General features: G+C 35.8%; 2 protein-coding genes and 1 pseudogene across 2 annotated transcripts; 1 reads left to right on the forward strand and 2 right to left on the reverse strand.

Annotated features, from left to right (window-relative positions):
* Positions 1-20839: 20839 nt before the first annotated feature.
* LOC131949832 (peptidase M20 domain-containing protein 2-like) lies at positions 20840-54913 on the reverse strand (annotated as a pseudogene).
* Positions 54914-55803: 890 nt separating this feature from the next.
* On the forward strand, positions 55804-90748 carry LOC131949833 (uncharacterized). The gene is made up of 6 exons (XM_059311838.1): positions 55804-55838; positions 63221-63285; positions 84120-84205; positions 85636-85702; positions 86523-86600; positions 88470-90748. Exons 3-6 carry the CDS (start codon positions 84203-84205, stop codon positions 88985-88987), a joined length of 666 nt encoding a protein of 221 aa, XP_059167821.1. The 5' UTR covers positions 55804-55838; positions 63221-63285; positions 84120-84202; the 3' UTR covers positions 88988-90748.
* A 36180-nt stretch (positions 90749-126928) lies between these two features.
* On the reverse strand, positions 126929-134743 carry LOC131949843 (peptidase M20 domain-containing protein 2-like). The gene is made up of 9 exons (XM_059311855.1): positions 134501-134743; positions 131703-131863; positions 130978-131126; positions 129658-129800; positions 129303-129457; positions 128591-128774; positions 128399-128403; positions 127787-127901; positions 126929-127062 (listed from the first exon to the last, which is right to left on the reverse strand). The coding sequence occupies exons 1-9, from the start codon at positions 134724-134726 to the stop codon at positions 126929-126931; spliced, it is 1272 nt and encodes a 423-aa protein (XP_059167838.1). The 5' UTR covers positions 134727-134743.
* Positions 134744-144179: the final 9436 nt, after the last annotated feature.

A 144179-nucleotide genomic window follows, 5' to 3' on the forward strand; every position in this document is an offset into this window, starting at 1 on the left:
TTGTATTTCAAACTGAAAAAAACAGTTCTCCCCATTTTCGTCAATAAATTAATTAGTTCTATTATAAGTTTAAACTGTTGTTCTTTGATGCCAATAATAATCAATTTTAAATTATTACCGTTCCTCTATATCTGACGCAAGATTTGCTATTTATTTAATCGATTCGGGGGGGGGGGGGGAGGGAGGACAACATTTTATAATGCAATGTAGTACCGTCATTGATTGGTCAACAACAGTCAGCAGTGTTTGTAATTCAATATAGGCAATTCTCCACAAGGGGGTGCTGTATAAATGTGCAGCAACCGCAAGCGGATCTGCAATCCTGGGGGTAATTTTAATTCATATTCTACAACTCACGACGCTTTTGTAAAGTATAACAAAACGTTTTTCTTCTTGATTAATTGGTAAGGTTTATTAAAACGTTATTTTTTAACAAAGTTTGTGATTTTAGGCTTAAACATATAATACATAGTGATTTTCTAAACATTTATCACAATGAAACTCTGATCAATCTTTATTATATAGCAAATAAAAACGCACTTAAAATATATTGAAAACGCATCAGTATATAGATCAAACACAAAATCAGTATTTACGTTCAAGTGAGATATATATTTCTTGTTATATACAAGATAACTGTCGTGGAGCCAATCTTTAAATAAATTATGTATATATTAATTGTTTTCATTCTTCGAGTAAAACTTTTCGTCAACCATTCTCGTCAATGAGAAAATATAGTGTCTTATTTTCTGCAATTAAAATAGAAAATTGCGCATACTAGTATCCAGAAAAACTAAAACTAAAAAAATACATCTACAATAACAACGTCGGTCAACATAACGGCGTAGTTGGCATAACTTAAGACCTATGCGTTTCAATGTACGCTTGGTTGTCTACCTACCTCGGGGGAGGAGTAGGGGCGGACACTGGTAAACTTTTTTTCTATTTCATCGGGAGGAGGGGGTAAATAAGAGAGTGGGGGTGGGGGTGGGCGTTGCGAAAGTACTTCGAAAAGGGGGGGGGGGACAATTTACTCCTCCCCGAAGTAATTCCTGAAAGAAACTGCGCGCAGAGGTATAAGAACCATGATTTCTTTTATATTATTATGGCGGTTTATTGCTATCAGCCTTGTAGACCCTTTCTACGTTTGGTTGTGAGGCTGGGGCGGAACTACAGTGCCGCCAGACCCCGCAGGCCCACTCCGTTTAGGGGGCCCACACCCGACCATAATCAATTTTTTATACTTAAAAAAATAATTTTCTTTCAATTTTTACTTGATGGTTGTTTTGTAAAAAGAATACGGTGGCTGCCATTGGGTTAGCTTTATTCTATAGACACCATCCCACGCTCTTGTATAATATTTTTCCTTTTGTTTTTAAACCATTGTGAATGGTTGACAAACGTTTCAACTAGTTACATTACTTATTTCCTTTTTTTAAAGAGTCAAAACACGTGCTCTTAAGTACCTTTTAATAGATTTATACTAAACAAAATAAAAAGCAATTCGTCAGCCATCTTTCAACAGTGTACTTCGCTTCGGTGAGGTTATGTGACGTGGAGCAGTATATTTTTATTTGCGAGGTACATATTTTCCAGAAGATTATATCTTGTAATACCCGTTTATCAGCTAATTTGTCAGACTTTAGAATTTGTCTTTTTTTTTTTCAAGGTTTTGCATTAATTGTTAGAAACTGTATTAGTGTTCACACAATTGTAAGACAACAATAACTGCATTTACATCTCTTTTCGTTTACAAGATTAGTATACTCAAATGCTGTTTAGATTTTATTTAACTTTAGCACATGGAAAATTAATTGCATTTATTTCTTGTTTTGTTTAGTTAAATCAACTACGCTTTAAAAATTTTAAAACCATTAACTCCACTGTAAGAAATGAGATATTTTTCTTATTTGGACTAATATACGCATTCATAAGGAATTTCTTTTTATAAATAATAGTTCTACAGCTTTTTCAATTATGTCTGAGAAAATTGTCTTTTTTATCAATATCATTTAAAAAAGTCATGCAATATTTAACACTATCACACACCACACTTATTTTGTATACCAACAATAACTGCAGCAACAAACAATTTTCAACAGACCAATCAGTACAGCCTCGCACTTAAAGTGCAGAAATTTTACACTGCCACTACCAACCACCGCATTGTTGAAATATTGTTGTAAAAACGTCATTTATATTGCAGAATGAACGTAAATAAATGTTGTAAGGATGATCTTTTTAAAAGTTGTTAACTTAAGGCGGATGTAAATCATCACTACAAACATTAGTTTTATTTTAGTTGGAAAGACAAACTTCACTAGGATATTGTATCTCACGAACAAAACATATCGCAAGCATTTACTTGTGTGAATTGAATTATAAAAATATCTTGATGTTATTGTTTTGTTATCCTATATGTGTAGTTAAATTATCATTTGGTTTGAATTTAAAACTAAAATAGAGATATAATATGGACTATGTAAAAAATATAAACAATCCAAGCTCATTAGGTCTACAAAATAAGATCAGCGAAGATTAATCACACAAAAAGGTCATTGAGGTCACTTCAGATAGTGTAAATGCCATAAATTTTAACATAAATTTAACGAATATTGTTTTCCACACATAAGAGGTATAATATAGAAGCAACTGCCTGCATCTGTATTATTGCAGATTAACATTAAAATTTAAAAATAAACATTGCCTATCATTTGCTACTCATTTAAATAGCTGAGAGCAACTATCTTTTTGAAAATTGTATGTGTTTTTAATCATTAATGTGGTGTAGTTTAGTTGATGCATATTATCTGAAACGAGCCGACCCGCGGCATATCATACGCCGCTATTTAGTTGTTTATTTTCTACTTTTCAGTAATTCATAATTTGTGAATTCGACAGTACCAATGCTGCCACTGAAAACGCTACCAGTAGGTCGTTAAGAACGATACTACCCCCACCCTCCTTTCCCCCAACCCCTACCCTACACCCCTCCCCCCCCCCCCCCCCGTGAAGGCAGTCTCTTCTTAGTTACCTCCCCTAAATTTAAGACCCTTATAATCCAGCAGGGAAGTAATCAGACACATTAATACTGACGTTCAACCCTCATGATGGCTGCCCCCACCTGTATCTAGCCCACAATAAAACCAAAGAGGAGTCTGCCCTGCCCTCCCCTGAAAATGTCTCACCTCCGTGATACCCAGCCCCACAGAGATAGTATTTCTTATATAATTTTGACCCTCAGGGCCCAGCAGGGAGAACAAAGGGGAAAGTCCCACTGCTCTCCCCTCAACACTTCTCACCTCGGTGTCATGTTATGTCATTTATAGCACACACGGCTTATCAGGGGAAAGCATTAAGAATCTTAACTCTGGACAGCTACACACTAGTATACTAGCTACACACTAGGTGCCTACTGTAAACTACTAGACTGTAGGCCCTATGTAGACCTGCAATTGTATCAATTGTAGACTGGGTCCATTGTTATTATTCTAAACCATCTCACTTATAATGTTTCTAGCTTGATTTGTTTCTTTTATAAACAGTGGATTTAAAAAAAAAAATTTAGCCTAATCATTAACCTAATAATAATAATGTGGTTATTTGTTGTTGGCTGGTATGATCTAGATTGTACTACTAGGCTACAAAAACTTAGTAGACCAATTACTAGATATGAATTTGAATTTAATTAAACTCAGTCCAGTATCAGATACATATTGCTGTAAAAAGACAACAAAGTAGGTAGGCCTTAGTAATTTATTAAAGCCTTCTACTACAATAATATCAACTACATGCTTGTATAAAGTTTTTACAATTTAATTTAAGTAGCAGATTCTAGATCTAAGTCTAGTCATATAATCTATTTCAATTTCAGAAAATTTCGTTTGCTAAAAAAATGATTAGATAATAGAGCGAGATTTTAGATCTTAGAGACAATTAAATGCTTTATTAGGCCTATTATGACTACTTTTGATTTATTATGGGTGTATTTTGAATCGAATGTAGATCTAAAGTAATTAAATTTAAGTAAAGAAGTAGATTCTAGATTCTATGTCTACCCAGCGGAGCCAGGTATAAGCCTACTATTAGATCTTATTATTCTTATTAGCCTATAATATTACTTTTGACTTTGTCTTTTACTATTAGTATTTGTGAAGGTCGAGCATATTTGTTTTATTAATAGTTATCTTTTATAATTAAAATGAAGTTTATTATTTTACTGTCCTTACATGAAACAAAGTATCGAGAACTGCATTTGATCAGATTCGGCTACTTTAACTCTAAACGCAAACAGTATTACTAACAGTGTTTTTATTTAGAAATTTTGTCCACATATTTATTTATACGAAACTGTCAATAACAGTATAAGGATCTTCAATTCCTAAGAGTTCAAGTTTTTTAACGTATTTTTCCTTTTCCGCGGGTGCGGTTCTTTACATACAGTGAACGCGTCCAGCGCTGGTGAACACGTCCAGCGCTGGCGAACAGCTGATTGTGTTTACGTCTTGTGTACACCACTGTGGCGGCGGGCGTAGGTATCACGAACGGACGTGACGTCATATGAAAGGACTCTATTCTCTACCTTCTGTTAAATTTTGAGTAATTTCCGTTGAACGGAAGTAGTAATTTACGCTACTTCCGATTTCTCAAAAAACTAATGTAACTTTTTAAAGTACTAATAATATTGCGCACTATCATGCACTTTTTTATTTGGCGTTCACTTGGTGTGCAATTCTTTTGTCTACGATATTTTATTCTATTTTTAAAACTTTAAGTATTTAAAATGGATTAAAAATCATGTCTATAGCCCGAGTTCCCATCCCCTGTTATTTTGTATAAGAATATTCGAGAACGTTTTGGGGAGATCACTCCCGGTTTATTTTAATGTAATATAGGAGAAAGTTTAGGGGATATTAATCCCGCTTTATTTACTACGCGAAAAATGGCCCGTTGAGGAAGGATACAACGGGCGCTAAGTTGATAGTGCTGTCTCTTTTCTCTAAACTAAAACCAAAACCAAAATCATCACCTTAATTAAATTTAACCGGAAAGGAAAAATGACATTGAAAACGGAGTTTTATCCAGAATCGGTACTTTAATGTATACAAAATATAGTCATAGGCATATCCCTAAACCATGCACCTAATCTCATTCATGAGAAAAGTCGCATTTAGAGCTTCTTTCAGGCAACTCTACTTGGGAGGAGGGGGCTCCGCCCCCCCCCCCACACACACACCCACCCGAAAACATGTCTACCGTCCCATTCAACGAAATATAATTATATACTTTTTCCAGTGTCCGCCCCCTCCCAGAAAATTCAAATCCCGCCCCCCAAAAAATTCAAGTAAACCCACCCCTCTCCGGAGAGGAAAAAGTCTGAAAGAAACACTGTCGCATTTGTAGATCATACAAACTAAAGGAAGAACCTGGGCGGGGCTTCGCCTACCGGAAGAGATACATGAAAAAAACTGCACGCTGAACACTTTTTTTTAAAACACTGGTGTCGCGCTTAGCCACTGCCCGAAGAATTGCATGAAAGAAACTGCAAGCAAACCACTTTTAAGATTAGACACATTAATTAGGCGGTAATTTTTATTATATATTTTTATTCATATTGATTATTTATTTTTCTGTATCCGTTTTGCTTCTAAGATCTGTGCCTTGATTGTTTTATCACACGAAAACTATTTAATTTAACCTCACATACATATTTTTAGAACCTTTTATATAAAAAGTATATTTCCATCTACAGCTTAACTTTCAACATGTGACTCCCATTCGTACATGGAGATATTCGTTTGATCTTCTATTCGTTTTACAAAGCTGAATGAGGTATTAAAACATAAGAAACACAAAAATGGTAATATATATATATATATATATAAATATATATTTTTTATTGTAATCTAGATCGATAATGTATGCGATTATTCCGGGATCTAGATGCCTTACTTAATTGTGTGTGTGTGTGAAACTGATTCATTTATTTTCTCAAATATATATTTTTCACTCTGAATTCTGTAGTGTGTAACTCTTGCGTAAGTTAAATTCTATTTTAGACTATTTTATTCTTACATTTGATTAATGCAAAAAAAAAAAATATAAATCTTCGGCGACTGTTAATACTGTTGCAGAACTATTCATTTAACCTTTGAAATAAATGAAACATCTAATTTTTTTTATATAATTGAAAAACAAACAACAGCTACGTTACACGTTGTTTAATGTAGTTTCTGTATAGACATATTGATATTTCATGTTCTAGCAAAAAATATTTGAGGTTTAAATTTTGAATAGTATTGCTGCAAAGAAACACACATTTTTGTTTAAGTATTTGTAATTTTAAAATGTAAATGTGTTAGTACCCATGTAAACCTCCGACATGGGATGTGTGTGCGGTTAAAGGATATCAATATTTTGGATATTTATTCCTACATACGTATTCCTGTTTTGCGTATGTGTGGTTGTGTGAGCAAAAAAAGCAGAATTAATAATTGTTTAATACATTAAGAAAAAGAACCCGTGCAAATTGTATATGGACATTTTTAATTTTTTAAATCAAAGTTTTTACTACGAATCATACTTTTGATATCTTGAAACTTATTTTTTTATAAACACTCAATTACAAAAAAAAAATACGACGAGGCGCAATATGTCAACATGACAATGAGTCAAATGTTAAAGATAGCTATTACTGCTAAAAGACTTAAACAATAATTCACAACTAATTCGCTACTAAAATTTTCATAATTTTAAACTTCAATAACTACGCAGACTACCTTGGAATCAGAGAATAAAGAAAAGAAGAAGAACATTAAAGTAGATGAAAGTCTTACAGGTGTGTAAAATGATTTAATAAATGACTATTTATCTAAATGTACTATCGCATAAGTAAACCTGAATGCCTGAAATGACAGATCAAGTACGATTCATCTGTTCTTTAGTTATGAAGAGCAACGTAGATTGCAGAAACCTATCTGAAGACTTAAGGCTTAGAAATAATGTACTTTATCATGTCGTCTCATTATTCGATAAATAAATCAGATGAAAGCAATAAAACATGATCAGTAGTTTAATTATTCAGGGTAAAATACACAATAGGGGCTTGTTTAGATGATAACATTTTAATTCTTCTATTCAAATTTAAACCATTTCTAGCTTGTTTGTTTGCTAAAATACTACTTGTTATGAAGTGCGGATCTGGTCAGGGTCGATGCTTGAACGTTTACGTACAAATACGACGACGATCCAGTAGAAAATAAGACAAGACGGCGTTTATACATTTCATATTTTAATACGATAAGAGACGAAGACATCCACACACTAACACCAAAAGACGAAAACTACCATACCCTAACGCGCCAGGAAAAAGACGAAGGCTAACTTCAACTATTCGTCTAGCAGCAAATCTATACTCTCCCACGTCATATCATTCCTTGCATCGTCACATTCAACATCTTTTATTAAAACCTATTTCACTACACACATACTCTCAAACCCTCAACATCTTTTATTAATACATATTCCACTACACACAAACTATCGTACCCATTCAATACACCATAGTACATTCACAACCAGAGTTTCTTCCAGGCATCTCTTTGGGAAAAATCTGAAAAAATTCTACCGCCCCCCCCCCCCCCTAACGAAATGAAATTTATATAATTTATATAGAAAATATATACTTTTAACAGTGTCCACCCCCCCCCAAGAAAGTCTACCGCCACCCCCACCCCCCCACCCACCCCCCCCCCCCCCCCCGAAAATTTCAAGTGCCCCCCCCCCCCCCGGAGAAAAAAGACTGGAAGAAACACTGTTCACAACAATACTTATAAAATTTACTTCTACAAAGTCAGAAGAATTCAAGTAGTGTATCCACTATATGTTCCAGCGCTATAGATAACTTACTAGAACGTGCATGCTAATTTAAAGAAAACACGGGTTGGAAACAAGGCAAGAGATGTGTATGTGTTAGCCGTTGACTATTAAAAACATCTAACATATTTATTCTTTAATACGATTTTTTATTTCCGCAAAACGTGTAGAAGAAAAACCAGGAACAAGTAAAGAACTGCTAAAGGTGTCACTCAAGTGTGACAAGTGTGATAAAGGTAGGTTTGCTTTAAAGTTAAAATAAATAAAGTGTGATTTTTAGTGGGTTTTCAAACATTTATTTTATATTATAATTATACAGTGTCATAGTTTTTTACTTAACAAGCATTAATGTTTGTTTGAAATATTTCATGTTTTATAAAAATAATAACTTTTGACCTTGAGAACAAATAAGCAACCTTCAAAGATTTATATAAAATATTTAGGGCTGAAATAGTTTAGTATAGAAATAATTATTAGCATAGATTGTAGATCTTGATAGAGTTAGATCTAGATGTAGAATACGGCTTGCTTGCTTAAGTATAGTTTTTTCTCTATCTAGAACCTAGATAGATAAATCCCATGTATTTTCGTATTAGATGATTCTTGAAGCTAAAATCAAGTATTTCAAAGGACTATCATAGTTTTATAAAGAAACGTAATAATTTATTGTGATTTTATAATGGTTTTTATTTTTAACTAATCGATTTCGGTACGCCCTAGATTCTAGATTTTAGATCTAGGATTGACTTTCTCATCGTCTGACAGCTGATCTCTAGATCTAGATCTAGATAAATTTATTGTATATATATATATATATATATATATATATATATATATATATATATATATATAAAGCAATGTATGTCTTTGTGTGTGTTTGTGTGTATGTGTATCTGTTTGTCTGTCTTTTGTGCATTAATACACCTCTTATCACATCGTTGTGAAACTTTAGGAAGTTGTTGAGAATATTCCTGCGGTTTCTGCGATTTGTTTTTTTCTATATACGGTATATCAAAATAAACGTCGATTGCGGTTTCGCACCGTTCACCTGATCGCCGTTGAACTGTGTGTAGTTGATATGAACTGTCCAGGGAAGGTTTCTGCAAAAAAGTCAATTTTATTTTCGCGAGGGCGGCGCCCCGGGATGGTACAAATTTTCTCAATATACGGTATTTAAAAAATAAAAGTCGATTGCAATTTCACACCGTTCATCTGATAAATATCAGACTTTGGGGAGTTGATTAGAACATTCCAGGGAAGGGTTTTGCAAAATCAATCTTTTTTTTTTAATTTCACAAGGGTGGAGCCCTGGGAGGGTGCGATTCTTCTCATTATACGGTATATAAAAAATAAAAGTCGTGTGCGTTTCGACACCGTTCATCCATGTGCCATGAAACTGAAGAGTTGATGAGAATAAAATAATGAACAAAATAATGAAAATTTGATATCGGCGGCGCCTGCGAGGGTGCAATTTTCGTAAACACACAATGTGTCGCCCAGAGTTCCAGAGCGGCTATGTTAGCAGTTGGCATCCAATAATCGTGCGCCCTGCATAGCGGGTAAGGGGTACTACTGTAGTCAGCGTTAAAACTTCAACCGTCGGCGCCCCGTGGATTGCACGACCTGAAGCTCCCCGGGCTCACTGCGAGCACTATGGCGCCTACATTCATTAAAAAAGGCTATACACTAAAGACACGATGGGCAACAATAATCATTGACTATATCAAACCAGGCGCGCCCCTGCATGATTCAATTAGGCGCAATGGCACATATGTTCGTTCTAAACAGTGCGGTAGACAAAGGATAAGATGGGCCCTTACAGTTGCTCAATAAATTGAATCAGGCATGTCAGCCGGCACCCTGGTAGGGTGCAATCTGACTGCAAACAAAAATTTCAGTTTCGGACCTCAAAGGCTCACGTGGGCTGCTGAGGACCCTGTAAAACATTTTTATAATAATCAGGAAAATTAACCAAGGTTAGATTATTATTACTGGGTTGTTTCCTTCTGTCCGTAAAAAATCCAAACAATTCCTTAGCCTACAGTTCTCAAAATAATGAAAGTTTAGAAGGGCAACTCAAATAAAAAACAAAAGTCACACTTCTAAAAATAACTTTGTATCGCGAGGAAATCCTTCTGTACAGTTTCGCCACTTTGCGAATGAGCAATTAGCATCTATTTTCAAACTATCCAATTATAAATTGAGATTGAGCTTCTAATAATACACCATTAGTAACGCCAACAAATTACATCAGTCACACTGATGTTTATAACACGTCAAATTTTTTTCTACGTGTTAAAGAAAAAATCCTGTTCATTTGTGTCACTTTAGCGAGTGACGCAATCTGCATCATTGTATCAGGATGCTATTTTGGCGCTCAGTGTTATTCTGTGAGCAATATGGCGTCTATGATACTTTTAAGTAGCCAGGGGCCGTAAGCGGCGCCTCTGCGGTAGTGTAATCGGGGGCTCCCGTGAGAAACCCTCTACGTCCCTGACACATGGACGGTCACCGAAGTGTGTTCTACCTCATTATTTCGGTGAGTGATTAACGTACACTTAAGATTTTCATGCGGTAGTGTAAGTAAACCCGTGTCCCGATATTTATGATCCAAGCGCAGGCATTGTTTACGTTTTAAAAACTCAGTTTTAGAAAACAAAGTCACGAGTCTTAGAACATAGGATTGGTAACGCATTGATGAAACCCTTCCTATATATTTCATCGGACTTTCTTCTATCCCCGCAGCAACGCGCGGGGACGGTTACGCTAGTGAATTTATAAAGTACTAATAATATTCCGCACAATTATAGACAAATCGTTTGCCGTTCACTTTGTATTCAATTCTTTTTTTCTACGACATTCGATTCTATTTTAAAATGTTTAAGTAATTAAAAATGGATTAAAAATAATGTCTTTATCCCGAGCCAGCGTAGTGTTATATAAGTTTTATACGAGAAAGGTTACGGGAGATCAATCCCGGTTTTTTAATTACGTAAATGTGTTGTTTTTTTGTTACTTTTTGCTATAATAATATGCTTATATTTCTGCGTTTAAAAATTACAGGTTTAGTCGAAAGCCTAATTCACTGTCTAGAAAATTGTGCTAAGGAATCGTCAGCAGCGGAAACGGTTTTGGAAACAGCTTATGAAATCGGCTCATCCGAAGTTTCTAAACGCTATCAAAATAGAATAGCAGCTTTGCTTCAAGAGAATATTGCTGTAATATATGACTGCATCTCTCACTACGGCATTGCATTTGATTACGATGATATTCCATATTACTTTATTTTGAGATCTGGAATCCAGTTTTTGATTGATAACTACAGTGCATGTAAAATTAACTCTCAGAAAACATTGAAATCAGTGTGTGATAATTCGAAAATACGAGATATTTTACAGGAATTCGATGAATCGTTAAAACGTTGGAAAAAAAACCCATACAGAAGCTGGGAAAATGTTACACATGATGATGTTGAGCTTATCCGTCCAGTACACATACCCGAAACACATTGGTGGTGGCTAAATGCAGATTCAAAAATCACTGCGGGCAGTAAATGTGAAGTTAAACAAAAAATGTAAGATGCAATAACATTAACAATTGCATAACCTTAACACGTGGATACCGATCTGAGTGATTGCCTAATAGTTTTATTATCTTAAAAATGGCGACCCAAAATCCAATGAATAATACATGTTTTATTCTACATTTTACAATTAATAACAGCAATGCCAACCAAGAAATTTTGTGGGAACAATTAGCATATTCTTTATATGGTCATAGTAAAACGTGCTACACTATAGAAGAGGAACGTACAATTGAAGAAATATTAAATTTGATTTTAAACGACATCACAAAGAATGTTTCAATTTTTGTTTGGAGTACAAGAGCTTTGTCGTTAATCAGATACAAAACATTAACAGACAAAGTATGCCATTTCATAGACGGTGTTGGTAAACAGTACACAAGTTTAGAGGCAGTAATCTTCGATCACAGTTTTTTAAATAATGTACCTTTAGAAGAATTCAACCCAATTGTTACCTCTCAAGACATTGAAAGAAAATTGAACGAGGTTATATCTCTCTTTGACACAATTGTAACAAATCTAACAGATGAGGCTTGTCATACTCTGAAGTTGAAAATTATAGAATTATTTCACACACACAAAATTAATTCAGATTTTGTAAACGATTTAATAGAATATATGAGAAATAAAGTAGATGATAAAGATGTTTTTAATAATTTGCTGGATGGTTATAGAAATGTGACTGGGAAAAGTCGAATAAATCTGGGTAATACTCAGTTTTTAACAAATTTAATTAGTATTTTTAAGACTAGCGATAAATTTAAAAAGCTCCAGTTTGTAAATGGTCAATTTTGCTTGCAGCATTACCTCACTTTACATCCAAAAGTACTTATATCAATAAATGAACGTGACAGAAAATCACTTTTTGAAATCACACCCAAGACAGATTTTGAGAAAGAAGAGACATTTGTGAAATTAAAAAAAGATTTTCGGCTTATATTTAACCCACGCCTGAGAACAGCACTATTTGAAGCCTGCTGGTACTTACGTGTTCCGAGCCTGGTTGTATTTTATTTGAGTGGAAAAAATATATTTTCAGGAATAAAGCCATTCGAGGTTGAACGAGTTTTCGAAGTGATAAAAATGTTTGGTGATTATAATGCCCAGGCTTTCCTTAATCTTGGAATACAATGTGCAAATGGACTTAAGTGCAATGATGTAAACGAATTTTGTTCGGTGTTAGAGTATGTTAATCAAGTAATGATTGAAGACTATACAGCTTCAAAAATTGAAAATGTGAGAAAAGACCTTAAAAAGTCACTAATATTACATTCATATTTGTTTGACAATAAAAAAGTAAACAAATTGATATCAGATTTTAAAACTTTGATGGAAAACTGTAATGCCAGCATGCAAAAAGTTGGAATTAGGTTTTGCAATGTAATGTCTGCAGCGTATCATTATAAAAAGCATCGTAGCCATAATGGCCGTAAATGCGTACTTAGCTTAACAGTGGAACAATATTTTGAATTAGCTAAAGTTGCTGCTTCGACGACAGGTGTACAGTTTACTTGGACATCAGATGGATCTGCAAAACGTTATGTGATTACGAGCTATCACAACGGTGTAAAAGTAAAAACTATTCGCATAGATAAAGATGGAATTTCCATAATAGCTTCAATGCACTTTGTTAAAACTCCAAATTAAAAAAGTCACAATGTAAATTGATTTTAAACTATCTATAGACACACAGAATTTTTTTTTTCTTTGCATGATACCCACCCGCCCAAACATACACACATTTGACATTTTTGGCTGCCTTGATTCGCAAGACAATTTATTCTCCTATTCACTTGTAAATCTTTTATGTTCAATAATTTACTTTAAGCATATATTTATATCAGTTATCTTTGCTGGAGAAAATTGTCTTTTTCTCTTAGAAATCGTATCCTTTTTCCGAAAAAAGTTGTACGTTTTTGTGCACATGACGTTGTGGCCGAATTTTTTTCCAAGGAAAAACAAATTCAAATATTGTTTCGCATATTTTTTTTTTATTTCTGGAATATTTTTCCTACATTTGAAAATCAAATTATGGTTTTTAATGCCTTACATTTTGAAATTCAAAATGGAGTTGAATCATATTCAGGAGTGTGTGTATTTTAGTTAAAATATAAAACAAGCGCTAACACTGGCATAGAGGCTTGTTATAGTGGATAAATAACAAAATAATTGTGCTGTAGAAATTTAAGTTATTAAAAAATATGAGTTAGTGGAAATTCAAAAGGTTGAGTGAATGTACAAACACATATATGTCGATACAACTGATTGTCAAAAACTAGAATTTAATTAGTAAACTTTAACTACTCCCTTTTACATTGGTGTATATTTAACAAAGACCTGTGGCAAATTTTAAAACAACAGCCAATAGAGAAAGATATTAAGGCCCGTAAATGGGGATGGATCGGACACACGTTAAGAAAAGAAAAAGAAAACATCGCAAGACATGCATTGGACTGGAATCCCCAGGGGAAAAGGAGGGTGGGTCGGCCAAGGAAAAATGGAAGAGAACGGTTGAGGAGGAGGCGAAAACATCTGGGCTCTCATGGGCACAGATTGGAGGAGCAGCCCAAAACCGAGTCCGATGGAGATGTGTGGTTGCAGCCCTTTGCTCCCCAGGGGCCATAAAGGAGTGATGATGATGAAAAAAACATAGTTAACTTTATTTGGAAATTGAAACGTAGAACTGAAATTGTATTTTTTTTAACATATAACATTTTAAGCTTTTCACTGCACTTCTTTTGCGTGGATCATTATTTAACTCATTGTCACAGACACCGCTAGTGCCAGAAAAAGATAACACACTCAATGCCCTAATTTAAACGATGTACCTCGTAGAAAAACATATATATATTAACTTTTGAAGTCGGCCGATATCCCACTCTTGTTATGCTCTAACCACAGGTAATTTTTTTTTATTACGGCTTGCTGTTGTTAAAACAGATTCCGTTGTATTAATTACATTTGTTTTAAATATGACACATTATTTTTTGTGTGGGAATTTCATGAGGAGCACTATTACCTATCTGATTTATTGTTCTATTTTAGTAGTTACACGCATATGACTATAATGTTAAATTGTTTAATATATTGATTTCCATTAATAAACTATGTATTTATTACTTACAATCATCTTTATGTTAAGATTCTGTTGTCTCAATTATTTATGTTTTATAGGTGACAGAACAAATTATCTCACAGACGAAAGATACCAGGACAAAATATATCAGGACAAATGATACCATGGACTATCTCACTGCAAAATTTTAATAGTGTATTCGCTGATTTTAGTTGATCTGAAAAAAATGTTGTTGACTGTCATATGTGTTTGTTTACTATGTTTAATATTGTCTATAGGGCTATATAATAATTGTAAGAAATGATTGCCGTATAAATTTGTCATATTGCATTTAACGCTTTAAAATTAAGATTACTAATATAGTATACGAAGATTAAAGAATTTTTTTATAGACAGCGTAGGTGGGCTTGAAAAACATGAGACAATCCTACCATGTCAGGTGGACGAAACTAGATGAAAGGGAATTAAATAACAATAAAGACACACTTCGTATCAAGGTGGCCGCCTGCTTTGATGGCAGAGATATATCTTATGGGAATGACATCCACCCTCCATGGATAATACAACTAACATCTAAAGTCAATAGTTTTGCGTCTGTCACACATTAGTGATCTGGTGACAAATGCTTATTTAAATAACAGCGGTCATCGCGGAGCTAAGACTGTCGCAGTGTGCATGCAAACAATGCAGTATTAGTGGGGATTATTCAGCTATGGCCTCTTTGTTACCTCGCAGAAAGGTTTTAGGACATTCGTTTCTGGTTAATTTATGTTTATAAAAGCAACAGGCAAATAGATTTGGAAATGTGAAGTTAGAACATGTCGAGCAAGAGTTCACACAAGACATGATCACATAGTATTGGAGATGTGTGATCATAACGATGTACCTGAAAGAAAAGAAGCATAAGCGTTATGTTTGTGTTAATCATGCAATAAAAACAATAGTTTTACGTTACGAACCTGGAGACCCATTCACATTGTTAAAAAATATGTCTCGTGTTTTGAACATTAATGTTATATAAATACCTTTACTTTATTTGTTTTATGCATTATCATTTATTATACCTTTGAGGCTAAATGAGTAAGCTTGTTTTAATTTTTACTTTTTGCAAATCAAATTATTACAAAGATTAAGTTCAATAAATCTTTTCATGCTTTGTTAAGTTTCACAATTATTATGCGTGAAAAAGTAAACAAAACCATATTGACAGTCAATAAAAAAGTTCAAATCAACTAAATTCGTACATAATATTTAAATTTTGCTGTTAGATATTTTGTCTCAGATCATTTGACCATGATATAATTTGTCCAGATATATTTTGTCCTGGTATCTTTTGTCCGTGAGATCATTTGTCCAGAAATTAGTTGTCCGTGAGATTTTTTGTCTGAGATATTTTGTCTGAGATCATTTGTCCTGATATCACTTGTCATGGAACCATTTTATATAATGTTTTACTGACATTTTACTCTATTGTTACATCTCTTCGTTTCTGTAAAGCTGTCATAATTTACGTAATATTTGACTGATGAAGAAAAACTTGGTCCAGTCAAAAACCTTACAACATCAAAATTCATTACATGGGGAAAAGAAGTTAGACAAAAATTCTATCAAAGTGGAGATAATTTAAAAGAAAATAACGCTAATGTTTTTGTTGTGATACCTCTACTACAATTCCTTGTTCTAGCACTAATACTGATTATTTTTTATTGATGTATAGTTTAGACAGATAAAATGTAAAATTAAATACAAAATTTTCCCAAGACAGAAAGAAATTATTGTAAAAAAAAGACAACTAATCAAACCTCTATTACAATAGAAACGTTTACAAAAAGCATCTAAAGCTTACTATTATGGTTTTTAATACCTGTTTTATTTTTACAGCATATTTAATTCACAATGTTTCCAGAAATTTAATATTCTGTTCTGTAGTGTCTATAAAATATTTCTTACCTTTTTAAATTATTTGTTTTGATGAAGTACATTTTAATAGGCCTACATATTAGGTTTGGGCAAAATAGACAATGATTAATATTAATCTAAGCATTGCTCTTTGGTGAACAAAAATAGCTGAATTAGACGTGGGTTAAAATTGAGTTACAAGAATTGCCACAAATCCACAAACAAACAGATTTTATGCACCAAATAAAAGCTTATAATATAATTACCCATGAGTACCCGCTTCACGTGAATTATACTTATAAATAATTTATAAAATAGTTATTGGTTAAAACGCAATGTGCTTTACTATACGATGAACGATATTAGTGACAAAGCAAATAAATAACTAAATAGTTGAAAATCCGACACATTTAAAATAACATAAGCTACCAATACTTGTTAGAAAAATAAAACCGAATTATATGCATTATTAGTCAACACAACACCATAATAAATTCACACACTGATTAGGAGACTTAAATGATTCCGTTAAAAACCCGGCTGTTGTTTTTTTAAGTAATTTGTATTAGTTTTGACCGAGAAAAATTTATACATTTTATAGCGTACGTCTTGATAAGTAGAAAAGTTCAATGATAAAGAATACAAGAAAAACTTAATTTCCGAACTGAAGACTTTAATTGAAAAGTGCACTGCCAACATGAAAGGGAAGATAAATATTAGTAAGCTATCTGCGGCGAAACACGTTTTCAAACACTCTATTAACATTGAAACGTTTTTACGACCAGAAAAAGAATACTTTAAAGTAGCATCGGAAATGACATCAAGAAAAATATACCCTTTGATTGGACCCAAGATGGGTCTTCTAAATGTTACCGCATTGAAGATACTGGTGACACGTATAACATATTTGCTGTTAGATATGACACGGAAAATGGAAAATCTGTTATTGCGACTATGTTTGCAAAAAAGTAAAAAATAAGTGGAGAGATGTCGGTAATTTATTAGAGCTCTTTTAATTACCAACATAATTTAAAAATAAAAAATATAGACCAACATGTTAGAATAATTACTAGTTTCTATATATATATATATATATATATATATATATATATATATATATATATATATATATATATATATATATATATATATATATATATATATATATATATATATATATATATATATATATATATATATATATAGAGTATAATACACACATGTCTTTAAATTATTGTATTTTTTTTCAAATTTGTAACTAGCCTATATTTTTATATGTTTATTAATTATTAGATGTAGTGCTATTTAAACTTAATCTAGGACAGTTAAATTGAGGTAACCACTAAGATGAGTTACCGCGATTTTTGTTTTTATCTTTTATTTACATTTTTATTTTATTTTTATGTTAATAAGGCTACTATTAAAATTATTTTGGATTTTAAATATCACAATTATTTCATGAAAACAACACAATGTGACAGTTGTAAAAAGAAAAAAGATTGAAATTATTATTATTTAAGCCATGCCTGTCGTCTGAAAGGTTTTAGAAAATGTCCTACATTGATATGGTTAAACAGGGTAAAGAACTCTTTTGATTCTGACAATCCATGGGTAGTTGAAGTAAAGTGCATCCTACATTTAAGGGTTAAAGCTTATAGATTTAAGGGTCTAACGCTGTGGTGGTATTAGAATGCAACATTGCGTAACCCATGTGTTACCAGTTTTCTTCTTTTATTAATACTAATTTAACTGTCAACATCTTATAAATTCGAAAACAGCAGAATTGTAATACTTTTAACAATATGTGTTAATAGACGAGTGTTATTTAGAGTTGGTAGTCGAGAGATCGTGCGTGAAGAAGGGATGGAATAGTGTTGGGGGCGGGCAAGGTGAGAGAGTGGTTTATGTGGCATAGTGCAGCTAGAATAATAATTGGCTTAGTTGGTCTGTCTCTATGAAACTGGTCATAAATATGTTATTAAGATTGATCGCCTCTTTTGCAATAATACCATTGAATCAAGTGTACTCAATTTGGATAACATATAAGTTGTTATGTCCTATTGTTTCAATGAAAGCATATCTTTATGAGCAAACCTAGACAACTGAAAATTTAATACAATAACATGAATTTTTTTTTAAACATTTTTTTTGTCTTTCGACAGGCTTTGTAAATAGTATATAATATTGATAATCGAACATGTAACTCTTTAGAGTGGGTAATTGTAGTTTTTTTTTAATTTGTATTATCTTCTTCTTTACAAATTTCTTTTATGAAATACAATCCATTTGTAAATTCAATTTTAATGTTTTATTACTTTTCTACGTAGTTATACTTTATTTTAAATGCACTTAAATTATGTAACCATATATTCTATATTCCAAAAGAAAATTTAATCTTAGTCAAATATAAGTCCATATTTTCGTAAATTTAATTTCTGCTGTATGTCATTGAATTTTTTTTTTACTTAAGCTTTCCGTGCTTATTTCAGAATTTGTTGATGGTATTAAGATTTTTTAAAATCTATTTTACGGTTGAAACATTATTGAATGATGATTAATAATAAATGCATATGTTATGGACTTTTGGAAATGTACAATTTTATTATACCGAATAAATGCAAAAAAGTAGCTGTGTCTATTTTGTTGTTTATAAACATAATCCTTACAGTCTCTTTAGATCGTAATACTTGATCAAGTCATCTCTTACGAGCATCGGTGCGGAGGTGGAGGGGGAGTTAAGTGTACGTCCTGTGGCCACTGAGACCAAGTTTATGGTCCAAATGGGTCCCTAATTAACTTGATTGTTACTGAAAACTATTGAATCTTAGTTTTATAATCGTGTTTGCCTTATCCAGAAACGTATGTTTTGTAGGAGAAGAATTCAATTGTGAGCAAGGCTCAATCTGGTCCCACAGAATCAAATTTTAGTAATTTTGATTAAATAGTATTATACAAATATAGATTTTGCTTTTTTTTCAGACACACGTGTTTACTTAAAATATATCTTATTAGTTTGTTACCTGATAAGATTGCTATTAGATTACACATTTCTCAAACAACATAGACTTTAATCCATTTTTAGTTAATTAAGACAATTTAATAACAAATAAACTACATTTACATTTCTTCTTTCAATATCAGGTTTTTTAAATCCTCACACTTGAACTGTATCCGATAATATTTAATTAAATTAAACATAATACCTTCAAAACATTCACAAGTAGCAATAACATTAATCGAATTACTTAGTGTAGGCTAAACTTCAAGGTAAAGTTAGAAGAATTTGTTTTAAATTAAAATGGTACAGCTTTATTCTTGTCTAGATTGCCGCTATAAAAAATAGTGGACCGTTGTTTCCAAAAGCTGAGTACGCATTTTCATTATTTGTAACCAGAATCTTTCATACTTTCCTGGACATTTTTCGTCTTTTTGCTTACAAAAGGCTTACACATTTTTTGTTTGTGAGAGCCTTGATGTAAGTCAGGCCTAAATGTAAGGAAAAATAACGCGATCGCATAACATAATCCTTGTTTTGGATTTATAGAAATCAATAAACTTACTTTTAAATGAAACGTATTTTTAAAAGCATGTATCTATTTAAATTTCAAGACTCATAACTTTATCGGAAATGTTTTTTTTTTTAAATCGTATATTTGCAAAAGGAATTAAAATATTTCACATAATCGTATTACTAAAAACAAGCAATGGCGCCACTAGTTTGTTAACACTCTCTCTCTTCCTCCCTCTCCCTCTCTCTCTCTCTCTTTCTCTCTCTCTCTCTCTCTCTCTCATCCTCTTTCTCTTTCATAAACGTCTCAGGCTATTGCTCATTAGCCATGAAAACTGAAACAGGGTTAAGAGAATAGTTTCTTCCAGGCATCTCTTCGGATGGGGCTTCGCCCAATCCCCCCCCCCCCCCCAACCCCGAAGAAAGTCTACCCCCCCCCCCAGAACGAAATGGAATTTATATAGATAATATATACTTTTACCAGTGTCCACCCCCCGGAAATTGTTGGTTCCCCCCCCCCCGAAAATATCAAGTGCCCCCCCCCCCCCCGGAGAAAAATGTCTGTAAGAAACATTGGTTAAGAGTCGAACATAATTTCTTTTCCCCAAGTTACCAGTCGCTAGACACGTGAGTTACCGCCAGGTTTTTACTTCCTCCCCCAGTTTGGACATGAGGGGCAGTTCCGTCAGGTGACGACCTACAACCTCAAGCCCGGGATTCGAACTCTGGATCACGCCGTCCCCATAATGTGTTAACAATAACAGTGAATAGCTTATTTAAAAAATTCTAACAGATTAATAATTAGCTTGTTGGTTTATTTGGTATCAATATAATATTTTATTTAAATTGAAAACCCTGTTATCATAATTCCCCCCCCCCCCCCCCAAAAAAACGGATGATGAAAGTGAAGAAAAACTTCAGAAACATTTTTAAAGTCAGTTATTTTCGTCCAGTTTTCTCCCTGAACTCTGCAGTAATCTCCCCCAACAGTCCCAGATCCGACATGATTTCTATAGCTGTCAGTGCCAGAGCTTTTCCTTGGTTCTGTGACAACAGGAAGGCTGACCTGGTTCCTGAAAGAAGAAAATATAATGTAATTCTCTAAGGTGTTCATGTGTGTCTATGATATGCGTCTATGAAGTGAATGTATAAGTGACTTTTTTTGTGTGAATGACATGTGTGTGTATCTTTAGTCTAAAAGAAACAACTAAATACAATTATTTTAAAACAAACTAAAAAGCTCTACAAAGCAATATCATAACTTAAATATTATAGTTAAAAAGCTTTAAAGAACTAGTATCCCTTGTCTAGGCCAGAAATATTTTTTTTCGAAACATCGTTATCACAAGTATCGTTATTTAGATCTATTAAATTTTAATAAGTATGTGTCCAACTAATTGGATTAAAAACTAGATATTGTCGCATTGTAAATAAAGAAGGTATCTGGAACAATTGAATGAAATCAATGCATTAGAAATGGGTCAAAATAAAGTTACGAGATTTTCCACAGATACACTAACAAACTACCTTGTGAGCTAAGTAAATGCTTGTAAAACGGACATAACTGAAAAGTGTTGGTAATTAATTTGGTTGTCGCCCTTGTCATTTATCTACCTGATGTTTTGATCTTTATCTTCCACAAAGTACACTCATTTATTAAATCTTAATTAAAAAGTTTAAGTAATTAATTAAAACGTATTATCAACTATCCAAATAGTAAAATATTATTTTAAAAAGAGACAAAGCTCTTGCTATTAGTCGGACACCTGTAATATACTCGCCCAGTTGCTGTGATGTTGTCCTTTACAATTCCGGAGCTATAAAGAATTCATAAACTAGTGCTTAAGAAATAAGAGTAAACTATACTATATGTACAGGAAAAAGAAAATGCTATTATTCTACTAAGAATTATCAAAAGGTTGATAGAAGTTTGGGTATAAATCAGTTATTTGACTTTTAAATACAAATACTTCTCATTAAGGTAAATTAATTTTACTGTTTTTCTTGCGAATTCAAAATAATTTATATGTTTATAAACCTTATTTATTTTATTTTATTTTAAAGTTATAATTATTCACCATAATGTGTGAATAACATAAAGGATTATTGAAAGTAAATAAAAACATCGTATGACCTGATTCCTTGGTAAAGTCTTTGCTGTGGTTAAGTGCAGCCCCTATCCTGTACATAGGGTGGATACTGGGACATACATAGCTGACATTTCCAATATCTGTAGATCCTACTGGACACTAAATGTTTACAAAGAAAAGATGTTTACAGTACATGAATATTTGGTACATAGGGTGGATACTGGGACATACATAGCTGACATTTCCCATATCTGTAGATCCCACTGGACACTAAATGTTTACAAAGAAAAGATGTTTACACGAATATTTGGTATATAGGGAGAGTACTAGGACACATGTGAAGTACATGCGTGTAGAACGTACTGGACACTACACAAACACATGGTCATATGGATGTTTACAGTACACACAAACGAGGTACATAGGATGAATTACGTGCGGCGTCAAAACGGCCAATGACAAAACGGCTCCGTCAAAACGACCCCGACAAATCGGCCCCGACAAATAGGCCCCGTCAAAATGACCCCGTCAAAAGGGCCAGCGACATATGGACCCCGTCATATAGGCTCTCGACAAATAGGCTCCCGTCATTTAGGCTACCGACAAATAGGCTCCCGTTATATAGGCTCCCGACAAAAGGGCTCCAGTCAATAAGGCTCCTGACAAATAGGCTCCCGTCATTTTGGCTCCCGACATGTAGGCTCCCGTCATTTAGTTTCTCCACAAAACGGCCCGCGTCATTACGACTCCCGACAAATAGGCTAGCTTCATTTTGGCTCACGACAAAAAGGCTCCAGTCAATTTGGCTCCAGACAAAAGGACCACCGACACAATGGCGTAGCTACCGTAAAGCTAGCGTAAGCAAGGCATAAAAAATTAAAACTTTTACAATGGATTTTTACATATTTGCTACATATAAATAATTTAAAAAAAGAAAAAGGTTAAAACTTCCAAAAAGCCCCCCCCCCCCCCCACCGTTTCGGCACCGTTTCGGCAGTGGGATTCAGTGTGTGTGTGGGTCAAACAGAGCCCAATCGTTATAATAACACTACAGACGATATCACTTTGTCGTGCAAGACATTGAGAGAATCAGCCTATAAATAAACTTTTTAGCAGTAGTAGGCAAACATAATAATATAGTATAAATACATAATCAGGACATATAAAATACAAAATGTTGCCTTCAGAATATTTATATATTAAAAAATATCCATCGTTGAAGTTGATCTCTTCGTTTAACTCCTCTGTAGCCTAACGCAGAGGCGTAGCGAAGGCGGGGCGGGTGATGCGGACCGCAACGGGTGACACTATTTAGGGGGGGGGGGTGACACCAAAGGAAAAAAAAATTGCATAATTTATAGAATGAAATGCCATTTTTCCAGATCCATTAGTTAAAGTTAAATAGTCTTCTAAGTACAAATCGAAAATTATATCAAGAGAGGGGGGGGGGGGGTGACACCACGACGTAAACGTAAACTATAAAGAAAACAATGCTACATCCAACTGTATTATAAACAGACTGTAGATAAACATCGTTACTATTAAGTCTGCAGTGATTAAAGCTTAAACACGTACGTGTACCAGTATGTGGCATATATATAAATTTTAGGCCTATGTAGGCCGACACACGCACACACCACACACACACACACACAAACACACACACATATATATATATATATATATATATATATATATATATATATATATATATATATATATATATATATATATATATATATATATATATATGCTTTGTTTCCTGGGAGGGGGTGACAATACGAAGTGCCGCACCGGGTGACACCCGACCTAGCGACGCCACTGGCCTAACGGCTGACGAAGGTGCCCACTGATAATTTTTGCATAGGGGCCCACAAATTCTTGCTACGCCACTGCACTGACAATACCGTTTCTGTAGAGACTAAGTCTCCCGGCAAAGCGGTCTCATTGAATATGACACCTGCCAGTGGGACCCTTCATCAATATTCTTTAGAGTTAGCTTATCCAACACTCTTATGTAATATAACGTATGCATCTCTTGTTCGGCAGGCCTTATTTTTATATTAGTTTATCTATTATAAAATATAGTACGTTTTAATTTAAGGGTCATCTATCTATGACATCCATAATTGAGTCGGTTATAGGCTGTTCCAACTCAGTGTGTGGGGAGAAGGGTCCACGCTGTACCTTCCTACCTGCAGTATGCTTGTAGGTTATCAAAACAAAATGCTGTTATCATGTAAACATCATGTATATCATACATTTATACTTCTGTGCTCGCTTTTAAGCAACAGATCTTTTCTGTTGTAAATTAAACATTATCAAAACTTTAGAATTGGTTGAATTTAGCTGTTAAGGGCTCGATTTGTTTGTGAATTAATGTTGGTTCATGAAAAACAATTTCATTCGGGCATTTAAAAGAGGTTATAGTGGTATTGGAGGTAAGACACAATGGTTACTTTTATGCCAGTTGTGGTCATGCCATTCATTGGTCTGGAGCCAATATGTCGGGAGTCATTTTGTCAAAAGCCAATATGTCGGGAGCCCAATTGCCGGGAGCCAATATGTCGGGAGCCCATTTGTCGGTAGCTAATATGTCGTGAGCCCATTTGCCGGGAGCCCATTTGTCTTGAGCCCTTATGTCGGGAGCCAATATGTCGGGAGCCGCTTTGTAGGGAGCCAATATGTCCTGAGCCTATTTGTCAGGGGTTAATATGTCGGGAGCCCATTTGTCTGGAGCCTATGTTTCGCAAGTCAATATGACAGAAGCCCATTTGACGGGAGCCAATAAGTCGGGGCCCTTTTGACGGGGCTATTTTGACTGGGTCATTTTGTCGGGGGTCGATTGGACGGGGTCAAATTAACGGGACCGTTTTGACGGGGCCGATTTGTCCCGGGCCGTTCTGACAGGGCACAGATGAATTATTTGACACTTGTTACTTTAAATGGGGTAATTTAATTTAACCTATATATTATTCTGACAGTGTGTGTACAGCACCTGTAGCCTAATGTACAATTTACCTCTAAGTTAAAACCAGATAATTTATCATGTGTGAAATTGTTACCGTCTCTGTGAATGTTATCTCCAGATAAAACCAGATAATTTATCATGTGTGAAATTGTTACCGTCTCTGTGAATGTTATCTCCAGATAAAACCAGATAATTTATCATGTGTGAAATTGTTACCGTCTCTGTGAATGTTATCTCCAGATAAAACCAGATAATTTATCATGTGTGAAATTGTTACCGTCTCTGTGAATGTTATCTCCAGATAAAACCAGATAATTTATCATAAGATGTGAAAGTGTTACCGTTTCTGTGAATCTTATCTCCAGATAAAACCAGATAAATTATCATAAGATGTGAAAGTGTTACCGTCTCTGTGAAAGTTATCTCCAGATAAAACCAGATAATTTATCATGAGATGTGAAAGTGTTACCTTCTCTGTGAAAGTTATCTCCAGATAAAACCAGATAATTTATCATAAGATGTGAAAGTGTTACCGTTTCTGTGAATGTTATCTCCAGATAAAACCAGATAAATTATCATAAGATGTGAAAACGTTACCGTCTCTGTGAAATTGTTACCGTCTCTGTGATCGTTATCTCTGGATAAAACCAGATAATTTATCATAAGATGTGAAAGTGTTGCCGTCTCTGTGAAAGTTATCTCCAGATAAAACCAGATAATTTATCATGAGATGTGAAAGTGTTGCCGTCTCTGTGAAAGTTATCTCCAGATAAAACTAGATAATTTATCATGAGATGTGAAAGTGTTACCGTCTCTGTGAAAGTTATCTCCAGATAAAACCAGATAAATTATCATGAGATGTGAAAGTGGTACCGTCTCTGTAAAATTTCTCCTGTCTGGCTCCACCATGTTGATGTGTTTTTCGTAAACTTTGGCCAAGGTCCGGTTGTTGTTTATATCAGAATAGCCAATTTGGCTGTGATCTATGTCAACCTGCAATGTTAAATCAAGGAAAATTGCTTATTGGTGTTCTACAAGTAATTTTGTTAGTAGCTAACATAAAAAATAATTAAATTTAATTTATGATAAAAATACTTTACACTTCACATGACAAGCCTTAAGGGCTTTGCACTTATGATATTTTAATGAACATAAAAAACATCTGTTACATATGTATCTAGGTGTTGACATCAATGGGGATGGAGGTAAAGCTTTCATTATTAAAAACATTGCACTACAACAAGTTATATTTTAACGGGTAAACAGTTTGCAAAGTTTCGTCTTGGGTCATCTATTTCTTGTGACAAAAAAAAGTGCTTTTATTAACTTTACAAAACAAAGCACTTTATCTTCATTGTGCAATGTTTTCTAGATGTCACAAATACCTTGTCACTTGTCTGCTACAATTGTCACTACCATATAGTTCTATTGGTCTAAGTACCAAAAAATGTCTGTTGATGCCATATAGGAAATAAATGTTAATCAAACTTAAAAGAATATTACACAAAATGTTGTTCAAACTTGCCGTGCAACCCGTTGCTATGGCAGCGCCCTCCCAACATTTGGTGACCTTCTGGGCGACAACTTCCAGTTCACGTCTGTCCTTGGCCCTGATGCAATACTCTAACTGGGTCAAGTCTGGGATTACGTTGGCCTTGGTACCTCCTTTTGTGAAGATCCCTGTAGGAGGTCTTATCTTTAAAGTTATTAATCTTCAAGAAAACATATAAACATCATATTCTCTCATCAAATAACACCACCAAGAACCTGCTATGAAGGTAATCCCCCCCCCCCCCCCACCATGAAAACATCATGACCTCACCATTACCCAGCCCCGGAACCCAACTCACCATGAACCCTATGAACCCCACACTGAACCCACCATGAACCCGTGTTGTTGGTTTCAGCTGTTGTCTTAACGCTGAGATGCTGTTGTAAGCTTGTATAGCGGCGTCCAGGGCGTTGACCCCGTCCCATGGCGAGGCAGAGGCGTGGCAAGCCTTCCCGTGGTAGGTGATCGTTTACCTGTTTTTAGACATTAATTGTCTACAACAGTCCGGTTAAGTCACTTAACTATCAAATATACATTGCTACAACGATCTATTTAAGTTCCCTATCGTATGTTTAGTGTTACGGGCCTTTTGTCCACTTTCTGTGGATATGTTAACGGTTTAGTTAATTAAGTAAATTAAGTATCCAAAGTAAGTTGCTGCATCCATTTTAGTTACCTATCGAATATCCGATGTATGTCATATGTAATATATATTTAAATATTTTTCATTCAACCGAAATAAAATTGCGATATACTTTATAGGCACATATTTCTAGCCGATATCATAATTTTTAGTAAACGACTAGGATTATATTTTCAACTTTGAATTAACAGGACGCACAAGCCATGACATATTTGAATTGCCTCTACCCTATCAAACAAATGAGAAAAACCGACTCAACCATTGACATAAAAAACTTACTGTTGCATGGCCAGAGTTTCAGGCATGGCAATGTTCTCTGAACATGGGTGACACATCATGGCCACATGGACGTCATCAAAAGCCCCGGCCTCCATCAGAACGATCTTTCCTCCCCCTCCCTCTTCTGCAGGGGTCCCCAGCACCGTCAACTGGGCAGAGAAAATATTAGGTGGTTGTCAAAAGGACAGAGAAATTTGGGGTGGTTGTCAAAAGGACAGAGAAATTTGGGGTGATTGTCAAAAGGACAGAGAAAATATTGGGTGGTTGTCAAAAGGGCAGAGAAATTTGGGGTGGTTGTCAAAAGGACAGAGAAATTTGGGGTGATTGTCAAAAGAGAGAAAATATTGGGTGATTGTCAAAAGGGCAGAGAAAATATCGGGTGGTTGTCAAAAGGACAGAGAAATTTGGGGTGATTGTCAAAAGGACAGAGAAATTTTGGGTGATTGTCAAAAGGACAGAGAAAATATTGGATGGTTGTCAAAAGGGCAGAGAAAATATCGGGTGGTTGTCAAAAGGACAGAGAAATTTTGGGTGATTGTCAAAAGGACAGAGAAAATATTGGATGGTTGTCAAAAGGGCAGAGAAAATATCGGGTGGTTGTCAAAAGGACAGAGAAATTTGGGGTGATTGTCAAAAGGACAGAGAAATTTTGGGTGATTGTCAAAAGGACAGAGAAAATATTGGATGGTTGTCAAAAGGGCAGAGAAAATATCGGGTGGTTGTAAAAAGGACAGAGAAAATATCGGGTGGTTGTCAAAAGGACAGAGAAAATATTGGGTGGTTGTCAAAAGGACAGAGAAAATATCGGGTGGTTGTCAAAAGGACAGAGAAAATATTGGGTGGTTGTCAAAAGGACAGAGAAAATATCGGGTGGTTGTCAAAAGGACGGAGAAAATATTGAGTGGTTTTCAAAAGGACAAAATATCGGGTGGTTGTCAAAAAGGAAAAGAGAATGATGGTTGCCGATAGGGCAGAGAAAGTAGCAATGCACAGAAAATATCGAGTTTATAAACAAATTGGACCAACCTCGTTAAAATCGTCTTGCACTGAACCATTTGTCCTACAGTTTAGATGAATGGACAAAACAACAAGAATTTCAAACAATTTAACAATTTTTTTCAACATTTCTTGAGGTGGAGGTTTAATCGATAACAACAGTTTCAACCAACCTTTCCTATGGGCCGTCCATGTTTTTCCATAACGGCCTTGACCCCAAGAGCAGCTGCCACCCCGAGCTGTGCTATCAGGTTGTGACCACAGGCATGTCCGATCTCAGGCAGGGCGTCGTACTCACACAGGACAGCGATGTTAGGGGTCTTGTACTCACTTTCTGTGGATATGTTTAATGTTAGGGACCTTGTGTCCACTCTCTGTGGATATGTTTAATGTTAGGGGCCGTGTGCTCACTTTCTGTGGATATGTTTAATGTTAGGGACCTTGTGTCCACTCTCTGTGGATATGTTTAATGTTAGGGACCTAGAGTCCACTCTCTGTGGATATGTTTAATGTTAGGGCCGTGTGTCCACTCTCTGTGGATATGTTTAATGTTAGGGGCCGTGTGCTCACTTTCTGTGGATATGTTTAATGTTAGGGACCTTGTGTCCACTCTCTGTGGATATGTTTAATGTTAGGGGCCGTGTGCTCACTTTCTGTGGATATGTTTAATGTTAGGGACCTTGTGTCCACTCTCTGTGGATATGTTTAATGTTAGGGGCCGTGTGCTCACTTTCTGTGGATATGTTTAATGTTAGGGGCCTTGTGTCCACTCTCTGTGGATATGTTTAATGTTAGGGGCCGTGTGCTCACTTTCTGTGGATATGTTTAATGTTAGGGACCTTGTGTCCACTCTCTGTGGATATGTTTAATGTTAGGGGCCGTGTGCTCACTTTCTGTGGATATGTTTAATGTTAGGGCCGTGTGCTCACTCTCTGTGGATATGTTTAATGTTAGGGGCCTTGTGTCCACTTTCTGTGGATATGTTTAATGTTATGGGCCGTGTGCTCACTTTCTGTGGATAATGTTAAGGGCTTTATGTCCACTCTCTGTGGATATGTTTAATGTTAGGGGCCGTGAGTCCACTCTCTGTGGATAATGTTATGGGCCTAGTGTCCACACTCTGTGGATATGTTTAATGTTAGGGGCCTTGTGTCCACTCTCTGTGGATATGTTTAATATTAGGGGCCTTGTGTCCACTCTCAGTGGATATGTTTAATGTTAAGGGCCTTGTGTCCTCTCTCTGTGGATATGTTTAATGTTAAGGGCCTAGTGTCCATTCTCTGTGGATATGTTTAATGTTAAGGGCCTAGTGTCCACTCTCTGTGGATAATGTTAGGGGCCTAGTGTCCACTCTCTGTGGATAATGTTAGGGTCCTTGTTTCCACTCTCTGTGGATATGTTTGTTTAATTAACCCAAAACACCACTGGGATAATAGATATCATTAAATTACTGCAACAAATACCAGATATCACATTTTACACCATCTGTAGATTGATATTTTTCTACGCATGATTTTTTCATGTAAATAATAAATATAACTATACTGCTGACGACAACCTTAAGCTGTATTCAGCACAATTAATACATTTATTAATTAATTAGACGCTAGAATTAACTAGAATTAACTAGCCTATTGTGTTAACTAATTAACTAGATATTAACTTGTTTTAATTAAGTACACTATAAGCCCTCATTATGTACAGTATTCTCATTCATTAAATCAGCAGACAAACCAATCATAAATGGCGACTGCTACCACTCCTTCCCCTCCCTAGCTTCATTACGACTACAACATTACAAAATGTATTCAAAAGATCTATAAAGCAAATTTTCGCTTTTTCTATTACAGGCTGTCGTTTTACTAAGTGGGGCTAATTTGTTTTAAGTGCTCGCTATTACTTTAGTTATGTCCCTTTTCCTACTAAATCTAATCCTCGTTAAAGACTACATTTCATATTTAATTCTTTTGAAAATGACATATTCTTACATTTAATGAAATTGCTCCATTAGAAATGTGGTGAAACTGAGACTGACAGACAGAATGGCGGATAGACGGACAGACGGACAAACAGACGTTGTGACCAAAGAAAATGCTTGTAAAATTAAAAAGGGAAAGAACGCGCTTTTATAGCCTCTATAAAATACAATAAAAGTTAAAAAAAAACATTAAATTTTCAAGGAATTAGATATTAAAGTGTTTATAGATGTTTTCCATGCCACGCGAATATATTGTGATTACCAGGAACATGGCAAGTTAGCACAATTAGAAGTCGTTACAGTCACATATGGAATACGGTTAGTTTATAATTAAAAATGTATATGGTGTTATTTTGTACCGAAACATTATTCAATTTAAGAAAGTTAGGAGGGCAATCTCTCACGCTAAATCTCTACACGCTTTCACTTTTCTGACTACTCACAATACTAAAATGAGCATAAAAAATGCAATATAATAAAAAACAACTCACCCCAGTAGCCTGACACCCCCACTATAAAACCAACTCACCCCCAGTAGCCTGACACTCCCATATGAAACGAACTCACTCCAGAAGCCCGACACCCGCACTAAAAACCAACTCACCCCCAGTATAAAACCAACTCACCCCCAGTAGCCTGACACTCCCAACACCCCCAGTATAAAACCAACTCACCCCCAGTAGCCTGACACTCCCAGGTTGCCCTGAAAGCAGTCTCCACGTTTTTGTAGCCTCTCTCCACAGCGAACCCTCGTTCTTCTAGAAAGTTCGTCAGTACATTGTGGGCAATTCTCTCTTGAAACAAAAGTTCTGGATTCCTCCATATGGTTAGGCTCAACTGTTCTAAGGCATCAGCCTCCTGGTCAATGGCTAGGCAGGCTGTAGCAAACAGTTGCTCCATCTCTCGTCTGCTGATCTCACGACACACTCCTGTTTATATCACGTGCGACATCTGTTTAGTGTAGTGGTTCTCAAGTCTTGATAGAAGAACAGACACATTAGAAAACTAAACAGGCCTGCCGTAATAAACTCTAATACAGTTTTAATAATTCCTAAAAGATTTTACAACATGTTTACACCACTACTAAGCTACAACAAAGAACAATTTTAAAACAGGAACTTTTTGTGTGTAAGGGCGTGGTCGAGGAATAGATCAACATGAACGTTCCAGTTCAGCTTACGTGCTCGTGTCCGAAAGACCTATTGAATCTACCCTGCCCAGATGGGTGTGGATCAACTGACTGGAGTTGGTAAGTAATGGCGTCTTGGCTTAGTCTTACCACATGTTCCTTTCAACGTGCGGCGTCAAAACGGCCAATGACAAAACGGCCACGTCAAAACGACACCGACTAATCGGCCCCGACAAATCGGCCCCGTCAAATTGACCCCGTCAAAAGGGCCTGCGACATATGGACCCCGGCATATAGGCTCCCGACATATAGGCTCCCGTCATTTAGGCTACCGACAAATAGGCTCCCGTTATATAGGCTCCCGACAAAAAGGGCTCCAGTTAATAAGGCTCCTGACAAATAGGCTCCCGTCATTTTGGCTCCCGACATATAGGCTCCCGTCATTTAGTTTTTTCCACAAAACGGCCCCCGTCATTACGACTCCCGACAAATAGGCTAGCGTCATTTTGGCTCACGACAAAAAGGCTCCTATCAATTTGGCTCCAGACAAAAGGACCACTGACAATACCGTTTCTGTAGAGACTGTCTCCCGGCAAAGCGGTCTCATTGAATATGACACCTGCAAGTTGGACCCCTTCATTAATATTCTTTAGAGTTAGCTTATCCAACACTCTTATGTAATACAACGTATGCATCTCTTGTTCTGCAGGCCTTATTTTTATATTAGTTTATCTATTATAAAAAAATAGTATGTTTTAATTTAATGGGTCATCTATCTATGGGTTCCATGACAAATGATCTCAGGACAAATGATCTTAGACAAAATATCTCAGACAAAATATCTCACGGACAAATGATCTCAGGACAAATGATCTCAGGACAAATGATCTCAAGGACAAATGATCTCACGGACAAAAGATACCAGGACAAAATATATCAGGACAAATGATACCATGGACAAATGATCTCAGACAAAATATCTCAGACAAAATATCTCACGGCTAAATTTTAATAGTATGTACGATGAATTTAGTTGACTGTAACTGTTTTTTTATTGTCTGTCAATATGGTTTTGTTTACTTTTCTACGCTTAATGATTGTGAATAAAGTGAATTTGTTAAACTTAACAAAGCATCAAAAATTGTATTAAACTTAATCTTTCTAATAGCATTTCATTTAAAAAATTAAAATTAAAAGAAACTTACTCCTGAAATGTATAATAAATGATAATGTATAAAACAAATAAAGTAACAGTAGCTATACAACATTAATGTTCAAAACACGCGAAATATCTTTCAAAAATGTGAATGGGTCTTTAGGTTTGTATCGTAAGGTCATCATTGGCCGTGTGGAGACGGTGTGGTCGGTCAAGAGACCACAGGTCATCAATGGCCGTGTGGGGACGGACAAATCGGCCCCGTCAAAACGGCCCCGTTAATTTGACCCCGTCAAATCGACCCCCGACAAAACGACCCAGTCAAAATAGCCCCGACTTATTGGCTCCCGTCAAATGGGCTCCCGATATTTAGGCTCCCGACAAATGGACTCCCGACATATTAACCCCTGACAAATAGGCGCAGGACATATTGGCTCCCGACAAAGCGGCTCCCAACATATTGGCTCCAGACATAAGGACTCAAGACAAATGGGCTCCCGACAAATGGGCTCACGACATATTGGCTCCCGGCGATTGGGCTCCCGACAAATTGGCTTTTGACAAAATGACTCCCGGCATATTGGCTCCAGACCAATGAATGGCATGACCACTATTGGCATAAAAGTAACCATTTTGTCCTACCTCCAATACCACTATAAACTCTTTTAAATGCCCGAATGAAATTGTTTTTCATGAACCAACATTAATTCACAAACAAATCGAGCCCTTAACAGCTAAATTCCACCAATTCTAAAGTTTTGATAATGTTTAATTTACAACAGAAAAGATCTGTTTTTTAAAAGCGAGCACAGAAGTGTAAATGTATGATATACATGATGTTTACATGATAACAGCATTTTGTTTTGATAACCTACAAGCATACTGCAGGTAGGAAGGTACAGCGTGGACCTTTCTCCCCACACAGTGAGTTGGAACAGCCTATAACCGACTCAATTATGGATGTCCAAACTGCTGCATGTTGTTAAGGGGAAAACACTTGTGCTATAGAGAAAGAACTGTATACCTGTACAAGCGCGACTTAGCTGTTTCTAGAATTCTTTCGCCGGTCGACAACAGCTAAACACAAATAACAAAAGTAACGTTAACACACTTAACTTTTGCAGTCCGTGGAACTGGTGGAATTTTTTGTTTTAAGTACAAACCAGGATTTTTTGTTAAAATGTTATGGGCTTATGAATAAGTCACAGATCTCTATATTTTCAAACATGTTTCTCAGATTGCATGGGTTGCATGAAGAACTTTATAGTGCAACGTTCGCCTTAATTAGTTTGCCTTTGATTAAAACATGTAACTTGTCGAGTTTGGTCTAAGACATCTTGTAGCAGAGCCCGTTCTAGTATTTTTGTAAACATTACAGAAATTAAGCAGTAGAATAGTGGTGAAGGCTTAGGTCAACTTGGCCCAGTGTTAAGTCATGCGGCACAAGCTACATATGCCCGACGGCTAACAACATCGTTATCAGGCAATCTAAAATGCCTCTATAAATTATATATATATATATATATATATATATATATATATATATATATATATATATATATATATATATATATATATATATATATTTCACTGACAAAATGTATGGTTTCTCTTTTGAATCTTCGTCAATTATTCCACTCACGTTTACAAATTTTATCAGCACGAGAATATACTAGGATAATGACTGCATCATCAACTCGTTGATAAACTATGGTACGGACTGTATCAACGTGTTGATAGCAGTGGCGGACCGAGAAAAAAAGGGCCTCCCCGCAAAAAAAAATTCTGCCCCCCCCCCCTTATATATATATATATATATATATATATATATATATATATATATATATATATATATACATACATATATGCAAACACAGAGTATAAAATGTCTTTATTTGTTCAATTTAAACAAATTACAACATGTTATGTGTGTGAGTGCATTAGTCTGTTTTGCTGTAATACTGCCTACCCTCAATAATTAGCCGGTCAAAAGAATATAAACATGAAAGCTATGTATTTGTAATGGTTTCTCGTATTATGTTTATTTTTATGTTTTTTTGTATTTATATTATTTGTTTTAAATATATTTCCAATTTATGCTATGTCATTCTTTAGAATGTAGTTTATAAAAATAATAAACAAGAGAAGTAATTGCTTTTTCATTTGTTTAGTACACATATATTAAAATGAGCTTATGTGCACCCTTATTTTATTATTTTAAAAAGGGAAATAAGTCTTGGAAGTGTTTTGAACGTTTGCCTATTTTTCACACTACAGCTCAGGCATATAGTTTTTTAACGCAACATGTGTTAGCTACTGTATAACATCACTACTGTAATATATATCGATGGTCTCGGTCGCAAACCGTCTAACTCCGAAAATGTAAATTTTACAGGAGAGACAAAAAACTGATTATTTCCTTCTCGATCGCTCTAATACACATTTTTTTTAAAGATATCTCCGAAGAAACTCTCTACCGACTATACTGTAGCGTTTTAAAATGTGTTTTGTTAATATTTACAAAATTATAGCAGGTTTAAAAAGATAGACGGTTTGCTCGGTCTAAAATTCTCGGTGCAAACCGTCTATCTGTGCGCGCGCAGACTTAGCTGTTTTGAGCCGAGAATTTCGGTCTCAGCCGCGTTCGTTCGTTTTGTCCAATGAACGTGATTTAGTTATGTTTATGTTTTTAAGTTATAATTAACACTTCATAATATTTAGATTATAGTTTTGGGGTCATATTTTAATTATTTGAATTTATTCTACATTATGGGGTCAGTTTCATTTTTAGTAGAGATGTTTTAGTATGGCTTTATCGCTTTCGACTGTTTTCATTATGTCTGTATTAGCACTAGACTTGTTAACTGTTGAAGGTTATGCTTTATTTATTACATCTTTCTATTCTCACAGTTTATTTTACTAAATCTGGTGGGTGCTGGGTTTGTAGAATGATAAAAGTAAAAACAGAAACTGTATTGTCAGATATATTATGAATGAGACATAACACACTAATCACATTAATACTGACTTAATGTTTACTTATTTTACAAAAATGTAACACAAAAAATGTGTTTATTTTTAAAATTTATTCTTTGAATAAACGTCACATAAACGTCACATAAACGTCACATAAAGAAAAATTAAAATGGCAACATATTTTTAAAATCAGGGAAATCATCATAAAAAGGTGTGTTTATTACTTGCTTTTAGGTGCTCAAATATGACAGCTTTTATCTTTTTTTCTGCTCTTGTACAACTTGACAGGGGTACAGATGAGATCATAATCTTACGACCCTAGCTTAGCAATTGCCATCTATCTGCTAATTCACTTTTAAGTAGACAGTAGCATCATGCTTGTACTGCAGTGCACGAATATCCGTCGCTTTGAATTCTTGATAGGTCTGACTTGTCTTTTGAGATCGGCTGGTTTCTTGTATGGTAAGGCTGGTCTTTTTGAGAGGTTGGTGTCTAATGTCTGTTATGTGAGGCTGGTCTATTGTATGTTACGACTGGTCTGTTAAGAAAGGCTGGTGTCTTGTATGGTAAGACTGGTGTGTTGAGAGAGGCGTGTCTACTGTAGGATAAGACTAATGTTTTGAGAGAGGCCGGTCTCTTGTATGGTAAGAATGGTCTGTTGAGAGAGGCTGGTCTCTTGTGAGTTACTGGTGCCTTAATGTTACGACTGGTCTGTTTCGAAAGGCTGGTGCCTTTACGATTTGTCAGTTGACAGATGCTGGTGTCTTGTATGGTAAGACTGGTCTGTTGAGAGAGGTTGGTCTGTTGAGAGAGGCTGGTCTGTTGAGAGAGGCTGGTCTGTTGAGAGAGGCTGGTCTGTTAATAGAGACTGGTCTGTTGAGAGAGGCTGATCTGTTGAGAGAGGCTGGTCTGTTGATAGAGACTGGTCTGTTGAGAGAGACTAGTATGTTGAGAGAGGCTGATCTGTTAAGAGAGGCTGATCTGTTAAGAGAGGCTGATCGGTTGAGAGAGACTAGTATGTTGAGAGAGGCTGGTCTGTTGAGAGAGGCTGGTATGTCGAGAGGCTGGTCTGTTGAGAGAGGCTGATCTGTTAAGCGAGGCTGATCTGTTGAGAGAGTCTGGTCTGTTATGTGGTAAGACTGGTATGCTGAGAGAGGCTGATCTGTTGAGAGAGGCTGGTCTGTTGAGAGAGGCTGATATGTTGAGAAAGGCTGGTCTGTTGAGAGAGGCTGGTCTGTTGAGAGAGGCTGGTATGTCAAGAGGCTGGTCTGTTGAGAGAGCCTACTCTGTTAAGAGAGGCTGGTCTGTTGAGAGAAGCTGGTCTGTTGATAGAGACTGGTCTGTTGAGAGAGGCTGATCTGTTGAGAGAGGCTGGTCTGTTAAGAGAGGCTGATCTGTTAAGAGAGGCTGATCGGTTGAGAGAGACTAGTATGTTGAGAGAGGCTGATCTGTTCAGAGAGGCTGGTCTGTTGAGAGAGGCTGGTCTGTTGAGAGAGGCTGGTATGTTGAGAGAGGCTGGTCTGTTGAGAGAGGCTAATCTGTTGAGAGAGGCTAATCTGTTGAGAGAGGCTAATCTGTTGAGAGAGGCTGGTATGTCGAGAGGCTGGTCTGTTGATAGAGGCTGCTCTGTTAAGAGAGGCTGGTCTGTTGAGAGAGGCTGTTCTGTTGAGAGAGACTGGTCTGTTGAGAGAGACTGATCTGTTAAGAGAGGCTGTTCTGTTTATAGAGACTGGTCTGTTGAGAGAGGCTGATCTTTTAAGCGAGGCTGTTCTGTTGATAGAGACTGGTCTGTTGAGAGAGGCTGGTATGTTGAGAGAGGCTGGTCTGTTGAGAGAATCTGGTATGTTGAGATAGGCTTGTCTGTTGAAAAATTAATCATAAAAGCATTTACTAAAGACAACTTACCATGTCGTTGAACATGTACGCCAAACATTTTGTAACCTACCATATAAACATTTCTTAACACGTATCTAAACCCTCAATTTAAAGCTAGTAGTGAATTAACAATTATTAAATTCATTGCACATTCTTGTGGAAATATAATTTGAATTATATTGTTTTGATTGATATTTAGATTCTAGAATGAAGATCTAGTTTCAAAGCATTGTGTTAGCCCAAAAAATTGTAAACAAATCAGTTTGATTATTGACAATCTGGAAATAGGCTATATTAAACAAATACTATTTGTTTATTATTCTTTAAAATGATAAAACGATATAGAATAGCTGAACATAATTAATCAAATATCCTTACCTATAAGTACTGTGACTGCTGTGCTCTAAAATTGTGTGATTACGGCGTGCGACTGCGTTCCCGATCAAAAGTGTACTGACAAATATAGCGATATTCGTTTTTCGCCGAGATTTTCAGCGCTAGAAATAATAGGCGGTTTGTTCAAATGATTATATCTCAATAATCATTCTACAGATTTCTCTAATATTTTCAGGCATTATGGGGAATCATATTGGCTTTTGATTTATGTAAAAAGAGAAAATCGAATTTTTTTGAGTTAGACGGTTTGCGACCGAGACCATCGATATGTTTGTTATTTACAAAAAAAATGCAAGAAAATTATTTTTTTAACTATAAAGAATTTATTAGCGTCGGCTATGGGCCCCTAAATGGCGTGGGCCACCCCGCATTGCGGGGTCTGGCGGCACTGTAGTTCCGCCCCTGGTTGATAGACTGGGGTAACTACTGCATCAAGATGTTGATATACTGATTGGGCCTTTAGGGTGAACCAGTCATGCGTATCACCCGGTATCTATAAAAGGGTGCCTTAAATTAAGTTGCGTGTATAAATCTTAATCATCTTTTTTAGGGAGACCGCGGCATATGAGGTGATAGTGTGGTCAGTACTATGTCCATTCCATTTTATTTTCCCTAACGTGTATTATGTGCCCATCAGAGCTGGGTGGGCTCAGGGACATTCTACTGCCTTGAACTCGGATTCAAACTCGCGAATTTCGGGTTTAACAGTGTCGCGATCTACCGTCCCGTATTGTGCATTAATAAAGGGAATTAACCATTGCATTTTGATATTGTCAAAAATATATTTCTAGTTACCGGTGATGAATCTCACCGTACTAACTTCTACAATGCAAGCTGCTTATTGTTACGTCGTTACTTTTAGTTTACCCATATTGGTTGTAGCCAGTGGCAGATTAAGCTTGAGCGGGATCCCCGGCTGAAATAGTTTGGGGGCCGTATATATATATATATATATATATATATATATATATATATATATATATATATATATATATATATATATATATATATATATATTGTATATTTATATATAATGTGTGTGTTAAGTGAAAAACAATAAAATGCTAGTGGAAATACGCAAACACTACAACATAGAAAAAAGGAAGTCAACTGATGGGATTTCAGCAAAATGATTGATATCAGATGTAAACAATATTAAAAGCTGTAGAAAATCAGAACATGGTCACAACTGCTAACTATTATACAGGAGCATGACGCATTTGGTAAAGGTATCACGACAAAGAATGGAAACAAATGAGCTCTTTATGGTAAGAGAACCGCATGTAGCTTTAATTATAAATTGTTCGTTGTTCAAAGTCGACGCATTAAAGAGCAATCCTAAAATTGCGCATTCAACCCAGCCACTGACTTTTGCTCATCCTAGCTCCTAAAAAGAATGAAACAATAATGATATAAAAAATAATCTAAAAGGGAACCTGTACAAAAATTCAGAATTGAATGAAAGGCCAGATAGCAACATATCTATGTTAGAATGCGTTATGTGATTTAAATATTTTAATAAGCCTTATACATACATATATATATATATATATATATATATATATATATATATATATATATATATATATATATGTATATGGTTGAGAGAGGCTGGTCTGTTATGTGGTGAGACTGGTCTGTTGAGCAGAGTTTCTTCCAGGCATCTCTTCGGGGGGGGGGGGGGCAAAGCCCCCCCCGAAAATTTTTTACCGCCCCCCCCCCGAACGAAATGAAATTTATATAATTTATATAGAAAATATATACTTTTAACAGTGTCCGCCCCCCCGAAGAAAGTTTACCGCCCCCCCCCCCCCCCGAAGATTTCAAGTGCCCCCCCGGAGAAAAAAGTCTGGAAGAAACACTGCTGCTGAGAGAGGCTCGTCTGTTGAGAGAGGCTGGTCTGTTGAGAGAGGCAGGTCTGTTATGTGGTGAGACTGGTCTGTTGAGAGAGGCTGGTCTGTTGAGAGAGGCTGGTCTGTTGAGAGAGGCTGGTCTCTTATGTGGTAAGACTTGTAACGGGCTATTTATCTCGGGTATTTATATATATATATATATATATATATATATATATATATATATATATATATACCCGAGAAAAATAGCCCGTTGAGGAAGGATACAACGGGCGCTAGGTTGATAGTGCTGTCTATTTTTTCTAAACTAAAACCAAAACCAAAATCACCACCTTAATTCAATTTAACCGGAAACGAAAAATGATATTGAAAACGGATTTTTATCCAGAATCGGTACTTTAATTTATACAAAATATAGTCATAGGCATATCCCTAAACCATGCACCTAATCTCAATCATGACAAAAGTCGTATTTAGAGTTTCTTTCATGCTCCCCCCCCCCCCCCACACACACACCCCAAAACATGTCTATCGTCCCATTCAACGAAATATAATTTTATACTTTTTCCAGTACCCCCACCCCTCTCCGGGTAGGAAAAAGTCTGAAAGAAACACTGGTCGCATTTGTAGATCATACAAACTAAAGAAAGAACCTGGGCGGGGCTTCGCCCTACCGGAAGAGATGCATGAAAAAAACTGTGCACGCTAAACACTTTTTAGATTAGAAAAAGTCCCCCCCCCCCCTCCTGAGAGGAAAAAGTCTGAAAGAAACACTGGTGTCGCGATTAGCCACTACTCGAAGAATTGCATGAAAGAAACTCTACATGCAAACCACTTTTTATATTAGACACATGAATTAGGCTGTAATTTTATTATAGAATATCGATGTCGACATTTTTTTTAGTTGGGGGGGGGGGGGGGTTGGCTTAGACGTTCTTACGCGGGGGATGGGCTTCCCCCCTACCCGAAGAATTGTATGAACGCAAACCAATTTCAAAATTAGACAAAATTGGCTTTTTAATTCAATGTTTACTCGAGAATCAATGACGTCATATTATTGTGTGCACTCCCCCGGCTTTAGGAATATTTTCTACTCTTTACTGTATGTGACGTCATATTTCGTTTTTGTTTTACTATGAAAGTTTTTATTTTGCTTGTGTTTTCTCTATAGCGTTCTTGTCAGACAGATAGATACACAGACAGCGAAACTATTAGTATTGATAATATATATAATATATATATATATATATATATATATATATATATATATATATATATATATATATATATATATATATATATATGCCTTGCTTGCGCATTGATGATTTCGTCCTATACTAACACATTTCAGAATTTAGCTGCTAAAAAAGCGTGATATAAATTTACAATTTTGTGCCATGGTCAGACTAATTTCGTCTGTACAACCTTACCACATTCAATCAATAACAGTATTTATCTTACTTGTAGCGCTGATTTAAGTATCACCATAAAAAACAGATCCAGTACAGGTGTTCTTATTATTAATTAAGAACGATTATTTTGGTAAATGTGGAAACTATACAAGGCTATTTTATCTAATTACTGATTGTCATAATTGCCTGCTTTAGATATAATTGACAAATACATTAATTAATTAGTAACCGATATTGGAACATTATCAGTATTCATTATTTATTTTCTAATTAACAAAAAAAGCATTACATGTAATAAATGACACATTCTCCCGTATTTGTATTATTATTGTTTTGTATAGCTAAGATGCTGTGTTTTGAACAAGTCAAGAATGTTTAGATACTGCTAATACTAAGTTGTTTTTACGGTAAACAATATTCAATGTTAAGATTTTAAAGATTTGTACACATGGCAAAACTTTCTAGATATCTCAAAATTATAATCTACAAATGTAAAAAAAGCAAGGCATGAGTTAGGTTTGAGTTCTTCACTTGTACTAAGTACCTACTATCTAAAATACATTTGAAAATAATTACATTTTACCACCTATTTTTATTAAAACAAAGAGTATCTGTGCATAAGCTAAGCGTGAATATATTATAGATCATAACGATATGACTTAAACACATTTTACAACTTTTCAAACATAGTATATCACTGGTTCAAAGGGATAAAATTCAGACTTTTAAATGTATAGACTTTTATATAGCCTGGTCACTAGCGATCAGATCTCAGTCGAGTGTATTAAGACTAAACAATAGTTATCATTGTGGGAAATTACGCTCGTAGATTTGTCACTGTTGCTTTTAAGGGGTCGTCCAAAAAATGACGTCACACTCGGAGGGGGGGAGAGGGGTTGGTAATTTTGTGACGATGTGTGATGAGGGGGAGGGTTCAGATGGTGCGACGTCACACTTTTTTCATTTTAAAAAAGAAATGTTAGAAAACGAATTTTAAACGTTATTTCGCGTTTTAGAAAACTGTTTTAATAAATTTTAATAGGAATTGATTAAAGTACTCTATTTTGACAGATTTCAGACAAGAGTTTGGAAAAATATCGATGTTTTAAAAAAAATTCAACTGCAATTTTGAGGGGGGGGGGTTGTAGGCTGAGGTGTGACGTCATTTTAGAGGGGGTGTCTGGCTTTTTGTGACGACGTGTGACGGAGGGGAGGGGGGTAGGTAAACATCGTCCAAAAAAGCATGACGTCATTTATGGATGACCCCTAATAAATTGTACATGTTAAATAAAGAAACATGGTAAGCCTACTTTTGATAGTTTTGCCCTATAAGGATTTTCTCCCATTATTTCTTCAAGTGTTTCTTCAAGTAATCAGCGACTCCTAGAAGTTTCGTGGGATGTCCTATATATGTTCTTATCGCGTAATCTTTGTCGGTACAAACGTCTGCCACTCTCGCGACTAGCCCGAGTGTCCTGGGGAAACTCAGCTTCTAAGAGACGGAAAATATAACATACAGCTTTTTAAAAAAAAGTAAAAATTATATCTAGCTCAATTCAACGAATTGCGATGTATTAATTTCCTAATATCTTGATCAATCTTTTAGACGTTCCATTTTTGAAGCCAAATCTGAAACTAAAATCCTGCAGAGGATTTGGAATTAACCGAAAATTTTCAGTTTGCGTCGACTATTTGCAGCTTCACCACATTCCATGAATATGTTAACTTTAAAAAAAAAATTATAACATTATGAAAAAATAATAGTTATAGAATCAATCATTTATTAAATATTCAAACATTAAAGAAAAGAAAACGTTTAATGGATTGATGGCTTTACAGAGTAACAGCTTGCTTTTAGAAAAGAAGCTTCTAAAGATTTGACACTTTCTTTGAAATATAAAATACGCCTAGCAAATAAAAAGGTAAATATGTTGCAGTCAAAGGTAAATAACACTGTACTGTAAGAATTCTGATGGATCAAAACAACAGCTGCGAGCAAATCCCGGTAAGAATGCAAATGCTTTCAGAAAATCTTAAACACTCTTTTCATATATAAAATGCGCTTTAGTAAACTTAACTCTGTGTCTCGAGTGTGACTCATACTACTTTACGAAAGTTCGTGGGTTTTCATTGCTAATATGTCGGTGGGCGTTTTACAAGTCACTGTATTCTAATAGTTTTGTTGGCACACAAAGAAAGTAGTTAAAAGTGATAATCATAAATTGTGATGGTGTTTCATATACCGACGTCTCTCCCCCGGCTTTTCTGTATTAGTAAGTGATAAGAATCAAATATTAATCAATAACAGATTCAAGTGTTATAACAGAAAACATTCTTTAAAAAATGTAACAACCCTGTAAAAAAATTGTTGAATTCAAGTAAAGGTATTTAATACATATTATAGCGACCCATGCTTTTAGTTTTAGTTATTTAAAGAAAATAATTTATTTTCTTATTTTTAGTGCTCTATAACATACAAGTTTGTTATTTTAAAGTTTTTAATGATCCAAAATGAGTCAAATTTTATGTCAGATTGCATTGTGATTTGGTCTTCACCAACTTGCTAAGTTTAAGAGAAATTGGTCGATTAGAAGTGGTCGAAATTTTGCTCGCCAGTTTAGATCAATACAAAGAAAAGATACAAGCACGTCGATGCAAGCTCAATAAGAGCTTGTAAAAATGTCCTGTTGGTAGAATGGTTGCATGGTATATTAATACATGGTGCATGGTCCTTAAGTAGCAAAAATGTTCAATATTCGACACAGGCTTTCATTGTCTTCCGTTATCTGCCCAACAGCCGTTGTTTGTTCCACTTACCTCAATATTTAGCTATCAACGTTTGAATAGTTGCTCCTTGCATCTCAAATGAGATTTTATGTTAACTCTATTTATAAACTTGTATTCAGTTCTTAATGTCTGTTTGTTGTTGGTTTCAGTTTTTTTTATGGCAGAACTCGCAACTCAATTCCAACGCATTTTTATAATGCTGTTTCTTTCTAACTTTACAGAAAGATTCATCTTTGAAGACAACGCAATAATGTTGTATTTTTAATTTAATTTTATTTTCAGATATCAAATCGTCATTATGGCAATATTTTGTTATGAGATATATAGCACACATATGTTGCCGCAGCTACAGAGTTAGTAAAGTGGATAGGGTGTGTCTCGTTGGACGAGAAGTCCCCAAATATTTTTATTAAATTGTTAAACAGAATTTATGGCAATACTTAACCAAATCTATGGTAGAGAATAACAATAATGGTTTAATACATTAATGATTACAGTAAGTACCAATATAGAAGAGTTAATGATTTTGGGTCTATTATTTTTTAAATAAAGTTTAGGGGAATGATCTCCCATAAACTTTTGCGAATATTCTTATATATCATTTAGGGAGATTGAACTTCCAGTGCAATCGGGTTATAGAAATATTTTTAATTTAAAAAAAAAATTATTTTGTACTTAAAAAAGAATTGCACACCAACTACCAAATGAACGCATACAATATATGTCTAACAGCGCGTAAAATTAGTATTTCACAAAGAAACATCGATTCATTTTTTAAATGTAAATCAAACATCTAATTAAGTCACACTTTATGTCACAGTTCATTGTCATTGAGTCTTTACCGACATGAAAAATGTGAACGAAATCGGAGCATACAGAAATAATGTAAAGCATCCTGTCTCTGGAAGTTACTAAAATGGGACGGATTCAAGATAATAATATAGTATACCTATGTATAAAATGTAATCAACTAAATTAAATGGTACTTTCGTTATCGGTAGTTAAAAAACCGAAACTGCACTCAAATGATCGTGTTCACAGACATAATGACAAAATGTAAAGTATCAAAATTTGTCAAAATCTCTGTTTAATTTTTTGACTATTACAATGTGCTTTATGTACAGTATATGATAAAGTAGGGAGGTGTAAAACGGCGAATACTGTCAAAATATTTAATAACTAGTTTGCAATGGCGTCCTGCTGTATGAAAGCCTTGAGTGTACGTAATCACTCACGGTATTAGTGAGGTAGAACACACTTCGGTGACAGCCCAGATGTCAAGATGTTAAGGACGTAGATGGGTGCTCTTGGGATTACAGTACCGCAGGGGCGCCGCGTATGTCCCTGTATCGGTTTAATCATCGAATGTTGTGTGCCACCGTGTCAATATTGTAGGGTGCTACTTAAAACTAACGAGGAGCTATAGTGCTAAATGGATAACCCGGGGCGCCAAAATTGTTCCATGCCGGCGAACGCACCTGATTCAATTTGGTAAACGAGAATAACACCCCATCTTATCTATAGTTTATCGAACAGTTTAAAACGAACGTAGACGCCATAGAGCTCACGGGAAAGTTCTGGGCCCCAAATCGGCGCCCGTGCGCAATTGAAATTCTCAACAGCTTCCCAAAGTTTCATGGCGATCAAAGGGTGTAATAATGCATACAAAAACAAATACATTCATAAACACACACAATTACTTTCATATATATATATATATATATATATATATATATATATATATATATATATATATAGTATATAAAGTTCAATTCTGTATGTACATATGTAACAGACCTGTTATTACAAAGGAATATAAGAAAATAATAGACTTAGTGTTATACATCTAAAGTGCTCATCGTCTCAATTAATTATTTAAAAAATTAATATTGAAGAAATTTCATTTTTCAAACTTATAGTGATAATTTTTTAGGTTACTATAGTCTTTAACTGAATGGAATCCGGGCGTCCTCTGGCGCCCCGACAGAGTGCTATTCGGCGCTCCGGGATTTTTACTGTTAGTTATGGCGCCTAACTTTTTTTTTAAGTGATTGCAAAAGACTATTAATAAGTAGAAATAATTTAATCGTTTACTAAGTTGAATCAGGCGGTTTCGCCGGCATCCCAGCATGGTGCGATTTGCCCCCCCCCCCCCCCCCCGTGGCTAGACTGTGAGCGCTTTGATTTAAAGTTTGTGTTTGTGTTTGGATTAGGGTTTTGGATTTGGGTTTGTTTTCGTTCGATTTTTCGTTTGCGGTTGTGTTTGTGTTTTTTTTTTGTGTTTTGGTTTTGGTCGGTTGTGGCTATGGTGGGCAATGCCGGGTATACGCTGGTTATTAAACACACATGTCATGGTCCTTTACAGATAGGTTTTTTCACTTAGGCCATATATATATATATAGACTATATATATATATATATATATATATATATATATATATATATATATATATATATATATATATATATATATATAAAGCAAAAATGCATCATTACTAATAAGTAGAAAATTAAACATGCCAGATTTCATGAGTGACTAATGCTTTTATTAAAGAAAGGCAGTTTGTTCCATTTTTTCAAAATCTTGTCAGTGCATTTTAAAAACTTATTATGATTGCTTTTTGTAATCATTTTATTCTAGTTGATCTTTGACCCTTTTAGCGCTTCTTCAAAGTTTTATTAGCTTGGACTGTGCATGCTGTCAGAGTAGGATGATGTCATCGTCAAAGTAGAGGGCGTCATGACTTCAATAAATACTTGGATATCCCGTGTTCTCTCCATCTCTCTTGTTCTCTATTTTTCGATCGATTTTCCAATATGACTAAGCGCTCTGAATTTGTGCGGATTATTACTTGCTCTGTCATGCGCACTTGTGACTTACCACAGATGTGCTTTGTGTGTTTGCGAGTGCTATGGTTTGCCCTGGTATGTGCCTCTGTGTGTGTTTGTCTCTGTGTGTGTGTGTGTCTGCGTGTGTGTCTGCGTGTGTGTATTTACCTATATTGTACTTGCTCATGGATCCGTGAATGTTAATACTTGAAATACGCACGTAGCGGGAAAACGAACCTGACGCAAAACAAAGAATGTAAAAACATCCTAGGCGGGGCGAGGAATAAAATCGCTGAAGCATTTCATTTTGGTGTGTCATCATTTTTAGCCTAAAGGAAAACAAGTCAAGCAGAACGTTAACGTGTCACTTGGGCATATAGATGCTTTTAGAAAGCGCTAAATTTAAAGCTAATCTAAGGCGTAGCGAGGGGGGTGGGGTGGACAAATTGAAAGTTTGAGGGGGGGGGGGGTGGGGTGCAAATAAAAATTTCGAGGGGGGTGCAAATCGAAAATCTGTCCCCGGGCGCCGGAAGGGTTCGCTACGCCTCTGTTAGTGCATGAAAGGATTGTAAACAGACGATCAAAATACATTGAAATTGGCTGAGATTTGTTAACCGGCCTAATGTTGAAGTTGTTATTCATGAAAATTAAATTAAAAAAAAAACCTACTATATATGGAAATGGAACAGAAATAGCACAATCATTTTTTTAATAAGAATATAAAATAGTGTAGAAATAATTAAATTAAAATTTAACAACGAAGGTGTTTTTCCTATTAGATATGTCGTCTTTTTTTTGTCTATGAAAAGATTTGTCCTCTGAGAAAATTTAGTGTGTTGGATATATTGACGTGATTTTATTTTTCTGTCTGCGATGAATTGTTCAGGGCTACCTTATCATATAATACCTTGTCTGAGATTTATGTCATGAGAAGTTTGGCCTGAGATAATTGTCTGTATGTCACGGGTTCCCAACCTGGGGGTCGCGACCCCCCTGGGGGTCGCGAAGGTCTTTCTGGGGGGTCGCCAACTGGTATACTAAACCATAATAATTTGAAACAAAACATACCTATTTAGAAGAATTTTTGAAATTCGACTTCATTAACATCACTGGAAATGTAATAGCGAAGAAACAAAGCGCACTGTACAAAGTTGTTCTCAGTCACGAATCTAAGAAATCTTCAAAACTAAAACGTCATTTGAGACGAGTCATTCGGAACACACCAAAAAATATATGGAGTTCTTTCGTCGGTAAGCATCAAATGAAGTCGCGATAGAATATGCCAAGAAAAAAAAAAACAATAGTAGAAAATCTTATCAAACGCTGCATGTACGTATATGTTAAATAACACATTTTATTGAAATTAAGCTTTCCCCATTGTTTGCTTTTCAAGTTGATAAATCAACAGACGTGAGTTCGTGTTCGCAGTTGCTGCTCTGTGTCTATATTCATGCGGATGATAACAAAGAAGAGTTGCTATTTTGTTAAGATAGCATGGAGAAAATAAATACATTTTTAAAAAAAAACGGGATGATTACAATGGGTTAAAACGGCTGTGGGGGTTTGTACGGATGGTGCGCCATCTATGTTTAGCTCAAAATCGGGCTTTCAGCAAAACAGAAAAGATTTAGCTCCCTATCCACTGCCCTAACCAATCGACATCAAGAGTCCATTGCTAGTAAAGTCGTAATTTATATAAAATCTGGAGCCTTCATAGAACTGAACTGAGGTTCTGCTCTTCTACACTACAGTACGCTGGCTGTCAAACGAAATGTTGTAAATTATGTTTTTGAATTGAAATCTGAAATCAAATTGTTCTTGGAAGTGCAAAGAAAACAAGACTTTTTGGTATACTTAAAACGACATAGAGTGGTTGGTGAGAGTAGATGTGTTCGAACATCAAGATAAGCTTAACCTGAAGCTTCAGGGAAAATGAACGAATATTATAACTTTCCATGATAATCTCGGGGCATTTTTATCAAAGCTGCAAAATCGGTAAAGAAAATAAATCTTTGAAATATTGTAAATTTAAGAAACTCTGCGGTGTGGTAGATGAATCTGATTGTGAGATAATTAAAATTTTGAAAGAAGCGATTTCTGGGCATTTTGAACCTCTTGAAAACGAACTGCATATTTCTCTGAGCTGAAAAAAGAAGAATCTGCATTTACGCATTACCCATTCTCTTCTTCCCTTGATGTTGCCAGCATTCCCGATGAATTACAAGATGAATTCTTTGATTTCCGAGTAAGATGAACAACTGCAGACACACTTTTGGTGTAGTATTCACCATTCATACTCAAACGTAAAATTGATTGACTTTTCGAGAATATATTTTCAACACTATCAACACTATTCTTCGATTAAAAACAAAATTAAGATAATTATAATGACATAGGTTGGCGATAACAAAAAAATGTTTACATTAAAAACTTAACCACGAAGGTTTAGTGAATAGTATGCAATTTTACTCATGCTATTAAAACATTTATCAAGAGTAGTTCACATTGAAAGTCTACTAGAAAATCTTATTTTAATAGTGCTTATTACTTTCCATACTAATTTCGGCTTTTTAACTATATGGGGGTCGCGGGTCACTTACTTTTTATAAAAGGGGGTCGCCACTCGAAAAAGGTTGGGAACCACTGCTGTATGTATTTTATATGAGAATTGTGCCCTAAGATAATTTGTTATGTAACCGTTCATCAAGCTAACGACAATTTATTTTTGTATAAAATATAGTCGAACTGTCTGTATAATAAACACGTTACATAAAGTTCGTTATCTTCATACATGTTTTGTATTAAAACGACACGCTGTGTGCACACTTAGGACCAGATCTATTTATACCCGCCAATGGCGAAGCAGGGTGTAGCAAACACACATTTTTATATCCCGCACAACATCTGTGTAGCTCAGTGGTCCTCAGATTTCATATAGTTACAATTATGGATTTTTTTTCCTTATTTCTACAAATATTCCTTCTAAGATATTGATAACGCACACTGTATTTAAACTACCTCTAAACTTGCAGTAAATCTTATTTCGAACGCGTACGTTTTTTTTTAAAATTATTTTCAAACGTGGCTTCTCGTTTTGTTGTGCTAATGATGACATAGTTGCACTGCTTTAGTAATCAAAGGCGCCCCTAACAGAATATTCTACTTCCCCCTTATGGTAAAAGCGCTTCTAACAGAATATTCTAGTTATCCCTAATAAGGGTTGAATCAATGTAAGATAATACCCTTTATTCCTAAAAACTCCCTGACATCTTTCGTATGAATTTCACCACGCAAACCATTTGAACCCTAACTTAAAAAATTAAATGAAATCGCAAAATACGACAGAAAGATTGTGGGAATGCCAAACACTCATGTCTATTTTAAGTTAGTCCTGAAATTCAATCCCAAATGTTTAGCGATCTTGAATATTTTAAAAGACTGACACTAAAAGTGGCTCGGATATTTTTTTTTTAAATTCATAGCTATGTCATTACATTCTAGACATTCTAGATATAGTCCAAGATTTACGTTTTTTTTTTAAATTTTGGTTACAAGCTTTAAATTAATCTAATATTTAAAGGATTATGCATACTATAAAAATAGTTCGACATTTCAGACCTAGATGCCAAACAAACAGGTCTTTTTTAAGCTAGTCCTGAAATTCAATCCCAAATGTTTGGCGATCCTGAGTTTTTTAAAAGACTGAAACTAAAAGTCACTCGGATAATTTTTTTTTTAAATTCATAGCTATTTCATTACATTTTAGATACAATCCAAGATAAAAGTGTTTTTTATCTTTGTTACAAGCTTTAAATTAAATCTAATATTTAAAGGATTATGCATACTATAAAAATAGTTTAACATTTCAGACCGATCTTGACCCCATTACGTAATATTACAGAATATTCTAGTTACATCTAATAATATAACCGCCACCAATAGAGTATTCTAGTCAACTCTAATGTAAGTGACGCTTTAAACAGACTATTTTAGTTACCCCTAATGTAAGAGGCGCTTTTAGAATGGATTTTTTAGTTACTCCAAACTTTAATTAAAACATACAAGAACAATCTGTTCCAGCTAAGAAAAATAGTAACAATTTAAGGGGATTTACATTGACTCCTATGGTATCTTAATTAACAATAAAGACAGGAAATAAAAAAACAAGTTAATAAAAAGTCTAGTGACAATTTAAGCGCAATTTCCTTAATTAATTTTTTGTGACCGAACGAATCACCCGTAGATGTTTGCCCCCCCATTTTCGTTTTCGTTTCTCTCCACACGAGCAGATCTGCGCGAGTCTGGCCAATGGCAGCGTGACGTTACCTGGGAAATACAGGAAGGAAACCCGGGAATTTTTTTGGCCCACAATCATCCTCGGAACTTGCTTAACATATTTGCTTTGGAACTAGTCCTCGATATTGCTTCGTTGAGGAGGAGATACGACTTAAAGACGACTTAAAGCTGCGGACACACATCCATCCATACATCCATCCATCCATACATTCCCAGAAATGACGAGTTAATAAACGCACTTCTCCAGAATGGAAATTGCGCTAAAATTCACATGGAAATAACTTACTAGTCAATGTGGCGTGTCGGATCAAAATAGTGCTACACACTTGTCAATATACTACAATGAAATATTACTTTGGTTTTCCCCAGCAATTTAAAAATACAATGTATTTTTGGGAAATGCCAAAGATAATAGCGAATTCCCCTGAAAAAGTTTCAGAAACATTCAAATTAAAAAATACGGACACAATAATTATTATACAGAAATTGTTTTCACACATGAGAAATAATTATTTAAAATTGTGTTGAGACACCTATTGCAAAAACTTTATTAAAAAAAGTTTATTCAGAACAAGAAGTATTGCGCATGAAAATTAGAAAGTACTTTTGTATTAATTAGCTTTATGTATTAAATTAATTAAATTATTGGTCTTTTTAATTAATTTAATTTAATTAACTTCTTGTTCTGATTAAACTGTTTTAAAGTGTGTTCTACCTCACTATTACGGAGATTAATTGGGCGTGTGCTGGGCGGTAGTGTGGGCAAACCGATGGTCCGACAAATACGATCCAATAAAATTAGCGCAGGCGTTGTTTACCTTTATATAACCCAGTTTTAGAAAACAATGCCGCAAATCTAAGAATAAATGATTGGTAACGCATTGATAACTTTGAAGGTTGGGATTACTCTTTTAGTGGAATTTGGCTATAAAAATAGTAGATATGTTTGTGACCAAACTGTTTTTTTTTTTCATAAAAACTTTACAAAAAAATCGTTTGCCTATAAGAATGTGATTTTAAATGATCAAAGTGTCAAAGTTTTAGCTTCAGGTATTTTAGCTTTTAGAACTGGTCTCCAATGTTCGTAGCATGGCAATTCTTTCGGTCACTCTATCACATACTTTTCTTCTAGCTTGTTAATATTATCTTCTTCATCAGTATCAATAAGTAGTTGTAATGCCTGAGATGCAGTCATTCTACTTCTTTTGTTGATATTTCGGTCTTTTGCTTCATCTTTTGCACCAACTTTTTGTGATGAAGTCGACGGCTGTGGCTCAGCTTATCGTTTCGGCGGCATTGCTACGAAATGAAAATACTTTTACTTTTCCTAAAAATCAAAGACATATGCGCAGTTTTAGTCAGTCTTCCGCTAATTATATTTAATTAGACGGTATACAGGCCGTTAGGAATATGACGCTAGATCATCGGGCCGGAAAAACGTCTTTTCGGACATATATGCCTAATGTTGAAGCCGGTTTACCGGCCTGGCGGGCTCAAAGGGATAACATTTTATAATGCAATGTAGTAACGTCATTGATTGCTCGACATCAGTCAGCAGTGTTTGTAATTCATAATCTAAATATAGACCTTTCCCCACAAGGTGGCGCTGTATAAATGTGCAGCAACCGCAAGCGAATCTTCAATCCTGCGGGTAATTTTAATCCATATTCTACAACTCATGACGCTTTTGTAAAGTATAACAGAACGTTTTACTTCTTAATTAATTGGTAAGTTTTAATAAAACGTTATTTTTTTAACAAAGTTTGTGATTTTAGCTTTAAACATAGAATACATAGTGATTTTCTAAACATTTGCATACAATGAAACTCTGATCTATCTTTATTATATATATATATATATAAAAACGCACATAAAATACATTGAAAACGCAACAGTATATAGATCAAACACTAAATCAGTATTTAAGTTCAAGCGATACATATATTTCGTTTTATATACAAGATAACTCGTGGAACCAATCATTAAATAAATAATGTATATATTAACTGTTTTCATTTTTCGAGTAAAGCTTATCTTCAACCACTCTCGTAAACGAGAAAAAAAAACTTAGTTTATGGGAATAGAACATTGCCCATACCAGTAACCAGAAAAAAACTAAAATTAACACAAAAAAAAACATCTACAAGAACAAAGTGGGTCAACAAAATGGCGTAGTTGAAATACTTTAAGTCCTTTGTGTTTCAATGTACGCTTGGTTGTCTTCCTACCTCGAGGGGAGGAGTAAGGGTGGACACTTGTAAACTATTTTTAAAAATATTTCATCCGGGGGAGGGGGAGATAATAGGGGGGGGGAGTAGTGATATTACTTTGGAATGGGGGGCACACTTCACTCCTCCCCGAAGTAAATACTGAAAGAAACTTCGCGCAGAGGTATTAGAACCATGATGTCTTATATTTTTATGGCGGTTTATTGCTATCTGCCTTGTAGACCCTTTCTACGTTTGGTTGTGAGGTATATATAAAACTTCCCGATTGTTCAATTGCTTTATTGAACCGAACCTCCGTTTTGATTTCTACAGATCGCGATCGGGAACCACCGAACATATTTCCCGAGGCGTCCGCACCGAAAGAGACCGCCCCCCTCCCCTTGATATTTATGTTTCGAAGAACACTGTACCTAGAAAAAGAATGAGCCATGGGAACGGAATGCGGGTTTTTAAAATTTAAGGAGCGGTTTTGTATAGGACAGAATACACCCAAGTGATCCGCAAAAAACCGGTTTTAGAAATGTTTTAGCTATGCTATTGTTCGCTCAGGTAGTTTGCAGGGAGGTGCAGCAGACCAAAATTAAACCGGCGTTTTTTGTGCAACCGACCATAACGTCCTGTAATTTGAATAGGCTTACAAAGGCCTGTTTACTTACTTGATCGTTACACCTCAGTGATTTGTAACGCGCAGTAACAAAATTTATTTTTCTAATTATATTATATTTCCTCTCTAAGCAAACACCGACAACTAAAAGTGTTGACTACAATGTAAATATTGGAAAGGGATAACAATGTATTTGCGATTTTTAAGAAAACCTTAAAAGATATATTAAAAATATTGTATGCTGTACTCGTGATTTAAGCAATATAATTTCTCTTGTAATCTTCCCACTGTTGTAAACTTTAATTATATAAACTAATGATTATGTTAACAAAAAAAAAGCACGTAGGTTAAAAAAAAACAACAAGAGAGATAAATGAGAGAGGAAATTTAAGAAGACTGAAAAAACAATCCAAATCGGTGAAGCTTTTATGAGATTAATGCTTCCATTCTCTCTTACAACACTTACTGCAAGGATACAGAACACATTGGTACTTGTGTTTCACATATTCACATACTATCAAGTTTAACCTCAAGAGCCATACTATTTGCTTCGATAAAACAATTTTCATAAAAATTTAAACATAAAAGATATATGCATCTAAACTTCAAAATAAAATCTTATTTGAAATTATTTAAACAGTTAACATAACATCTCCCCCGTATTCGGCTCTTTGCCCAGATAATAATTCTTTACCTGAAATATGAAATGTTAAATTTTCTGAATATTTCCTCTTTCTATTTGAAGCAAACATGCAGGTGCTTGTTTATCTCACTCATTTCATTTCAGCAATCAGTAGCCATTCCTTTTCTGCCTTCATTTTTTAGATCTGTGTGTGAATTCTTCTAGGTTTATAGTCTTATCACCACCACATAAGTTAGGAGAATAACAATGAACTACAACTACAACTATTTAAGTGCTTTCTTGGCAGAGTTTGTTCTAACGTGTGTTTTGTAAATTGAGAAAAATAATTTATAACATTAAACAAGACATGACGCTGTCTTCGTCTTCATCAGACATGGTACACTAATCACCTCTATATTTTAGCAATCTCGGTTATAAATTTTAATGTATATGTGGTTGCTTCTAGATAACAATTCTTTGAAACCTCGACCAACTTTTTTCATTAAAATCTTACATTCAATTTTATATAATAAAAATACAGACTGACCTATCAAGTCATATTAATAGAATTCATCGTTCCTTTTTAAAATTTGAAATTATTTTATTTCCATGTGAAACAAAATTAAAACCTGTAATCAAATTAAGCCAGCTATAAATAGAAATTTATATTGAGTGCCTAGTAGTAAAAATAAACGACCACTTTATATACAATCTAAAGCATAAAATCGACCAACTATAGGTAGGCTACTATTTTATTTGCCCTATTTTCGTAACAATATAAAATTATTTACTTAGATGGTTTTCTTTTTGTCATCATGTCATTTAATATCATTCCTTGAACAACTTTACTTTTGATTTACATTAGAATCATAAAATTGCACTTGACATAAAATCTTACATTATCGATCTCAGCCATTGCGACGCGGTGTCATAAATGCGCACACTTCAACGCAGCAAACGTTCCGTGTTCTTATATAGGCCAACAACATTAACATAAATTATATAAGCGATTTTTAAAAATATTTAATTTTACATTTTGTCATTTAACACATATTTTATGTAGATTGTCATATTTCATACTAATCTTTGCGTAAATCTGTTTTTGGCTAAATTTTTTAAAATGTCGACCCCCCCCCCCCCCCAAGGCGAGCGGCGCATGAATACGCAACACCACCAACATGATTCTTTATTCGGCAGCCATTTTTCATCCGTGTACTGCGCTTCGGTGAGGTTATGTGACGTGTAGCAGGATATTTTTGTTTGTTTGTAATACCCGTTAATCAGCTAACATGTCAGACTTTAGAACTTGTCTTTTTTTTAAAGTCTTTGCATGTTAAAAACTGTATTAGTGTTCACATAATTGTAAGATAACATTTACTGCATTTACATCTCTTCTCGTTTACAAGTATACTCATATGCTTTTGAGAATTTATTTTACTCTAGCACATGGAAAATTAATTGTATTTATTTCTTGTTTTGTTTATTAAATGCAACTACGCTTTAAAATTTTTTAAAACCATTAACTCCACTGTAAGAAATGACATATTTTCTTATTTGGACTGATTAATTTTAGAATTGGTAACCAGTTCAAATAATAACTTATATACTCATTCATAAGGAATGTTTTTTTTTATAAATAATTATTCTACAGCTTTTTCAATTATGTCTGAGAAAATTGTCAATTTTATCAATATCACTAAGAAAAGTCAAGCAATATTTAACACTATCACACACCACACTTATTTTGTATACCAACTCTAACTGCAGCAACAAACAATTTTCAACAGACCAATCAGTACAGCCGTGCACATTGCAGAAATTTTACACTGCCACTACCAACTACCGCATTGTTGAAATGTTTGTTGTAAAAACGTCATTTATATTGCAGAATGAGCGTAAATAAATGTTGTAAGGATGATCTTTTTAAAAGTTGTTAACTTAAGGTGGATTTAAATCATCACTATACATATTAGTTTTATTTTAGTTGTAAAGACAAACTTCACTAGCATAATTTATCTCACGAACAAAACATATCGCAAGCAATTAGTTGTGTGAATTGCATTATAAAATATCTTGATGTTATTGTTTTGTAATCCTATATGTGTAGTTAAATTTATCATTTGGTTTGAATTCAAAACTAAAATAGAGATATAATATTGACTATGGAAAAATGTAAACAATCCAAGCTCATTAGGTCTACAAAATAAGGCCAGCGAAGATTAATCACACAAAAAGGTCTTTGAGGTCACTTCATATCATTTTGCTACTCATTCAAATAGCTGAGAGCAACTATCTTTTTGAAAATTTTGTGTTTTTTAATCATTAATATGGTGTAATTTAGTTGATGAAATCTGAAATTAAAGATATATATTTTAATGCATTTTTCCCTAATCTATTGAAGTTTTTAAATTATAATAATTCATAACTTTATTTATATTTATTAATTTCATACACCGTATTTTACATTATTCAAAGCTGAAACAAACGGATATTGATATAATTTTCAGTGCAAAGTCATAGATTTCCAAAGCTGTATTTACATGAACAATTTTATGTCATTTAATGAACTATAACTTTACTTAGCGTGCATTTTCGTCACCTTCAGATGGCCTATTGGGATGACCGCAACTAAACAGATGTAAATTTGACATAATATACATTATTTACGTTTTTCGCTGCTCCTTCTCTGCCAACTAGATATTTTAAATGTCGTTGGAAATTATCTCCAGCTTGTTACCTTTGTTTATTGTATGGCCCCTTGATAAATTTAATGAATCATACCAAACTGGCTATAAAATGTGGCAGTAAAATATTATTATTTGGTACGTTGTATTATCCTGGGTATGATTTTATTTTCGTGTATCCTATGCCGTAAGCAAAATTTCCTGTGCGTGTATAAAAACGGTATGTTTTGAATGTTAGAAATTGAACTTGAGGCACTTTCTCTATTTAGAGTATAGACTCGATTAATGGGTGTAGTGTTTTTATAATTTTACTTACCTATTTAATTTTTTTACTGTTTAAATTTGTAAGCAGGATTTCAGAAAAAAACTTGTTTATTAATATTTTTCCCCTTTGCTAACCAAGTTAATTTTTTTTAGCCTGCAGATCATTGAATAGGACGAGATAGATTTGAGGCTTAGTTACGATAGCTATATTGATTAAGTAGAAGATTTATAATGCATTGACAATACCACAAACTAGAGTCGAAACTCTAGTCTCACTACAATGATCTTTGAAAATTAATGTTGTTCAATAAATTAGTACTTGGTAGCACTAGGACAATGATTTATGATTAATTATCATATATTTATCTACGACTGTGTTTCATAAACTTTCAGATTACCGCCCTGTATATACTATACTAAGTCTGTTCAAAATTGTAACATACATTCAAATGAAGAATCAGTTCTAGAAATCTTGTTAATTTGTGACTATTATTTTGTAAAATGTGTTTTTCTGCGGTGCGCGAATCCACGTCTTATTTGGTCTTCCCTGGGTTTCGTTTCAAGTTCAGCGCAATTCCTGTGATAACATCCAGTCTCATTCTTGCTTAAGGTGAATCCAGCACCATCTTTTTCTATTACCCAATCCATTTCCATTTTCCCCGAGTGAATACTCATTGGATATGATATTGTACCATTGGTCTACATTTTTTTGGAAGAATTTTTCTACGATCGCCATGTTTTGGATGGTTGCGAAGACTTGTTTTGGCTTTAGAGATTCGTATTTTCAATTAAATGACGCAGTCTATTTAATAATTGACCATGCTGACTAAATATATGAAATCTTTTTTCTTGGTGTACTCCATCCCCAATCTAAAACGTAAGTACTCTGAGCTAGTTGTTAGCGTCAATCTGTTGCCTCTTATTTGGTCTGTAGCTTATGGCATCAGCCAGTCAATTACTAGGTTAAAAAGCAGTGAAGACAGAACACGCCTCATTCTTTTACTTTTGTCTGGACCAAAATATATAGGCCATGTATTTGGTTCCGATAAACTCTGCACTGAAAACCTTTTATTTTAATGTCTGATTATTTCTCCTGAAAACCATGACACAGTAAGATTTTTGCATCTGACTATACTATCAAACGCATTTTCAAAATCAATAAAAAAAGCAAAAATAAAGGGGACACTTTCATTCATACTTTTTTCTAGTATTTGTCCCAAGGCGAATGTGTTATCTATTCGTCTTTTCAAAGCCCAGCTTGTTCTTTCAGAATTTTTTCCTCTGCAAAACTGGATATTCTGCTTAGAATGATACCGCAAAATAGTTTACTTGTGAGTGGTTAAGTGTGATGGCTCGACAAGTTTTACACAGCCTTTTATTTCCTGTTTTTGGCATTTCGACTATTAGACCATTTTTACTTTCTCGTATATACGAAGTATAGAGAAAGTCTTGTAATCGTGCACAAAATAACATGTAATGTTTACAATTTTCACCGTTTTACACCTCAGTCCTTCATCACATCCGGAGTATAGAGGACTTATTTTAATCAGGCAAAAATTATAAATACAAATATATAAACATTTTGGCGTTTTGTGCGTTATCGAGTCGGAAAAACTGGACTTTGCAATTCTGTCCGTATGTCTGTGTGTCTGTCTGTGTATATGTGTGTAAACACGATAACTTAAGTACCGTTACAGCTAGGTTAATGAAATTTCATATATAAGTATTTTATCAAAATCGTTGACCCGTATCACTTTTTGAGCGATTTCCGATAACCGGAAGTGGTACTTTTTTACTTTGAATTTTTCAAAAGCCTATAACTTGAGTACTATTTCAGATAGATAAATGAAATTTCACATATAAGTAAAAGATCTGATTCTCTACCTTCTGTCAAATTTTGAGTAATTTCCGTTGACTGGAAGTAGTAATTTACGCTATTTCCGATTTCTCATGAAAAAAAAACGAATGTATAACATGTTTGCTACAGATATTAGTTACTTGCTCACGTAGAATTTTAGTTAGTTTACCAATAGCCGTAATATCAGCGTTAATCACTAACCGTTTATGTGTTAGGGACGTAGAAGGGCGCTCTCGGGAGCCCCCGATTACACATCTAGCCGGAGCGTTGCGTACGGCCCCTGGCTAGATTTAATCATCAAATGTCCAGGCGCCGTAGTGCTAACAGGATAGCACAGGACGCCAAATCGCACCCTGCCGGTGAGAGACTCTAAGACCCCATCTAATAAATAGTCTACCGCACTGTTTAAAACAAACGTAGGCGCTAAATCGCAACCCTCAGGGGCACCGGAGAGAGCTCCTGAAACGACATGGTCAACGATTATTGTTGCCCATAGTGTCCGCAGTGTATAGCCTTTTTAAAAACGAACATAGGAGCCATAGTGCTCACAGGTGAGTCCGGGGCGCTTCATGCCAAGCAATAGCTGGGGCGTCTGCGGCTGTACCTGTTGACGTTTTAACGCTGAATATAGTAGTACCTTTTACCCGCTATGCAGGACGCCCAATTAACGGATACCAAGTGCTACGATAGCCGCTCTGGAACTTTGGGCGCCAAAACCATGTATTGAAGAATATCGCACCCTCCCGTGCACCGCCCATAAGAGATTTATTTTCGCAGAAACCTTCTCGGAAGTATTCTCTTTAACTCCCAAAGTTTTCATGGCACTCGCGTGAACGGTGTCAAACTGCATCCGACTTTTATTTTTCTATACCATATAGTGAGAAAAATCTCACCATTCAGGGGCGACGCTCTTGCGAAATTGAAAAAAAAAAGATTTTTTTGCAGAAACCTCTCCTGGATTATTCTAATTAACTCCCCAAACCGCAATCTATTTCTATTTTTATACTAGATAAACGGCCACTAGGTTGATGTGTTTTATTTTACTCTAAACCGAAACCAAAACCAAAATCACAGCCTCACTACAAATTTAACCAGAAACGAAAAATGTAACTGAAAAAGGTTTTTAACCGTGATTTACGCGTAGTTACTGCGCATTCATACTAAAAATAGTCGTAGTCTTACCCCTTAGCCTTACACTTAAGCTCAAACTTGACAAAAGTCGCATTCGGACTTTCTTTCAGGCAACTTTTCGGAGGAGGGGGGGGGGCGGAGCCCCCCGAAGAACGTCTACCGCTCCCTATTACGAAATACAATTTATAAAGAAAATATATACTTTTACCAGTGTCCGCCCCTCCCCCAGGGAGTTCCGAAATTACAGAGTGACAGAATAGCGAAACTATTATTATAAATACCGTATATGGAGAAGAATAGAATCACGTCCTGTCCGGCCGCCACCCCTGCGAATTTAAATATTTTGTTTCGCAGATACATCCTTATGAGTATTCTCAACAGCTTCCCAGTTTCATGAAAGGTGTAGCAATGCATAAAGAAGCAGATAGTCTTATTACTGAGACTGAGACTTCCATACAGTGCGCCCTTGGGTCTGCTGGGTGGTAGTGTAGGCAAACTCGTGTCCCCGCAAATGCGCGCGGGAACGGACCTGATAGTATATACACATACGTTTATTGAACATATATTTAAAATTCGGCGACTTGTTTTGCTCTTTTCGCTTAGTATGTTCACAAGGTATGGGGTCTAAATAAAACTATACTTGTGATCCTTCGTTTTGGTTATTATTTTATATTGCTAGTTAAATAAACCGGGAGTGATCTCCCCTAAACTTTCTCGAATATTCGTATATAACTTGGAATATAGACATGATTTTTAATTACTTAAACTTTTAATAATAGAATATAACTAGCCGTCCCGGCCAGGCCCTGCTCTGGCTTATGTGAAAAATCTTTCTGTGTGTTTATTAATCATCATAAACCCGGCATTGCCCACCCAAACCACAACCAACCAAAACCTAAACAACAAAACGCAAACATAACGCTAACACAATTACAAATACAAACGAAAACAAAAACCTAACAACAAACCCAACCACAACCACAAACACCAATACGAACACAAAGAAAAAAACGAAAAAGCGAACGAAAACAAACCAAATCCGAACGCAAAACCAACCACAAACACAAACCCAAAGAAAAAAACACAAATGAAAAAGCAAACGAAAACAAACCAAATCCAAACGCAAAACCAACCACAAACACAAATACAAACCCAAAGAAAAAAACACAAACGAAAACGAAAAAAGAAAGAACAAAAACGAACCAAATCAAAACGCAACCACTAGCGCAAACCCAACCTAAACACAAAGAAAACACTAACGCGAACATAAACGCAAAGTGCTCACAGTCTAGCCCGGGGCGGAATCGCCTGTTTCAGCTTAATAAACGACTATAGTACCCCAACTTATTCATAGTCTTTTGCACTCACTTAAACGAACGTAGGCGCCAAACCGAACACGGGAGGCCCGGGGCCCCAAATAGCACCCTGTCTGGGCGCCAGAGCACGCCCGGATTCGATTCACTTAAAGACTATAGTAACCTTTCTTATCCATACTCTATCGCACTGTTTAAAGCGAAATTATGCACCATAGCGCTCACAGGATAGCCCAGAGCGCCAAATTGAACCCTGGTGGGGCGCCGGCGGACGCGCCTGTTTCAATTTAATGAACAATTATAATACTCCAAGCTTAACCGTAAAATACCTACAACATTTGCACTTGATCAATCCCCGCTAATTGTGTAATTATTTTTTTTTCCCGACACCAAAACAAAGTAATAAAAAGTAAATTCTTTTCCACTAATGCAATGTTTTATAAAGGGAAATAATTGTGTTTTCCTAATTTATCAAAGGGAAGTAAGTGCGAAAGGACTAAATATAAATAATTTTCAGACATAATTAGAATTTTTGTAAAAGATGATATTTTTTTTTAATTGTGTTTAATGAACATGCCGACAATTATTACTAAAATTATTTCCCAACACTTTCAATAGTAATTTTTAAACTCATAAATTTAGACTATGAGCACGATAATAATCTAACACTTAAATCCATCGAAGTATGTCCACGACAAACAAACTTATTACATGTTACATACAGAATTGAGCTTTATATATTAGATCCCATAGAAAAAAGATTAGCGCACCAAAACAAAATGTGCACAATAGTGCGCAATATTATTAGTACTTTATAAATTTACATGCGTTTTTTTTTTTGTTTTTTGAGAAATCGGAAATAGCGTAAATTAGCACTTCCGGTCAACGGAAATTACTCAAAATTTGACAGAAGGTAGAGTTTTTCTGAACCAGTGAGGTGTAAAACGTCGAGATTTGTAAAAATCTCAATTTTTTTTTTGCACGATTACAAGACTTTCTCTATACTTCGTATATACGAGAAAGTAAATATGACCAGTGACTTAGTAGGCATCTGACTCAAGCCTAAATGGAAAAAAAAAGCTACAATAAGAATATAAGTCAGGGCTGGGGCAACTTTTCTCAATTTAGCGTTTTTTCCCCGGGCCGCTTTGAAATAGAACGTCCACCCTACACATGCGCATGATTGTTAAAGTTTTTTTTAAATTGTTATTACTGGAACCTAGGATTACATAATTTTGAGAATACAAACTAGAATAGTAAATTTATTGTTTCTTATAAGTGTGCACATTATTTGTATAGTGTAGTTTATAATTGATTATGTATATTTTTTCATTTTGTTGTTGTTCCCTTTTCACAGATCAAGATTTGAAAAAGAGTCTCATCTTGATTCCCGCTTAATAACGTCCGAATTTGAAATCAAACGTAAGTTATAGAATATAATTTATTTTCAATAATTAACTATTAATTTTTAATGCTTCAGCTACAACTTCACGTTTAAAATAACGAATCGCTTGTGTATGCGTTAAAATATTTTTTTTTTAAAAATTCAAAGGACTGTAAGCTTAACAAACACTACAAAACAACAACATTATAACAACATTACAATACAAATAACGAATAATTTATTGCCATTGTCTTAACTACAAGTGACCCTAAAATATGTTGCACAGTTTAGGCGGCGACTTTTAAAAAATGGAATATAGTCGATCACGTTCAATTGTTTAGACAATGCATTTAAGTTCATACTTAATAATGTGATTGAATTATGTATAGAATAAATTTAGTGTATTGGATATATTGACGTGATTTAATTTTTCTGTCTGCGATGAATTGTTCATGGCTACCTTATCATATCAAACACAATATCATATCATATAATACCTTGTCTGAGATTTATGTCATGAGAAGTTTGTCCTAAGATAATTGTCTGTATGTATTTTATTTGAGAATTGTGTCCTAAGATAATTTGTTATGTAACCGTTCATCGAGCTAACGACAATTTATTTTTGTATAAAATATAGTCGAACTGTCTGTATAATAAACACGTTACATAAAGTTCGTTATCTTTATACATGTTTTGTATTAAAACGACACGCTGTGTGCACACTTAGGACCAGATCTATTTATACCCGCCAATGGCGATGCAGGGCGTAGCAAACACACATTTTTATATCCCGCACAACATCTATGTAGCTCAGCGGTCCTCAGATTTCATATAGTTACAATTATGGAATTTTTTTCCTTATTTGTACAAATATTCCTTCTAAGATATTGATAACGCACACTGTATTTAAACTACCTCTAAACTTGCAGTAAATCTTATTTCGTACGCGTACGTTTTTTAAAAATTATTTTCAAATGTGGCTTCTCGTTTTGTTGTGTTATGGATGACATAGTTGCACTGCTTCAATAATCAAAGGCGCCCCTAACAGAATATCCTACTTCCCCCTTATGGTAAAAGCGCTTCTAACAGAATATTCTAGTTATCCCTAATAAGGGCTGAAACAATGTCAGATAATACCCTTTTATTCCTAAAAATTCCCTGACCTCTTTCGTATGAATTTCACCACGCAAACCCTTTGAACCCTAAACTTTAAAAAATTAAATGAAATCGACAAAATAAGGCAGAAAGATTGTAGGGATGCCAAACAAACAGGTCTATTTTAAGTTAGCCCTGAATTTCAATCCCAAAATGTTTAGCGATCCTAAATTTTTTTAAAGACTGAATTTAAAAGTCACTCGGATAATTTTTTTTTTAAATTCATAGCTATTTTATTACTTTCTAGACATTCTAGATATAGTCCAAGATATAAGTGGGTTTTTTTTTTTAGTTTTTGTTACAAGCTTTAAATTAAATCTAATATTTAAAGGATTATAAATACAATAAAAATAGTTTAACATTTCAGACCGATCTTGACCCCATTATGTAATATTACAGAATGTTCTAGTTACATCTAATAATATAACCGCCACCAATAGAGTATTCTAGTCAACTCTAATGTAAGTGACGCTTTAAACACGCTTTTAGTTACCCCTAGTGTAAGAGGCGCTTTTAGAAAGGATTTTCCAAACTTAAATTAAAACATACAAGAATAATATGTTCCAGCTAAGATCATGAATAAAGCGATACTGTAGCGTAAAATTAGTAATAAGTTAACGGGATTTACATTGATTCCTATGGTATCTTAATTAACAATAAGGACAGGAAATAAAAAAAAATTAAAAATTCACATGGAAATAACTTCCTAGTCAATGTGGCGTGGCGGATATGGTGGTAAACACTTGCCAATATACTACAATGAAATATTACTAAAAATACAATGTAGTTTCGGGAAAAGCGCATAATAATAGCGAATTCCCCTGAAAAATTTTCAGAAACATTCAAATTTAAAAATACGGACACAATAATTATTATATTGAAATCGTTTTCACGGGATTTAGGGGGGTCGGCGTGGTCGAGTCGGTAAAGCTCAAGGTTGCTAAGCCGAAAAGTCTCGAGTTCGAACCCTCGGGCAGATGAGGCTCGTTAGCTGGGGACAGCCACTCTTCTAGGAGTCAATGGCCTCAATGGCGCATAACCAGTTGACGTAACGCTTAATTGTGTTGGAGGCGTGGTCGAGTCGGCAAAAAGCTCATGGTTGATAAAAAGTCTCGAGTTCAATACTGGCAGATAAATCTCGATCCCCTTCAACACTAATAATTAAGAACGAAGAAGAAGAAGAAGAACGGGATTTACATTGATTCCGATGGTATCTTAATTAACAAATTCACATGGAAATAACTTCCTAGTATTTGTTGCATGCGGATAAAAATAGTGCTAAACACTTGCCAATATACTACAATGAAACATTACTTTGGTTTTCTCCAGCAATCTAAAAATACAATGTAGTTTCGGGAAAAGGGCATGATAATAGCAAATTCTCCTTTGTTTGTTTTTTCATAGAAACTTTTATAAAATACGTTGGCTTATTAGAATGTGGTTTTAAATTATCAAAGTATCAAATTTTTAGCTTTAGGCTTTTTAGATTTTAGAACTGGTCTCCAATTCTCGTAGCATATTTTTTCTTTCGGTTATTCTATCACATAAGGCCTACTTTTCTTCGAGTATGTTATTGTTAGTGTTATGTTTATTTACTTTGGCTATGAAGGGGCGTAACTCGGTAACTTTGTTAGATGAAGAAGAAAAAGAGCGAAGATTCGAAGAGGATGAAAAATTGAAAGAGTTACACTAGGAGAAAGAACAACAAAGATTCGAGTAGGAACAGGGTTATCCTGGTGAGTTACTATTATAATGGAGAACCGGAATGGGATAAGGAAGTATGAGAATATGAATAAACTGTTGATAGAAACTGTTGTATACGAGAAGACCTTATAAAATGAGAAAGATAGCCGCTTATTTTAGTTGTCTGAAATCTTCTTAGGAAAAATGCCCAGCGGTGTTTTATGGTTATGTTTTTTCCCTTTTCTAATATATACGGTGTAATTTTGAATTATATCTTATATCGTTTAGATTTACTGTAGGTTACACTCCCATTTAACCACTAAATATTGCACAAGTTAATTTTCATGAAGCAATGCTGATTTTAGACATTTAATTTAACACTCTCCCATGACATAAAACTTGTCACTTGAACCCTACGCCCAAATAAAAGCGACCACGTATCTATATAAATATTAAACCTACACACATTTTTAGCTGTGTTATCTGTGTGTAGTGTTACAGAACAAGGAACAAAGAGACTTAACCCTCCAGGTAAAATGTCACTGCACCCGTCTGAAAAAGAAATGTTAATAACCTTGATAATGCAGACAAGCGACGTTTGAAGGTCGTAACCTCGTTTCTAAACATAGAGTTATATTTATAACGCCTAGAAAAAGCAATCTGGCAACATTTATTAAAATATCTCTATCGGAATTTTAAAAAAAACGGTAATATCTTTTACAATATTGTATTTCAAACTGAAAAAACAATTCTTTAAAATTTTAGTCAATAAATGAATCACTTTTATCATAAGTTTAAACTGTTGTACTTTGATGCCAATAATAATCAATTTTAAATTATTACTGTTCCTCTATTTCTGACGCAAGATTTGCTATGGATTTAATCGATTGGAGGGGGAGGGGAGGGAGGACAACATTTTATAATGCAATGTAGTACTGTCATTGATTGGTCGACAACTGTCAGCAGTGTTTGTAATTCAATATAAGCAATTCCCCACAAGGGGGCGCTGTATATATGTGCGGCAACCGCAAGCGGATCTGCAATCCTGCGGGTAATTTTAATCCATATTCTACAACTTTTGTAAAGTATAACAAAACGTTATACTTCTTGATTAATTAATAAGTTTTATTAAAATGTTATTCTTTAACAAAGTTTGTTTTTTAGCTTTAAACATAGAATACATAATGATTTTCTAAACTTTTACACACAATGAAACTCTGATCAATCTTTATTATATAGCAAACAAAAGGCACTTAAAATACATTGAAAACGCAACAGTATATAGAGCAAACACAAAATTATTATTTACGTTCAAGTGATACATATATTTCTTGTTATATACAAGATAACTCGTGGAACCAATCTTTAAATAAATAATGTATATATTAATTGTTTTCATTTTTTGAGTAAAACTTTTCTTCAACCATTCTCGTCAACGAGAAAAAAAGTGTCTTAGTTTCTGCGAATAAAATAGAAAATTGCACATGCTAGTAGCCAGAAAAACTAAAAAAAAAAACAATCTACAATAATATAGTCGGTCAACATAATGGCGTAGTTGGCATAACTTAAGACTTATGCGTTTCAATGTACGCTTCGTTGTCTACCTACCTCGAAGGGAGGAGTAGGGGCGGACACGGGTAAACTATTTTTTTTCTATTTTATCGGGAGGAGGGAGGAAATAAGAGAGGGTTGGGGGCGTTGCGATAGTACTCCGAAAGGGGGGGGCACACTTTACTACTCCCCGAAGTAATTCCTGAAAGAAACTGCGCGCGGAGATATTACAACCACGATTTCTTTTATATTATTATGGCGGTTTATTGCTATCAGCCTTGTAGACCTTTTCTATGTTTGGTTTTGAGGCAGGGGCGGAACTACAGTGCCGCCAGACCCCGCAATGCGGGGGGGGGGCACTTCGTTTAGGGGGCCCACACCCGACCATAATCAATTTTTTTATAGTTAAAAAACTTAATTTTCTTTCCCTTTTGACTTGATGGTTGTTTTGTAAAAAGAATACGGTGGCTGCCATTGGATTATCTTTATTCTATGGACACCATCTCACGCTCTTGTACAATCTTTTTCCTTTTGTTTTTAAACCATTGTGAATGGTGGCCAAACGTTTAAATCACTTACGTTACTTTTTTACTTCTTTTAAATAGTCAAAATACGTGCTCTTAAGTACCTTTTAATAGATTTGTACTAAACAAATTAAAAAGCAATTACTTCTCTCAATTATTTTTTAAATACATACTAAAGAATGACATAGTATAAAAAGGAAATGTATTTCAAATTAATAATATAAATACAAAAAGACATAAAAATAAACATAACACGAGAAACCATTACACATACAAAGCTTTGATGTTTCACATTCTTTTGACCGATTGTAGGTTAAGAAATAGTACGGCAGTCATAAAATAAAGCAGCGACTTTCAAAACATTCGAGTCAGACTAATGCACTCACACACATGACATGTTGTTGTAATTTGTTTTAATTGAAAAAACAAACAAAGACATTTTTTTCAAAACCTGATCACGCCGGAAATGAGTATTCTATGTTCATATTTTTTGTATATATATATATATATATATATATATATATATATATATATATATATATATATATATATATATATATATATATATATATATATATATATATATATATATATATATGTATATAAATGGGGGGGCAACATTTTTTTGCGGGGTGGCCCTTTTTTCTAGTTCCGCCACTGTTGTGAGATATATATAAAACTTCCCGATTGTTCAATTGCTCCAACGACCCTAACCGATCGGGAAACACTGAACATAGTTCCCTAGGCGTCCGCACCGAAAGAGACCCCCCCCCCTCTCGCCCGCATAATATATGTTTCGAAGAACACTGTACCTAGAAAACGAATGAGCCATGGGAAAGGAATGCGCGTATTGAAAATTTAAGGAGCCATTTTGGACAGGATAGAATACACCAACGAGATCCGCAAAAAAAACGGTTTTAGAAATGTTTTAGCTATTCTATGTTCGCTCTGGTATTTCGTTTCGCTCCTGCAGGCAGGTGCAGCATACCAAGGTTGATCCCAGCAAAGCCCAAAAATTAATGCGCCATTTTTTGTGCAACAGACCATCTAGTTCTTCAATTTGAATAAGCTTATATAGGCCTGTTTAGTTACTTGATCGTTACACCTCAGTGATTTGTAATGTGCAGTAAGAAAATTTAATTTTTAAATTATATTTCCTCTCTAAGCAAACACCGACAACTAAAAGTGTTGACTACAAGGTAAATAGTGGAAAGGGATAACAATGTATTTGCCATTTTTAAGGAAACCTTAAAAGATATATTAAAAATATTTTAAGCGGTACTCGTGATTTAAGCAATATAATTTCTCTTGAAATCTTCCCACTGTTGTAAACATTAAGCTTAATTATGGAGACCAATAATTATGTTCAAAAATTAGGTAGGTTAAAAAAAAACAAGAGAGATAAATGAGAGACGGGATTTAAGGAGACTTAAAAAAAACTCCAAATCTGTGAAACTTTTATGAGATTAATGCTTCCATTCTCTCTTACAACACTTACTGCAAGGGTACAAAATACATTAGTACTTGTGTTTCACATATTCACATATTATCAAGTTTGACCTCAAGAGCCATAATATTTGCTTCAAGAAAACAAGTTTCATAAAAAATTTAAACATAAAAATATATGCATCTAAACTTTAAAATAAAAACATTAATGAAATTATTTAACAGATAAAAAAAACCGCCGCGTTCGGCTCCTAGCCCAGATAATGATTCTTTACCTGAGGTAAGAAATGTTAGACTTCTGAATATTTCACCTTTCTATTTGAAGCTAACATGCAGTTTTAGTTTATCTCACTCGTTTCATTTCAGCAATCAGTAGCCATTCCTTTTCTGCCTTCGGTTTTTTTTAGATCTGTCTATGAATTCTTCTAGGTTTATAGTCTCATCACCACCACATAAGTTAGGAGAATAACGATGAACTACAACTACAACTATTTAAGTGCTTTCTCGGCAGAGTTTGTTCTAACGTGTGTTGTGTAATGTGAGAAAAATAATTTATAACATTAAACAAGATATGACGCTGTCTTCGTCTTCATCAGACATGGTACACTAATCACCTCCATATTTTAGCAATCTCGGTTATAAATTTTAATGTATATGTGGTTGCTTCTAGATAACAATTCTTTGAAACCTCGACCAACTTTTTTCATTAAAATCTTACATTCAATTTTATATAATAAAAATACAGACTGACCTATCAAGTCATATTAATAGAATTCATCGTTCTTTTTAAAATTTGAAATTATTTTATTTCCATGTGAAACAAAATTAAAACCTGTAATCAAATTAAGCCAGCTATAAATAGAAATTTATATTGAGTGCCTAGTAGTAAAAATAAACGACCACTTTATATACAATCTAAAGCATAAAATCGACCAACTATAGGTAGGCTACTATTTTATTTGCCCTATTTTCGTAACAATATAAAATTATTTACTTAGATGGTTTTCTTTTTGTCATCTTGTCATTTAATATCATTCCTTGAACAACTTTACTTTTGGTTAACAATAGAATTATAAAATTGCACTTGACAAAATATCTTACATTATCGATCTCAGCCATTGCGACGCGGTGTCATAAATGCGCACACTTCAACGCAACAAACCTTCCGTGTCCTTATATAGCCCTACAACAATAACATAAATTATACAAACGATTTTTAAAAATATATAATTTTACATTTCATCAATTAATACAGATTTTGATATAGATTGTCATATTTCATACTAATCTTTGCGTAAATCTGTTCTTGGCTAAATTTTTTAAAATGTCGACCCCACCCTCCAAAGCGAGCGGCGTATGAATACGCAACACCACCAACAGGATCCTTTATTCGTCAGCCATTTTTATACCGTGTACTGAGCTTCAGTGAGGTTATGTGACGTGTAGCAGGATATTTTTATTTGCGAGGTATATATTTTCCCGAAGATTATATCTTGTAATACCTGTTAATCAGCCAATTTGTCAGACTTTAGAATATGTCCTTTTTTCAAGTCTTTGCATTAAATGTTAGAAACTGTTTTAGTGTTCACATAATTGTAAGATAACAACAACTGCATGTGCCTCTCTTCTCGTTTACAAGATTAGTATACTCATATGCTATTTAGATTTTATTTAACTTTAGCACATGGAATATTAATTGCATTTATTTCTTGTTTTGTTCAGCAAATGCAACTACGCTTTTAAAATTTTAAAACCATTAACTCCACTGTAAGAAATGAGATATTTTTCTTATTTGGACTAATATATGCATTCATCAGGAATGTTCTTTATAAACAATTATTCTACATCCCTTTTTAATTATGTTTGAGAAAATTGTCAATTTTATCAATATCACTAAGAAAAGTCATGCAATATTTAACACTATCACACACCACACTTATTTTGTATACCAACTCTAACTGCAGCAACAAACAATTTTCAAAAGACCAATCAGTACAGCCGCGCACTTAAAGTGCAGAAATTTTACACTGCCACTACCAACTACCGCCTTGTTGAAATATTGCTGTAAAAACGTCATTTATATTGCAGAATGAACGTAAATAAATGTTTTAAGGGTGATCTTTTTAAAAGTTGGCAACTTAAGTTGGATATAAATCATCACTACACACATTAGTTTTATTTAGTTGAAAAAACAACCTTCACTAGGATAATGTATCTCACGAATAAAACATATCGCATGCAATTAGTTGTGTGAATTGAATTATAAAAATATCTTGATGTTATTGTTTTGTTATCCTATATGCGTAGCTAAATTTATCATTTGGTTTGAATTTAAAACTAAATTAGAGATATAATATTGACTATGTAAAAAAATGTAAACAATCCAAGCTCATTAGGTCTACTAAATAAGTTCAGCGAAGATTAATCACACAAAAAGGTCTTTGAGGTCACTTGATATAGTGTAAACGCCATAAATTTTAACATTAATTTAATGAATATTGTTTTTCACACATAAGAGATATAATATAGAAGCAAATGCCTGCATCTGTATAATTGCAGATTAACATTAACATTTAAAAATAAACATTGCCTATCATTTTGCTACTCATTAAAATCGCTGAGAGCAACTATCTTTTTGAAAATTGTATTTGTTTTTTAATCATGAATGTGGTGTAATTTAGTTGATGCATATTATCTGAAATTAAAAATAAATAATTTAATGCATTTTCCTTCATCTATTTAAGGTTTTTAAATTATAATAATTTATAACTCTATTTATATTTATTAACTTCATAAGCCGTATTTTACATTATTCAAAGCTGAAACAAACGGATATTGATATAATTTTCAGTGCAAAGTCATAGATTTCCAAAGCTGTATTTACAAGAACAATTTTATGTCATTTAATGAAATATAACTTTACTTAGCACGCATTTTTCTTCACCTTCAGATGGCCTATTGGGATGACCGCAACTAAACAGATGTCAATTTGACATTATTTACATTATTTACGTTTTTCGCTGCTCCTTCTCTGCCCACTAGATATTTTAAGTGTCGTTGGAAATTATCTCCAGCTTGTTACCTTTGTTTATTGTGTGGTCCCTTGATAAATTTAATGTAAACTAACAAACTGGCTTTAAAATGTGGCAGTAAAATATGATTATTTGGTACGCTGTGTTATCCTGGGTATGATTTTATTTTCATGTATCCTATACCGTAAGCAAAATTTCCTGTGCGTGTATAAAAAGGGTATGTTTTAAATGTTAGAAATTGAACTTGAGACACTTTCTCTATTTAGAGTATAGACTCGATTAACGGGTGTAGTGTTTTTATAATTTTAATTACCTATTTAATTTTTTTACTGTTTAAATTTGTAAGCAGGATTTCAGAAAAAAAACTTGTTTATTAATATTTTTCCCCTTTGCTAACCAAGTTATTTTTTTAACCTGCAGATCATTGGATAGGACGAGATAGATTTGAGGCTTAGTTACGATAGTTATATTGATAAAGTAGAAGATTTATAATGCATTTACAATACCACAAACTAGAGTCGAAACTCTAGTCTCACTACAATGATTTTTTAAAATCAATGTTGTTCAATAAATTACTACTTGGTAGCACTAGGCAAATGATTTATGATTAATTATCATACATTTATCTACGACTGTGTTTCATAAACTTTCAGATTACCGCCCTGTATATACTATACTATGCGGGTTCAAAATTGTAACAAAAATTCATAATGAAGAATCAGTTCTAGAAATCTTGTTAATTTGTGACTACTATTTTGTAAAATGTGGGTTTTTTTGCGATGCGCAAATACACGTCTTATTTGGTCTTCCCTGTTTTTCGTCTCCATAGGTTTCCAGTTTAGCGCAATTCCTGTGATAACATCCAGTCTCATTCTTGCATTAGGGTCAATCCAGCACCATCTTTTTCTATTACCCAATCCATTTCCATTTTCCCCGAGTGAATACTCATTGGATATGATGTTGTATCACTGGTCTACATTTGGTCTTGGGAGAATTGTTCTACGATCGTCATGTTTTTGAATGGTTGTTTTGGCTTTAGAGATTCGTATTTTCAATTAAATGACGCATTCTCTTTAATAATCGACCATGCTGACTAAATATATCAAATCTTTTTTCTTAGTGTACTCCATCGCCAATCAAAAACGTAAGTACACTGAGCTAGTTGTTAGCGTCAACCTGATGCCTCTTATTTGGTCTGTAGCTTACGGCATCAGCCAGTCAATTACTAGGTTAAAAAGCAGTTGAGACAGAACACACCCCTTTCTTTTACTTCTGTCTGGTCCATAATATATAGGCCAGTGCTATGGTTCCGACAAACTCTGCATTGAAAACCTTTTATCAAAAGCATTTTCAAAATTAATGAAAAAAGCAAAAATATTTGGTCTGTAGCTTACGGCATCAGCCAGTCAATTACTAGGTTAAAAAGCAGTTGAGACAGAACACACCCCTTTCTTTTACTTCTGTCTGGTCCATAATATATAGGCCAGTGCTATGGTTCCGACAAACTCTGCATTGAAAACCTTTTATCAAAAGCATTTTCAAAATTAATGAAAAAAGCAAAAATAAAGGGGACACTTTCATTCATACTTTTTTCTAGTATTTGTCTTAGGGAAATATGTTGTCTATCCGTCTTTACAAAGCCCAGCTTGTTCTTTCAGCATTTTTTCCTCCGCAAATCAGGATATTCTGCTGAGAATGATACCGCAAAATATTTTAATTGTGAGTGGTTAAGTGTGACGCCTCGACAAGTTTTACACAGCCTTTTATTTCCTGTTTTTGGCATTTTGACTATTAGACCATTTTTACATTCATTATAGTTTTTTCGTTGTTCCAGACTTCTTCCTAAAATTGTAATAATTAATGTTTTGTGCGTTTATTAATTTCATTTTTTGTATACTTGCAGCAAGCAGTTTTATTAATGCAGAATTTTTATAATTGTTTGGGCAAATTAATTTTAGTTAGTTTATCAATAGCCGTAATATCAACGTTAATCACTAACCGTTTATGTGTTAGGGACGTAGAGGGGCGCTCTCGTGAGCCCCCGATTACACATCTAGCCGGGGCGCAGCGTACGGCCCCTGGCTAGATTTAATCATCGAATAACCCAGGCGCCATAGTGCTAACAGGATAGCACAGTGCGCCAAATCGCACCTTGGCAGTGAGAGACTCTAAAACCCCATCTTCTAGTCTGCCGCACTGTTTAAAACGAACGTAGGCGCCAAATCGCAACCCTCAGGGGCACCGGCGGAAGCTCCTGATTCGACATAGTCAATGATTATTGTTACCCATCGTGTCCGTAGTGTATAGCCATAGTGCTCACAGGGGAGTCCGGGGCGCTTCATGCCGAGCAATAGCTGGGGCGCCTGCGGCTGTGCCTGTTGACGTTTTAACGCTGAATATAGTAGTACCCTTTACCCGCTATGCAGGACGCCCAATTAACAGATACCTAGTGCTACGATAGCCGCTCTGAAATTTTGGGCGCCAAAACCATGTATTGAAGAATATCGCACCCTCACGGGCACCGCCCAAAAGAGATTTATTTTCGTAGAAACCTTCTCGGGAGTATTCTCTTCAACCCCCAAAGATTTCATGGCACTCGCGTGAACGGTGTAAAACTGCATCCGACTTTTATTTTTATATACCATATAGTGAGAAAAATCTCACCTTGTTATTGTTAGTGTTATGCTTATTTACTTTGGCTACGAAGGGGCGGAACTCGGTAACTTTGTAAGATTAAGAAGAAAGAGAGCGAAGATTCGAGTAGGAACAGGGTTCTCTTAGTCAGTTACTATTATAATGAGGAATCGGAATGGAATAAGGAAGCATCAGAATTTGAATAAACAGTTGATAGAAAATGTATACGAGAAGACTTTATAAAATTAGAAAGTTAGCAGCTGTATCTTAGTTGTCTGAAATCCTCACAGGAAAAATGCCCAGCTGTGTTTTATAGTTATTTTTTTTCCTTTTCTAACATATACGGCGTAATTTTGAATTTTAAAATTATATCTTATATCGTTAAATGTACGGTAGGTTACAATCCCATTTAACCACTAAATATTGCACAAATTATTTTATATGAAGCAATGTCGATTTTAGATATTAAAAAACCTTCCTCGAAATGAAACTTGCTACTCTAACTTTAACCCTACGCCCAAATAAAGGAGACTACATATGTATATCAAACTACACACATTTTTAACTGTGTATGCTTGAGGAGGTTCTGTTGTGTTACCTGTGTGTAGTGTGACAGAACAGTGAACAAAGAAACTTCAACCTCCAGGTAAAATGTTGTTGCACCCGTCTCTATTAGACAAGTTAATGACCTTGATAAGGCAGACGTTTGAAGGTCGTATCATCGTTTCTAAACATAAAGTTATATTTATAAAGTCTAGAAAAAGCAATCTGGCAACATTTATTAAAATATCTCTATCAGAATTTAAAAAAAATAAGGACAATATCGTTCACTATATCGTATTTCAAACTGAAAAAAAAACAATTCATTAAAAATTTTAGTCAATAAAATAATCAGTTCTGTTATAAGTTACTATATTCTCTCTTTGATGCCAAAAATAATCCATTTTAAATCATTACTATTCCTCTATTAGTGATGTAAGATTTGCTATGGATTTAATCGATTAAAGGGGGGGGGTGGAAAGGGAGGGCAACATTTTATAATACAATCTAGTACCGTCATTGATTGGTCGATAGCAGTCAGCAGTGTTTGTAATTCAATATAGGCAATTCCCCACAAGGGGGCGCTGTATATATGTGCGGCAACCGCAAGCGGATCTGCAATCCTGCGGGTAATTTTAATCCATATTCTACAACTCACGATGCTTTTGTAAAGTATAACAAAACGTTTTACTTCTTGATTAATTGGTAAGTTTTATTAAAACGTTACTCTTTAACAAAGTTTGTGATTTTAGGTTTAAACATATAATACATAGTGATTTTCTAAACATTTACATACAATGAAACTCTGATCAATTTTTATAATATAGCAAATAAAAACGCACTTCTAATACATTGAAAACGCATGAAACACAAAATCAGTATTTACGTTCACGCGATACATATATTTCTTGTTATATACAAGGTAACTGTCGTGGAAAAAATCTTTAAATAAATAATTTATAGGCCTATATTAATTGTTTTCATTTTTCGAGTAAAGCTTACCTTCAACTATTCTCGTCAACGAGAAAAAATTGTATCTTAGTTTCTGCGAATAAAATAGAAAATTGCACATGCTAGTAGCCAGAAAAACTAAAATAAAAAAAAACCCATCTACAATAATAAAGTGGGTCAACATAATAGCGTAATTGAAATAATTTAAGCCCTTTGTGTTTCAATGTAAGCTTGGTTGTCTACCTATCTCGGGGAGAGAAGTAGGGGAGGACACTTGTAAACTATTTTTTAAAATAGTTCATCCGGGGGGGAGGGGTAGATAATAGGGGGGGGGGGTAGTAACGGAAGTACTTCGGAAAGGAGGGCACACTTCACTCCTCCCCGAAGTAATTCCGGAAAGAAACTGCACGCAGTTGTATTATAACCACGATTTCTTTTATATTATTATAGCGGTTTATTGCTATCAGCCTTTCTAAGTTTGGGTGTGATGTATATATAAAACTACCCGATTGTTCAACTGCACCAACAAACGTCCGTTTTGATTTCTAATGATCGCGATCGGGAACCACCAAACATATTTCCCTAGGCGTCCGCACCAAAAGAGACCCCCCCCCCCTTTTTTTTTTATTAAAAAGTATTTATGTTTCGAAGAATACTGTACCTGGAAAACGAATGAGCCATGGGAACAGAATGCGTGTATTGAAAATTTAAGGAGCGGTTTTGTAGAGGATAGAAGAGCTAACTTCTAGAAATACACCCACGAGATCCGCAAAAAAACCGGTTTTAGAAATGTTTTAGCTATGCTATTGTTCGCTCTGGTATTTCGTTTCGCTCCTGCAGGCAGGTGCAGCAGACCAACGTCGATCCCAGCAAAGCCCAAAATTAATCCGTCGTTTTTTGTGCAACTGACAGTAACGCAGAGGCGTAGCGAGGGGGGGGGGTCGACCTTAGGGGGCGCCAAACTGGGTTGGAAAAACAAATTGAAAGTTTGAGGGGGTGCAAATCGAAAGTTTGTCCCCAGGCGCTTTGAAGGTTCGCTACGCCTCTGCAATAACGTGTCTGTAATTTGAATAAACTTATATAGGCCTGTTTAGTTTCTTGATCGTTAAACCCCAGTGAGTTGTAATGTGCAGTACAAAAATAGAATGTTCTAATTATATTTCCTCTCTAAGCAAACACTGACAACAAAAAGAGTCGACTACTAGGTAAATAGTTGAAAGGGATAACAATGTAATTGCGATTTTTAAAGAAGCCTTAAAAGATATAGTTTAAAAAATGAATGCTGTACTTGTGATTTAACCAATATAATTTCTCTTGAAATCTTCCCACTGTTGTAAACATTAGGCTTAATGTTTATGTTAACAAAAAGCAAGTAGCTTAAATAAACCTGGAGTGATCTCACCTAAACTTTCACGAATATTCTTATATGAAACAACAGGGGATGGCAACTCGGGATATAGGCCTGAATTTAATCCATTCTAAATACTTTAACTTTTTAAAATAGAATAAAATCTCTTAGAAAAAAGAATTGCACACCAAGTGAACGCCTAATAAAATGTGCATAATAGTGCGGAATAATATTGGTCGCTAAGTGGTCTGGTTGCCGAGATATGGGCCAAAAACTACATTTTTTGAGATTTTTTGGCTTTTCCGGGAAATCCATGAAAGAAACCCGGAGTTTTATGGCCTATGTTCATCCTCGTAACTTGCTTAACATAATTGCTTTTGGAACTAGTCCTCGATATTGCTTCGTTGAGGAGGAGATACGACTTAAAGCTGCGGACACACATCTATCCATTCATCCATCCATCCAGAAATGACGGGTTAATAAACGCAATTCTCCAGAATGGAAATTGCGCTAAAAAGCAGGAGGAAGTAAGTTTAAAAAAAAGCTTGTAAAAATCGGGAACGGAGGGTTTTTTTAGCTCCGATTTTGCCTGTGTGGACGATAAATTATTAAGAAGGGCTCGGTGAATGCGCATATGAAACTGGTCGGGTTCGGTTCAAGCTCATTTGGTCTACTTTTGGTTGTGTATTTAGAACAATTTTGATATAGTATACTACAGTTTTAAATCAGTTCTTTTGAAAAAAAGTAACAACGCAGTAGCAGTCGTCGTTTTGTACCATTTTTACCTCGTTTAATATGTTTAGTGGCCTTAACTGTTTGAAAATTGCAGTATTATGAATTGTTAATAAACACGCAATAACAAAAATGATCTATTCGGCACAATAGACTAATTTTCTTAGCTCTTAAAATTTTGGCAGAGAGAATCGCTTTCCACCGACTCTTTTACTGATCGGATAGCGATTCAAGAATCCGTGATATTTGTTTATCTTTAATGCAGTCATTCCAGCAAGATGTAATGCAATCAAATAAACGATTTATCTACTCACCATTCTCAATTACCTTGGCAAAAAAGCGCCCCACCCACAACGTTTTTCTTATTTTACTGTTACATTGTTTTCTTTTCTAAGTGTTAAATGAGTTATCTTCTCAACAATCCAGTATAGCTCTTTGAGATTTTTATTGGCGAAATAACCCTATATGTATATATATATATATATATATATATATATATATATATATATATATATATATATATATATATATATATATATGTATATGTATATATATATATATTGGGTGCAAAGCGAAAGTTTGAGGGGGGGGGGGGGTGACACTATTAAGTGCCGCACCGGGTAACACCCGACCTCGCTACGCCACTGTATATATACATATATATATATATATATATATATATATATATATATATATATATATATATATATATATATATATATATATATATATATATAGCTCTCTTGGCCAAAACCCGAAGAACTTAGCACTAAGATCGCATTTCGTACATTGGCCGGCCAATGCGCACACTGGCCGGACGTACTGGCCAAAGTCCGAAGCGCTTCAACTTGACAGCGTATTTTTTACATTGGCCGGCCAATGCACGCACTGGCCAGGATGTCCTGGCCAATGTTTTATCTAGACTAAGTTGTGATCGCGTTTTCATTATTCTGGGTGCGGTTTCATTGTGAGTAACGTATTGTTTAGCATTCTATATGCAAGGCGACATGGATCAAAATGGCCGTCAGACCATGAGACAGACATAGCATGTCAAAAGAAAAAATGTAAATCCATATTATTTTCCATATATGGGCTACAATTGTATGTGACAGCGTCCTCCGTGATGACAATCATCAAAGAACAAAATCAAAGACAGTCGGCGTCACCGACCACGTGCAACAAGACGGAACGTTCAAAAGACTTTGCCGCGTTCCTTGTAAGTTGAACAATAGTGTCCAAGCGAGTTGAGATGGCGTGGCCGTCAGGAACCAGATCTTGAGAACGTTGAACAAGAAAGGGAGATTGCCATAAATGCAACGACTTCCTCAGCTAACACATCTGCTGCCGTGGCGGAACGTCCAGACCAGTTGCGTGACAATAATGGCCAACAGATTCTGTATAGTTTGTGAAAAACATTGTAGTGCAGCTCATTCTTGTGGATCCTGTGGCAACGATATTCATGCTATGTGTGGAATACCCAATGAAGCAGACGAAGGTAACGGAGGAAATATTACCTGCAGATTATGTCACAACAAACAAGACATCATGGAACACAGGTCAGCAGCTCATACTAGCTTGCAAGGTACTAAGATGCTTAAAACATCAAATACAAAATTTAAAGATGCTGATGTGGGTCACAATGTACGCATCCGTGTTCCAGATGTTGATAGAGGTCGCAGTGATCCCCGAAGCGTGATTGCAGTTGTCATGCGCGTCGAGGGCGGTTTCTACAAATTAGGAACGGAACATTATGTTCTAAAACAACTAAATGCTAGAAGTGAGTTTTCAATTCTTCACGAAAAACTGCTCTTATTGTCGTCAGTTGGCACTGAGGAAAAATCACTACGAACCATCGCATCTTCACAATCATTGACTGGGGGCCAAGGCTACACTCGCTGCAATTGCACAACCAAGTGCACAACAAATCGCTGCAAGTGTAAAAATAACAAGCTACTATGTAATTCTAAATGCCATAAAAGTTCAACTTGTTGTAACAAATGGTAATATTGATTGATTGAGACTATAGTACAATAAAAATTGTGAATGCTTCTGTCATTTACTGTAATTAATAATTAATAAAAACTTAATTTCATGATCCTTACGGCATGAAAAAAACCAAAATCTGCACATGATCTTCTAATTCGGACTTTGGCCGGTCGTCCCTAGCCAGATGATCTTCTAATTAAGACTTTGGCCGGTCCACGGACTGGCCGGCCAAAGGCCGAAATCAAGCAAAGTTTCGGACTTTGACCGGTCAATGGGAGGCGATATTGGCCAATGCGTGCATTGGCCGGCCAATCCGCGCATTGGCCGACTTCGGGCTTTGACCGTAACATATATATATATATATATATATTGGAACCGGGAGTTTGCCCTAAATAAACATGCCTTAAGGCTGTTGCCCCGGATGGACGTTTGCTTAAATGCAGCAATGGATATTTGCTCGAATGAGACAACTGCACGAAAGGCACCTGGTGTTAATTGTATTATAATCAACACCACGCAATCAAAATCTAAGCTTTTAATAAACCTTTAATAAAATAAAATAAAAAATTCTTATTGTTACTATAAAAAATGTATCATTACTCTGTTTCCTGTTTTTACTCTGTTTTAAAATATGCGTTTCTGTTCTAATGGTGGATGAACTTTCTTTTCTTTTCTGATGTCTTAGATAGCAGAAAACGTTCTTTGCACACTAAGTTCAGTAGCGTACGCAGGGGGGGGAGCAGGGGGAGCGGCCGCTCCCCCTCGGGTCATTTTCAGCAAAGTGGCGCCTTTTTGGAAACTTTTTAAACTCAAAGTTTTAAACAATGATATTTGTTAAAAAAAATATTTTTGGTCGGCACATCTATGTAAATCACAAGATTTCTTTTCATGCAGCAATTAAGCTTTATTGTACTAGTCTAGTAGTGTCTACGTTTACAACACGTATTAACAGCTGCATCAGTTTGCCATTCTAAAAATAACCATTACGATGCATTGCAATGTTTAGAAAAATCTCTACGATAGTACCACTTGGCAAGAGGGGTGTTAAGTTTAAGGCAACTGTATAATGTATTTGCTTACGAATAATTGAATCAGAAAATGTTATACATAAAACTTCACACATAATTACTTTATATATATATATCGTGTGATTAATTTTTTTTTTAAATTACAATACAGAAACAAATACAACTGATGTGGCACCTCTATTTAAATTTACTTATGAGCAAACTGCGTAGTGGTGGGGAAATTTTGACAAGGTCAACAACGTCATAGGGGGCGTGGTCGAGTCGGTAAAGCTCATGGTTGCTAAACCGAAAAGTCTCGAGTTTGAACCCTCGGGCAGATGAGGCTCGTTAGCTGGGGACAGCCACTTTTCTAGGAGAGACAACTCCAAAATTAAACAACTGCTGCCTTGTAGTTTGTTCTTGGTTGGACAAAGGCTATGGAAGCAAATCCAAAAAGAAAAGCAGGCTGAAATCGGAGTCAATGGCCTCAATGGCGCATAACCAGGTGACACGTAACGCTTAATTGTGTTGGAGGCGTGGTCGAGTCGGCAAAAAAGCTCATGGTTGATAAATTCGAACAAAGTCTCGAGTTCAAAACCACACTGGCAGATAAATCTCGATCCCCTTCATTACTAATAATTAAGAACGAAGAAGAAGAGAACAACGTCATCACGATGAAGTAGTAGTATTCTTACAGTTTGGGCGATAGTGATTACGATTACAAATTATATGAAACAGTTACAACCCCCCTCCCCCATGGACCCCTCTGTAAAAAAAATATTGTCATAATACCACTGCTACTTATTTAAATCTATTTCTGTAATATATATTTCTGTAATATATATCTGTGTAATATATATGTATGTTTAGAACAGTCATCTAAAAACTGACGCTATGTTCACTCTGAGTTGGTTATCTTCCCCCCCCCCCCCCCCACACACACACACACCTCACCACCACAATTGTGTAGAGCGATATTAATGTCACACCTAGGTATACACTGGGTTGGTTAATTGACCTAAAGTGAACGGACAGTGGTGAATGAAGTTGAACCCCCCCCCCCCCCCCCAAACCCACCCCGAACTGATCTGTTAAGTGCATGTAGAAAAACGCGTAATGATGTGCCAAAGTACCATGCCGCCAGAAAATTAGCTTTTGAAACGTAAAATTCTGTTAATATTGTTTTTGCAATTACCAGTAAAAAGGTGTGTGATCAATACAGTGATCTAACCCATACCTATCACTATGTTAAAAATGGTTCTCTAAAGAACACAAAGAAGCAGTAGTTAATTAAAATAAATGATATGAACTAAAAGACCGACATTTAGTTAAATGTAGGCTGTTATTCCGAATATTTTCTATTATAACGAAAAGCGTGGTTTTATACCAACTCTGATTTTGAAAACTTTCATTATGCTGTAATACTTCAGCATTTATGATGACGATATATTAAATTCTGATTACAGACAAAAACATTGTGTAAACACATGCTAAAGTAATTATTTGTTTTGACATTTCTAATTAAATGTGTAGATATATACATATTTATATTAAGAGAGTGATTATTTCCCCTAATTCACTTGTCATAAATAATTTCCCAGGAATTATTATTTAAGAATTTTTTTTTACAAGAATTACTAAACAGATTGTGAAACGTTCATTGTTTTTTGTTGTAGTGTGTGTATATATATATTTTTTTTTGTTAAGATTGATAAAATTTTTGTTTTGTCGGCCTACATTGTGTGTTTTTTCTTATTTCTTCAGAGTGCTACTTTCAATTTATTTTACATCATAGTGAAGTAATGACATACAGCTAGTAATTATATATATATATATATATATATATATATATATAAATATATATATATATATATATATATATATATATATATATATATATATATATATATATATATTTACATATATATATATATATATATATATATATATATATATATATATATATATATATATATATATATTATACACGTATATAGAACGTGCTAAAAATTCGGCGCCTTTATTTGCTGTTTTCGCTCCCCCTACAACGAAAACCTGGATACGCCTCTGACTAAGTTATTCGTTACTTATTCTTTTTTTTTTTCTTTCATTGCAATAACGCATGCTAGATATAATGCAGCAAATTTCACACAGCTTGAATTGACGAAATAATGTTTAGGTTTTGAATAAATGTATCATTTGAGCGTTTTTGTCTTTTTACTTTTACTATCATCTATGATCTTCCCACACTAAGCATTTTCATTTAATTCAAATTCTACACAGGTATTCCACAAGACCTTGATGATTTGTATAGTCTGTTACTGAGTTATCATGTCAGTCAAGAAAAATATGTCACCAAAATAAATATGGTAATTTTACTTTGAATGTTTAGTATTGTATCAATGGCTAAACTAGAAATATTGGCCTGGTCAAAATATCCGAAATAAAAATCTCAGGAACAAATAGTGTCGGGACTAAATATATCAGGACAACCGATTTCACGAACAAAAATCTCAGAGAAAAATGTAACATGACAATATAAAAAGCTATTAGTTGTGAACATATGTCATCCGATCACTAATGAGCGAACTAGATAAAATGTTGACTTTTCGTAATAGGTATTTGTTATTGTATTGCTCACGAAAAGGTTTCTAATCTCCCTGTCCTCGCCATCAAAAGGGACTGCCTCATTTTATGGACATAAAATGCGAAGGTGTTTTTATTGTCGTTCCATTACTAGAAAATAGATCCTGTATGATCCTGTTTTGTCCAGCTGAGGTGGTAAGGTTGTTTTTTTTCTCAAGTTCGGCAAGCATAACTAGTCTATGTAGGAAAAATATATTGGCAATAACGCTAAAATTCCATTGTAAATATCAGTTTTTCAACGTATGTATATTATACTACAAATTACAAAAAAAAAAGTAAATCAATTACGCTACAACAAAATTAATGTTTACTGTAATACGCCAAAACTGTGCATTTTTGCGGTTTTTTAATTTTTATAAATCATCCTAAATTGGCTTTTGGTAGGTATTTTACTGTAAAAAATTTTGTTCATAATATCTTTGGTCTTGATATATTTTGTCCTGAGATATTTTGTATATTTTCCGAGATTTCTACACAAATTGGTGCTAAATATCCCTTTTCATCATGACAAATTAATTTATTATGTTTAATAAGTCGAGCAAGATTTCACACAATACATGATCACAAAGGATTGGAGAGGTGTGATCATAATGATGTACCTACCAGCAAAGAAACGTAAACGTTATGTTTGTGTTAATGGTGCAATAAAAACAATAGTTTTACGTTACGAACCTGAAAACACATTCTCATTTTTGAAACATATTGTTTTTTAAACATAAATTTTGTGTAACTACCTTTACTTTTTTGTTTAATACATTATCATTTATTATACCTTTCAGGCTAAAGGATTAAGTTTTTTTTTAAATTTTTACTCTTTTTCAAATCAAATGCTACTACAAAGTTTAATAAATCTTTTGATAGTTTGTTAAGTTTAACAAATTCATTTTATTCACAATTATTAAGCGTAAAATAGTAAACAAATCCATATTGTCATTCAATTTAAAAAAGTTCAAATAAACTAAAATCATCGTACATACTATTAAAATGTCGCTGTGATATATTTTGTCTGAGATATTTTGTCTGAGATCATTTGTCCTGAGATTTTATTTTTACATATATATATATATATATATATATATATATATATATATATATATATATATATATATATATATATATATATATATATATATATTTATTTATATATTTATAGGAATGCGAAAATCAAGCACAACATTGGCATTTGAAACACTATGCTGACACAAAATCCTGTGAATCCTGTAAGTCTATTAATTTTCTATTATTAAATTAGAAAACTGTGGGTTTTTTTCTTGTGGTAGTTGCGTTGACAAGTATGTTGATTGTTAAAAAAAATGTTGTCATCAAGCTTATAATTTTAATATTGTCAAAAATACTTGTGCTATTTTGAAATTATTATCGCTTTTTATCAAGTCTAAACTTGTCAATTTTATTCATAGCAGTAAGTGGTAAATTTGCTTTGAAAAAAAAAGTTGTTGTGTTTATATAGATTATTTAACTGTATAGTATTTGTCGAAACTAACCATAAAACTCAGTCTGACACAACAATATGCCTTTTAACTTATAATCTAACTATTACAAATTTTTATACTATTTTTTCTGATAAACTGTTTTTTCATTATTGTTATATTTGAACAATTGTAGTGTTTCTAAATGCATATTCTTTCTGTGAGATAAATTTAATCTTAAATCTTAAGTTAAATATAATTTCAATTGTGTAAAATGCTTTATGAAAGTTAGGTGTTAATGCAAAAAAATTCAACATTAAACTAGTTTCCAGTTATTATTTAATACAGCATGCATGTTGCAGCTCTTTATATTAAAAATAAAAAAAACGCACATGTATTTGTAACATTTTATTTATTTTCACTTAATTATTTTTCATTTCTATTATAGCACGGCGTTAGTGTTTCTAGTTACTTTTACAACTTTCAAATAAGCCGATACTTTTGATAGGCTGATTAGAACTTTTAAAAAAATTAATCTTATTATGTTCTTTATTATATTCTTGAATAAAAATATTTTACTATTAAATAAATGCAACATAAATTATTTGCTCAGTCCACTGTTGTGAACCTATATCTGCAAAAAACCCAAGCCTAAGTGAAAAAACGCGCCAAAAAGGAACATTCAGATCGGGTATGTAAAATCTTAAATACATGATTTATTATTCTAAAAGCGCAACGAATAAGCATCGTAATTAAAATATTTTGTTTATACAACCAAAATCTGCGCACTATAGTTTCATCTGATTATTATCTTATAAAAAGACTTGGTATATATTTTTTCATTTGGTATTATTTATTTTTCTATATACTAGAGTTTGTCAACTTACCTATCATAGGATAGGTTAGATCAGGGGTCTCCAAACTACGGCCCTCGGGCCGGATGCGGCCCGCGAGGTCTTCTCACCACGGAAAAAAAATTATTGTTGGGGGTGGCTGAGGAACTATGCCCCGAAAATTCAAAATAATTGCCCGCCATGTTGTGGAAATTGGTGAAAACAGTGTGACTCAAATGGCGAAAAATGCAAGCAAGTTTTGCCATTTTTAATTGTAATGGATGAGTCTCTGGACAGCTGTTTCACCTCTTAACTGCTCTTATTCATTAGAGGTGTGGATGAAGACATGATTATAACACAAAACCTGGCTTCCCTACAAAGCATGTATTCAATTAGTAAAAACATGTATTCAATTAGTAAAAAAAAAAAACATTTGCTGATTATAACTTGAACTGGACTAACCTCAGTTATCAGACAATTCATGGAGGAAAGTACATGAGTGGCATAATGAAAGGCTTGGTTGGACAAACAAATGAGAAAAACATTCTTCAACCTACGATCCTCCACTGTATTATTCACCAGCAAGCTTTGTGTGCTAAACATATGGACATTAGCAGTGTACTGAATCCTGTGGTGAAAATGGTGAACTTAATAAGGTCACATGGGCTCAACAATAGATAGTTCAGAGACTTTAAATTTGTATATATTTCTATATAAATTATAATTCATTGAAGGGGGAGGTAGACGTTTTTCGGGGAAGGTGGGGGGGGGGGGGGGGCGGGGGAAGGGTGGTCCGCCATCCCAAAGAGATGCCTGGAAGAAACTGGTCCCCGAACTGATATTTAATAGTTAATGCGGCCCTCGAGCTAAAAAGTTTGGAGATCCCTGGGTTAGATGAAGGTGTAGACATAGAATCCCTTCCTGTGCTTGAGGCGAAACTTCAAATTAGCCCGTCCATGACTTATTATGACAAAGTACATCGGGCGACGAGCATTATAAAGAAAAAAAAAACACTAATGTTTAAATCTAAAAAATAATTTTATTATTAATTATTAACTATAAAATAAACCTTCTTTTTAATATATTCATATCACTTTGTCTCCATGAAATTTTAACCATGTGAATATAGATCTCTTACAAAAAATAAAACCTCACCTAAACTTTCTTGTATATTCTTATATAACAATAAGGTTGGGATGGCACTTCCAGTGCCATCTGGCTATAGAAATATAGAAGTTTGTGACAAAAACTTTTTTTTGTGTGTGTGGAGAAAACAAATACATGTGAAATATACTTAGATTATGCTTTATGAGAACATAATATAACATTCTAAGTAGCGCTTTATAAAGCTTTAGTTTTCCACTCTATGATACACATTTTAATTAGAACAGAAAAGGGTAGGAAAATAAAATGCACACCAAAAGAAATATAAAATTATTAAATAAGTATGGTTTTTTGAAAAATCAGAAGTCAACGGAAATCATTCAAAATTTAAAAGAATCAACGGAATAAGATGTTATACATATTTATAAAATCTCTTCTAACTACCTGACTGAAACAGTACTTATGCTATCGGTATTTTAAAAACTGGAAGAGAGTAAAGTATTACTTCGAGATATCGGACTGTACTCGACATTTGAGGGTAATCAGTTATATGTATGTTATTATATCACATGAAAACCGTTTCTAAACTGCTTTATAGTTGTTTTTATAACTTATATTTACAGAACAGCTAATTTTAGCCCTTGAAAAGTGCATTGCAAAGGCTTCAGATGTACCTAACTACTATTTGGGAGAGAGGGTCATAAAGGAATGCTACGAAGTTGGTAAAAATGGAGTAATACTGAATGACGAAGAAGGAGAGCGAATTGGACCCCTTATCAACAATTGCTTTAAAACCATCAAAAGCCGTTTGTTTCGTCATGCATATTTATTTGATGCTAATTATATTCCTGATTATTTGATTTTTAGGTCAGGATTACAGTTTATGTTGGAAAACTACAAGCGATTTCCAACAGGCGATGGGAAACAATTGAACATTTTGTTTGAAGACACATATTTCATACAATTCATTTCTGAATTCGATACTAACCTAAAAGATTGGAAGAATTCTAGCGAAAAAAGTTTTAATTCTGTTGAGCATACAGAACTTCAACTTTTACGCCCGGAACAAATCCCTGAAAATCATACTTGGTGGTTTGAAAAGGGAGAATTTGAAAAAAAGTCCATTGACTTTAAAAACTAATGTTAAAAAAATATTGTAAAGAACGTTTATTTCGATATATTATCTTACAGATTAGAAAATGGGTGATGCGAATGATAAAGTGTATGTTGAACGTCTTTTAAACATGGGGAATTTGCAAAATATTTTTTCTAACTTAACACGTCACAATATTATGAAAATCAAAAATATTTTAGAAAAAAATTTTTATTGTTCTAACAGTTACATTAACTTTGGGAAAGAGATTGCAGAGCATTTCAATTACCAAAGTTTTAATGCATTTTGCTCTACTCTAGAATACATTGACATATACATGAAAGAGCAACCAGACATCATCATTGATCCGTCAGATCCTTCTTGTTTAACTCATTTGATAAACTATTCAAATAATAAAATTCAAGATGAAGACTTTAAACAAAGGCTTATCATTGAATTGCAAGAACACATAACAGAGTATGGCGGTGCCAATTCTAGACTAAGATTTTGTAATAATATAAATGGAGCTAAACATTATAGAAAACATAGATTACATCCAGTGCTTGAAAGAAACTTAAGTATGCAAGAGTATTTAAACTTTGCCAATGCTACAGCAGAAAAAACTCCAAAAATTATAGATAAAGAATGGGGCACTTATTTTTACTACACAGATACTAAACGAGGAATACAAGTTATAACATGCAAGTACCGTAAGGGAAATGAAATACTAAAGACTTGCTTCTTCTTTGGGGTTTAGTAGTCGGACTGAAAATGCAAAATCGTTTTAAATATCCATTATCTTTTACTTAACATAAATCCACATCTTGTCTGTGGGACAAAATATCATTTTTAGATTTATGTTGATACCATTAAATGTGTTAACACCAAGTAAAAATATTCTTAAAATGTTATGCTATACTCTGCTGTATGATAAGCTAGTTCTTCTGAAATACATTATTAAGTACCGATTGGCTTTATTCGACAGTTCGGGCTGGTGACAGCAAAGTTTAAGTCTGTTGGTATTAAAGTAAACAATCTCTAGTTAAGTTTGTTTAATAAATATTTATAAATTAATACACCACAAAGCGCAACTTAACACAATACGACACAAAATATAACAAAAATGAATTTACAATCCATTTGATTTTTGGTCGTATTGGAAATCTATCGTCAAAGCCATCTAAGGGGATGAGATCGAACGGAATAATCTCTTGCTTTTTGTTTTGTTTTTCTAAACAAATATTTAGTTTTATTTCTTTGCCATCATTTTCGTGTATTTAACTTCACGTTGTTTTTATTCATAACACAGCATAATATCGTTCTTATGTTATAAGATATATATTTTACAAGCATCAGCAATCTACAAAACTAAACAGATCCACAACAAAAGTAAATACAATTATTAGATAGCTGACCTAATGGTATAGATTTTTCCATTAAAATTGATATTCTGATTATATTGTAGTAAACAATATACAATAAGACAACTTGTCTAGGTAAATCTTTCAAACAAACCCATAACAAACCTATTAATTTATGACCTCCAAACCTAAGTCATTGTTATATTTCTCATTTACCTATATCTATTGCAAGATATATCCAAGCGTTGTAATTTCTTTTTCTTAATTTGTTCGACACTATTTTTAATGTAATTATATTAATATTTCTTAAACATACATATCACAGAACGCCAAGGTGAATGAAGGTCCTGGTTTATAATAATAATTATTACTGTATCAAACAAAAAAATCATTGCCAATCATTGCTTTTGAGTAAAAGTATTAAATAAATAAAGGAGTGATTTCAGTTTATCTTTCTCGTATATTTTTATATAATACTAGACTACCCGTTATCCTTGGATAACTGTGGGTTTCGGGGATCAATCCATAAATGACATCACGTCTGTCACTTATCGTCACAAAAAAAACCCTACCCCATCTTTAAAAAGACAACAAACCTCAGACGCTTTTGTCTTTTAAAAACACCGATTTAGGCTGAGCATGGGTTTGACTACACTATCCCTTCATATGCTGAGGTCACAAAAACAGGTCAACTCTACTTCACCTGCCCAGTGTCCCGCCAACTCAGACATGTTTTTGTCTTTTAAAACACCGATTTCGGCTGAGCACACAATCCCTTCATACGCTGACGCCAAAGGTAAACTCTACACCTGCCCAACTCTACTTCACCTGACCAGTGTCCCGCCAAGTCTTAGGCAACATGTTTTTAGCGTTTAAAACACTGATTTCGGCCGAGCATGGATCTGATTTTACTATCACTTCATATGCTGAGGACACAGAAACAGGTGAACTCTACTTAACTTGCCCTGTAACCCGCCAAGTGCCGATAGGCAACTTTATTATTAATTTTGGTTTTACCTAGATTCTAGATTTTTTTTACCTGGGATTGACTTTTCCTTTCCTCCAACAGCTTATCTGTAGATCTAGAAAAATTTATTGAATATTCAAATTAGAAGAATTGTTGAAAATCCTAATATATAAAAGCCCATGTGCGCACTTCGCTCTCTCTGTCCGCAAAATATTTTCACAGGCCATCAGCGATATATGGAGAACTTGATACGGACTTTTGTTGAAAATAATATGGTAGATGTTTTAAATGTATAAAGAAAATTTTGTTTAAAGAAGAAAAATAAAAACTAAAGGCATATTCAAATGTAGAAAAACAGTTTTAATTATGCACCCGAAAAAGTGTTTATAGTTGTGAAAAGAACGCATTAAACAATGACGTCACTAATGTTTACACTAAGGAAAGAGCACAAAACTAATGGCGTCATCTTCCGAGTTTAGAATATAAAGAAATAAACTATTTCATTCAAATATGATTTAGAACTAAGTACGCTATGAAATGCATACAATACAATTTTCTCGGCCTAAACTTAAAAAATTTAATTTATCTATTAGGATTCAAGATCTAGATCTAGATATAGATGATCTAAATCTACGGAAAAACTAGACTTAGACATATCTAGATCTAGATCCTACCTAGATCTAGAATCTATTCCGATAATAAATTTCTATACTAAACTATTTCAGGCCTTATTTATTTTATTGAAATATCTTTGGTTGTTTAGCTACGCAATTGGCTAATTTGTGATAAAATATAATTTGAAAGAATATGGCTTATTCGCATAAGTTAAGTTTCTTAAGTAACTGTCTTATTCTCCATAAAAAGTATAGTGTCTAAAAAGCTGAGACAATAGTGTAATTGATACCATGCGGGTTGTACGGGATTGAGACACACAAAGTCAATCGGAATTTTTTTTTCCTTTTTTTTTTTTAATATGTGAATGATAAAGTTGCCTATAGGGACTTGGCGGGACACGTGGCGGGTGAAGTAGAGTACACCTATTTTTGAAGGGATAATGTGGTAAGACCTATGCTCTAGCGAAATAGGTGTTTTTAAAAGACAAAAACAACATAACTACCATTGAACAGCCGGATTTTTATCGAAATCTTTTAAGTCTCTTAATTTTAAGTCTCTTAATCAGCGAGTGTATTTAATATGGTATTGTGTTGACTAATACTGTATATAATTTGGTTTTAATTTTTCTTATAGGTATTGATAGTCTATGTTTTTTAAAAAATAAGTATAAACATAGAATACATAAAACAAAACCTTTTTTTACAAGCTTTTATTTAACTCACTTCCTCTGTCGTCAGTCGACAGTCTGTCTGTCGTCAGTCTAGATCGAATTCAAATTCAAATTTATTCAAATATATTCAAAAAACGGTTACAATTGTAGGCACGAAGGCCTTTTTTCACATTGGCCGTTTAAACAAATAAAACAATTCAATAACACATAGCAGTAACATAGCACTAAAAATGTGGAATAAAGAAATAATGTTACATAGTTATAATACAAAATGAGATAAAAAAAAGAGAATATAATAGATGAATGAGAAATGTTACAATGAGATCGAAACGCAGGAGTGAAAATTCGGACACTTCTACTTGACCGATACGATTCACATTTGACACGTGGGTCAAGACATAAAGACAATGCAATCTGAAATTAAATTTGACTTAATTGGATGCCTAATTTATTTTTTATGAATTAATTAAAATTTGGACCGAATTAGTAGGCATGTCTATCCAACCACACCACACGCGTCATCACGTTCAATAGCTGCGCCATCAGGTTTAATAGCTGCGCCACCACGTTCAATAGACGCGCAATGGTTTTTAGTCATGTAACACTATTTTAAATAAAAAATGTAAAGTACTGAATTTTTTTTTCATAAAAAACGTTTTAATAACAAGCTTTTATGTAATGATGCACTAAAAAGTAGAAAATAAATTATACACTACTATTTAAATTACTATAAAGAAAAGCGTGGGTCTCTTCTCAAATATTAGTAAAAGTATCCAATAGGTACTAAAGTACTAAAGTGACCCACGCTTTTCTTTATAGTAATTACTATAAAGAAAAGCGTGGGTCACTTTAGTACTTTAGTTTTACTAATATTTGAGAAGAGACCCTTAGTAGTGTATAATTTATTTTCTACTTTTTAGTGCATTATTACATAAAAGCTTGTTATTAAAACGTTTTTTATGAATTTTTTTTTACTTTCTCATATGTACGAAGCATAGAGAAAGTCATGTAATCGAGCTTTAAAAAAATCGAGAGTTTTGCAAATCTCGACGTTTTACACCTCACTGATACGGAAAAACATAATTTTGCAATCTTGTCCGTATGTCTGTGTGTATGTGTGTGTCTGTCTGTGTGTGTGTATGTGTGTGTGTAAACACGATAACTTGAGTACCGTTACATATATATGTGTTGATGAAATTTCATATATAAGTATTTTATTAAAATCGTACATCCCTATCAACTTTTGAGCGATTTTCGATAACCGGAAGTGGAATTTTTTCTACTTGGAAGTTTTTAAAAGCCTATAACTTGAGTACTATTTGAGATAGATAAATGAAACTTCACATTTAAGTAAAAGATCTAATCTTCTACATTCTAACATTTTTTTTCAGTAATTTCCGTTGACCGGAAGTAGTAATTTACGCTATTTCCGATTTCTCCAAAAACGCATGTAAATTTATAAAGTACTAATAATATTCCGCACTATTATGCATATTTTGTTTTGGCGTTCGCTTGGTGCGCAATTCTTTTTTCTAAGAGATTCTATTCTATTTTTAAAAGTTTAAGTAATTAAAAATCATGTCTATATTGCGAGTTGCCATCCCAGGTAGTGTTATATAAGAATATTCAATAAAGTTTAGGGGAGAATACTCCCGGTTTATTTTCATAATCTTAAGAATGATTCATTCCGATGCTTTTGATCTATAATATGTTTCTTTTCTTAAGTTTCCGATAGTGAATCTTTTAAAAGCTGAATTACAATTCATTTCATTACTCACTTTCCGTAGGTATAAATTTTCTTCGGGCATCTATATCGTTTCTTCCCCTTTCACCTCCGAACGAAATTGAAAAAAGTAATTCATACAAAAATATAGAAAAAAAACAGTATCCGCTACGCATTCCCCCCCCCCCCCCCCCCCCACCACGCATACACAACCCACACACTCTCCTCCGGACAGTTTTAAAAGCCGCTACCCGGAGATAAATATCTAATAGAAAAACCTGGTAGCCTTTTGTAAAGAGAAGAGAGCTAAAAGTCACCAGAATAGCCCGTGTAACGGGTACCTATAACTAGTTGTTAATAGTGTTGGAACCTAATAAAAATAGCAATTGGACTATAGCCGACAGAAAATTTAGATTTGTAACGCGTTAAAACTTTGAATGGGTAGTATGGGAGCCACCACGATTGTTGTAAAAACTAAATGAATCATGTGACGTCACTATAACTAAACTCATTGTTCTGAACTTTTATAAAGTGGTGTTTCCACCAATGAATATATATCAATAAATTAATTAATGTCTTTAAATAAATTTGTGATTAACAGTTTGGTGAAAAAAAACTTAATTCTCTACTTAAATACATATTTCACAGCTCTACAAATTGTGCAGATTCTCTCCTGTCACCAAACAGACAAAAAAAACAACATATGTATATATATATATATATATATATATATATATATATATATATATATATATATATATATATATATATATATATATATATATATATATATATACAAACATGAAAAAAATTGGTAGTGCATAAGATCTTTTTTACTTTCTCGTATATACGAAGTATAGTGAAAGTATTGTAATCGTGAAAAAAAATTGAGATTTTTGCAAAACTCGACGTTTTGCACCTTCCTGAGTCGGAAAAACATAGTTTTGCAATCTTGTCCGTATGTGTTTTTGTATGTGTGTGTGTGTGTAAACACGATAACTTGAGTACCGTTACAGCTAGGTTGATGAAATTTCATATATAAGTATTATATCAAAATCGTAGATCCGTATCAACTTTTAAGCGATTTCCGATAACCGGTAAAGGAACGTTTTCTGCTTTGAATTTTTCAAAAACCTATAACTTGAGTACTGTTTCAGGTAGTTAAATGAAATTTCACATGTAAGTAAAGGATCTTATTCTCTGCTTTCTGTCAAATTTTGAGTAATTTCCGTTGACCGGATGTAGTAATTTTTACTCTTTCTTATTTCTCAAAAAACGCATGTGAATTTATAAAGTACTAATAATATTCCGCACTATTATACACATCTTTATTCGAAGTTCGCTTGGTGCGCAATTCTTTTTTCTATGAGATTCTATTCTATTTTAAAAAGTTTAAGTATTTAAAATGGATTAAAAATCATAACTATATCCCGATTTCCCATCCCCTGTTGTTTTATGTAAGAATATTCGAGAAAGTTTAGGGGAGATCACTCCCAGTTTTATTTCTCTTAAGACTACCCTTAAAAAATACATATGATATCAACCTCCACCTTTTTGAAAAAGAAAAACATGTACATAGATACATTGCTATCGAACTAACTACAAGTAATAACTAAAGTCATTGCACGTTATAATTGTACAAATAGAGCTTCTACATGATGTTCATAAGTAAATAATACAACTGGGTCCAGGAATTTTGAGGCATCTTCACCTCCCGATCATATCGACCATATCGTGTGTTCTTATTCCCTCCGGAACTTACTGGACCCTATTCCAGAGTCGTGTTTGGATTAGTCTTAACTTCTTGATTTTGTCTTTTTTGCACTGTTGGTTTCAATAGGTTTTTGGACGCTGGCAACAGATTTCTTGTCCCTCTGTTGAGAAATGGTAGCATGGTGCTTGTACTCGTTTGACCAGGCGTGTTGCGCTTGTTTGGCGACGCCAAACGACGATCCTCACTGTTTTAACGAACAGTGTTTTTATCGACTTAACAGAAAGTTCTGCCTCTCCATTTGATCTTAGGTAGTATGGACTTCTTTTTTCCCAGTTCTAGGATTCTTGACAACTACTCTTACCTTTCCTCTTGGGCTAAGCGTAGTTCCGTCATACATTTTAAGTCTAGTGTTCGTAGGGAAAATATGTATTTTCTCTATATACCTCACAGGGATGACATTCACTCTCGCACCCGAATAACAATGGCATACAACATATTTTCTTCCAATGAACATCGCTGCTTTAATCATCTTTTGTTTCTTATTACCGACAGCCAACAGACACTCTTCTTCCGATGGCAAAGACCAACAATCTGTATCCATCTCACCCACGAGCGTCACTTGCTTCATTACGCACTTTAGGCGAATTTATTCAGTTTACCACTTATCTTACACATATTCACCCCAAGCCGGGCATAGTTCTTTAACAAATGTGTGCTTTTTCCCCACAGTATCTACAACTGGGAATCGAGTGCTTATTGTTTCCTTTTTATGACACCGCAAAAGCTTCTTCTACCTCCAATTTTCTATTTTACTCCTCATTCAAAATGTGCATCTGGTTATCATCTGGGTTTTAACTCAAAATGTTCATCATCTTTTTCAATATCTCCAGTGGCAAGTTCATATCATTAAACACCTCTAACCCATCTGGGCCCAACGTATTTAGAAACAAATCCTTGACATAGCTCATTTACTTCCCTTTATATAAACCTTCTGAGATGTAGCAGTTCTGCCATATCTATTTAATAATCTTCACCCGTCACCCCCTCTGTTTACATCTTTACTTGTGGTCTGTTTTGAGTCTTTCTTTCAGCCATCTTGATCAGATTATTTTCTTTTTTTACAGTATAGTCAGCAGCTAGTTAGCCTCGGAGCAATCACACAGAAGGCAGCTAACATAGAGGCGTAGCGACCCTTCCAAGCTCGAGGACAAACTTTCAATTTGGCGCCCCCCTCATGAGCAAATTTTCAATTTGAACCCCTTTCCTCAAACTTTCGATTTGCACCCCACCCCCTCAAACTGTTTATAAGGCAAAAATGCAGCTAAAATGACATTTTAATTTGTTTTTCCAACCTATTTTGGCGCCCCCTAAGGTCGGCGCCCGGGGATATATGTACCCCCTTCCCCCCCCCCCCCCATCGCTACGCCTCTGGGCTAACACCTAATGCTTAGAAATGTTTTCGAATCGTTTTCACCATGTTACATTACTTAAATATACACAGTTCTTGGAGTTAACCTTAGCAGCTTTATTATTGTACTAGCTGCATACCCGTGCTCCGCCACGGTAAATCTTTTTTAAATGTACCAACTTGAGAACAGAACAGAACAAAACAAACAAAAACACAAACAAAACACAACCACAACACAAACACAACACAACCATAACACAACCACAACACAACCACAACACAACCACAACCACAACACAACCACAACACAACCACAACACAACACAACCACAACACAACACAACCACAACACAACCACAACACAATTACAACACAACCACAACATTAGAATCACCACCGAACAACACGCTTTCCTAGGAGTCCGGGCCCAAAGAGAGCCTTTCCAGCATTAAAAAAGAAGTCACATAAATAGATCCCAGTGGCGTAGCGAGGGCAGGTGTCACCCGGTGCGGCAATTAATGGTGTCACCCCCCCCCCCCCAGAGGCGTAGCGACCATTTCCGGCACCCAGGGACACACTTTCAATTTTCGATTTGCACCTCCCCCCCCCCCTCAAACTTTCGATTTGCACCCCCTCCCTGCCTCAAACTTTCGATTTGCACCCCCCACTCCACTATTGTCTGGATTTGTCAAATTTACTCTTAAAAGACTTTTTAACACGGTAAATCTTTTTTAAGTGTACCAACTTGGGAACAGAACAAAACTAAACACAACACAAACGAACGCAAAAAAAACACAAACGAAAAAACAAACACAACACTCATAACATAACACAATTTAAATGCAATCATAAAGGCATATTGCTCACAGTCTAGCCCGTAGCGCCCTTTCCGAGCGCCGGCGGACGCGCCTGACTCAGTGAATGACTATAAAACAGAGGTGTGTCGACCCTTCCCGACGCCCGGGGACAAACTTTCGATGTGCACCACCCCCCCCCCCCCCCCGCAAATTTTCGATTTGCAACCCCCCTCCCCCAAACTTTTGATTTTCACCCCCTCAAACTTTCGATTTGCACCCCTCCCCCTCCCCCTCCCCCCCACCCTTTCAAACTTTTGATTTGCACCCCCCCCCCCCCCTTAAACTTTCGATTTGCACCCCTTCCCCCCCCCCCCCCCCCCGCAAATTTTCAATTTGTTTTTCCAACCCATTTTGGAGCCCCCTAAGGTCGGCCCCCGGGGACATATTCCCCCCCCCCCCTCGCTACGCCTCTGCTATAAAACCCCTAGCTTGTCCGCAAACCGAAAGATAGAATAATAATTATTAAACAGTACGTTCAGTGTATAAAATAAATTAAAGGCAGTATTTAGAATATCCGTGAATAAAATAAGTAAAAGATTGCCTTTTATCAATCCATGCTAATTATAATTGTCTAACAATAATTTCCTCTTACACATCCGAATAATTTGCATTCATATTTTGTTGATTATATTATTGCAACACTAATTCCTTCTAGGACGTCCGTAGATTTGCATTCACATGCTTTTTATTATCGTGAGTTTAATTTATTTTTAAATTACCTCTCTTGTCAAAATTAGAAAATAGAGTTCAACTAATTTGATTTTTCTACCCTACTGTTATTATGTTATTAAAATGTATCCACTTTTTCTAAGAATATAAACGAAAATGTTATTTGACATTGATCCATTTAATATTTTTAGCAATGTGCGTGTATTTAATATTTTCTTTACGTTATGCAAAAGAGTAAAAACAGTGGCAATTATAAAACAGCGTTATGTCGTTATATAAACAAACCCTACCCTAATATTTATAATAAGATACTGCGATGCACTGAAAAGCATTGCATTGTGCGATGTTTACTTTTATGGTTCCAAAATCTATAGCGATGACGGACTGACACACTACATAGCCGCTTATATTATAAACTAGCTGCATCCCGTGCTCCGCCACGGTAAATCTTTTTTAAATGTACCAACTTGGGAACAGAACAAAACTAAACACAACACAAACGAACGCAAAAAAAAAACACAAACGAAAAAACAAACAAAACACTCATAACATAAACACAATTTAAATGCAATCATAAAGGCATATTGCTCACAGTCTAGCCCGTAGCGCCAAATCGCGCCCTTTCCGGTGATTTGCACCCCCCTCAAACTTTCGATTTGCACCCCTTCCACCCACCCGCCCTAAAACTTTCGATTTCCACCCCCCCCCCCTCGCAAATTTTTTCCAACCCACTTTGGCGCCCCTTAAGGTCGGCACCCGGGGACATATGCCCCCCCCCCCCCTCGCTACGCCTCTCCTATAAAACCCGAAAGATAGAATAATAATTAGAAAACAGTATAAATAATAGGCAGTATCCATAATATATACAATATTTCACTTTATCCATTCACGCATTTTTTTTTCCAGTACTTTAAATTTTAAAAATTTACAATAGAGTTTCATAACTAAAACCATTGCGCACCTAATGAACGTGATGACGCGCCTATAATAGTGCTGAATAGTTGATTAAAAACTATAAGTAATAAATAGTAGGGCCTACATTCAGTGAATAAAATAAATAAAAGATTGCCTTTTATCAATCCATGCTAATTAAAATTTTCTAACAATAATTTCCTCTTACACATCCGAATAATTTGCATTCACATTTTGCTAATTATATTATTGCAACACTAATTCCTTCTATGACGAACGTATATTTGCATTCACATTTTTTATTAGCGTGAGTTTATTGTATTTTTAAATTACCTCCTTTGTCAAAATTAGAAAAGAGTTAAGTTAATTTGATTTTTCTACCCTGCTGTTATTATGTTATTAAAATGTATCCACTTTTTCTTGGAGCCTAAACGAAAATGATATTTGACATTAATCTTTTTAATACGTTTTAGCAGTTTGCGTGTATTTAATATTTTCTTGACGTTATGCGAAAGAGTAAAAACCGTGGCAATTATAAAATAGCTCTATACCGCTATATAAACAAACCCTACTCTAATACTTATAATAAGACACTGCGGTGCACTGAAAAGCACAGCATGGTGCGAATGTTTACTTTTATGGTTCCAAAAGCTATAGCGATGACGGAAGGAAGGAAGGACTGACACACTACCAGCAGCGTTATATTATAGACTAGCTGCATCCCGTGCTCCGCCACGGTAAATCTTTTTAAAATATACCAACTTTGGAACAGAACAAAACAAACAAAAACACAACACAAACAAAACACAACCACAACCACAACACAACCACATTACAACCACAACACAACCACAACACAACCACAAAACAACCACAACCACAACACAACCACAACACACGGTAAATCTTTTTTAAATGTACCAAGTTGGGAACAGAACAAAACTAAATACAACACAAACGAACGCAAAGAAAAAACAAAAACGAAAAAACAAACACAACACTCAACATAAACTCAATTTAAATGTAATCATAAAGGCATATTGCTCACAGTCTATCCCGTAGCGCCAAATCGCGCCCTTTCCGAGCGCCCGCGGAAAATTTCGATTTACACCCTCCCACCTCCCTCAAACTTTCGATTTCCACCCTACCCCCCCCCCCCCCTCTTGCTACGCCTCTGTTATAAAACCCCTAGCTTTTCCGCAAATAAATTAAAGGCAGTATTTAGAATATCCGTGTTTTACCGACCATATTGCACTTTATAAATTCATGCATTTTTTTTCAGTACTTTTAAAAATTTACAATAATTTACAATTTTCATGACTAAAACCATTGCGCACCTAATGAACGTGATGACTTAATATAATAATGGAGAATAGTTGATTAAAAATTATAAGTAGTAAACATTACATTCAGTGAACATAATAAATAAAAAATAGCCTTTTATCAATCAATGCTAATTATAATATTCCAACAATAATGTACTCTTACACGTCTGCATAATTTGCATTCACATTTTGCTAATTATATTATTCCAACAATTATTCCGTCTTGCAGATTTTGCATTCACATTTTTAGCGTGAGTTCAATTTATTTTTAAAATACCTCCCTTGGCAAAATTACTAAACAGTTTAATTAGATTTTTCTAACCTACAGTTATTATGTTATTAAAATGTATCCACTTTTTCTAGGAATATTAACGAAAACTATATTTGACATTGATCCTTTTAATATGTTTTAGCAATGTGCGTGTATTTAATATTCTCTTTACGTTATGCAAAATTGTACAAACAGTGGAAATTATAAAATAGCTCTATGCCGCTATATAAACAAACCCTACTCTAATACTTATAATAAGACACTGCGGTGCACTGAAAAGCACAGCATGGTGCGTAGTTTACTTTTATAGTCCCAAAATCTATAGCGATGACGGACGGAAGGAAGGAAGGACTGACACACGCTCAGCCCGCTTATATTATAGATACAGAGAGATAAGATGACACGTCCTGTCTTTGACTACCTTTCGTTAACTGACTACCCCTTGATGGGAGCCGGACGTTTTCCCGATAGACACTTCCCCGAATGCTGCTTGCCCGAAAGTCGTTTGCACGAAAAATGTTAACATTATATATTACCAAATAGTCATTCGTAATCAATTTAAATTTGAAATTTTGATAAACAATACATTATCTAAGCAAAAAGAAGTTCCTGAATGTAACTCTTTACCTCAGGCCTAAACTTCAAGAACAATAACGCCCCTGGACAACACAATCACAGAGGATGTATAACGTAATCCTTGTTTAGCATTTATAGAAAGCAATAAACTTACTTTTAAGTGAAACGTATGTAACACATATCATAGTTACCAGTCAAGGGAGATTAATTGTAAGTTATAATTTATTTGGTTGCGGCCTCTGTGGGAGCGCAACTGTTTGTGTGTTGTTTTTTTAATCGTTCTACTGTGAGCGATTTTTACCCGTGTTCAATGACATGTGACATGGGACTCTGGATAGTTCATTCCTGTGTCCGTGTCATTCAGACCCAAGGCTGATGTTGACACGGACGGTGCCGTTGCCTGTGATAAGTTGATCATGTAGACCTAATGAAGGTGGTGCGCGGACCTTTGACCACAGAGGGACTTTGACCATAGGGGTTTTGACCACAGCGGGGCTTTGACCATAAGGCCTTTGACCATAGGGCCTTTGACCCAAAGGGGTTTGACCACAGGTGTTTTCTCAGCAGAGGGTATGTGATCACAGGTGGTTTTTCAACGGGTGTTTGATCACAAGCACTGTGTGCGGCTTTGGCCACAAGTGTTTAGTCCACATAGGGTCTTTAACCACAGAAGGTTTATCCAATTCTGGCTTTTGATAATAAGCGCTTTGTCCATATAAGGTAAGGGGAAGCCAGCCCGAAGTAGGGAAACGTCCTGAAAACTCTTGTAACAGCAGTAATATTGTTGATAATATGATACTGTTGTTATTGTGGGTTCGTTCATCCAAGAATATGAGCAACAGTGCTTTATAACTTCAAACTTTATTTACATGGATCCAAGAGAAATAATAATAATATTCCACAGTAGAAAAATGACTATTACATTATAGTTTAGAAACAAACTGACGTGGTGACATCTTACATCTTACTACACAATCACAGTCCAAGCACCCTTCGTTCACCTTGCGCTCCCCTTTTATACGGTCCATTCTCTCCCCTTACGTCAATGAGCGATCTCAACCAAAAACATGGAAAAATACATGACGAGTCGCTCAGACAGTCCTTCCGCTAGCCAGGTACTCTACATTCATACAACTTCGTGTAAAACACAATATAATAAACATTCCTAATAATACAGTCTGTGACAGCTCTTAGAAGGCTGGACGGGACAACTGAATCTCCAGTCGTAATCATGGGAGCAGCTAACAGGACTCCAGGTCGACGCGCTAACGGCAGCTGTTCGTCAGGAGACGCCGCTAACGCTCAAGGAGGAGCAACTCGACCGTCTGGCGGAGAAGGTGGCAGCCATCCTAGCCCGGAAACAACGGCCACCCAAAGGAGCCTGCTACGGGTGCGGGTCCAGAGAGCACTTTGTCCGCGACGGTACGAGGAAAGCTGGTATGCAACAAAGTCATCAGCAGTGAAACAGCAGGGAACATAGGCTGATTCAGGGGCTACCAAGCGCCCAAACCAAAGCTATTCAACGAAGATTTCAGCTCAAAGCTACTCCATCACGAGCGGTGAATTCAGAAGGGGGTTTAAGCAACCTCACTAATAAGCAGCCACCAGCCGCTAGACAACAGCCGAAACTAAAACCGGTACGCCTCCGGGACGTGGTTGTGACCCTTGCAGCGGGTCAAACGTTGGAGCTACGGGGAACAGCACCTTCCACTGCGCAGGTGATCCCTAGACCCCACTACCAGCTGCCGGCAGGGTTGCGTGTTTTACACACCAGCATTGACGGAGAGCAGTTTTGTGTCATCATCATCACTCCTTTGTTGCCCCTGGGGAGCAAAGGGCTGCCACCACACATCTCCAGCGGACTCGGTTTTGGGCTGCTCCCCTAATCTGTGCCCATGAGAGCCCAGCTGTTTTCGCCTCTTCCTCAACCATTCTCTTCCATGTTTTCCTTGGCCGGTCACCCTCCTTTTTTCCCTGGGGATTCCAGTCCAATGTATGTTTTACGATGTTTTCTTTTTCTTTTCTTAACGTGTGTCCGATACATCCCCATTTTGCGGGCCTTGATATCTTTCTCTATTGGCTGTTGCTTTAAAATCTGCCACAGGTCTTTGTTTGATATTTTGTCTGGCCATCTTATTTTAAGTATATGTCGTAAGCATTTGTTTACGAACGCCTGTAGCCTATCAGTATTTATCTTCGTAACCCTCCAGGTCTCCGAGCCATAGAGTAGCACTGCCTTAACATTCGTGTTGAAAAGCACAATTTTGGTCCGGAGTGACAGGGCCGTTGACCTCCACATCGAGTTGAAGGCACATCTAGCCTTGTTGATACGGCATTTTATGTCCTCGTCTGCTCCCCCGTCCTTATTGATCACGCTTCCCAGATATGTGAATGTGTTTGTTTCTCGTAAATCTTCTCCATTTAGCTGTATCGGCAGGTCCTGGCTGTTATTGATTCTGATGACCTATGTTTTGTTGTTATTGATTTTTAGTCCAATTTTGGAGGTTTCTTCAGACATCCGATTTAGTTTGGCTTGCGTGTGTTGATGCTTATGAGATAGTAGGCAGATGTCATCGGCAAAATCAAGATCCTTCAACCTTTTTGTGAAACTCCACTGGATTCCTGTGTCGTTTTTTGTGGTTTTCAGCATGATCCAGTCGATTACCATCAAGAATATCATTGGCGATAGCATACATCCCTGTCTTACTCCCGTCGTCACCGTGAATGGTTTTGTTAGTTTTCTCTTGTGTATTACCTGACTGGTGGAGTCTTGAAATAGTTTCTGTGTGATAGATATAAATTTTTTGGGTATTCCATAGTGGCTCATTAGCTTCCAGATAGCATCTCTATTCACAATGTCAAACGCCTTTTCGAAGTCGACAAAAGTCATGTATAAGGGGGATTGCCACTCAAGGGACTGTTCGATAATGATGCGCAGCGTGGCAATGTGGTCAGTACATGACCTGTCTTGACGAAAACCAGCCTGTTCTTGTCTCAGCTTTTTGTCCAAGGCATCTCTAAGTCTCTCTAGGATGATTCTTGTCAGCACCTTACTTGAAACTGAAAGAAGTATTATCCCTCTCCAGTTGTTGCATTGTGTCAGGTCTCCCTTCTTTGGCAGTTTTATCAGATATCCCAGTTTCCAGTCAGATGGAATTATTTCTTCTTCCCAAATCTGCTTAAGTAGAGGATGTAGTATGTCTGCTGATATGGCTGTGTCTGCTTTGAGTGCTTCTGGTGGGATGCCGTCCGGGCCAGCTGCTTTGCCATTTTTTCATGTTTTTTATTGCTCTTATTGTTTCTAAATTTGTGGGTGGATCTGCAGGGGGTATATCTGACCTCCACTGACGTCCTATCTGATATAAGCACAGAGGCGGCGGTATTGGAAGCGTTTATAGGGCCGGCAAGTGAAGCGTGGATGGTGTAGATGTCCAGTGTTCGCTAAATAGTGGATCCCAAGTCACTATCGTGTCGCAGAAATTCTATAAGGAGAGGTTATCTCATATTCCTCTCCAGCACCTGAAGACACCGGTGCCAGTAACTGGAGCCGGGGGACAAGCAGTGCCATATTTGAGTACCATATATGTCACATGTATCTTGCCTAAAATTATAGCTGGTAAAGTACAGGCGGTTGCAAGTAGCGGCATTGGTCGGTGGTGATAGTCCTCTCTCGGAGCGGATGCCTATAATTCTGGGAACGATTGCTTTCAAGAAGCTGACGCCCCCTATATTGGCAGAACAGCTTGTTAAGGGGGGAGCTGCATTTATGATGGCACATCAGCTGGACAGAGCCCAGTGGGAAGTGGGAAGCTGGGACACATTCAACTGGTCGGTAAAGGTGTAATAGTGCCACCATATGGTACTGTATGTGTCAAGGGGAGGCCACAAGTTAATACCATAAGCACTTGTGCAAGTGTGCTGCTCCATGAGCCCACGGAAGTGCGATTTCCCGAAGGGTTGCACGTGGTTGCGGCCAAAGTGAGCGTGGATGATCTGTGTGGGGTACATGTGATGTGGAGTTGAAGCAGAAAGATATTATAGCTGATATTTGTATGATCCAATCAATGTACATCTCTAACGTTTTGGCTGAATTTCACGAGGTACAGCAGTTGTCAGTACCGGCGACAACTAACCTTTCTAACTTAACCCGCTTAGTCTCGGTAGAGGCGGAAATAATGACTTGAATTTAAAGTTTGGGGAAAACACAACTCCAGAGTGACATAACCATTTCACTAGAAGACTGTATGAATTTAGTGATGTTTTCATACATAATGAACTTGATTTAGCATAACAAGACAGGCCCTCACCTGGAATCCACAAGGCAGGAGGCGGAGAGGCAGACCAAGAAAGACCTGGAGACGTGACCTAGAAGAAGACAGAGACGTCTGGAATGCTCTTGTCAGCGGCCTATGTCCCAGTAGGGACGGCAAACCTAGCCTAACCTAACTGAGGTAGCTCATGATATTGAGCTAGAAGAAGGTGCTTGGGTAAAAGAACGGCCCAGATCTATCCCACCAAAGGATTTCGCCGAAGCAAAAAAGCATATTCAAGAACTATTGGATGCTAAAATCATCACGCCCTCATCCTCACTCTATTGTGCTGGTGAGAAAGAAATCAGGTGCATAACGCATGTGTATAGACTACTATAGACTATCGGGAAATTAACGCTTACGCTATTAAGGACAGTTATGCCATCCCAAAAATAGAAGATATGTTCCTGACTTTGAGCGGGGCCAAGTTTTTCACAAGTATGGACCTGAGTAGGGCCTATTACCAAGTACCGCTTGTTACGTCCCTTACATGTCCCCTGCTTGTGTGTGTTGTGTGCTGGAACCACAGGTAGCCTCCCTTTGGTGTATAGTTGTATCCCTTGGTTGAGTGTGTTTACATGGAGCGAGAGGTGTTCACGTGAGGTGTGTCAGGTGACGGGTGTCAGAGCGTGTGCTAGTGTGTGAAGCAGTTGGTTGTAGTGCGGCTGTGGACGTGGAATGTGGTGTTAAGTATTTGTTATTTATGTCGTAGACCCCATTTGATCTTTTATTATTTTATTACTGTATATATTTATATTAAACATCTTATTATTATTATTATATTTATAGAGTGTTAGTGTTCTCTACTGTTGTATTTGTCTGTTGTTATATATATATACACCCCTAGACAGAAGAACCCAACATTTGGGGGCTCCTCCGGTTAACATGGCGACCACCAGGAGTTCCAGAAGACAGTTGATAATCGACTTGAAGGAGGAGGGGAAGCTAATCGGGCTGAGTGATGACAGTTTGGCGGAGTGGGTAAAGGAAGAGTTGAGGAGGGTAGACGATGTGAAGGGCGATGTCGTGGCAAAGGTAAGTAACCCTGTACCCCGCTTGAGGGACGTGGCGGCAATGACTGTAGACGAGGACCTGGGTGCTTACGTGAGACACTTTGAAAGTCAAGCCAAGAGACAAGGTATCGACCCCAAGGACTGGTCGCTCCTTCTGACGGAGAAGATGAGTGGACAACTGAAGACTTTCCTAGTTGAGACGGGACTGAACCTGCATCACGACTTCGAGTCAGTAAAGGTAAAGTTATTGACGCACGCAGGTTTCAACGAGGAAAAGTATAGGGTCAGATTCCACCAGCTAGTACCAACACACGACGACATGCGAAGCTTCGCAGTCAACACAGAAGCCGCTTTGAGAGCGTGGGTCCGGCAGTCGGGAACAAAGGAAACATTTGAGGACTTGATGAATCTCCTAATAGTTGATCGGATAAAATCGGTTGTCACGTGTGATCTGTTGGAGAGGCTGAATGGTGCTGCTAAGGTAAGTGTGGAAGATAATCTTAAAGTTATTGACAACTATAAGAGCACCCAAAACGCTAGAGTGACGAGGCCAGTAAAACAATCCCCTCCGTACGTCGCTGCAAGTTCGACAGCAGTGAGGAGACCCTGGCAAAACACGACACCCCGATCTCCAGGACGCCACACTTGTCCTTCCACGGAAGAAATTGTGTGCTACTCATGCGGGGGAGTCAATCATATAGCGGGAGTCTGCCCCACCTCTGGACGGCACAGGAACGAATCAGGTGAACGGCAGGCCAGACTAGCTGGTGTACAGCCTATGCATGGTGTCAGCAAGGTCAGCCTGAGCAATAAATGCTACACATGTGGACGTCATGGACACTATGCCAGGGATTGTCATAGCAATAGTAGTAGGGGTTTTACTTGGAGAAATAGGTCAGGTAAAAGAGCTGTTGTGGAGTATGGAAACAACAAAAGACCTTATCGGTGCTACAAGTGCAATGAACAAGGTCACATTGCCAAAGAATGCAGTATGGATATAGATCCAAGCTACTGTTATAGCTGTAGAAAGCCAGGCCACATACAACGAAACTGTCCCAACGGGACCAGTAGAGCGAGCAACTGGCGTACTGAAAATGTACATCGACGGTCAGCTGATCTCAAGTGTTATTGCTGCGGTGGTGTTGGTCACATATCACGGGTGTGTTCCACAGCTCAACGTGATATGTTAGGGAAATTTTTCCCTGCTTAAAGACTCTCATATGAGAGTGAGGTAAAGCACAAAATTTTGAGACGTATCCTTACAAAGGTAGTGTCCTTGGTAAGTTTTTTTTTTTTTTTGCTAAAGATAATTTATTTAATCAATGTTAATTTTTCTTTGGTGTTTGTTACAGAAGCTGTGTATGATGATTACGGGTTGGAGATAAATGATGTAGTAAAAACGGCTATCGAGAAGGGAACTCAGTTTGATCGCCTTTAAGGAAAGATGACCATCTATGGCGACGTACGCATCTGCCGATGGGCCCTTGCACTACAGGAATTAGCCTGTACTGTGAAACATATCAAGGGAACTGAGAACTTCGTAGCAGACATTCTATCGCGAGTGTTTACGACAACTAGTGTATATGATATTGAGAAATGTATTATTGTTGGAGAATAGTATGATTATGTTAAGGAATTTACTATTGAGGCATTATGATGATTATATTGAGAAATGTTTGAGAAAGGTATTACTAATGTGAGCGGGTGAATGGATTATTTTGTATTATTTTTATTTGTTGCGAATCTGGGAGTGCATGGTGGTCCAATGGGGAACGGCACGGAGTCCCCTTCCGTCCGAAGCGGTCAGTATAAATTGACCGCTCGGAGTGATTTTCTTCCTTTTTTTGACCCGCGGCGAGATGTAGGTCGGGTCAGGTTTCTGCGTGGCGCACCGCACGCGTGGAGGTATTTGTTTTTTTATACTTTATCTTTATGTGATTTGTATGAATGCGACTGTCGATGTTTCTCGTTTTCTTTCATTTTCGTCTAAAACGAGATAGTGAGCATCGGCATGTCTGGTATGCACGTGGTGTGTTATTCTGTTATTTTGAATTAAAATGTATTTTTGATGTTTTCTAAACCCTTGGCGTGTGTTTCGGACCACGTGGTTTAGGCCAGTGTGTTTAGGAGTGTTTCCTAAACTGGTGTGAATGCGTGTGTGCATTTACCTGATTGTTTTATGATGTTGTTATTGACTAGGATTGGCTTAGTCAATAGTCAGTTGGTTAGACAGTAATTAGATTAGTATATTTTAGTTGCCTCGAGTTTTAGGTTGTTTAAAATTAATGTGTGTGCTGTTTCGTGCAACGTCGTATTGAGTATCGCTTGCTTTGTGTCTGCCTTCATTGGGGCCTTAGCGGAGTGTGTTAACTTTAATGTTATCAATATGGATATTGTTTATGTAGACCAATGGCTTCGGGCTTCCTTGTGTAGGAAAGATTGGTTCTACGATGAATTTGTTTACACGTTATTTTTAAGTTGCTAGTTCTTCTTTAGACAGTGGTTAGTTGTTTTTGAGAATTGCTTTTAGAATTGTATAGTAAAGATTAGTTTTACTCGAGGCTTTAGCTAGATAGTAGTAGTAGGTAGCATTTTGAACTTGTGTATATATTTATGTATATATCTGCCATTACCATGCATTTTTCTTATGTTTTCCTTTTCTTTTTCTCTCCCCCCCCCCCCTTCCAGTGAGGTTGCTTGTGCAACTTGGCTGGGTGTTTTGTTATGTATGAATTCTTTTGTTTGGTGTATAAAGTTTGTTGTGTACGTATTGTGTTCTACGTAATGTATTGTACGTAGTGGTTTTACGTAGTGTTTTGTTTGGTGTGGACTTTTGGATGTCGAGAATGGATGAAGGGAGGTTTCTGTGTGTCAGGGCCTGGACCATCCTAGACATCATAAGTCGGCGCAACACCAGCAAATGGTCAAACGTAATGTTGTGTTTGATGTAAAAAGTTTGTTTCGTTTGGTTCTGTTTTGTGTCAGTTTATATCTATTCTTTTTTTATAACTTTTGGTTCCATGCAATAAATTTTATTAACTGTAAAAGTTTTTGTTTTATTTTAGTAGCTTATTATTTAGACTAAGGTTAGGGTTTAACCACTGTGGGTTCTACCACGGTTGCACTGACCGGACAGATTAGTTAGTTAAGCCTAGAAGGGTAGATTTTAGGTATCCCCCCTAGCAGGGCTTACACTAATGCAGTATAGAATGATTATGCTGATCAATTTTTTTATTTTGGCTTCTCACATGTATTTTTATAGGTTGAGATAGTCAGACCACGAGCTTGGTGCCTGGCCGGAGAAAACCCATAGTCCACTCTCAGGACCGAATTGTTCAAGCTGGATGCGAACCACACTCTCGACCGAACTGTCCAGGCTGGATACAAGCCACACTCTGGACCGAACTGTCCAGGCTGGATAAAAGCCACACTCTGGATCGAACTGTCCAGGCTGGATACAAGCCACACGCTGTCACCCACCGGTCAAAACGAGGCTTCCTAAGTACTAAAGAATAAATAGTCGAGCTCGGGCACCAACAGTGGCTAATGGAACAAGAGATGTTTGTCCGCTGCTTGTGTGTGTGTGTGTTGTGCTGGAACGACAGGTAGCCTCCCTTTTGTGTATAGTTGTATCCCTTGGTTGAGTGTGTTTACATGGAGCGAGAGGTGTTCACGTGAGGTGTGTCAGGTGACGGGTGTCAGAGCGTGTGCTAGTGTGTGAAGCAGTTAGTTGTAGTGTGGCTGTGGACGTGGAACGTGGTGTTAAGTATTTGTTATTTATGTTGTAGACCCCATTTGATCTTTTATTATTTTATTACTGTAAATATTTATACTAAACATCTTATTATTATTATTATATTTATAGAGTGTTAGTGTTATCTACTGTTGTATATGTTGTATTTGTCTGTTCTTATATACATACACCCCTAGACAGAAGAACCCAACACCGCTGACGGAGAGATAAAACTTATATCTGCATTCACCAGACCGTTTGGACTGTATCAGTTCGAACGAATGCCTATGGGATTGAAGAACGCTCCTCCGACGTTTCAGAGGCTAATAGAGAAAGTTTTGTAGACATGAATTTGACAGAACTGATTGTGTTCTTAGATGACATCTTGCTGCACGGTAGAACTCTGGATGAATTAGAGGAACGTACAATCCAGGCATTACACCGTCTCCGGAGGTACGGTCTAAAGTTAGACCCTGACAAATGTGTGTTTGGGACATCCGAAGTTCGGCATCTAGGACACGTAATTACAGATAAGGGAATCAAGCCGGATCCGGAGAAGATCAACTGGCCAAGGTCGAGAACTGTCCGGGATGTCAAATCGTTTATTGGCTTTGCCGGATATTACAGGCGATTTATTCCAAACTTTGCTCAAATTTCTAGGCCATACATGATCTAACTGTAGGGTGCATGCCTAAAGGAACAAAAAAAGGAAGCCACTAACCGGCCACCATCCAATGAACGTCGGAAATATCGCACATATGGGGTGAGACTCAGCAGAAAGCATTCGAAACACTAATGAATGCGTTGACCGAAGAGCCTATTGTGGCTATTGCCGACAGGGAAAAGCCTTTTACTCTGCACTGCGATGCCAATGGTACAGGAATAGGTGCCATACTGTATCAAGAGCAAGACGGCACGACACGGGTGATTGCTTACGCTAGCAGATCTATGAACAAGACAGAACGCAACTACCAGGCCAACAAACGAGAGTTTCTAGCTCTTAAGTGGGCGATGACTGAAAAGTTCAATAACTATATCGTTGGCTCACACATCAAAATCATCGCAGAACATAATCCCATGTGCTACATTCTTCGGAATGCCAAACTGGATGCTACAAGTCATCGCTGGCTGGCGTCTCTGTCGATCTACGACTTTGACCTGCAGTACAAAAAAGAGTCTACGCACGTAGATGCCGATTTACGACTTATTGTCCAGACGACACCAGGACGAGCCGGTAGAGGAGGATGGGCAATTTCAATTTTTGCTCAAAGACACAACATTTTTGAGGGACAAGGCGGAAAAGTTTGAGTTGCAAGCTGCCGAGTCGACTCACATCGGTACACATCTAGTATCAGCCATAATTGCAGCCAAGGGTGGCGATAGCCAACCGAATATCACAACGGATATGAGAACTAACGGGGAAGGTATCGTGCACATACCGGCTGTCGAACAGGTGGTAAAGGATCCGTCAGCCATCAGAGATGATATCTTAGAACAGTCGGAAGGGACTTATCATTCCATTTCTATGCAAGAATGGATGAGTCATCAGTTGGCCGATACTATCATTTCGTGGGTCATTAATCATGTAGAACAAGGAGGCAAGTTAGAGATGTCAGCAGACAGCACACCAGAGGAAAGATCATTTGTCAGGGAACAAAAGAAATTAGTAATAAAAGATGGAGTCCTATATCGCAAAGTAGCAGATGATAAATTAGGAAGTAGATTTCAATTAGTTATCCCTAGGTCACATCGGAAAGAAGCAATGCAAGGTGTACATGAAGTTTTATTTCATACTCATCTGGATGATGCGATTAAACATGCTCGAATGCGGTTTTACTGGCCACATAATGTCCGAGACCTTGAAGGGGATATGCGCGGAAAAAAATCACAAATTTTCTTGTTTTTCGTCATGATGGGTTTCTTGCACTTTTGGATACTTTGTCCATTTTTGTATAAAGAAAATAATAACTTTAAAGAGAAAAAAATATTTTATGTGTTTGAATTACGATTTTTATGACCCTATTAATTAAAAAATAATCAATTTTTCCCAATCTTACAAGCTCTCCATGAAAAGTTTTATATCCGTCATTATATTGTATTTGACATCATTGGAAAGCTGGATTTCTCATGTATCTAATAAACTTAATTTCCTACATCTCGGGAACACCCAAAGCTTACAATCAGCTTTGCAGTTTACACAGATATGGTACTTTCCTGACCTAGTTTTCGTTACTTTTTGCTGTTTTTCTCAGTTTGAATGTTTTAACACTAAAAAGCCTACTACTTTTTTTATTTATTAAACAATGCCAACCATATTTTCAGTAAATGTTCTTGATGCAAAAATACAACTTTTGACACGAGGGAATTGTGATTGCTTCCATAGAAAAAAAGTATTTGGTAATTAATATGCACATTTTGAAACTTTTGAATGCTAAAAAGGGTACGATTTTTTAGACCTTGTAAAATTCTTACTAGTAATTATTTCAAAAAGTTGTCGTGACAAAAGTTTTAATATATTATGAAATATAAGCAGTTTAAATTTGATTGCTATAGGTGCATAAATAAAAAAGCCTTAGTATTTTTAAAAGTACCGAAAAATTCAAAATGGCGGAGGTTTTTTGTGTTTCCATGACAACCAAAATTGTTTTCGACCCTTTTTTTGCTGTTTAATACTTACTTTTATATGCCAAATATGATAAAAGTATTCAAAAGGCTTTAGATCTTAAACTGTAAAAAATAGAAAAAAACATAGCATATCCCCTGAAAGGAAGATCAAGAATGTGGGAGATGTCTTAGGAGGGGTGCATCAGTCCAGAAAGCACAGATGGAAACAATTACCACTTCGTTTCCGTTAGAACTGCTTTCAATAGATTATCTAGCTATTGAAGAAGAAGGTCACAAACAAAATGTTCTAGTGATGTTAGACCACTTTACAAAGTTTGCAGTGGCAGTGTGCACCAAAGACCAGACGGCGAAAACGGTAGCCCGGACACTGTGGCATGATTTTGCATGACCTATGGTTCTCCAAAGAGAATCCTCACCGATCAAGGGAGGGATTTTGAAGCCAAAATTGTGAAAACCTGTGTGAAATGGCGGGTATTCGCAAGTGTCGGACCACACCCTACCATCCCGCAGGAAATCCAGTAGAAAGGTGGAACAGGACGTTGCTAAACATGATCCGAAGCCTTGAGGTGGACGAGAAGGCGACGTGGAGGAAAAAACTGCCGGCCGTTGTACATGCGTACAATAGCTGTATCCATTCAAGCACAGGCTACAGTCCAAATTTCCTCTTCTTCGGTCGTCATCCCAGGCCGCCCATCGATTTAGGTTTCGGGATCGATGTGGGAAGAAAGAAACAGGGAACACCGACGCAGTATATACAAAGCCTAAAAACCCAACTGAAGTCGGCCTACGGACGAGCAGCCGAGAACATGGCCAGAGCGGCTGACCGGAACAAGGTCAGATACGACATTTCAGCCCAAGCTGCTGAGCTGGAGGTTGGAGATCGGTGCTTAGTTCGCCGTTTGGGTCCTAGAGTCACGTCAAAAATCAGCGACAAGTGGGAGGCCGAGATCTATGTGGTAGTGGATAGAGCGGATGACGTGCCAGTGTACACTGTGCAGGAAGAGACAGGAAAAGGGCAATGTCGGACATTGCATCGGAATTTCCTCTTGTCGGTGGGAATGCAAGATATGGGTGCTGGCATAATATTGGCAGAGGAAGAGAGACGGCGGCAAGAACAACGACATAAAGAGATCATCCCAACCAGGGAGACAGATGAAGAGGAGGAACTGGCAATCAAGGTGGTCCCAACTAGACATCGGCATGAGGCAACGCCCTTCGTGCCAGAGGTGTTCGCCTGGGACGGACAAAAAAAGGTGATGCTCAGGCCAGCCCCACATCTGGACGAGGTGAATGCGAGGGACGAGGCATCTGACGAGGATGACTCTTTGACCATCCCAGAACCACCAGCGGAGCTGCGGAGGTCAACCCGTCAACGACGACCCGTCGAGCGACTCAACCTGGCGCATCAAGTGGTGACCAGTGCAAGCACTAAAGCCTCTAGCGGTTTGCAGGGAATAATAAATATATTTGAATTGTTAGGACTAAATGTCTATGTACTACGGTACTGAATTTTTTAGTACAATTATTTATGAGTTGTAATTGTAAATTCCATTGTACATTTAATTGTGAGGAGGGGGGCTGTGTAACACATATGGTTACCAACCTAGGGGGGGGGGATAAGTAATGAAGTTTTAATTCATTGGGTTGCGGCCCCTGTGGGACCGCAGCCCTGTTGGTGTACTTTTTTTTCCATGCTCTTCGGTGAGCGATTTTACCTGTGTAGTTCGTGCCTAGCCGTGTCAGTCAGACCCAAGGCTGCTGTCTGTGGACACGGAGGATGACGGTACCTAGAGGTCGATCATGACAATGTAGACCTAATGAAGGTAATATCATGTTTTATATTACTGTAATACTCCCAATAGTGCTGCATGTTGCAGACTAGGGGTGGAGTATCTTCGTTAGATTACTTTTCTGTATAATTCCTGCTAGTGCCGCATGTTGCGCACTAGTTAGGCGTGTAGTATTTATTTAAGTAGTTATTATTGTGCTACTTATTGCTACTTATTGGCAGTAACTTATTTTATTGCACCCGTGTATGTTTGTAGCCTACGCGTGGTATTACCAGTGATGTAACCTTTTGTTTACATTTGTTTTAGGGCTACAATTTATTCGTCATTTAATCGTCGTTTAATAGTCTTTTAATCGTTTTCGTCATCGTTGTTTTCCTTGGTTTTTATTTTTCTGTGATCTACTGTTTTCTACACTGTTTTCTACTGTTGCTCTCCATCGCCGTTTATGACTCGATGTAATGTGAATAAAGTCAATTAGTGGACAACAGCGTCGTTTCAGTGTGTCCTAAATCTCAGGGTCATCCCTTTTAACCACAACACCTCACTGTGTAAAAAGCATCCCCACTTAATTACAAACTTTTAAAATGTAAATGGTAATGTTTTTAAACTGCTTCTGCGTGTAAAAATAGAGAGAACTTTTTTTTTAAAGTCCATTAAAAAAAACTTTTTTTTCAAAAATATAGTCTATTACTTTTTAAAACTCCATCTTAAAATATTCAATGTCAAAATTATTTACCCATTAACTGGTGGGGTAAGTTATACATATTAAAATGGTAGAGTGAATAAAATTAATTAATTACATTTTTTTCAGGTGGGCACGTAATTGAAAGGAAAATAACTGTATCAGCTACTCTGTTATTTAAGTTTATAGTTAATTTTCATTTTGCGTGTGTGTGTTTTGGACCAAGATTTATTGAGGCTAAAGGTTTATACAATGTTTAGTATTTTCCGATAAATCGGTACAAAGCTTTTATGGTAACTAATAATATTACCTTATAGATTTAGATCACTACTTGTTTTTAAAACTTCTTGACAAATTTTGTTGTAATCGGTGTGTGGGCGTAGTATATGGTAGAAAATTAACTGTATAGATCAGTCTGAGAATCAAGAGCAACGAACATGAATGTCATTCGTGTATTTTATATTTTTATTAATATGATAGACCTGATAAATTAAAGGCCTAATATATTAAACGTAATTTATTATTTGTTTATTATTCTTAAACTATAGTGAAAAGGATTTAAATTAAATAAAATATATTATAAATGTCATTAAATAGCCTACTAAATAATAATTAGTAATTATAACTAACCTAAATTATACTAAATCTATTTAAAGATAATAATAGTAGCATATTAGCCATTAGATGATGGCCTTTGTAAATTTAATTCGTTTTAGATATAGATCTAGCTGATATGATGATCTAGCTGATATGATATGGGATACAGGCCTCTCTAGTATGTGTTACTAGTAGTAGCCTACGTATGATAAGCGTATTTTAATTTAGGCCTAATTTTAATTTACTAGGAATATTAGGCTTTAATTTTTAATTAGACACAAAACATAGCCTTAATTCGGCTTACATATTTGAATTTAAATTATCATATTAGACCTATACCATTGGCTAATGAGCGGCTATCTCTATAGAGTATAGCCTATCTATAGGCCTATTAAAATTAAACTTAGTTGACTAAATTTTTAAAATTTCCTTATTCCGCACCCGGAATTGTAATTATAGTACTAAATACTTGATCTATTAATTAATTATGTATTCATGAATTATTTAATAATCTAATATATAAAGCTCAATTCTGTATGTAAAAATAAGTTTGTTTGTTTGTCGTTGACATACTTCCATGGATTTAAGTGTTAGATAATTAAAGTCCTTATGGTCTAAATTTATGAGCTAAAAAATTAATATTGAAAGTTTTGGGAAATAATTTTCATTTATCAAACTGAAAGTAATAATTTTCGGCATGTTCATTAAACACAAGTTTTAAAAAAAATATCATCTTTTACAAAAATTCTAATTATGTCTTTATTTAGTCATATAGCACTTACTTCCCTTTGATAAATTAGGAAAACACAATTACTTCCCTTTATAAAACCATTGCATTAGTGGAAAAGAATTTACTTTTTATTACTTTGTTTTCGTGTTGGGAAAAAAATAATTACATAATTAGCGGGGATTGATCAAGTGCAAATGTTGTAGGTATTTTACGGATAAGCTTGGAGTATTATAGTTGTTCATTAAATTGAAACAGGCGCGTTCGTTTAAGTGAGTGCAAAAGACTATGAATAAGTTGGGGTACTATAGTCGTTTATTAAGCTAAAACAGGTGATTCCGCCCCGGGCGTTTATGTTCGCGTTTAGGTGGATTTGCGTTAGTGGTTGCGTTTTGATTTGGTTCGTTTTTGTTCTTTCTTTTTTCGTTTTTGTTTGTGTTTTTTTCTTTGGTTTTGTATTTGTGTTTTTGGTTGGTTTTGCGTTTGGATTTGGTTTGTTTTCGTTTGCTTTTTCGTTTTTTTTGTGTGTTGGTATTGGTGTTTGGGGTTGTGGTTGGGTTTGTTGTTAGGTTTTTGTTTTCGTTTGCTTTTTTGTTTGTTTTTTCTTTGTGTTTGTATTGGTGTTTGTGGTTGTGGTTGGGTTTGTTGTTAGGTTTTTGTTTTCGTTTGTATTTGTAATTGTGTTAGCGTTATGTTTGCGTTTTGTTGTTTTGGTTTTGGTTGGTTGTGGTTTGGGTGGGCAATGCCGGGTTTATGATGATTACTAAACACATAGGTAATGGTCTTTAACAGAAAGGTTTTTTACAGAAGCCAGAGCAGGGCCTGGACGGGGACGGCTAGTGAAATAATAAAATTACTTATTAGCTCCGGTTAAAACTCAGCTGAAGTTAGTGTGTAGCCTAGACCGTAAAATTAAATTAGACTGATTATTGACTACACAGTAATTATATCTTAAACAACTATTAACATATGAATGTATTAACATGTTAATACATTCATATGTTAATAGTTGTTAAACTGCAGACAAAAAAAATGTATAAAAATGTTTTATTAACCAGCTTTTATATAATAACTAGACTACCAGTTTTCATTAGATAACTGTGGGTTTCGGGGGTCATCCATAAATGACATCACGTCTCTCACTTATCATCACAAAATAACCAGACCCCACATTCAAAAAGACGTCACACCTCAGACGTTTTGTCTTTTAAAACACCGATTTTGGCTGAGCATGCGTATGACCACACTATCCCTTCATATGCTGGCGTCACATTGGAACTCTACACCTACCCAACTCTACTTCACCTGCCCAGTGCCCCGCCAAGTCTCAGACATGTTTTTTTTTTCGTTAAAAAAAGATTCCAGCTGAGCATGGCTCTGACCACACTTCATGTGCTGAGGACACGGAAACAGGTGAGCTTCACCTGCCCTGTTCCGATAGGAAACTTTATCATTCACATCTAAAAGAAAAATTGAAAAAGAAATTAGTGTTTAACATTACATGATGTGTCTCAAACCCATGCCACCCGCATCGTAACCTAATACACAAACACCTTAGCTATCTAGGCTCGTAAGATTATTTAGATCTAAATAGAGTTATCTAGATACTACGACTGGTTTAGTTAAGTCTAGTCAAGTCTTTCCGTAGTCAGTAGTGCCGTAGAGATTTAGAACCTAGATAGTATAGATAAATCCCTTGTTTTCTTGAATTAGATGATCCTTGAAGCTAATAAACCGGTAGTGAACTCCCCTAAACTATCTCGAATATTCTTATATAAAACAACAGGGGATGGTAACTCGGGATATAGTTATGATTTTTAATCCATTTTAAATACTTAAACTTTTTAAAATAGAATAGAATCTCATAAAAAATAATTGCGCACCAAACGAACGCCGAATAAACATGTGTATAATAGTGCGGAATATTATTAGTGCTTTATAAATTCACATGCGTTTTTTGAGAAATCGAAAATAGCGTAAATTACTACTTCCGGTCAACGGAAATTACTCAAACTTTGACAGAAGGTAGAGAATTAGATCTTTTACTTACATGTGAAATTTCATTTATCTACCTGAAACAGTACTCAAGTTATAGGCTTTTGAAAAATTCAAAGTAAAAAAAGTACAACTTCTGGTTATCGAAAATCGCTCAAAAGTTGATACGGATCTACTATTTTGATAAAATACTTATATATAACATTTCATCAACCTAGCTGTAACGGTACTCAAGTTATCGTGTTTACACACAGACAGACAGACAGACAGACAGACACACACACACACACACACACACACACACACAGACATACGGACAAGATTGCAAAATTATGTTTTTCCGTATCAGTGAGGTGTAAAACGTCGAGATTTGCAAAAATCTCGATTTTTTTGGCACGATTACAAGACTTTCTCTATACTTCGTATATACGAGAAAGTAAAAAGCAAACATTTATATCAAATATTTATGGACTAAAACAGTTTAATTAAGATCCTAAAAAATTTTACGTGTTTTTATAATTGTTTTTATTCTTTATTAATTAATTTTTGTTTTACCTAGATTCAGGATCTATATCTTTTCCTTCCTTCGACAGCTGATCTGTAGATCTAGAGAGATTTATTGTATAGTAAAAAAAAAGAGCTGTTGAAAATTGATAATAGTGTTGGAACCTAATAAAAATAGCAAAAGAATGTATCGTTAAACCTATAGCCGACAGAAAATTAGCTTTATAACGCGTTAAACTTTTGAATGGGCAACAATATCTTTGATGGAAGCCGCCATTATTGTTATAAAAAGTAAATAAATCATGTGACGTCACTATGTAAAGTCATTGTTCTGAACTTTTATAATTAATGTGGTTAATCTACCAATATATAGCAATAAATAAAATAATTTAATTAATTTGTGATTAACAGTTTGGTCAAAAAGAACATTGTTCTCTACCTAATTACGTATTGTACAGCTCTACACATAGTGCAGATTCTTTCCTGTAACCAAACAGAAAAACAAGAAGAAAAAAATATAAATAAATAAATAAATATACAAACATGTAAACAAACTTGAGTTTTAGCAGTATATAGATAGATGCGCTAAAAAGGAGGGGGAAAGTTTTTCTCTAGATATATAATAATACTCTAGTATTTAAATTACTAATAAGAAAAGCGTGGGTAGCTATATTATTTTTTAGATAACTTTACTAAAATTTAGGAAGAGTCCCCCGCTTTTCCTTATAGTTATTTAAATAGTACAGTATTATGTTACGTGCTTCTACTACTAATTTATCTTACGTAACACCTGGATTCTTTCAGGGTTGGTTTCTGGACTGATGAACTAAATAAAAACCACAAAAGACTACTAAAAACAGAAACTCTTTATAAACTCGCTATCTAACGGCTAGGGTAAAATTATAAATACAAAGAATTCCTGAATCTAATTTAACCTTTAATCAGAACCGAAACCTTCTAAAATGTTACAAGTTTAACTAATAAAATACAATGAAGAAAATATATAATAATGTTGAAAACCCAACTTACAATTTTATGAATAACACATACACCTCTGACTACAACTATGACAAAATGGATGACTTTTGGGCTCTCTCTCTGTGGGTGTCTCGCGCGTCGTGTTCTGAAATTCTCCTTTTTATATTTCTATCACCAAAGGATTATGGGATATCGACACTAAGGTTAAGGACCATTGGAGGGGGGGGGTTCAAAACACGAGTATCACAAGCACAGTTGTGAAAATTGCGTAGTTTAATAAAAGAGAGTTTAAGTCCATTTCAGTATTAATAAATTTAAACTATTAAAAATACCTAAGCAGGTCACAATTATTACACATTTACAGCACATCTTGGTTTTTTCTACATTTTAGTGCATTATTACATAAAAGCTAGTTGTTAAAACATTTTTTATGCTTTTTTTCAGCACTTTAAATTTTTTAATACAATACAGTTTCATGACTAAAAACAATGCTGTTCACTTGATGCGTAATTGTTTTTTCTATGAGATTCTATTCTATCTTAAAAAGTTTAAGTCTTTAAAATTGATTAAATATCATGTCTATAACCCAATTTGCCCCGTAGTGTTATTTCAAAATATACGAGAAAGTTTATGAGAGAACAGATCACTCCCGCTTTATTTAACTTACAATGGGTTTTTTTTTTCGCCAAATATGCTTGTAATTAATTCAGATACATTTCAAAAACAATTTTGCTTTTGTGTCAGGAAGTGAAAAGTGATGTGAAAAAGTGAAAAAAAAATTAATACTACCATCTATCATAGCAGAACAAGGATTTGGAAATGCCCATAATTGCCATAGTATTGTTTCATGAGATCTTTACATGTTTATAACGACAAAAGCTTTTATTAAAGAAAGCAAATTAGTTTTAAAATTGTTGTATATTTGTTGTATTTGTACTTTTTAGTGGTTCCTAATTTATGAAGTCGACATTAAAATATTTGCTTTAAAACATGATCAGTTGATCTCGATATCTAAAAGATGATTATCTGCCCCGTGAAAACCAGCCGTACGTGGGTCACAATTTAGATAGGCAGCAAGCTGATAGTTCTTAATCTTGCTACCTCCCATTAGTTTCAAATCGTTTTAAAAAAACTATACTATCTGCCCCTAACAGCTTTCACTAATTCGTCCCGGCTCATCGTAAACATTCGGCATGAACAACAGCTCACCAGACTGGTCGGGTGATGGCGTCTAGCTAAATATCTCCCTATCTACTATTGAATATAGTAATCGATCGATAGATTGCTAGCATTCAATCTTATTATGTTCCCTTAGTTTCGAAACCATTTATGAATCTAATTAAATTTTTAAAAAATAGATATTCATGCATTGCCATCAAAGACGAAGGTATCTGGTGCATTAGAATTTGGTCAAAATTGAGCTATGAGATTTGCCACAAACCCTCAAACCGACGTTGTAAACTTTAAAAAAGCTTTCAAATGAGTCATGAGGCGTGGGCGGGTGTTGTGGAGCGCACGGGGCGACACCATTAATGAGGGTGACACTAAGACAAAAAAATGTCAAATATATAGAAGAAGTACCAGTTGAATGAATGACTGATTAGAGTTAAAAATCAGTTTAAAAACTATGACGATCACCATAAGAGAGGATGGAGGTTGGGGGGAGGGGGGGCTGTGAGACACCATAAGAAAGCTGTAACCTGGTAACTGTACAGAAATTAATGGTACATCTAGCTGAATTAATAACCGACTATAGATAAGCATCTTTACTATTAACTGTGAACTTTTTTAAAGCTATCACACGCGGAGAGTGGGGGGGGGGGGGGGGGTTGGCACCAAAAGGTACCGCACAGCGTGACACCAGACCTAGCGACGCAACTGCTCCTACTCTCTAAATCCCCTGCAGGATTGAGGAAGCGATAGGATAGGAAGATTTTTTTTTAAATATACCTTTAGCGGGAAAGTTTAGCAGATCGTTTAATAGATTGCTAACACGAAAGTCAAGAGTTTGGATCCTGGGCATTAAGCCCGTAGATAGTCCTCTGATAGAACTGCCCCTTATCCAGGTGTGGCGGAAACCCACGTATCTAGCAGCTGATAAGATAGGTGAGAGATATTTAAAGATCAGTGGAAATGGAATTTATATAGAAAACATATACTTTTAACAGTGTCCGCCCCATTCCCCCCCCCCCCCCACCCCACCCCCTCCACAGGAGAAATAAGTCTGGAAGAAGCAGTGCTAGTGTAAGTTGTGTAGCAAACTTCTGAATCAGACATTACTGTACTATCTGCAGCTACCACATTGTCTCTACTGTTAACCCTCACACTAAATGCGACTTTCACTTCAATTATGTCACTCTCACATTTTGCAAGCCATGTATTTAAAAAATGCAAAGCCTGGCTGTTTAAAATAGACAATAAGCCATTATTAAAACCTTTACTACCTAAAATTACTCTGACGAATTTATTTATCACAAAATCTTATGCACTACACTGTCCCTAAGAAGGATCATAGTATATATGAACGTTCAATCTCACAAGTGTAATGCAACCATTTGATTTTGATAAACTGTTTAGTCTGTTAAAGTACCAATATATTGTCATAAGACAGAGAAAACGGTGCCCTGTCAAAACGGCCCGGGACAAATCGACCCCGTCAAAACGGCCCCGTTAATTTGACCCCGTTAAATCGACCCCCGACAAAACGACCCAGGCAAAATAGCCCCGCCAAAAGGGCCCTGACTTATTGACTCCCGTCAAATGGGCTCCCGTCATATTGACTTGCGACATATAGGCTCTCCGACAAATGGGCTCCCGATATTTAGGCTCCCGACAAATGGACTCCCGACATATTAACCCCTGACAAATAGGCTCAGTACATATTGGCTCCCGACAAAGCGGCTCCCACATATTGGCTCCCGACATAAGGGCTCAAGACAAATGGGCTCCCGGCAAATGGGCTCACGATATATTGGCTACCGACAAATGGGCTCCCGACATATTGGCTTTTGACAAAATGACTCCCGACATATTGGCTCCAGACCAATGAATGGCATGACCACTATTGGCATAAAAAGTAACCATTGTGTCCTACCTCCAATACCACTATAACCTCTTTTAAATACCCGAATGAAATTGTTTTTCTCGAACCAACATTAATTCACAAACAAATCGAGCCCTTAACAGCCTAAGTCCACCAATTCTAAAGTTTTGATAATGTTTAATTTACAACAGAAAAGATCTGTTGCTTAAAAGCGAGCACAGAAGTGTAAATGTATGATATACATGATGTTTACATGATAACAGCATTTGTTTTGATAACCTACAAGCATACTGCAGTTAGGAAGGTACAGCGTGGACCCTTCTCCCCACACACTGAGTTGGAACAGCCTATAACCGACTCAATTATGGATGTCATAGATAGATGACCCTTAAATTAAAACATACTATATTTTATAATAGATAAACTAATATAAAAATAAGGCCTGCCGAACAAGAGATGCATACGTTGTATTACATAAGAGTGTTGGATAAGCTAACTCTAAAGAATATTGATGAACGGGTCCCACTGGCAGGTGTCATATTCAATGAGACCGCTTTGCCGGGAGACTTAGTCTCTACAGAAACGGTATTGTCAGTGCAGTGGCATAGCTAGGATTTTTGGGCCCCTATGCAAAAATTATCAGTGGGCCCTTTCGTCAGCCGTTAGGCCAGTGGCGTCGCTAGGTCGGGTGTTACCCGGTGTGGCACTTCGTATTGTCAACCCCTCCCAGGAAACAAAGCATATATATATATATATATATATATATATATATATATATATATATATATATATATATATATATATATATATATATATATGTGTGTGTGTGTTTGTGTGTCGGCCTACATAGGCCTAAAATGTATATATATGCCACATACTGGTACACGTACGTGTTTAAGCTTTAATCACTGCAGACTTAATAGTAACGATGTTTATCTACAGTCTGTTTATAATACAGTTGGATGTAGCATTGTTTTCTTTATAGTTTACGTTACGTCGTGGTGTCACCACCCCCCCCTCCCCCCTCGATATAATTTTCGATTTGTACTTAGAAGACTATTTAACTTTAAATAATGGATCTGGAAAAATGGCATTTCATTCTATACATTTTGCAATTTTTTGCCTTTGGTTTCACCCCCCTAAATGGTGTCACCCGTTGCGGTCCGCACCCCCCCCCCCCCCCCCCCGCCCCGCCTTCGCTACGCCTCTGCGTTAGGCTACAGAGGAGTTAAACGAAGAGATCAACTTCTACTTACGATGGATATTTTTTAATATATAAATATTCTGAAGGCAACATTTTGTATTTTATATGTCCTGATTATGTATTTATACTATATTATTATGTTTGCCTACTACTGCTAAAAAGTTTATTTATAGGCTGATTCTCTCAATGTCTTGCACGACAAAGTGATATCGCCTGTAGTGTTATTATAACGATTGGGCTCTGTTTGTCCCACTCACACACACACTGAATCCCACTGCCGAAACGGTGGGGGGGGGGGCTTTTGGAACTTTTAACCTTTTTCTTTTTTTAAATTATTTATATGTAACAACTATTAAAATTCCATTGTAAAAATTTTAATTTTTTATGAGGTGTAACGTTTACCTATCTACCAGCCAGATAGATGGTGAACGTCCCCGGATTCTTTTTTCGGGGTTATATGCAAATGACTTAAAGCCTAAATGAATGAACACTAACTCAACAACACACTAGGGCTCGACTTCGATGTCTAGGGAAAACTAGTGATACTATTGAAGTTAACAACTCATTCAATCTGCATACAACCTTTAATAAGCGAACACAGTTGTGGCAGAACACTAGGTTAAACGAGATAAAATATTTAATTTAGAAAATAACAAAACCCAACTTACAAAGCGTAAGAAAAAACACTATCACAGATTTTAACACTGTATAAAAATAGCCACAGGTCACACAACACTGCTATAGCTTCAAGAATCACTTGGCGACAAGTAATATTATACTAGAATACTAAAACAGTTTAAGAAAGCATAGCACACTCAGGACTTAAGTTCTCTCACGTTCAAATGGTCAGAATCTATTGCCGGACAAAATGGACGGCCTGGTCTTAATAGACCGTTTGATCAAGGTAGACCGCCTCGTGTTGCGTGTGTGCGATCTAGTTAAAGACTTATGCAACAGGGGAGGTTATCCTCAACTCATGTAGCCATTGGTTGGGATGGTCATCTGATCAGAATCAATCAATCAGATCTTGATGGAAAATTTCTGGGTCCTAGACCCCCTTAATAAGACAGTGGAAAAACCCCGGTAGTTGCACCATCAATCCATATAAGGTATTATACAATGTCAAACTAAAAATGGAACATGACTAGACCTAAGTAGGTCACAGAAGGAAAAGGGCCCCTATGTGCCTTGGGCCCCTATGTCTTGCTTACGCTAGCTTTACAGTAGCTACGCCACTGTGTCAGTGGTTCTTTTGTCAGGAGCCAAATTGACAGGAGCCTTTTTGTCGTGAGCCAAAATGACGCTAGCCTATTTGTCGGGAGTCGTAATGACGGGGGCCGTTTTGTGGAGAAACTATATGGCGGGAGCCTATTTGTCGGGAGTCGTAATGACGGGGGCCGTTTTGCGGAAAAAACTAAATATATGTCGGGAGCCAAAATGACGGGAGCCTATTTGTCAGGAGTATTGACTGGAGCCTTTTTGTTGGGAGCCTATATAACGGGAGCCTATTTGTCGGTAGCCTAAATGACGGGAGCCTATTTGTCGGGAGCCTATATGACGGGGTCCATATGTCGCTGGCCCTTTTGACGGGGTCATTTTGACGGGGCCTATTTGTCGGGGCCGATTTTTCGGGGTCGTTTTGACGGGGCAGTTTTGTCACTGGTCGTTTTGACGCCGCGCGAGAGAAAACGGATGAATGTAGAGAGGCATAGAGCAAAGGTTATTTTTGCCCAGTTTTCTCCCTAAACTCTGCAGTAATCTCCCCCAACAGTCCCAGATCCGACATGATTTCTATAGCTGTCAGTGCCAGAGCTTTTCCTTGGTTCTGTGACAACAGGAAGGCTGGCCTGGTTCCTGAAAGACGCAAGTTAAAATTTCAATAAAATAAATTTGTAATTCTCTGACGCGTTTATATTTGTTTGTGATATGTCTATGTCTATGAAGTGCTTGTATGAGTGTGGTTTTATTGTGTGTGTGTGTGTGTTTGTTTGTTCAGTCTACATGTGTGTATACATTCAACAACTTAAACTTAAATAGTATCTCTGATCTATTGCAACAACAAAAAATTGTGTCAACATATATTACACACACAAGCATGTAATCATCAAAACACGTTTCGAAAGGTATTTGCATTTAATAAAAGGGACTAAACCAAAACATATTGTTGATGATTAATTTTTAATAGGTTGTAGCCCTTTTCATGTAAACGTATTTATTATAACTAAATTAAACAGTATCAGTAATTAACTAAAGAACTGTATCAACCTCCCCAATAGCTAAACATTATTTTATATGATACAACGCTCTTTCAGTTAACAATATTTTTTAGAAACTGATGATTTGAGAAATTAGAGTAAACATTTCAATATGTACAAGAAAAGGAAACGCTAAAACTCCACAGAAATTTTCTAAAAGGCGAATAGATGTGTTGGTATAAATCAGTTGTTTGACTTTTTAATTATATATCAATCATTATGAATGTTAAATAGACTATAAAAACTTAATTTTTTAAATAGTGATAAATATTCACCCTATCTAAAAACAGAAAGAGTGAAAATACGCTAAAACACCGTAAGACCTGATTCCTTGGTAAATTCCTTGCTGTGGTTAAGTGCAGCCCCTATCCTGTACATAGGGTGGATACTGGGACAAACATAGCTGACATTTCCCATATCTGTAGATCCTACTGGACACTAAATGTTTACAAAGGAAAGATGTTTACAGTATGCGAATATTCGAATATTCGGTACATAGTGTGATAATTGGGACACACATAGCTGGCGTTTGTTTGTAGAACGTACTAGGCACTACACATGCACATTATCTTGTGAGTGTTTACAGAGCACACAAACGAGGTACATAGGATTAATTATTTGACACACGTGACTCACATTTACCATACTTACAGAAGCCACTTGATACTTAAATTGCGCTAATTTAACCTATATATTATTCTGACAGTGTGTGTACAACACGTGTAGTGTACTGTGTGAAAGTGTTACCGTCTCTGTGAAAGTTATCTCCAGATAAAAACCAGATAATTTATCGTGTGAAAGTGTTACCGTCTCTTTGAAAGTTATCTCCAGATAAAACCAGATAAATTATCATAAGATTTGAAAGTTTTACCGTCTCTGTGAAAGTTATCTCCAGATAAAACAAGATAATTTATCATGAGATGTGAAAATGTTACCGTCCCTGTGAAAGTTATCTCCAGATAAAATCAGATAATTTATCATGAGATGTGAAAGTGTTACCGTCTCTGTGAAAGTTATCTCCAGATAAAACCAGATAATTTATCATGAGATGTGAAAGTGTAATCGTTTCTGTGATCGTTATCTCTGGATAAAACCAGATAATGTATCATAAGATGTGAAAGTGTTACCGGCTCTGTGAAAGTTATCTCCAGATAAAACCAGATAATTTATCATGAGATGTGAAAGTGGTACCGTCTCTGTGAAATTTCTCCTGTCTGGCTCCACCATGTTGATGTGTTTTTCGTAAATTTTGGCCAAAGTCCGGTTGTTGTTTATATCAGAATAGCCAATTTGGCTGTGATCTATGTCAACCTGCAATGTTCAATTAAGGAAAATTGCTAATTGGAGATCTACAAGTTATTTTGTTAGTAGCTAACAAAAAAATATTTGAATTTAATGTATGATAAAAATACTTTACACTTCACATGACAAACCCTAAGGGCTTTGCACCTATAATATTTTAATGAACATAAAAAAACATCTGTTACATATGTTTCTAGATGTTGACATCAATGGGGATGGAGGTGAAGCTTTCATTATTAAAAACATTGCACTATATCAAGTTATATTTTAACGGGTAAACAATTTGCAAAGTTTCGTCTTGGGTCATCTATTTCTTGTGACAAAAAGTGCTTTTATTAACTTTACAAGACAAAGCACTTTATCTTCATTGTGCAATGTTTTCTAGACGTCACAAATACCATGTCACTTGTCTGCTACAATTGTCACTACCATATAGATCTATTGGCCTAAGTACCAAAATATGTCTGTTGGTACGATATAGAAAATAAATGTTAATCAAACTAAAAGAATATTACACAAAATGGTGTTCAAACTTGCCGTGCAACCCGTTGCTATGGCAGCGCCCTCCCAACATTTGGTGACCTTCTGGGCAACAACTTCCAGTTCACGTCTGTCCTTGGCCCTGATGCAATACTCTAACTGGGTCAAGTCTGGGATTATGTTGGCCTTGGTGCCCCCTTTTGTGAAGATCCCTGTAGTAGGTCTTATCTTTAAAGTTTTTAATCTTCAAGAAAACATATAAACATCATATTCTCTCATCAAATAACACCACCAAGAACCTGCTATGAAGATAATCCCCCCCCCCTCCCACCATGAAAACATCATGACCTCACCATTACCCAGCCCGGAACCCAACTCACCAAGAACCCTATGAACCCCACACTGAACCCACCATGAACCCGTGTTGTTGGTTTCAGCTGTTGTCTTAACGCTGAGATGCTGTTGTAAGCTTGTATAGCGGCGTCCAGGGCGTTGATCCCGTCCCATGGCGAGGCAGAGGCGTGGCAAGCCTTCCCATGGTAGGTGATCGTGTACCTGTTTTTAGACAGTTGACTCGCTACAACAGTCCGGTTAAGTCACTTAACTATCTAATATACATTGCTACAACGATCTATTTAAGTTCCCTATCGTATGTTTAGTGTTGCGGGCTTTTTGCCCACTTTTTGTGGATGTGTTAACGGTTTAGTTAATTAAGGGGATATGCGCGGAAAAAATCACAAAATCTCTTGTTTTTCGTCATGATGGGTTTCTTGCACTTTTGGATACTTTGTCCATTTTTGTATAAAGAAAATAATAACTTTAAAGAGAAAAAAATATTTTATGTGTTTAAATTACGATTTTTATGACCCTATTAATTAAAAAATAATCAATTTTTCCCAATCTTACAAGCTCTCTATAAAAAGTTTTATATCCGTCATTATATTGTATTTGACATCATTGGAAAGCTGGATTTCTCATGTATCTAATAAACTTAATTTCCTACATCTCGGAAACACCTAAAACTTACAATCGGCTATGCAGTTTACACAGATATGGTACTTTCTTGACCTAGTTTTCGTTACTTTTGGCTGTTTTTCTCAGTTTGCAGGTTTTTAACACTAAAAAGCCTACTACTTTTTTATTTATTAAACAATGCCAACCATATTTTTAGTAAATGATCTTGATGCGAAAATACAACTTTTGTCACGAGGGAATTGTGATTGCTTTCATAGAAAAAAAGTATTTGGTAATTAATATGCACATTTTGAAACTTTTGAATACTAAAAAGGGTACGATTTTTTAGACCTTGTAAAATTCTTACTTGTAATTATTTCAAAAAGTTGTCGTGACAAAAGTTTAAATATATACTGAAATATAAGCAGTTTAAATTTGATTGCTATAGGTGCATAAATAAAAAAGCCTTAGTATTTTTAAAAGTACCGAAAAATTCAAAATGGCGGAGGTTTTTTGGGTTTCCATGACAACCAAAATTGTTTTCGACCCTCTTTTTTGCTGTTTAATACTTACTTTTATATGCCAAATATGATAAAAGTATTCAAAAGGCTTTAGATCTTAAAGTGTAAAAAATAGAAAAAAACATAGCATATCCCCTTAAGTAAATTAAGTATCCAAAGTAAGCAGCTTGAAACACAAGCCACGACATATTTGAATAGCCTCTACCCCATCAAACGAATGGGAAAAACCGACTCAACCATTGACATGAAAAACTTACTGTTGCATGGCCAGAGTTTCAGGCAAGGCAATGTTCTCTGAACATGGGTGACACATCATGGCCACATGCACGTCATCAAAAGCTCCGGCCTCCATCAGAACGATCTTTCCTCCTCCTCCCTCTTCTGCAGGGGTCCCCAGCACCGTCAACTGGGCAGAGAAAATAGTGGGTGGTTGTCCAGAGAAAATATTGGGTGCAGTGTTTCTTCCAGACTTTTGTCTCCGGGGGGGGGGCACTTAAAATTTTCGGGGGGCGGTAGACTTTCTTCGGGGGGGGGGGGGCGGACACTGTTAAAAGTATATATTTTCTATATAAATTATATACATTTCATTTCGTTCCGGGGGGGGGGGGGCGCTTGCCCCCCCCCCCCCCCCCCCCCCCCCGAAGAGATACCTGGAAGAAACTCTGATTGGGTGGTTGTCAAAAAAAATTGAGAAAATATTCGGCAGAGAAATTTTGGGTGGTTATCAAAAGAGCAAAAAAAAAAATATCGGGTCAAAAAGTGGATGTTTATAAATAGTGCACAGAAAGTAGTAATGTATAGAAAATATCGTATTGTATACACATTGGTAGTGGACTAACCTAGTTAAAAATGTCTTGCACTGAGCTACTTTGATTTTCAGTTTAGATGAATGGACAAAACAACAAGAATTTCAAACAATTTTACAATTTTTGCAACATTTCTGGACGTGGCAATTTAATTGATGACAACAGTTTCAACCAACCTTTCCTACGGGTCGTCCATGTTTTTCCATAACGGCCTTGACCCCAAGAGCAGCTGCCACCCCGAGCTGTGCTATCTGGTTGTGACCACACGCATGTCCGATCTCAGGCAGGGCGTCGTACTCACACAGGACAGCGATGTTAGGGGCCTTGTGCTCACTTTCTGTGGATATGTTTAATGTTAGGGGCCTTGTGTCCACTTTCTGTGGATAATGTTTAATGTTAGGGTACTTGTGTCCTCTCTCTGTGGATATGTTTAATGTTAGGGGCCTTGTGTCCACTCTCTGTGGATATGTTTAATGTTAAGGGCCGTGAGTCCACTCTCTGTGGATAATGTTAAGGGCTCTCTGTGGATATATTTAATGTTAGGGGCCTTGTGTCCACTTTCTGTGGATATGTTTAATGTTAGGGCCTTGTCTCCACTCTCTGTGGATAATGTTAAGGGCTCTCTGTGGATATATTTAATGTTAGGGGCCTTGTGTCCACTCTCTGTGGATAAAATGTTAGGGACCTAGTGTGAACTCTCTGTGGATATGTTTAAAGTTAGGGTCTTGGGTCCACTCTCTGTGGATATGTTTAATGTTAAGGGCCTAGTGTCCACTCTCTGTGGATATGTTTAATGTTAAGGCCTAGTGTCCTCTCTCTGTGGATAATGTTAAGGGCCTAGTGTCCACTCTCTGTGGATATGTTTAATGTTAAGGGCTTTGTGTCCACTCTCTGTGGATAATGTTAAGGGCCTAGTGTCCACTCTCTGTGGATATGTTTAATGTTAGGACCTTGTGTCCACTCTCTGTGGATAATGTTAAGGGCCTAGTGTCCACTCTCCATTAGAATTGTGATGAAACTGAGACTGACAGACAGAATGGCGGATAGACGGACAGACAGACAAACAGACGTTGTGACCATAGAAAAAGCTTGTAAAATTAAAAAGGGAAAGAACGCGCTTTTATAGCCTCTATAAAATACAATAAAAGTAAAAAAAAAAACCATTAAATTTTCAAGGAATTAGATATTAAAGTGGTTATAGATGTTTCCCATGCCACGCGAATATATTGTGATTACCAGGAACATGGCAAGTTCACACGATTAAAAGTCGTTTCAGTCACATATGGAATACGGTGTTAGTTTATAATTAAAAATGTATATGGTGTTATTTTGTACCGAAACATTCAATTTAAGAAAGTTATGAGGGCTATCTTTCACGCTAAAACTCTACACGCTTTCACTTTTGTGACTACTCACAATACTAAAATGAGCATAAAAAATGCAATATACTATAAAACCAACTAACCCCCACTATAAAACCAACTCACCCCCACTATAAAACCAACTCACCTCCACCTACCTGACACTCCCAGTATAAAATCAACTCACCCCCAACTACTCAACACTCCCATATAAAACCAACTCACCCCCAGTAGCCTGACACCCCCACTATAAAACCAACTCACCCCCAGTACTGGACACCCTCACTATAAAACCAACTCACCCCCAATATAAAACCAACTCACCCCCAGTAGCCTGACACCCCCAATATAAAACCAACTCACCCCCAGTAGCCTGACACCCCCACTATAAAACCAACTCACCCCCACTATAAAACCAACTCACTCCCACTATAAAACCAACTCACCCCCAGTAGCCTGACACCCCCAACAGTCCCACTATAAAACCAACTCACTCCCACTATAAAACCAACTCACCCCCACTATAAAACCAACTCACTCCCACTATAAAACCAACTCACCCCCAGTAGCCTGACACCCCCAACAGTCCCACTATAAAACCAACTCACTCCCACTATAACACCAACTCACCCCCAGTAGCCTGACACCCCCAGTATAAAACCAACTCACCCCCAGTAGCCTGACACCCCCACTATAAAACCAACTCACCCCCAGTAGCATGACACCCCCACTATAAAACCAATTCACCCCAGTAGCCTGACACCCTCACTATAAAACCAACTCACCCCCACTATAAAACAAACTCACATCCAGTAACCTGACACCCCACTATAAAACAAACTCACCCCCAGTAACCTGACACCCCACTATAAAACCAACTCACCCCCACTATAAAACCAACTCACCCCCAGTAACCTGGCACCCCCACTATAAAACCAACTCACCCCCAGCTACCTGACACCCCCACTATAAAACCAACTCACCCCCAGTATAAAAACAACTCACCCCCAGTAACCTGACACCCCCACTATAAAACCAACTCACCCCCACTATAAAACCAACTCACCCCCACTATAAAACCAACTCACCCTCACTATAAAACCAACTCACCCCCACTATAAAACAATCTCACCCCCAGTAACCTGACACCCCCACTATAAAACCAACTCACCCCCACTATAAAACCAACTCACCCCCACTATAAAACCAACTCACCCCCACTATAAAACAAACTCACCCCCAGTAGCCTGACACCCCCACTATAAAACCAACTCACCCCCAGTAGCCTGACACCCTCACTATAAAACCAACTCACCCCCACTATAAAACCAACTCACCCCCACTATAAAACCAACTCACCCTCACTATAAAACCAACTCACCCCCACTATAAAACCAACTCATCCTCACTATAAAACCAACTCACCCCCACTATAAAACAAACTCACCCCCAGTAACCTGACACCCCCACTATAAAACCAACTCACCCCCACTATAAAACCAACTCACCCCCACTATAAAACAAACTCACCCCCAGCTACCTGACACCCCCACTATAAAACCAACTCACCCCCACTATAAAACCAACTCACCCCCACTATAAAACAAACTCACCCCCAGTAGCCTGGCACTCCCAGGTTGCCCTGAAAGCAGTCTCCACGTTTTTGTAGCCTCTCTCCACAGCGAACCCTCGTTCTTCTAGAAAGTTCGTCAGTACATCGTGGGCGATTCTCTCTTGAAACAAAAGTTCTGGATTCCTCCATATGGTAAGGCTCAACTGTTCTAAGGCATCAGCCTCCTGGTCAATGGCTAGGCAGGCTGTAGCAAACAGTTCCTCCATCTCTCGTCTGTTGATCTCACGGCACACACCTGTTTATATCACGTGCGACATCTGTTTAGTGTAGTGGTTCTCAAGTCTTGATAGAAGAACAGACACATTAGAAAACTACACAGGCCTGCCGTAATAAGCTACCAAACTATTTTAATAATTCCTAAAATATATTTCAAGACGTTTACACCACTATTAAGCCAGAATAAAGAACAATTTTAAAACAGGATATTTTTGTGTGGGATGGTGTGGTCGAGCAATAGATCAACATGAACGTTCCCGAACGTATTGAATCCCCCCTGCCCAGATGGGTCTGGATCAACTGTCTGGAGCAGGTAAGTAATGGCGTCTTAGCCTTACCACATGTTCCTTTCAAATGCCGAGGTTAGAGAGACAGATTTGCTCTGCATCATTTATCCTATACACGACTGTCTTGTTACATTATTTTACTACTAAACATCAAGGGGACTAAAATTACTAAAAAAAAAATACACAAGAACATAAATTAAAATATGTGAGGTTTAACTATCGTAATTTATTGGAGTTTTAGAAATGTTTCCTTAAACGAAGAATTGAGATGCAAGAAAAAAAAAACAATTTGAAACAAAATTTCAAGATTAAAAAAAAACAAGCACAAAATATTAGTACAGTAAAGAAATGGACCTTGTAATTACAGAAAGTCGTTCTTGTAAGCAAGTTGCTAGCTGCCATGACGGTGTATGATGACCTGTGGTCTCTTGACCGGCCACGCCCTCCCCACACGGCCGATAATGACATACGACCTCCTGGCCAACCACACCGTCCCCACACGGCCAATGATGACCTCTGGTCCCTTGACTGACCACAATGTCCCCACACGGCCAATGATGACCTCTGGTCCCTTGACTGACCACACGGTCCCCACACGGCCAACTATGAAGACCCACGGCCTCCTGAATGTTACCAAACCTGCTATCTGCAATTGTTTGCGAGTGTTCTTGGTGTTGGAGATCGACTACCATGAATCGCGTCACTAGAATTACATTATTTTGTTTCAATTATACCAACAGTTGCTAATTGTGTTTTATTAAATACTTTTGTTAATTATCATTAATTTAATTTATCAAATTACATCTGTTATTATGTAATTAAAATTTAAACTTCAAATTAAATTTAAAATATAAAATGAGCTATACGATCTTCTCCACGCGTACTTCCATGAAGTACATCATCTTATTTAGACGCACTTTAAGCAAACAGTTTAGCTGTATGTGTTAAGTGTAGGCTAATCTAGAACAAGAAAATATCGCTGGGTCACAAAACAGGTGATTAATTTAAACATTACCGTGGGCGGTCAATACATGGTATTTAAATAATTTTTTGTATTTTAATTTCATTGCCCAACTTGGCAGATCCCAGCGTATTAATCGCTAATGGCGGAGTAATCGCGACAGTTGTTTACAAACTGCAGCGTGTTGTTAAGGGGAAAACACTTGTACTATAGAGAAAGAACTGTATAGGCCTACCTGTCCAGGCGCGACTTAGCTATTTCTAGAATTCTTTCGCCGGTCTACAACAGATAAACACACATAACAAAAGTAACGCTAACACACTTAACTTTTGCAGTCCTTGGAACCGGTGGAATTTTTTGTTTTAAGTATAAATAAGGATTTTTGGTTAAAACGTTATGGGCTTATGAATGGGTCACAGATTTCTTTATTTTCAAACATGTTTCTCAGATTGCATGGGTTGCATGAAGAACTTTTCAGCGCAACGTTCGCCATAATTAGTTCGCCTTTGATTAAAACAGGTAACTTGTCGAGTTTGGTCTGAGACACCTTGTAGCAGAGCCCGTTCTAGTATTTTTGTAAACATTACAGAAATTAAGCAGTAGCATAGTGGTCAAGGCTTAGGTCAAGTTGGCCCAGTGTTAAGTCATGCGGCACAAGCTACATATGCCCGACGGCTAACAACATCGTTATCAGGCTATCTAAAATGCCTCTATAAATTTTATATATATATATATATATATATATATATATATATATATATATATATATATATATATATATATATATATATATATATATATATATATATATATATATATATATATATATATATATATATATATATATATATATATATATATATATATATATATATATATATATATATATATATATATATTTATATATATATATTTCACTGACAAAATGTATGGTTTCTCTTTTGAATCTTCGTCAGTTATTCCACTCACGTTTACAAATTTTATCAGCACGAGAATATACTAGGATAATGATTGTATCATCAACTCGTTGATAAACTAAGGTACGGACTGTATCAACGTGTTGATAGCAGTGGCGGAACGAGAAAAAAAGGGCCACCCCGCAAAAAAAATTCTGCCCGCCCCCTTATATATATATATATATATATATATATATATATATATATATATATATATATATATATATATATATATATACATATGCAAACTCAGAATATAAAATGTCTTTATTTTTTCAATTTAAACAAATTACAACATGTTATGTGTGTGAGTGCATTAGTCTGTTTTGCTGTAATACTGCCTATCCTCAATAATTAGCCGGTCAAAAGAATATAAAACATGAAAGCTATGTATTTGTAATGGTTTCTCGTGTTATGTATATTTTTATGTTTTTTTGTATTTATATTATTTGTTTTAAATATATTTCCTATTTATGCTATGTCATTCTTTAGAATGTATTTTATAAAAATAATAAACAAGAGAAGTAATTGCTTTTTCATTTGTTTAGTACACATATATTAAAATGAGCTTAAGTGCACCCTTATTTAATTATTTAAAAAAGGGAAATAAGTCTTGGAAGTGTTTTGAACGTTTGCCTATTTTTCACACTACAGCTCAGGCATATAGTTTTTTAACGCAACATGTGTTAGCTACTGTATAACATCACTACTGTAATATATCTGTTTGTTATTTACCAAAAAAATGCAAGAAAATTATTTTTTTTAACTATAAAGAATTTATTATGGTCGGCTATGGGCCCCTAAATGGCGTAGTTCCGCCCCTGGTTGATAGACTGGGGAAACTACTGCATCAAGATGTTGATATACTGATTGGGCCCTTAGGGTGAACCAGTCATGCGTATCACCCGGTATCTATAAAAGGGTGCCTTAAATTAAGTTGTGTGTATAAATCTTAATCATCTTTTTTAGGGAGACCCCGGCATATGAAGTGATAGTGTGGTCAGCACTATGTCCATTCCATTTTATTTTCCCTAACGTGTGTTATGTGCCCATCAGAGCTGGGTGGGCTCATGGACATTCTACTGCCTTGAACTCGGATTCGAACTCGCGAATTTCGAGTTAGCAGTCTCGCGATCTACCGTCCCGTATTGTGCATTAATAAAGGGAATTAACCATTGCATTTTGATATTGTCAAAAATATATTTCTAGTTACCGGTGATGAATCTCACCGTACTATCTTCTACAATGCAAGCAGCTTATTGTTAGGTCGTTACTTTTAGTTTACCCATATTGGTTGTAGCCAGTGGCAGATTAAGCTTGAGCGGGGTCCCCGGCTGAAATTTTGTGGGGGCCGTAAATATATATATATATATATATATATATATATATATATATATATATATATATATATATATATATATATATATATATATATATATATATATATATATATATATATATATATATATATATATATATATATATATATATATATATATATGTATATTTATATATAATGTGTGTGTTAAGTGAAAAACAATAAAATGCTAGTGGAAATACGCAAACACTACAACATAGGAAAAAGGAAGTCAACTGATGGGAATTCAGCAAAATGATTGATATCAGAGGTAAACAATATTAAAAGCTGTAGAAAATCAGAACATGGTCACAACTGCTAACTATTATACAGGAGCATGACGCATTTGGTAAAGGTATCAAGACAAAAAATGGGGACAAATTAGCTCTTTATGGTAAGAGAACCGTGTGTAGCTTTAAATATAAATTGTTCGTTGTTCAAAGTCGACGCATTAGAGAGCAATCCTAAAATTGCGCATTCAACCCAAACACTGACTTTTGCTCATCCTAGCTCCTAAAAAGAATGAAACAATAATGACATATAAAAAATAATTTAAAGTGGAACCTGTACAAAAATTTAGAATTGAACTAGACTACCCGTCATCCGTTGGATAACTGTGGGTTTCGGGGGTCATCCATCAAAAAACATCACGTCTGTCACTCAGAAGCATAGCGACCCTTCCCGGCGCCCGGGGACAAACTTTTCGATTTGAACCCCCCCCCCCCCCCCGCAAGATTTCGATTTGCACCCCCCCCCCTCAAACTTTTGATGTGCACCCCCCCCATTCAAACTTTCGATTTGCACCCCCCCTCAACCTTTCAATTTATTTTTCCAAACCATTTTGGCGCCCCAACATATGTCCCCCCACGCGCCCCCCTTCCCCCCTCCACCTCCCCTCCCCCCCGCCTCCCCTCCCCCTCCCGCCCCCCCCCCCTCCTCGCTACGCTACTGCAGTGTCACTTATCGTCACAAAAAACAGATCCCACATTCAAAAATATGTTTCTTATCTTTTAAAAACACCGAAAACACCGATTTCGGACTATCCCTTCATATACTGACGTCACATGTGACCTACTCAACTCTACTTCACCTGCCCAGTGTCCCGCCAAGTCTCAGACAACATGTTTTTATCGTTTAAAAAACGATTCCAGCCGAGCATGTCTCTGACCACACTATCCTTTCATATGCTTAGGACAAAGAAACAGATGAACTCTACTTCACCTGCCTTGTATCCTTCCAAGTTCAGATAGGCAACTTTATCATTCACATCTAAAAAAAAAAAAAAAATATCATTGACATATTGGTCTAGAGCCTGTGCCACCCACATGAGAGCGGGCTACGCTACCAACTTAGCTATTTACACGTGACGTCACAAGTGAATTTTTATACTATACTTATGCAACTTGATTTAAGCGCATAGATTCTAGATCTAGGTATAGTAGTACTAACTTTCAAATTAAATTTTATCTTAAATTAGCCAATTCCATAGAAACTTATTATTATCTAAATCTAGATAGAATTATCTATATTCTAGATCTACGACTGAGCTATATCTAGAGTTTACGTTCATAATTTTGCAAAATTAGCAGTATAGAAGCCGCGTATAAATCTTAAATTATGCAAATAGAGGCCATGGAGCGAGCATTTCCTAATTAGCATATTTCATAGCTATACAAACAAAGATTTATATAAAATAAAGAAGGTCTGAAATTATCTAGATCTAGATAGAATTATCTAGATCTAGATTCTACGACTCGTTTGCTTAAGTCTTAAGTTTAGTTTTTCTTGCTAGATCTAGAATCTAGATCTAGATCTAATCATTAGCTACGCTGATGGGCCCGGAGCGAGCATTTCAAAATTACCATATTCCAAACAAAGATTTATATAAAATAATAAAGGTCTAAAATAGTTTAGTATATAGAAAATCACTATTATCTAAATCTAGATAGAATAGAATTATCTATATTCTAGATCTACGACTGGTTTGCTTAAGTCTCTTTTTTTTTGGATTGTATTTATAATCAATAAATATTTGATTTGACCTAGATTCTAGATCTAGATCTATAAATAAATAAATAACTTTCTTGGACAGATTGTAGATCTAGAGAAATTTATCGTAAAACTAAATGAAAAAGACAGTTGAAAATTGATATAAGTGTTGGAACGTAATAAATACAGCAAACGGACGTATTGTTAAAGTTATGACCGACAGAAAATTAGATTTAGAACGCGTTAAACTTTTGAATGGGAACACAATTTTCTTCAATAGACGCCGCCATTTTATTGTACTAAAGAGTAAACAAAAACCTGTGACGTCACTATTCCCACAAAGTTTAGTCAAGGTTTTAACATTTTAAAAAAAAATGGGTTATTCTGCGTAGGAATAAATCAATAAATTAATTAACGTCTTTAAATAAATTTGTGATTAACAGTCTGTCTGCATTAAAAAATTATTCTCTACCTACATACTATTTTACAGCTTTCCAGATAGAGTCGAACATATCACAATAGTCGATCAGGCAAACAAACAAACAAACAAATAAATATTCAAACATGTAAACAAACTTGACTTTTAGTAGTATACTAGAATACCCGTCATCCGTTGGATAACTGGGTTTCGGGGGTCATCCATCAAAAAACATCACGTCTGTCACTCAGAGGCATAGCGACCCTTCCCGGCGCCCGGGGACAAATTTTTCGATTTTAACCCCCCCCCCCCCCCCAAGATTTCGATTTTCAACCCCCCCCCCCTCAAACTTTTGATGTGCACCCCCCCCCCCCACTCAAACTTTCGATTTGAACCCCCCTCAACCTTTCAATTTATTTTTCCAAACCATTTTGGCGCCCCAACATATGTCCCCCCCGCCCCCCCCTCCACCTCCCCTTACCCCCCCCCCCCCCCCGCCTCCCCTCCCGCCCCCCCCCCCTCCTCGCTACGCTACTGCAGTGTCACTTATCGTCACAAAAAACAGACCCCACATTCAAAAATATGTTTCTTATCTTTTAAAAACACCGAAAACACCGATTTCGGACTATCACTTCATATACTGACGTCACATGTGACCTACTCAACTCTACTTCACCTGCCCAGTGTCCCGCCAAGTCTCAGACAACATGTTTTTATCGTTTAAAAAACGATTCCAGCCGAGCATGTCTCTGACCACACTATCCTTTCATATGCTTAGGACAAAGAAACAGATGAACTCTACTTCACCTGCCCTGTATCCTGCCAAGTTCAGATAGGCAACTTTATCATTCACATCTAAAAAAAAAATTGAAAAAAAAAGATCATTGACATATTGGTCTAGAACCTGTGCCACCCACATGAGAGCGGACTACGCTATCAACTTAGCTATTTACTCGTGACGTCACAAATGAATTTTTATACTATACTTTTGAGTCTCCGCGCATAGATCTAGATCTACGTCTAGTAGTAGAATCTAGTAACTTTCAAATTAAATTTTATCTTAAATTAGCCAAACAAAGATTTATATAAAATAATTAAGGCCTGAAATAGATTCTAGATGTATTAAGGCCTGAAATAGATTCTAGATGTAGAATTTACATTAAGTCTAGATCTAGAATTTACATTGAGTCTAGTGACCTAGATCTAGGCTAGATCTAGATCTAGGCTAGATTCATAACTTTCCTTCGACAGCTGATCTTTAGATCTAGAGAAATTTATTGTAAAACTAAATGAAAAAAGACAGTTTAAAATTGATATAAGTGTTGGAACGTAATAAATACAGCAAACGGACGTATTGTTAAAGTTATGACCGACAGAAAATTAGATTTAGAACGCGTTAAACTTTTGAATGGGAACACAATTTTCTTCGATAGACGCCGCCATTTTATTGTACTAAAGAGTAAACAAAAACCTGTGACGTCACGGTCCCGCCGAGTGTAGTGGTCGTTTTAATCTTTTTTAAAAAAATGGGTTATTCTGCGTATGAATAAATCAATAAATTAATTAACGTCTTTAAATAAATGTGTGATTAACAGTCTGTCTGCATTAAAAAATTATTCTCTACCTACATACTATTTTACAGCTATCCAGATTGAGTCGAACATATCACAATAGTCGATCAGGCAAACAAACAAACAAACAAAAAAACAAACAAAAAAATAAATATTCAAACATGTAAACAAACTTGACTTTTAGTAGTATATAGATAGATGAAAGGCCAGATAGCAACATATCTATGTTAGAATTCGTTATATGATTTAAATATTTTAATAAGCCTTATACATATATATATATATACCCGAGAAAAATAGCCCGTTGAGGAAGGATACAACGGGCGCTAGGTTGATAGTGCTGTCTATTTTTTCTAAACTAAAACCAAAACCAAAATCACCTTAATTCAATTTAACCGGAAACGAAAAATGACATTGAAAACGGATTTTTATCCAGAATCGGTACTTTAATTTATACAAAATATAGTCATAGGCATATCCCTAAACCATGCACCTAATCTCAATCATGACAAAAGTCGTATTTAGAGTTTCTTTCATGCTCCCCCCCCCCCACACACACCCCAAAACATGTCTATCGTCCCATTCAACGAAATATATTTTTATAATTTTTCCAGTACCTCCACCCCTCTCCGGGTAGGAAAAAGTCTGAAAGAAACACTGGTCGCATTTGTAGATCATACAAACTAAAGGAAGAACCTGGGCGGGGCTTCGCCCTACCGGAAGAGATGCATGAAAAAAACTGTGCACGCTAAACACTTTTTAGATTAGAAAAAGTCCCCCCCCCCCCCTCCTGAGAGGAAAAAGTCTGAAAGAAACACTGGTGTCGCGATTAACCACTACCCGAAGAATTGCATGAAAGAAACTCTACACGCAAACCACTTTTTATATTTTGACCACAGGTGTTTTCTCAGCAGAGGGTCTTTGATCACAGGTGGTCTATCAACTGGTGTTTGATCACAAGCGCAGCGTCCGGCTTTGATCATAGGTGTTTTGTCCATATAGGGTCTATGATCACAGGTGGTTTGTCCAATGCTGTCCATATATGGTAAGGATTTATTTTAAAAGATGCTAAATTATATTTTAACTTTCGACATGATGTAATAATATGTTAGATCATCATGTATTTAATACACGTCATCTAAACTACTCTATGTCAAAACCATGGACATATGGTCAAACAGATGTACTGACATGTTTGCGTGCTGTAGCACATATGTCATTTAGTTAACCATTTTATGTATTAAATCTTTGACTATATTGTTGGCAAGTTTTGTATCATTTTTTATCCTTTATATATGCTATGTATTTTCAAGTACATCTACATTATTTATTTGTGAAACTTGTTATATGTAACATTATTTGTGTTTCATTCATATTTAAAATAAATCTATGAGGCCTAACACCAGCCTTTATGTGGAGACTAAAATATAGTTCTTGGCTTTTTTTAAATACATGTTAATTTCTATTAACGTACTCTCAGGAAACATGTATAAAATCGTGTTAATTGTATCACACCTATGATAAAAGCCGGACACAGCGCTTGTGATCAAACACCAGTTGATAGACAACCTGTGATCAAAGACTAGACCCTCTGCTGAGAAAACACATGTGGTCAAACCCCCTATGGTCAAACCCCCTATGATCAAACCCCCTATGGTCAAAGCACCGCTATGGTCAAAGCCCCTATGGTCAAAGCTCCGCTGTGGTCAAACCCCCTATGGTCAAAGCACCTGTGGTCAAAGGTCCGCGCACCATATATATATATATATATATATATATATATATATATATATATATATATGCCTTGCTTGCGCATTGATGATTTCGTCCTATACTAACTCATTTCAGAATTTAGCTGCTAAAAAAGCGTGATATAAATTTACAATTTTGTGCCATGGTCAGAC

This window comes from Physella acuta, unplaced genomic scaffold (genome assembly GCF_028476545.2).
Source record: "Physella acuta isolate Inbredline_101_S28 unplaced genomic scaffold, ASM2847654v3 ptg000716l, whole genome shotgun sequence".
In the NCBI taxonomy this organism is placed as follows: Eukaryota; Metazoa; Mollusca; class Gastropoda; family Physidae; genus Physella; species Physella acuta.

Excerpts from the sequence above, each read along its gene's own strand:
- LOC131949833 (XM_059311838.1), top strand. Across the intron at positions 85,703-86,522 it reads CACAAAATCCTGTGAATCCT|TCCACTGTTGTGAACCTATA; the intron begins GTAAGTCTATTA and ends TTATTTGCTCAG. Across the intron at positions 86,601-88,469 it reads AAAAGGAACATTCAGATCGG|AACAGCTAATTTTAGCCCTT; the intron begins GTATGTAAAATC and ends TTATATTTACAG.
- LOC131949843 (XM_059311855.1), bottom strand. The coding sequence starts at position 134,726 with ATGGAGGAACTGTTTGCTACAGCCTGCCTAGCCATTGACCAGGAGGCT. Across the intron at positions 131,864-134,500 it reads GGAGTGCCAGGCTACTGGGG|AAAGTGAGCACAAGGCCCCT; the intron begins GTGAGTTTGTTT and ends ACATATCCACAG. Across the intron at positions 127,063-127,786 it reads GGAATTTACCAAGGAATCAG|GAACCAGGCCAGCCTTCCTG; the intron begins GTCTTACGGTGT and ends TGCGTCTTTCAG.